The 144179-nt window shown below is 47.0% G+C and overlaps 1 protein-coding gene across 1 annotated transcript; it reads left to right on the forward strand.

The window, feature by feature from the left end:
- The first annotated feature begins 22551 nt into the window (after positions 1–22551).
- Positions 22552–87205, forward strand: LOC146782794 (uncharacterized). Its single transcript, XM_085637251.1, has 7 exons — positions 22552–22776; positions 54724–55261; positions 56285–56484; positions 62010–62255; positions 76207–76334; positions 78508–78577; positions 84938–87205. Exons 1-7 carry the CDS (start codon positions 22552–22554, stop codon positions 85091–85093), a joined length of 1563 nt encoding a protein of 520 aa, XP_085493377.1. The 3' UTR covers positions 85094–87205.
- Positions 87206–144179: the final 56974 nt, after the last annotated feature.

The raw sequence follows: 144179 nt of genomic DNA on the forward strand, positions 1-144179 counted from the left end.
GGTGCATGGAAAGACACCAAGGGGTTTCTGGCCTCAAAGGGGGCGTAAGCTTGGAAAAGGGCAGTTGTTGCACTGGAGATGTGCTGTTCAACTATAAGAAGGCAAAGATATCATGTTGTGAGCACATGGCACCTTGTGAGGTGTGCGATTTAGAAATCCATGTAAATGCATTCATACACTGCCTACACTTTTGTAATACATGGACTGTCTTCTGTAGCTGGCTGGGAATGCAGGAAATAGTGGCAGGGCCAGCAGGATGTTTAGTCCCAAACATAGAAGGCATGTGACCAGGCCTCTCAAAAGTCACACTAAACTAGATTTGAGTAGCGCCTTCAAGGGGTCTGTAGGGGCCAAATTACCACTTTTGGAGGAGCGGTGCTGTGGCGGTGCCACCCGTAATGCCACCGCTTTGCCGTAGGTCACTGCTGCTTACCTTCCAGATTATGACCAATTTTGTGGTCTGGAGGGCAGGCGGCAGGGCGATCCCACTGCAGTGCATCTTTCAAAGGCGGTGGTGCATTTGAAAGATGTACCACAATGGAAACGCCACATGGGGTTTCTGCACGGCATGGGATTGAAAGTCCATGCTGAGCAGGCACCTGGGTGCATGAACACAGGAGGGCACCTGTTGTGCCCCTATGCATGCATCTCAAGGCTGAGGAGGTACAGGGGGCCCTGTAGGGCCCCCTTTTTGTTTCAGCAATACAGCCTTTACATGGAGGAAAGACCTCCATCAAACCGCTGGCTGTCCTGAAACTTGTAATATGCATGGTGGTGCCACAGCGGCACAACTTGCATATTACATAGCCCCTGACCGCAGTGCCACTGCCAGGAAACAGAGACTCCCTGGCGCAGCCGGCAGTCCAATGACCGTCTGACCACTCAAGTGTTAATAGGGCGGTGGGACTGCTGGTGCAACGGTGGCTGCTGTGCCACCCCAGGTCTGGCGGTCTTTGGACCGCCAGACCCGTAATTTGGCCCTAGGCTTTTTCCAGCAAAACGTATTTAAGATATCTTGAATTTGTGTGATAGGCCCACTGATGTGCCTTAATTGATTGGGGGGGGGCAGGGGAATAGAGTCAAACCCATGCTGAAAACAGTGCCGTGTTTAGTGAAAGAAAAGAGAGCGGCAGGGAGCTACTCTGTGTTCATTGTACGGGACCATCAGCAGCCGTCCTGTCTTCTGGCTCGTCTCCTGGCTGGGAGTGGTGGGGCTTTAAAGAGCCGTTTAAGTCCTTCCACCTATTTTTCATAGAAGATCACTCTATGGAGCATACGTCTTCAAACTGGGGGGCGGGCCCCCGGGAGGGGGGGGCTTAAGGGATCCCCAGGGAGGGCGCCAGGCTCTGGTCAAGAGGAGCATCATGCTTTGTTTTAAGTGATAAAAGATGAGCGACAGCAGGCCACCTTGTAATGGACCTTCAATAACATATTTTGTTATGTATATCCTGGCTGGAAGTAAGTGTAAAAAGGGTCACAAAACTTAACTGCAATGCATATTTAAACATTGCCTATTTAACAGAATAATTGTAAAAAATTGAGGAGTACAGCCTCCATTGGCAAGAAAACTATATACTCAGCTGAGACATGGTTCTCTTCCAATTGGGGCGCTGACATCTAGATGGGAAAAATCGATGGAGGGTAATTGTCCTGCTTGTAAAACGTGCAATGAAGATATTGTGCATATCCTGTTCTTTTGTCCAGCATTCAGTGCGATTCGAAAATGTTGGCTTATTCCTCTGTGCAAAAATTTGGGTCTTAGACAATGTGCACAAGCCTGCAGAGTTTTAACTTATGACACTGATGCTTGCATTGTCTTTGTAGTTTCCCGCTTTTTATATGGTATGTGGCGGAGAAGGCTGGGTTTTATTTACATAAAGTAATGGCCTTTTGTGCTTTTATCTTTTTTTTCTACTATTATCCATGATAACTTATTGTTTAATAACTTTTTTTTTTTTTTTTTTTTTGAAACCGTTTATTGCAATCTCAAATATATACAGGAATGGGCCTACAACCTTCCGGCCGGCCGCTAAAGTGATGATAACAAATGACATACATACAATGAGGCACTTAGCTTTACATAGACACTAAGGCAGGAGGTATCCACAACGCGGGCCATATGGCTCTGAGCCCACAATACGGTTTCATTTTATACAACACAACAACATAAATAAACACACACCCGCAAGGCAACCCACGATCGAAAGTGGCAGCACGTGCTCCTCAAATGGGGGACCCCAAACCATCCACTGAAAACCCCCGAGAGGGGAAGGGAAACAGGTCCGGGACTGGGAGAATACCGTGCTCGGAACTGAGGGAGGGAGTAAACTAGGGGGACGGAGCTGGTGAAGCGGGAGGCAACAACGGCGGCTCGCAGATATCCCCGCGGTAGGCGTTCCAGGGGCCCCATATCTTCACCCATGCCCCAGGCTTACCCCGCGCCACATACACCACCTTTTCTCGGAACATGCACCAATCCATGTGTTCTTTCCAGGCCGATACCACCGGGGACCTCTGGGATCCCCACAGCCGCGCAACGTCCCGTTTAGCCACCATATAGCCCAGAGTCACCCATCGCGTCTGCGGAACCGAGTAATCGGTCGGTTCCCACACATTCAGCAAACATCTCCTCGCTTCAGGCAACAGCGCGACATGCGTCACCGCTCGCAGGACCTCATGCACACCACGCCAGAATCGCTCCACCCTCGGGCATTCCCACAAAATGTGCAAAAAGGTCGCTGAAGCACCACACCCACGCTTACACAATCCGTCCTCGGCATAGCCCATACGCAGAAGCCTTGGCCCCGTCATGTACACCCGGTGGAGTATCTTAAGCTGGACGAAACGAAGGCGAGCCGGGATGGCCACCTCCTTCGGAGAGGCCACCGCGGAAATCCAATCCTCGTCGTCCAACTCCAGCCCATCGGCAACCCAGGCCTCGCGGAGGCCAGTCAGTAAGCCCGAGCGATCATTTATCAATTTCTTGTAAATGAGGGAGATCGTGCTGTCCGGAACATGGCCATCTAGCACTCGATCCTCCAGGGGGGAGGACTCCGGGATGGAGGCCACGTCTGGGAAGACGGAGCCCAGCGCGTGACGGACCTGCAGGTACCGAAAGTATTCACTGCCCCGCAGCTGAAACTCCGCCTGCAACGTCTCGAATGTTTTAAATCCTCCCCTCGTCCAGAGATCCCCCACTGTACTGATGCCTATAGTGTCCCACTGCTCAAAGCCCTTCGAGGTCCACAGAGAGCCCAACCTCTCGGACGCATACAGCGGTGACGCCCGGGTCAAACGGTCCTTCCAGCCCATAGCTGCATTAGCCGCGTGCCATACTCGCACCATGACACGCGTGGGTCCCGTCAAGCGGGAATCGGGCACACTAGCGTAGAGCGCTCGATTGTAGTCGCCACCGGGCAGGAGCATCTTGTCCATTTCAAATGCCGGGTTTAGGGCGGGCCCATAGAGGCCCTGATTAATTGCAGCTAACTGGGAGGCCCAGTAATACCGTTTAATATCCGGGAGGGCAATCCCTCCGTCGTACCACGGGAGCGTCAACTTTGCCAAGGCTATACGCGGCCTCCCATCCCAGAACAGGCGGCGCTGTAAACCTTCCACTTCACGGAAGTAGCGCGCTGGGACCAAGTCCATAGTGTTCTGGAGAGCGTACAGGAAGCGCGGCAGTGACATCATCTTGAACAACGCCGCCCGGCCGAGCGGCGAAAGTGGCAAGCGCCTCCAGCGCGCGACATCCTCCTTCAAGCGCTGGAGGGGGGGAAGCAAATTTCGCTCGTAGCGGGCCACCGGGTCCAGCGTAATGTAGACACCCAAGTACCGAAATCCCTCCGAGGCAATCTGGATCGGACAGCCCCGCGGGAGGACAGGAGCCTCCCCGGAAAGCACATAGACACAGGATTTGGCCCAGTTGATGACAAGGCCTGAATTGCGGCCAAAAGAGTGCAGAACATCGACCAGGACAATCAGTGATTTGCGCGGGGAGGCTAAGTACAAAAGGACGTCGTCTGCATAGAGAGACACGCGGTCCTCATACTCAGGGGTCCAACGGAGACCTCGGATAGAAGGGTGCCACCGCAGCCACTCTGCCAGGGGTTCCAAGGCCAATGCGAACAGGAGCGGCGACAGGGGGCAACCCTGTCGCGTGCCCCGTCCCAGCACGAATGGGGCCGAGACTCGACCATTCACCACCACCTGCGCAAGTGGGTCCGAGTACAACACTTTGACCCAGCTGATGAAACCCGGCCCAAAGCCAAATTTCGCCAGCATCGCCCAGATGTACGGCCACTCGAGTGTGTCGAACGCCATAGTGGCGTCCAAAGACGCCAAGATGGCCGGCTCTCGCACGAACGGAACACGCGCTAGCACGCTGTGCAGGCGTCGCAGATTAAGAGCCGTATTGCGATGGGGGATAAACCCGGACTGGTCTTGGTGGACCAGGTCGCCCACCACGCCGACCAGCCGGTTGGCGAGCACCTTGGCGAGGATTTTAGGTTCCGCATTCAAGAGCGAGATAGGCCGATAGGATGTGACCCGATCTCGAGGTCTCCCCTCCTTGTGGATGACCACGATGGTAGCCAGACGCTGGTCCGGCGGGAGGGAGCCCTGCGAGTGGGCCGCAAGGAACATTGCGCGGAGGTGGGGTGCCAGTACATCCGGTCGCAGCTTGTATAACTCGATAGGAATGCCGTTCGGGCCCATGGCCTTGCCAGAAGCGACCGAGCGGATGGCGAGGGCGATTTCGTCCGAGGTGGGGGCGGCATCCAGCAACTCCCTGTCCTCCACAGAAAGGGAGGGGAGCGCGATGTCACGCAGCAGGGCATGGGAATCCTCTTCCGAGCAGGGAGAAACCGGGGAATATACCTCGCGGAAATAATCCGCGAAGCAAGAAACAATGCCTTCCGGCTCAATGACACGCACGCCATCCGTCCTCTCAATCAGCGGGACCACACGACTCCCTCTCTCCTTCTTATCCAACCACGCAATCAACTTGCCCGCCTTATCACCCACATCATACAATCGCCCCTGTTGCTCTCTGCTGAGGCCCCTGGCCGCCTCCGTGACGAGGGCCCTATAGGCCGCCTGCTTAAGGTGCAGAACGTGGAGCGCAGCGTCAGTCACCCCACTCCCCAAATCACCCTCCAATTCAGTAATTTCGGCCTCCACCCGGGTCACCTCCTCCTGTGCGCGCCTCCGGGCATGGGAAATAAAGGAGAGGGCCTCCCCTCTCAGCACTGTCTTGAAAGCCTCCCACAGGGAGATAGCCGACAGGACTGACCCCACATTCTCCTCGAAATACCGTTGCAAGGATTTAATCAAGTCAGCGCGAATGGTGGGGTCGCGCAGGTACCAAGCGTTGATTGGAGCTACCCTGCCCTCCCCCCTCGGGAAGACACCAAAGTGCAACAGGAGCGGGGAGTGATCTGAAATGCCCCTCGCCAAATGGCGCACCTCCCCCACCCTCCCGGCATAGGCCGCAGGGACAAGGATATGATCAAGCCGCGAAAGGCTACCATGGGCACCCGAATGGAAGGTGTACTGCAGCTGAGTGGGATGCTTTAAACGCCAGCAGTCCACCAATCCCAGTGTGTCCAAAAGGCCCGACAGCCACGCCTGTGCCCGGGGGAGGTCCCTAGGGGGATAACGATCCATAGTCCCAGAAACCACCGCGTTGAAGTCCCCCCCAACCACCAGAAGCCCCCCCGGAAGGTCAAGAAGGAGGCGCCCCAGGTCTGCAAAGGTGGTGGACTGTAACCCCGGTGGGACGTACACTGAGACAAAGACGACTACTTTGCCCTCCATTCTCCCCACCAAAACAGTGTAGCGTCCCCTCTCATCATGGCGCACCTCGTCTATTTCTAGCGGGAGCGAGGTCTTGACCATAATGCCCACCCCTCGTGAGCCTGACGTAAAGCCCGAGTGGGCCACCAAACGATAACCACGTCGATTCATGGCACAAAAGGAGTTACCAATAAGGTGTGTCTCCTGCAGAAAGACCACATCAGGCGAAATCCGTTTCAGATACTGCAGGACCACACCCCGCTTAATCCTATCCCCCAGCCCGTTAACGTTCCAGGACAACAAAGTCAGGTCCCTACCCCCCATCACATACAGAAGCCATCATTTGTCCCCCCGAGAGCAACTCAAAAACACCAGTACAATAAAGGGTTTGCCTTGCGGTAGAAACGAACCACACCCCACCCCAACCCACCCATCCCAACAGAACTCCCCCCACCCTGCACCCCTGCATGAGCCCAAACAGCCCCCCCAAAGTGCAGTGTGCCTGTCGCCCCATAGAAAGAAAACTAACTAGTCCCCCAGAGGAGGAGGGAGATCCCCCAAGAGACCCCGCACGACCTCCACAGGAGGGGAACTTACCCTAACAGTCAATGGTGACAATAACACAGCCCGGAGCAAGGCCTACCATTAGTCCCTTAGTCCTGATCCGGCGGGCCCTCCCCACCAACCGCTCCCCCCCCGCCCCCCCGGCCCCGATCTCCGGGCAAAGTGTCCAGCCAGTCCCCGGCCGCCTCGGGACGATCAAAAAAGTGCGTGCGGCCATCTACCTCCACCCTCAGCTTAGCTGGAAAAAGCATCGAATATTTGAGATTCAGGTCTCGTAGGCGACGTTTGACACCCAGAAAGCTCAGTCTCTGCTTTTGGACCGCCGGGGTAAAGTCAGGATAGAAGTTAATATCCATGTTGTCAAGTCTGACTGGCCCTTGGAGCCTAGAAGTCTGCAGGATAGCGTCTCTGTCCCTAAAATTGAAGATCCGGGCGATGAGAGGCCTCGGAGGGGCGCCGATCTTAGGCCTACCCCCGGGGACCCTATGAGCCCGTTCCACTGCAAAGAATTTGCTCAGCCCCCGAGGCTGTAGGTGGGTGAGGACCAGGTCCTCCATGAACAGATCCGCTGCCTCCGCCTCTCGTCCCTCCGGCACCCCGATAATGCGGACGTTGTTTCTCCGGGCCCGACCCTCGGAATCCTCCAGTCGACGATTCATCAGGGCGCTCGCCTGGCCAAGCCTGCGCACCTCCTGTTGGAGGGCCGCCACGTCAGTTGTGAGGCCCGAGGTAGAGTGGGCCAAAGAATCGACCCGGTCGTTTGTTTTAGACAGATCGGCTCTCACGAGGCCCACGTCCACGAGGACCGAGTCGATCTTCTGCGCCAGAGTGTCAAAGCGCTGGTCCACCGAGGCCTTCATCTCGGCGATGGCGCCCATGACGTCCCGGAGGGTCAGGTCCGTGGGCGGAACAGGAGCATCAGTCGGGCCCGTGGGGGACCTACGCAGCACCTCTGGAGATCCCTTCTGGAGGGTGTAGCGGTCCATGTTATTGGATTGTTGGGCCGTGCCACGACGGGTCGACTTCACCTTGGCCCGGTCGCCATCTTGTTTTGTGGCCATGGTCGCAATCCCCAAATCGAGCCAATCTCCTCAGAAAGGGGGCAGACAATCCCGTTCAAGGGCTCCGGGGGGGGGCGACCACCGCTCCTCAGGACGGATCGCAGCCGGCGGGCCGGCAGGGCAGCCCAACGAGGCCACAGCACCGCACACCGCCCCGCAACCCAACCTCGCCTGGCAGCAAGGAGGGCGCAAAAGCGAAAGTGAAAGTGCGGGGTACGCGAGCCACCCAGCCTTGCCCGCCGCTGTTGTTCACTTTGTGTCCGGATCGCCCCACAACTCCAGTACGGGGGGTCGGCGTGGAGAAGGCCGCAAACCTCAATCGATGCTCCTGCCGGTGTCCGAGGTCCGATTTAAAAACGGAAAACGGGCGTCACCTCTGCTCGGGCTCACAAATACAGTCCCCTCATCTGGGACAGGATTCTGTCAGGATTTATGCTGGAGGTCGCGGAGGTCCTCGGGAGCCTCGCACCTACGCGGCCATCTTGGTTGCGCGCTAGGCTCCTCCCCCTAATAACTTTTTTTAAACTTTGTCTGTATTTATGGTTTTATTTTTGTACTTGTACATATCTTATTGCACTTTTATGGTCTTTTGACCGAAATAAAGTTACCATGAATGAATGCATATTTAAACATTGCCTATTTAACAGAATGATTGTGAAAAATTGAGGAGGGAGCCCAATTTTTTTTAATTTTTTTTACACGGGAGAGGTGTCGCTTTAAGAAGTTTGAAAACCACTGCTGTGGAGGATGGACCTAAACATGTACATTAACATTAGCACAGTAGAGCTTTGGGCCCAGCTACAAATGAGACATTTCTATCGTAATATAAGTCCTGCAAAAGCCTATACATGTAAAAGCACCAATAGATTTCTAGTTGCTGCATCCACCCGCCCCTGAATTATGCTCATTATAGGTAAAACCTTCACTAGCCCTCAACGCAGACATTAAAATCCGACACCCCATATATGCTGGGTTTTCAATCCATATGAAGTTGTACTTGAGACATATAAGCTGAAAAGTATCTTGCATTTTGTCTTGGTCAAATCGCGTAATGACGATAAGATAAATCGCTTTCTTCTTTATCCCTAAAACTAGAGAGGGTTCTAATCCATCTAGTGGAAAATAACCATTACATATTCCTCGCTACAACAGGAGCACCGGCTGTGACTTCACTTGCACCTTTTCTGGTTTCCAAAATGCATTTTAGGGATATCGATGGCAGATTAAAAATAATGGAATACTGACCAACAGAGGGGTAGGGATAGAAATAAAAGAGCGTGATTATTGAATGATTTTGTTTTCTTATCTACCTGAGATTACATGGCTGCAATTCCCATAACTGCCTATAGAGGTCCTCATACCGAGTGACCCATGAATCCTGCTGAAAAGGAAGCATAGAACTTGCTTTGTACCATAGGCAGGATGTAAAGGAAAGTTGAAATGGCCTCATTTTATCAATGCTTCTGGATTTCTTTGTTTTATAACATTCTGCCAACTAAAATAAAAACTGTCAATTCACCAGGGGAATCAGTAGTTTAACCATATTTCATCAATCGAAAGACACTCACTTTTAACATACTAGGTGCTTCTCAGAAATTACGGAGACTTAAAGTAATTCTGAAAAACTTTCTTCAGCGCCACTCGCAAAGCAAATAAATTAAGAACCCAATGACATTTTCCAGTGGAAAAGGTTGCAAATTCCTAGAAGAGGATGTGCTGATGTAACATGCATGCCAAGTTTAGGGTGAGGACATCAACCAATTTTAGTAGCCACACCCAATGTGAGAATGTGAGGAACAGCAAAGGATATATGTGTTAATTTCCATATTAATTCATGACAAGAATGTTTGTCTATGAACAATATTGCTGGCATGCTGCCAATCAGTTCGGGGTATGCATAAAGGTTACATAAAGCAAACCTTTCAGGTTTCTCAAGACAAAAAATGCAATGCTGGGCAACAAATGAGTTGGGGGGGGAGGTATCTGAAAAAAACATTGAGGGAAAGATTGGGAGGAGGGGAAGCAACATGGAGGGTGAATGGTGGGGCCAAGTGAAGGGGGAAGCAGCAAACAAGAGAGAGAGCAAGAAAATGCAAGAATTACTGTGGAAAATCCACCTTTTCTGTGTGGTCAAACCATATTTTTTGTCATGTGCTGGAGCTGACATTTTTGCTGGTTTTCGAACTCTGTGCACTCTACCCTTGCTAACCAGTAGCAAAGCGCCTGTGCTTCCTTTTTAAAAATGTTGAATTGGCATATTTCTGAGTGGTATATTTAACTTACCTGTAAGTCCCTAGTATATGGTATAAAACGTACCCAGGGCCTTTAAGTTAAAATTCACTAGTGAACTGCCATGGGTAAAAGGAAAACCCCTGAGGGAGAATCTGACTCTTCACGTTCCCTGCCTGTGAATACTAAGATAAGGAAGTCTAGAGCAAAGAAAGCTCGCCAACATGCAGCCAGTAACTGTGTAATGGACCGCATTGAGGTAATAGTCGATGAATGCGGGGAACTACTTAATGCCACCCCTTTGCCGGCTATTGGTGGTAGAAATGTGTCTACTAAAGGTATTGTTACAGTCCCGGATATGTTCCTCCCGAAAAAGGGTGGGGAGGAACAAACAAGTGGGGTAAGGGGCAAAGCGTTGGTCCCTATCACCCCCACAGTATTAACGGATGCGAGCCAAGTTCACTCTGACAAATCCCTTTCTGACTTCAACGGTCCCCCGGGTATTGCATGTAGCAATAGGTTTTCCATTCTGAGCGAAGTTGATACTGATGCTAGTTGTCCAGCTCTGCTTTCTCCTGCACGTCTGGATACAAATATAGGTCCTCTTCTACCTCAAGATAGCTCTACCATTATCCTGCCCGAGGGATTCATAGGGACTGAATCCTGCAAACATGATATAAAATCTCTGTTGGTTCTAGTGAAAAACCTGCACTCCCTAATTGAGACTATGCAATTCAAGATTGATACACTATCAACCACTGTCATGAAGTTGGGTGAATCTAAGTTGGTTGCTGATACTCATTCTAAGCTAAACTCTGTTAATTCGGAGAGGGGTTTGGTAAAGGCCCCCGTAGAGGTGCCTGATGGGCCGCCAGTAACATCTAATGTTAATGCTAAGATTCTGCCCCTTGTTTCTCACCCCGTGAATATTCAGTCTCGTCTCCTAGCTCCATCAAGGGCTAACTTTGCCGCTGCTTGCACCCCACCTTCTGTTAGACATCCTACCAGAGCCTCTCCTGGTATGCCTCAGGTATTACCATGTGCTGGAAGACCTTCCCTTATTAATGAGAGAACTGGAATCACTCCTAGAGGTAATCCTTACTGCCAAACTCAAAGATATGGGCCACACAGTCGTACTTTTCACCCACGAAAGGTCCTTATGGTAAATGTTCCAAGATTGTCCTCTGGGTCCCAACTTGAAACCAGTGAATCTCTGGTTAACAAGGTCATACACTGGCTCAGGCATGTAAGGGGTTGTTGCTCTGTAATCAGAGCTGACATAGAGGGAGCCAGAAGGATTTCTCAGAATGGTAATAGGATGGACCTTATAGAGGTCACTTTTTATGATCCCACTATAGCAGATAACCTCATCAATCTGGAGTTCAGAAGTTGTCCTCCTGACTATTCTACAATTCAAATCAAGTCCTCCCCTATTCAAACTTCTTACTCAGGTGGTGTTTGGCCTCAGCCCTTGGGAGAGTCCGGCCTAGAATTAAATGATTGACTTTGTAAAGAAGTTAGGCTAGTGGTTTCCCCTGTTTCTTCTTTTTTGCCTAACAAAGTCCTTAATATCAGTACCCCGGCTAGTAGGGATAAACAATATGCTTCCATAGATCCTGTAAGGATTACTTCACTGAACAGTATCCCAGAGATTAACAAAGTCCCTATCATTGGTAACTTGGGTAGTATGGATAAGCAATGTTTCTTTGTAAACCCGATAGAGATCACTCTACTGAATGGTATCCCGGAATCCATTCAAGAAGATAGTGTAACCCTCTCTGAGCATGGCACACTCCTGTCCTGGAATATCGCAGGATTGAAATCTAAGTTGAATGATCCTAATTGGGTACGATTTATTAATTCTTATGACATTTGCTTATTCCAAGAGACCTGGCTACTGGAGGCTCAGTTTGTAGCGGGTTTTTTGAATTTTAACGTCTTGGCCGTAAAGGGCAAAAAGGGGCGTCCCTCAGGTGGTCTCACCACCTGGATTAGACAGGACCTAGGTATTATTGTTAAGGAGCTCCCCACCTCTCACCCAGATATCCAGCTACTCAAGCTTAAGTTTAGAAACGGTAAATCGCTGGATATCTACAATGTCTATGCTAGAAGTACTGGGGGTAAGAAATCTGTTATTATAGCACGTTTGGAGGAACTCTTGCTTCTCCACTCCCAGCACTCACATGTAATCGTAGGTGGTGATTTTAATGTAACCTTTGAACCCCTTTCTGGTATTGATTGGAGTATCTCGGAGGCTGAGGATGGCTTATGGGGTGTCCCATGTTTAGACCTTGAACCTGTCACTCGTTGGTCTGAACTGGCAATCCAGATCAACGCCCTTTGCTTAAGCAAGGGGCTTCGTGCAACTAATGGAAGGACTGAACAGGATAAATCCGGATCAATCACCTTTAAGAGTGGTTCCCGTACAAGCAGGATAGATTACATCCTACTATCTTTAGATCTATGGGAATCCCTGAAGGGCATGGAAGTTATAGCCAGATTGGAGAGTGATCACAACCCTCTCTCTCTGACTACCTCGTTTTGGGTGACTCCCATTGCCCATAGTAATTTTTCTTTTCAGCTCCATCAAGACGTGGTTATCTCTAATGATATGCGTCATGTAAAGTGGGCAAAGGTTGCTCAAAGCCAAGAATGCCTTACTCATATTTTTAATAGATTAGTGCTTGCCATTCAGGATATGGGGGCCGTACTTAACCAGTGCCCCTTGGCATCTCATTGTAATATGGGAACTTCGATCCATGAAATCTTCTTCTCAGAACTTAAAGATATCTTTGTAAGACCCATTAAAAAAACTAAACCCATTGACGACTCCCCACTACGTTGGTATTCTACCGATTGTAGAGAAGCTCGTGCTAATCTGGGCACCGCACTGAAATCTGGTGATATCTCCTTAGTTCGTCCCGCTAGGTATGCATATAAGCAAGCAATCTTTAAAGCCAAGAGAGCATGGGACTTCCAAAGATGGCAGGAACTCAGGGAAGCAGGTGCCCATAAAGACATGAGACGTTTCTGGTCAGTTTTTAAATGGGGAGCTGGGGGGAACCCTGACAAACCACAAAACTGGGTTTCACAAGATGATTGGGTTAAGCATTTTGAATCCTTATATGCCATTGACGAAAACACATGCCCATCTTCAAATTATCAATATACTTTCTACAATGAAGATGCCTTTACTTTGGGTGATGTTGTTATTGCCCTCAAGTCATTGGTTCCTGGGAGGGCTCCTGGGATGGATGGAGTTCCTGCTGATATTTTCTTTTGTAATAGTGAGTCATGGGGTAACTACATTTTAATCTTAGCCAATTTGATTGCTAGAGGCGCTCCGATTCCGACGTCCTGGAAGGGAGCAGAAATTATTCCAGTGTTCAAGAAGGGGGACAAGTCTCTCCCTGCTAACTACCGTCCTATCAGCCTGATTGATACCACACAAAAGATCTTAGGCAGGTTGATCCTGAATAAAGTGTTGGATTGGGCCCTAGACAATGCAATCCTTTCCCATCTACAAGCCGGCTTTAGAGCAAGAATAAGCACCATCGATCAGGTGCTGCATTTTGCTATGCTCTATTGGAAGGTGGTTTACTTGGGGGGAGGCAGCCTATATGCAGCTTTTATTGATCTTAGGGCAGCCTTTGACTTAGTCCCTCGGAAAACCCTATGGGCTGTCCTGGACAACCTGGGGATGCCAGCTGTTCTAGTTTCTCTAATTGCTAGACTCCATTTAGACAATTTTGCGCAGATTAGATGGGGTGGTGTTGGACAAGTGACCAGGCAGTTCCCCATCCAAAAGGGGGTCAGGCAGGGCTGCGTCCTCGCGCCAACCTTATTTTCTCTGTATATCAATGACATAGCAAAATTATTAATAGATGCGAAAGTGGATGCCCCTTCTCTGGCAGGTGCGAAAATTCCTATTTTAATGTTTGCCGACGATTGCCTTATAATTTCCAAAACCCCGAGTGGCCTGCAGAGGTCCTTAGGTTTGTTCGAGGAGTTCTGTTTAGCCCGTGGGCTCGAAATTAATGTTTTAAAATCTAAATTCATGTCTTTTAATCAACCAAAATCTTTTAAATGTAAGATATTTATGAATAGTTTGTTACTGGACCAGGTCCAAGATTTTACTTATCTGGGCATTTGTATTCAGCATGACTTGAGCTGGAAAAAGCAGGTTAACCTGGCATCTCTTAAGCACTCCCAACTCTCTGGTGCTTTAAGCAAGGAACATGTCAAATCTCTGACCAAACCTATTGATCCTGCTCTTCGGGTGTATGATGCCAAAGTGGTTGGAGCTGCACTTTATGGAGTTGAATTGTGGGGATTTGAAAATGTACATAAGCTATCTTCCTCTGAAAATAATTTCTTTCGAAATTTAACTAGTCTACCTCAGAGTACTCCCCTTTGCCCCCTATTCTATGACCTTGGTATGAGACCGATAGCATTAATTGCCTCTTTCCGCCCTATTCTATACTGGAGGCGTTTATGGGTCACCCCCGAACTTAGGCTTTTTGCTCTTGGCCTCATGGACATTATCAAACTGGACATTTGCCGAAAGGTCAAGTGGCTCCGTAGGATCTATGAGTCGCTTCGGGACCTGGGTCTAAAAAACCTGTGGGAGGATCCTCAAAATGCTTGCTTCCCCACCAAACAAGTCCTGAAAGCTTTGTACTGGGAAATGGTAGCATCCAGAGTTTTCAGATCAACAGCACCGCTTTCATTATCTGGCATCTTCTTGGACTTCAAGGACACCATTTCCTTGGCACCCTTTTGGGATGATATAACCAGTCCTTTGGACAGGAAGCTTTATTTTCAGTTCAGAGTTGGTAGTCTCCCAGTAAGAGAGTTTACATCTAGATGGTCCACAGAAAATGTACTCAATTGTCCTGGTTGTATTGCATCTATTGAATCTGTTAATCACTTTTTGTTTCAATGCCCTTCCTATATAATCCCCCGACAGACCTGGCTTAAACCAATGTGCCGGACCTTGGGTACCAGGAATACCAAGGTGGCAGTTCGTATTTTACGATCTGCTGAAACTTCATTTGTTTACATATCTGTTGCAAAGTTTCTTGGCAGGGCATGGGTGATTAGGAGCAAAACAAAATGTTGTCTTGATTAATTTTCCTTCCCGTGAATTGCTCAATCAGTCTGTAAATATCTCTATTTATTTATTGTTTTAAACCATTTTAAAATATCTTAAAATGTTTTATCTTGTAAATGTATGGTATATATATGCTTTTATGACAATCGTCGAATAAAGCTTTCTTGACTTGACTTGGTATAAAACGTACCCAGGGCCTTTAAGTTAAAATTCACTAGTGAACTGCAGCACCTCTTGTGCCATTCACGACAGTGACAGTGTTAACCACGGCATCAGGCCTGCCATTGAAGCCTGACTGGTGCACTCTAAACACTGCCTTTCGACCTGTCAAAATAAACCCTTTTGACAAGTCAAACTCTGCCTTTTAAATATTAATAAGTCACCCCTATGTAGGTCTTGCATTCCACAAGGCTGGGTGCATGCTATTTTTAGTAGAACATGTACAAATCTAATGTTAATATGTCCTTACAGTGACTAACACCCAAAAGCTATTTTTCTTTTAACCATCTTTATTAACTTTTTACAATTTAATTTTCCTAAGACCCCCCACCCACTATCCAAACCATTACACAGATTCATACCTACAGCGGTTGAGCTGTGCAGCAATTTAAACAAAAAAAAAGTAAAGAAAAGTAAGAAAGGGAAAGGAAATGCAGCACCATAGATCGAGTGTCTATTGGCCATCTTCATGGGACTCCAGCCATTCCCTCAAAGGAGCCCAGATTAGCAACCCCTTTTTACCAGCCCGAGAGCCCTTCTGAGCATACACAGCCCTTTCAATGTGATACACCGACATTAAACGACCCAGCCAATGATTAAAGGAAGCAGCAAAGCTGTCGTTAGGCACAGTCTAAACACCGCCATCGCAATAAAAAGAAACATAGGATGAGCCATCGGGGATATTTCCTGTTCATGAACTCCAAAAATAATTAAGTGTCACATGACCGAAAGCTTCAATTATTTCAATTTGACCTTAAAAAAATCATTTAACTCCCGTCTTAGGCTCACTAACCCTGGGCAATCTGCCAGCATATGAGCTAGATCAACCCCAAACATTTGACTGCGGGGACAATTAACACCGCTAACCCGCCCCCATTTGCTGTTCTTTGCCGGAGTTATATATAAATTAAACCATTCTTATAGTGTTGCACTTGTAGGTTAGTGGAGAGCAGCATCGATCGAGCAAGCTCTAACGAGAGAAGACTGTCTCTCTCCGTAACATGGCTATTTGCCTGCCACCGGGCCACATGTTTCTCAATGTCACCACCTAGCCTGCCATTTAACAGTTTATAAATCTCCCCAATCCGATGTTTTCCTCCCCTCAACATCTCCACCAGTGCTACTTTATTAAACCCTTCACCTCCCCCTTTTTCTTCCCAACAAAGTCCCTAATTTGTAAAAATTAAAAAAATTCATTATTTCCTAGAAAAAATTTCCTTTTCAAGTCCTCAAATATGACAAAACCCTCTTCATTGAAAAAATCTACAAGGATTTAGGGGCCGCTATTCTTCCCCCATCGCCAACGGCTAGCGGTTTAGCTGGAGCAAGATGGCTGCCTAGACACCGCGTTAGTTGCTACCTGATCCCTGTCCCCGACCCACAGATTGATGGTTGGGCCTACCTGGTTGTTGGGTCGTGCCGGTTTGCTTCTCCAGCGCCGCCTCTTCCTCCTCTCTTGATTGTTACGGCTTGCCATCCGGAGGAGAGCGGGCATGTATGGCGGGTTCCAAGACGGCTACGGATCTCTGGGGAGTCCGGAGATGCAAGACCCTGGGATGCCACGGAAGGGAGCCAAACAAACAAAGGAGCGGGCGGAGCTGCCGGGTACGCTCCCGGCACGCCCTGCTCCTCTTAAAAAGAGACTAGCGCACAGCCCCAAGGGATTGGCAGGAACGGGGAATGGCAAAACACAGACGGAGAAGGAAACCTTGAATTCTGTGCAGACAACCAGACAAATGGCTTGTGTACGCTTGGATCTTCCCACGGTCAGACAGCCCTCTATTACTGAAATATTTACGGGCAAATTATGTGGGCAACCCCTGAGTGATCAAGATAAGGCTGTGGCAATAGCCTTAGTTCATGAGCAGACTTCACCGCTGGACACAGGGGATAATGCAGTGGCTAGTGGAACTGGGAGACTGGAAGGTTGTTGTAACGAGCTAGACCCCCCACAGGTTCATCAGGCAACTCAAGAAAAAACGGACACAAATCAGAGAGGGGGATCCCCAGCAGAGAAATTATTTTCTTTAACAGATGAATCAGATCTGTCTGGCTTAAGCGAGGTGCTGACAGATGATGAATCTGCCCAAGGATCATCGGAGGACAGCTCAAAGGATGGGAAAGCAAAGCCCGTAACTCAGAAACAACTCTCCCTCTCTAAAAGAAGCCGTGAGAGAGCTTGAAGAATTGAGAGGGAATCAGGCTCAGAAGTCGATGTCACTCGGCAACTGAGGTGGGACTACTCAACAACTCGCCAGGTGTACAGTGAGAACGAGGGAGAAAAATCAGGCACCTCCCAGGGAGCCCCCACACCAGATCTGTCTGTCACCCCTCAATGGAAGTAATCTATGCCACTCTGAAGCAGATGAAGTCTGAGGCAAGAGTGGAACATAAAAGAGCTCACCTGGCCACTAAAAAGATTCAAGGTGCTGTACGAAAGGTATCCAAAATTTGCTCAGAGGTGACAGAGCGGATTACTTTGGTCGAGGAGTGAGTAGAGGCTGCCGCCACGGTGGCAGCGGAGGTTGAGCAACGGCAAATTGTACAGGAGACACAGCTCACGGATGTAAGGTGGAAGTTGGAAGACTTTGAAAACCGCCAGCGTAGGAACAACCTGCGGTTCCTCGGTATAGCAGAGATGGTGGAGGGGAACGACTTTAGATCTTTCATGGTGAAACTACTTAAGGGAGCCTTCCCCGATCTTGCCGACTGGGACTGGGAATCTGAGATCCAAAGAGTTCATCGCTTTCCTCTGATGCTCAAAAAGAAAAACCAAGCCCAGCAGGAAGAGAAACCAAGAGCGGTTCTGGTATATTTTGGTAATTTCCTTCTGCGCCAAGCCATTTTTGACAAGGCAAGACCTGAGGCAAAGAGAACCTTTGAGGGCCATACCTTCTTTACTCGTCCGGATTTCTGCCATGCAACAGTGGAACGGAAGTGGCAGTTCCGTCAGCTCTTTCCACCATTTAAACGACTTGGTTGTGAAGTATATCTATTGAGCCCAGCCCGCCTCAAGATTATATTCAAGGGAAAGACGAGGACTTTTGTTTCTGAGATCAAAGCACAAAACTATTTATAGGAGATTTCTATCGAGACTGGAATGGGCTGAATGATAGACATGGCTGGCTCTGGCGTCTTCTTTAGCTTTACCTCTCTAACGGGGGTGGCTTACTTGTTTTCAGGTGTTCTAGTCTGGATGTGGGTTCCTGTGGCAGGTCTCCCTCTGAGGGTTTGTGGGTTTCTTTTTGGGGGTGGTTTGCTAGGTTGAGGGTCGGGACAGGGGCAGCAGCGGCTTGGTGGGTGGGAACCATCATGAGGGTCAGAATTGACCCTTTTGCTTGTGATAAGGGATGGGAGCGGGAAGGGCTAGTCGAAAGGGGGTGGGTGTGGCATCCAAGCCATGAGGCAGGGGTTGGTCGAGCGGGCAGTAGGGCTTTTGGCAGGGTGTGCAGCATACTAAATGACTAATGTAAGAATAGCCTCAATTAATATTTGTGGATTAAATAACTTCCAAAAGAGGCAAAAGGTGAACATAGAGGTACAGTTTTTGAAAGCAGATATCCTTTGTTTACAAGAAACGCATTTGGAAGGGTCTCAGAAACAGTTATTAGAATTTTCAGACTTCTAAAACATTACCAGGACCCTGCAAGGTTCCCGTACAAGGGGGGTAGCAATTCTGGGGTGCAAGGCAAGATTCGCTATAATAAAACTAGAGCGGATAGTCTTGGGAGATGGGCGGTTGCAGAAATTATGCACACACAAGGCTCTTTTACTCTCCGCTCTATTTATGGTCCTGTTATTGATGACTCCACTTTACTAGATGGGATCTGCACCGAGCTAGCTGGGTGGGCGTTCCCGTTGGTTATCTGTGGGGACTTTAATATTAATATTAGGGGAGACTCCTTAAGGGTAGATACCGGGGCCTATCAGGGACGCAAGCCTAAGGTCTATCGGTCACTAAAACACCTAGTTCAACCCATGAGCTATATGACGTATTGGCGGAAAAGCTCACCTCGGACCCCGGCTTCACGTATTGTTCTGGTCCACATAAAGTTCACGCCCGTCTCGATACTTTTTTTATTTCAAGTGGATGGCTTCAGGCGTCACGTATTTTTAAATATCCTCGTGTAATGTCTGACCATAACCCGTTGGTACTGGAGGTAGATATTCAAGCAACCCCTCAGATTAATAGGACATGGTCCTTCGAGCGAGCATTACTCTTAGATGAAGACTATCTGTACCAGATGAGGAAATGCATTCCGCTATTAATCATGGAGAATGTGGGGACTGCCCCCTGAGTACTGTATGGGATGTGCTGAAAGCAGGGATTAGAGGCGAACCGATGAGGTTTAGCTGGGGCACGCAAAAGAAGGAGAAGCAGAAACTGCAGGATCTATACCAGGCTCTCTCTTGTGCAGAGACTGGGCTGGTGGGGGCAGTCTTGGCTAAACGGGATATTGAGGAAGCCCAGCTCCGGGTTATTCTCGCTAAATCTGCAATTGGGGATATAGCTGCTAAGAAGGTGGCCAATAAATATACCGTCTGTAAAAACAAAACTTATGAGCTTAATGATAAAGTGGGGCGCACCTTAGCTTTACGTGCAAGACAACAAGTGGTTTTTGGTGAGATTAAACAGATTAATGATCCGGATTGTGGGCTCATCTCGGATGTAGGTGGGATACGGTCGGCTTTTCAGAGATACTACCAACAACTCTATAAGGAGGAGATTTCGGATCTAGAGGAGATAGAGTCCTATCTAGAGTCTTCTATCAGGGAAGGTTTGGGTGAGGGAGATGGAAGTAGTTTGGATCAGCCAATCTCTGCTGAAGAGATGGCGCTTACAATTGCAGGGCTCTCATCGGGTAAGGCGGCGGGGGTGGATTTAATACCTGGGGAATTTTTATAAAGTATTTGCTACTACCCTCAGCAAATTTCTGCTGGAGGTGTTTTTGGATATTCAAGGAGTTTCTCCCCCACCAAATCTTGGGCCTCTGCATGGATTGTGGTCTTTCCAAAAAAGGGTAAACTAGTGCAGGAGTTAGGATCATACTGTCCAATCACGTTAATCAACTGTGATTCAAAGATCTTCGCAAAAATTCTGGCCTCAAGTTTATCTGGGATCATAAGGAAAATTGTGTCACCAGCTCAACACGGTTTTATTCCGGGGTTTGGAACAACAGATCATATTCAGCGGGTAATCACCTTATTTGATATAGCTAAAACTCATCGGGACCCCATGGCATTTGCTGTTACTGGACGCCAAGAAGGCCTTTGATAGGGTCTCTTGGCCCTATCTATGGTCAATCTTGGAGAAGAAGGGATTGGGGCACGAGTTTATCGGGTGGATTAAAAAGCTATATACTAATCCCAAGGCTAGGATTGCACTAATGGGTGGAGAGTCAGAGCTAGTTAAAATTCAGCGGGGAACAAGGCAAGGTTGCCCCTGCTCTCCCCTGCTTTTTGCCCTTTATATAGATCCGTTGATTACCCGAATTGAGGTCAACCCCCTAATTCGCCCAATTTCCACCTCGGGCTGGGAGACCAAAATATTGGCGTATGCCGATGACCTTGCAATCGTCACTTCAGATCCTGCTCTGGCGGTTGGTCGAATTGAGACCGACGCTCGTCGATTTGGTCGAATCTCGGGTTATAAATTGAACCGAGATAAAACCTAGATTCTTATTAATGATAATGTTTGCTATGAGGATACATGGGTATTGCCAGATGCTGTGTATCTGGGGGTTAAGATTCCGGCAGACATGGATAAAATCGTTGAGGGGAACTTGCGACCATTAATAGACAAAACTAAAACTGATCTACACAGGTGGAAGAACCTCTGATTAACTCTGATTGGTAGGAGCAATCTATTAAAAATGCTATTTCTCCCTAAGATTTTATATTTTGTCTGAGCCATCCCGTTGGAGGTAAATAATAACTGGTTTAAGGTACTTGATAGCATGATGGGAAAGTTCCTCTGGGCCTATGGCAGACCACGAAGTGCACTGACATTTCTTTGTTTATCAAGAGAACGGGGGGCTGGGCAGTACTAAATCTTAGGCTATACTACTGGGTTTCTGTCCTTCAACAAATCACTCCATTGCTGTTTGATACAGGTCAGAGAGGGGCGGAGGGCAGTACTGTACCATCATGCTTCGAACTACTCCCTTGGGTAGCTGCCCGTGAGTTTTTATTTCAACAGCTTGAATTCAGCTACTTTAAAAACGTAAGATTCAAGACCTTATTATATGCGGCTCAGGTATGGACTAGTATTCGGAAAAAGCTTGGGATTGGGTGATTCTGCTTCTACACTCCCCTTCAAGACAATCCCCTATTGCCAGATATTTTTCAAGATTCAGTCAAAAGCTATTTTTTGTTGTAACAGGCCTAGCTGTCCTGTGTAAAAAGCACAGGGTACAGGTTACAATCCCAATACCTTATATCGGAAATGAGCAAGCTAGAAAAATAATTAAACACCTATTTTTTAATATTTGTTAAAAGTCCAATTCAATGGTGACATTGGATTTTTAATAAATATTATGGAAACATAACTTTTGCATACTTACCCTTTGTGCTTTCTATAATTCAGTAGATAATAGCCTAAATTCTTTGGCTGACTGGAACAGCATGGTGTTCACATGAATCCAGCGGTCCCTCTGAGCATCTAAGTGCCTCCCCTGAGGTCCTGGGAGCTTTAGAAGTGTACTCCTGTGGTGGATTGGGGCTTAAAGGACTAAAGTCAGATGGCAGAATCTTCGACTAGGCCGGAACTGGTTGTTGTATCCGACCCATGCTCCATCACGATCAGTGTCAAATTACGTCTAGATTCCAGTCTACCATGATCATTGACAATCATTGGCACTTTATGCTTCTTGGTGCTTTTCTACTTAAAACTTCAAATGAAAATCACATCACTGGTTCCCATTGTTGGATTTTTGACATTTTGGTTTCATTTTGTTTATTAAATTTACTCTATTTTTCTAATTCAATTCGGTATTTTTTTGCATTGCATTTCAACTTTATTACTGTTTTGGTAATGCAAAATATCTTACACATTGGCCCAAGTTAAGCCTGTCTGCTCTGTGCCAAACCTACCAGGGACTTTAGCTCACGTTAATTTAGTACATTTAAGGGTTCACCTTGACATGGTTTGTGATTATTCTTTGAGGTAGGTAATCACCTAACCCAAATATTAATCCCACATATAACATTGGTGTCCAGCGTTGGAATCCAGGACTTGTGTTTTGCAATACCACACAGGGATTCAAGTTGATATTAAAATCTCTTTTTAAATTGACTTTTTTTTATTTCTAATTGACTTTTGGTCCTAAATGGGTCATTTTTTTTGTATTTCTAAATTCAGTCTTACCCTCAATGTTTGCACCTTACTTTTTTCGGAACATGAAGGTGGATCTGACTAACTTGCAGAGACTTAGCATGGCAGAGCTGAGGAGCAAGTGCATAGGACAGAAGCTGAACAAGCAGACCAAGAGGGAGGGTTATCACATTTCCCTAAGAGCCTAGGAGAAAGTCCATCAGCTACAGCGAAACTAATAGTAGAATGAGTATAAAATGGAAGAGGAAAATGAAGATGACATTGAGGAGGCTCCAGTGCCAGAGGAGTGTGTATCCCAAAGAGCGGTATACTCTTCCTTTTCCAAAGCAGGGATCAGTGCGTCCTCACATGATTTGTCCATATCAGACTGGACAAACGGAGAGGGCGTTGAGATTGCAGCTGGCTTTCATAGCCTTAAAGGAGAAACATTGGTTATGGCTACTGAGGAAAAGAAGGCAGCGGTAGCAACTTTAGCACCCTAGAAGAAATTGACCCTGGAAGAAGACCTTGCTGGACCACAAGAAGACCTAGCGGAAGATGGATGTGAGGTCCAGGAGGGCCTGTTAGTCCAGTGACTATGGTTTCATTTTGTTTATTACATTTTACTCTATTTTTCTAATCTGGGTTGGAATTTTTTTTTTTGCATTTTACTTTATTACTGTTTTTGTACTGCATAAATACTTTACACATTGCCTGTATGGTAAGCCTGCCTGCTCTATGCCATAGTTGCCAGGGTGTTAAAGGCAGGTTAATGTAGTGATTTTAAGGGTTCACCCGGACAAAGGTTATGATTATTCCTTGATGTGGGCAGTCACCCACCCAAATAGTAATCCAGTTTCTTACAATTCCTACTGAGTGTTTAAAGGGAAAGGAAAATGTAGTGCCCTGAATACAAGCAATGTCAGCAGTGGAAGGATACAAGTCAACTAATCAAATCTCTGTGAGATTGATGTGCTCCTGAGTGGGACAAGAATAGGAAGGAAAGCCATCGAATCAAGAGGTGACAACTGAGAGAGATAACCAACCCATCCACTCATGAGGAAGGGGCTGACCCAAAGCCCACTCAGTGTATATTGGAAACAGTAGGTCTGGCCAACAGGCAGTAGCTGAGACCCGAACAACTAAAAAGCCACCAAGCTCTTTGTTACACTTCTTGTATTTTTTTTTTTTTTTTGGTCTAGTGTACCTGACCCCCAATGTACCTTAATCAATGATGTTACATGTAGGAGGTTTTCACTAGAACCCTTTAGGTTTAAGTAGAAGTGTACAATGAGTGTGCATCCTGCAGACACCTGAGGGACAAGTTATGTATGAAATTGTATTCCCAGCAGCACATTTTAAAAGCATTCTCTGTTTCACAGTCAGCCAATCTTATGGAATTAACAGTGCACTAGTCCACCTGATACCAGGAGCAATTCATAGTTTACTCCTGGCTTAGATGTGACCCAGGATTATGAATCCATAATACAAGGTAACGCAGCAATCTCAACAATTCACCACTAGGTGGCACCAAATAGCAAGAAAAGGCCTGGACAATGTGGAATAGACAAGCAGCAAAATGTCATTCTGCATCGGACATTGAACAGTCTTGCACTGTTCCTACTTTTTCAAGAGTAAGTGACACTTCCTTGTCAAACAAGCATTGGCAAAGCCAATAGGTCTTGCCAACAAGAGCTATTGGCATTGAAATTGTGTGTCCAGCAAGTGTGACTAAGTATGATGGGTGTGCCAAGACATGGCTCTTGTGCTTGCTATGCCATATTACTCAAGCTGAAGTCTACTGAAGAGGCCGAAATAGGCCGAAACCAGTCTATGGTTGCATGTGTTTCCTTCTGGACGGGACCTCACCTGGCAGTTCTGGATGGACTGTTCCATAAGAGCAGGGTCAGTACTGCTTTGCATTGGGTGGGTGTCTCTCTAAAATGTCACTGTGGGTGAAAAATGATGGACTGGAATGCATCCCGAGCGGTTGCCAGTGGCTGAGATCAATTCAGGCATTCCACCCATCACCTTGTTGTGTGCTGTAGGTGTGAGGTTGCAGCAGATACACTGATTGGTGAGGAGGTTGGAGATTAAAGACACATTTGCGGTTGCATGTATATTTATGTGTTTTCAATGTTGTGGGTGACCACAAGACGCTTAGTATGACCTGCAATGTGCATGGGATCTGTCACCACTTGTGTGAAGCATGAGACGTTCATGTTCTTGCTCAGTACAGGAGTTGGCTAACTGACTGAACTGTCTACTCACAGGTTAAAATCTCTAATTACAATGTTTGTCTGGGCAATGGTTTAGCAATGTGTAGCTAGTTGAGTATTTCAGCCATAAATAAATGTCTGTATGTCAGGGTAGGTAGATGGGAGGTAGAGCTTGCTGTAGGGGGCGCGCTGGTGTTGGATTTACAATCCAACACCTTCCCTGCTGTTGCACAAACTCGAGTAGGAATAGTAAAAAATAATATTCCTAAGTCCAGCGCGCCCCCTACAGCAAGTCATTGAAACGACTTCCGATGTAATGGTTCACATTGAAACAAAGCGGTCGTTGTAACGACCGCATTGTAATGGAATGCATAAACAACACATTCGTTGTAAAGAGCTATATTCCTTAACAACATTTGATAACAGAAAAGTGGAAGATTTAAAAACAATGAGGGGGTTGATTTCATTTCCCTATTGACTTGCATTGAGGGGAAGGATTTTTAAGCACAAAATAGATTAACAAAAAAGTCTCAAAGACCTAATTTGATCCAATGGTTGCCGGTGGGGTCCCCAGGCACTCATTTTTGGGGACCGGCACTCATTTTTCTACACAATGAGAGAGAAGAACAAACAAAGCAGAAAAACGGAGGAAGGGAAAGACGGAAAACACATCATAAAGGGAGAAAGTAGGAACCTGCAAGAGTGAGATAAAGGGGCAGTGAGTGTCTGGTAAGAGATAAAAGAGGCATGAGGTGGATTCAAGACTTCAGCCTTGGTTTTCGCCATGCCAACATTTAAATGCACCTGTCGCAGGCTTCTGAGCAGAGCTATGGCACCAGCACTCATTTTTTTTTACAAATTAAGCACTGACAGTCTCAAGCCTGCATCACAAGAGTTGGCATGTATACAGTCATTGGTAAATTATAGATAGCAGATTCCCTGACAAACCAGAATAGATGGCATCCGCCGGCAAACAATTGCCAGGGTCCTCTAACTCGTTTATAACACCATGGGCTCCTGGTTTCCAGCTTCCTTTCTGATCTTTCCCCACGTCAGGACCTTTAACCTGGAAGTGTTTCCCATAATGTTTGCTTTCTTGAAATGCATGTAAAAAGAGGGTTGGCACCCGACTTGTATACGATTAGGGAGCTGTGATCATACCAGCTCAAAGAAACAGAACCCTAAACATTTTTAGGGGAAAGGTTTATGTGATGTAATGCATCACAATCAAATCAACATAACAGCAAGCATTTGCAAACCCAATAGATCTGGCTTCGGCAAGCTGGTACAGAGGTTATTTTTTTATTGTATTTTTTATTGCAAGCTCATGAAACAACCAAAAAGAGAAGGATAAAAATTAAAATATGCCACTTCTGAATGTAGATGCCAGGTGCTTACAATAGAAATTGTAATTTAAAAACAAATTAACCAACACATCTAATTTTAATTGAATAGTATGGGTGCTTTCCAGCAGGCAGGAGTACCTAGAATATGTATAGAACCCCTTTTAGTTTTAAGGTATATCAGAGGGATAAATGTTTCTGATTAATGTAAAGAAAAGGCATTATTGGCTTTAAATTACTGTAATCTGAAGACATAATTTAAACACGCATGGGTGACTAAAAACACAAACAAGCATTGGCATAGCCAATAGGTCTCGCTTTTGGGACCTTATAAGTATTTAGTTATAAAGCACAATATCCTTGGTGCAACAACATCTAGGTGCCGATTCCGATCCTGGAGAAATTTTCCCCGTACGAATCGTATCCGGATTTTTTTCCGTACGAATCGTACAAGTACCGTACAAACTGGCAAGTACGATTCGTATGGGAAAAAATACATACGAATCGCATTGGGAAAATTCCCCGACACGTCCTCGGGTCGGGAAAAGTGTCCGACACGTCCCCAGACGATTTTCCATACGAATCGTAAAACTGAAGTCCGAGCGCGCAAGTACGATCCGTCCCGTGCGTCCGATTGTACAACCGTATGGAAAAAACACCGTACGGAGCAAACTTCTATAGCAACCATGGTGACATGTGCCCGCATACGCGCCGTCCCCCCCAGCCCCTGTATGTATGCGCCGTCCCCCCACCTGTGTATGTACACCCGTGAATGTTCACCCGTGTATGTACACCCGTGTATGTACGAGACGTACCCCCACCCGTGAATGTACACCCATGAATGTACACCCGTGTATGTACGAGGCGTAGCGCTGGGGGTCCGCACCGTACATACACGGGTGGGGGTACGTCTCGTACATACACGGGTGTACATACATGGGTGTACATTCACGGGTGGGGGTACGTCTCATACATACACGGGTGTCCATACACGGGTGTACATTCACGGGTGGGGGTACGTCTCGTACATACACGGGTGTACATACACGGGTGTACATTCACGGGTGGGGGTACATCTCGTACATACACGGGTGTACATACACGGGTGTACATTCACGGGTGGGGGTACGTCTCGTACATACACGGGTGTACATACACGGGTGTACATTCACGGGTGGGGGTACGTCTCGTACATACACTGGTGTACATACAAGGGTGTACATACACGGGTGTACATTCACGGGTGGGGGTACGTCTCGTACATACACGGGGGGTTGGGGGGGACGGCGCGTACATACGGGGGCTGGGGGGGGCGGCGTGTACCGGGCCCCCTATACCGCTTGCATCGCGGCGTACTTACCTTTTCCGGCACTTTTTGGGTGCCGTAAAAATATTGCCGTCCGGACTGCTGTCGGTACGAATCGTACTTGCTGGTACATAAAAACATGCCTAACTCCGTCCGGACGTCACGTCCGCGGTGTCCCGGATCACATTCGTATGTATTTTAGTGTCGGTCGGTGTTTTGTCCGACTCGTACGGAAATGGTGTTTCCGTACGAATCGTACTTGCAAGTTTGTAGGGTTTTTTTCCCGGGTACGAGTCGGACGGAGAAAACGCTCCGGTTTTTCCAGGATCGGAATCGGCACCATAGTGTTGCATGGCTAAACACTTATAAGGTCCCAAAGGCGAGACCTATTGGCTATGCCAATGCTTGTTTACTAATTACTGCTTTGAAAATTGAGTTTATTTTCCTTTTTCTTACTACAGTTTTTGTCAAGTGAGCTGTCTGAAGATGCCAGTTTTTTTCTCTAACAAATAGCACGTAAGTAAATAGCCTGTATATAAATATTACAAATAATACAAAATATATCAGGAATTATGAAAGCACATTTGTTTTGTAATTAAGGAGTGTGATGCAAAGAGTTAAACAGAAGCAAAACAAATCCGAAAACTTTACTTGGTGGAGTGCAAATCAAACATATGTGTAGAAACTCTATTTCCAAACATTATTCTTTGTACACTATTCAGTTTTATCACGAAAACTGCATGTCAGTGAGTGGAGGCGTTTCAATGTAGAATTCGGATCTCTGCGCCTTCTGTGCCGGCGTTTCGTCCTGCTGATAGGATGGAGCTGTCAACTCAGATAATGGCCAGATGAAGGAAAGTAAATCGCGATGGCATTTGTCTTGAAAGTAATTACCACTGGAAATGGGGACATATATTTTTTCCATACATTAAAATTCAGCATTCCCTTGTGTACTGATGAAACATGTTGCCCCGTTGTTGTTCTCCACGTTATTATTTGAGCACATTTTTTGAACATTCAAGTTCCCAAATATTTGAAGAGGAGTATTTAGACATTTCCACAGCATTTACCACATCTCTTCAAGACTCTATTTAAGAAATGCATTTGGCAAGACGAAAAAATAAAACAAGGCTGGATGAATAAAAATAATATGCAAAAAAAGTTGCAAGAATGATGGAGAGATCGAAGGGGCACCATTGACGGTAATTGAGCTACTGGGGTATAGATCGGGCCACTGGAATTATGCGATTGTGCAGCCACAGCGATTTTCCCATTATTAAATATTTGCCGCATAATCCATCATCTGCCATATAATCTACATTTTAATCCTCCGTGAAACACAGACACACACCACAAGAGGTTCTCCGGCGGAGGTCAGAGCTTCATATGCAGTCAAAGGCTCCACCTGGCACAGGTTGGGCACAACAGCATCGCGGGGTGTGTGCACTCTAAGTGCCGCAGCAAGTGTAGCAAAGTGACAAGTGATTTGGGAGTTTTAGAAGCGGTTGATCAAAGAAAATCTGTACCCCCGGCACTGACAACCAGACACAAGAGCCAGTTGGCTGCGAGGTACCGGCGGGTGCATAGACTCAAGAAGTCAGTCGGGATGCGGCAACCTGTGCAGTCACTGCATGTGCAGCGGAATTGACAACGCGGCAAGGGCTAGTGGGGTTGTGCACTCACAGGGATGGGGCTCTGAACCTGTGGACGAGAGACAGATTTAGAATGTGTGTGAGAAAGAGTGTGTGTGTGAGAAAGAGAGTGTGAGTGAGTGTGAGAGAGTGTGTGTGTGTGAGAGAGAGTGTGTGTGTGAGAGACCCTAGGAGCAGGGTGTTGGGATACAGACATTCAGAAAATAAAAATGTAAATAGCATACCCGGACTGTGCCACGGGAGGAGGGCATGCATTAGCGCTGACAGCACATTGGCTTACAAAAAAACTGCTCCAGGCATCTGAGAGGAGCTGGTGAAACAGCATTTCAGGAACAACGTGCTTGAAAGTGTTTCAAGTCACGCAATTGAAAAGCAGAATTCCCTCTGATGGTATTAAGGCCATGTCCACTAAAATGTTCGAAGTCTAGCAGAAAGTATGTCAGTGGGATTTCCAAAGGTGAATCTGCCTCACAACGAATGATAACACATCCTCCGAAAGACTTCTACTTCCCCAACTAGCGCTCTGTGGGGCATATCAGCAAGGGCCGGCGATAATTATCGTTAAGCGCACTTAGCGCTAGGATAATTATCGCCGGCTATCGCTGCTTTCTATCGCAGAGATAGCGTGCTGTCAGCAACGCTTATCTCCAAAGCGATAGAAATGCAAGCGTTAGCTGGAAAACAGTGTGATTATCGCTGGAAATCCAGCGATAATCGCACTGTGACCAGCAATACCTTGCTGATAGGGCAGGGCGGTCTTAGCCATGTAATCCAATAAGTCAGAACTAAAGCAGGTGTAAGGAAAGTAGCGATAACCATGGTTAGCGCTACTTTTCTTATAGCTATGCTTGTTAGCGATTCCCTTGATAGTTGGAGAAATGTCGGTTAGCGACATTTCTCCAGTTATTTCGGGAAGGAACGCCCACTTTGCATCTCATTAGAGATGCATAGCTGGGCGTTCAGTAAACAGGCGCTAAGGCAAGGATTCACGCGATAGCGTGACCTTGCTGATATAGCGATAAAATTATCGCCGCTTTTTGGCCAAAAATGGCCACAAAAGCGGCGATAATTTTTTATCACCGCCTTGTAGATATGCCCCTGTGTTCTTCCTCCAACCCTTCCTCCCATCAGTATGAAGGTGGCTGTTGGAAAGCGTTCCCCGGGGAGGCTGCGGAATACGTTCCTGACCACCCGGAGGCCCACCTTTCCCAGAGTTAGGCCGAGCAAGAGCGGGGAGGCCCTTCCTGGAAGGGTCTCGTACCTAGGATCGCACACGCTGCACTACTCTCTTCAGCTAGAGGGACACCACACAGTAATTCTTTGCACGATAAAGGATTTATCATAGGTTGTCAGGGATCTTTATGATCCGGAGGCAGGAGCAGAATTAGTGCCACAAGCGGCAGCGATCTCATGATGCGGGGTAAGGGGTAGCAGGACAGTCTTTGAATCAGTGTCTCTGCGGAGTATCCGGTGCACAGCTCTCAATCCTCGAGCTGAGGGGATGTTGTTTCTCTTGGCAATCTCTGCCGATTCTCTTGGAGGAGCGGGCCGCGAGTCACTCAGCAGGCACCGGAGGTTTGTAGTTCGAGGAGCCGCGACAGCGTCAGCAGGGCTCAGATGGTTCAGAGTTCGGGGAGCCGCGACAGCGTCAGCAGGGCTCAGATGGTTCAGAGTTCGGGGAGCCGCGACAACGTCAGCAGGGCTCAGATGGTTCAGAGTTCGGGGAGCCGCGACAGCGTCAGCAGGGCTCAGATGGTTCAGAGTTCGGGGAGCCGCGACAGCATCAGCAGGGCTCAGATGGTTCAGAGTTCTTCAGTTCGGGGAGCGATCGAGCCGCGACCAGGTCAGCAGGCTCTCGTCAGTCCAGGTCTTCTCTGCCTCCCGTCCCTTCAGCACCCCTTGTTATGCTCCCCCTCCTCTTTGAACTCCGGAGTCCTCGCGGAGAGGGGTCTGGTGCCTGGGGGCGGTGTGTCGGGGTTTCCTGTCGCTCGGCCCTTTGATCTGTTTCAGGTGGGTCCGGGAGGGACTCCAGACACCCAGCGGGCGAGGCGCCTGCTCACCGGGAGCCTGGTGGTCGATCGAAACCTTCCTCGGGGAAGAGACCAGAGGTGTGACAGGATCGGCGCCTCTTGGTCTGGCTTGGGGGGGTTTCGCTCTCCTTTGGCCGGGCATGCGTGTTGGGGATCTGGCCGGCCCTCGGGATGTTGGCCCACGGGGGCCGGGAGGCTGTAACATCGAGGTTCGGCGTGGTTGCAGGGTAGCTTGCTGGTTGGGAGGGCCCACGCCACGAGGCCGGTCTCACACGTGCCCCCCCCAGCTGAAAGGCGGGGAGAACTACCCATCCACTTGGGGGTTCTCCTCGCTGAAGCGGAAGAATCGGGACAGGCCGTCCGCGTTGGCGTGGTCCGTCCCAGGGCGATGTTCCACCGTGAAATCCATCCCCTGGAGGGAGATGGACCAGCGTAGCAGCTTGGGGTTTTCCCCTCGCATCTGCATCAACCACCGCAAGGGTCGGTGATCCGTTTGTACTCGGAAGTGTGTTCCGAACAGGTAGGGCCGCAGCTTTTTGAGGGCCCAGACTACTGCGAAGGTCTCTCTCTCAATTGTGCTCCACCGCTGTTCTCGGGGCAGCAACCTTCGGCTGATGAAGGCTATGGGACGATCTATGCCTTTGTCGTCGAACTGGGAGAGGACTGCCCCGATGCCGTGTTCCGAGGCGTCCGTCTGGACCACAAACTCCTGGGCGTAGTCGGGTGCTTTGAGCACCGGAGCCGCACACATGGCGGTTTTTAGGGTGTCGAACGCCTTCTGGCAGGAGGGAGTCCATTGTACTTTCTTGGGGTGTTTTTTGGAGGTTAGTTCTGTAAGGGGGCCTGCGATGCTGCCATAGTTCTTAATAAACCTCCGGTAGTAACCGGTGAGGCCTAGGAAGGCCCGGACTTCTGTTTGGGTCGTGGGGGGTTCCCAGGACAAGATGGCGTCGATCTTCGGCTGGAGGGGGGCGACCTGCCCGCTTCCCACCTGGTGCCCCAGATAGGTTACGGAGCCGTGCCCAATTTGACATTTGCTGGCTTTGATGGTGAGGCCGGCCCGGCGCAGAGCCAGCAGGACTTGTCGAAGGTGCTGGAGGTGCTCGGTCCATTGGGAGCTGAATACCGCTATATCGTCGAGGTATGCTGCGCTGAACCCCTCTAGTCCGGACAGGACCCTGTTCACCAGCCGCTGGAAGGTGGCCGGGGCATTCTTCATTCCAAACGGCATCACCCTAAAGCGGTAGTGCCCATCCGGGGTGGAGAAGGCGGAGCGCTCCTTGGCCCCCTCGGTGAGGGCGATCTGCCAGTATCCACTAGTTAGGTCGAAGGTGCTGAGGTAGCGAGCGGCCCCGAGGCGGTAAATGAGCTCGTCGGCACGGGGGATAGGGTGATCGTCCGCTCGGGTGACCGCATTGAGTCCTCGGTAGTCCACGCAAAACCTCAGCTCGGGGGCGACACCCGGGGTAGCCGCTTTCGGGACCAGGACTACCGGGCTGGCCCAGGGGCTGTCGGAGGGTTCAATCACCCCGAGGGCCAGCATCTTCGCTACCTCGGTCTGGATGCAGGTTCGGACCCGATCAGGGACCCGGTAGGCCCGGTGCCTCACTGGCGGGCTGTCGCCGGTGTTCACGTCGTGGACACACCAGTTGGTGACCCCAGGGGTTAGGGAGAAGAGGTCCGCGAACTGCCTTAGTAGCTGGCGGCAGTCGTCGGACTGTTGGGCCGTGAGGGTAGTTGATAGTCTCACCCCCTCCACGGAACCATCGGTCTCTTCTGTCCCCAGGGGGTCAGGAAGGGGCTCGGTGTCTTCTTCGGCCCCATCGTCGGTGGCCAGGAGTAAACTCAATTCCGTCCTCACAAAGTGGGGTTTGAGGCGGTTCACGTGGAGAACCCGGAGGGGGTTCCGCGGGGACTGCACATCGATGAGATAGGTGACTTGGCTCTTCCGCTCGATCACCTTGAAGGGTCCAGTCCACTTATCTTGGAGGGCGCAGGGTTTCACCGGGGCCATGACCCAGACTTGTTGGCCCGGCTGAAACTCGACCAGCGTAGCATTCTGGTCATACCAGCGCTTCATCTCTTCCTGGCTAGCCTCGAGGTTCACCTCTGCAAGGTCTCGGAATTTCCGGGTCTGGTTGCGGAGCGCCAAGATGTATCGGAACACATCCGGAGGGGTCCCCCGGGGAGTCGTTTCCCAACCCTCCTTGACCAGGCTCAGGGGTCCCCGGACGGGGTGTCCATATAGCAGTTCGAAGGGGCTGAACCCCAGGGATTTTTGTGGAACCTCCCGGTAGGCGAACAGGAGGCATGGGAGGAGGACGTCCCACCTCCGGCGTAGGGGTTCCTCGAGGCCCATGATCATTCCTTTCAGTGTCTTGTTAAAGCGCTCGACTAGGCCGTTCGCTTGGGGGTGGTGAACTTATACGATACTCCGCACTGCTGCCAGAGGGACCTCATGTATCGGGAGATAAAGTTCGTACCCCGATCACTCACGACTTCACGGGGGAACCCCACGCGGGAGAAGATCCCCATCAAGGCCTGGCCTACCACGGGGGCCGTCACGGTGCGGAGAGGGATGGCTTCGGGGTAACGGGTGGCATGATCCACCAGGACGAGGATGAACCGGTGGCCCTGGGCGGTCTTGGGGTCCAGTGGTCCCACGATGTCGATTCCTACCCGCTCAAAAGGGGTACTGACGACTGGGAAGGGTTGTAGCGGAGCCTTGCACTTCCCCCCACTCTTCCCGCTGGCCTGGCACGTGGGGCAGGACTTGCAGTGGGCCTCCACATTTGCTCGCATCTTGGGCCAATAGAAGTGGGTGACGAGTCGCTGGTAGGTCTTATCTTGGCCTAAGTGTCCGGCCAGGGGTACATCATGGGCCAGGCCCAGGAGGAGACTTCGGAAGCGCAGGGGTACCACTAATACTCGGGCCGATCCCAACTCGGCCGACTTCTGTTCACTGTACAGGAGGCCGTTTTCCCAGTATACCCAGTGGTTGCCAGTCCGGTCGCCTGCTGCTTGGGCCTCGGCCTGTTGTCGGGGTCCAATGAGGGAAGGGCAGGTGGATTGCTTTTGGCAGAATTCTTCTCGGGAGGGGCCTCCTTCGCAGTGCCACTGGGCCATTTCTGGCAGGTCCCCGAGCTCGGTCAGGGGTTCGGGGTCGGAAGGCACGGACCCCACGTCGGGAGCGGTCGCTTCGTCCGGAAGGGGGTCGTTGGCCTCGGGTGGCGCATCCGGGACCTCGGGGATGGTGGCGGTGCTCCGCGGCATGGTCTCCCCCCCCTCGGAGGAAGACACTCTGAGAGTCATCGAGCGCGTGGTGGCGCATACCCATTCGGGGAGGCCCATCATCTCGAGATGGGCTCTTCGTTCCACTTGTCCCCACGGGGAGTTCTCAAGGTCGTTGCCCAGGAGGCAGTCCACGGGCTGGGAGGTTCGTACCGCCACTTTTAACTTGCCGGTGACTCCCCCCCATTCGAAGGGAACTAGGGACATCCGGCAGAGGCTCTCGGAATTGTCTGAGGATATGACGGGACAAAAGGCGCCGGGCAGGATCTGATCTTCGGAGACCAGGTGACAATGAACCGCCGTGACACTCGCCACCGTGTCCCGGAGGCCCTCGACGCGGTGACCGTTGACCGTCACCTGCTGTCGGTACTTCTTCGTGTTAGCGGGCAGGGACGTTCCGGGGACCATCTCCCGGTCCCCCAGGGAGACCAAGGCCATGGCGGCTGGTTCCCATTCTTCGGAGTCTTCCATCTCTTCCCCCAGGGCTACGGAGGCCATTTGTCGAGCCGGTGGGGTTGTTGTGGTGGTTCGCTGGTACATGGGACATTGAGGGTCGCTGGCATAGTGTCCGGTCTGCTGGCAGCGGAAACAGGTGATCCTCACGCGAGGCCCCGGCCTTCCCGGTGGCCCGGTGCTGGCTGGAGGTGGAGCTGGAAAGGGTGGAGGTTGTCCTCTGAGGGGGCTGAGTGGGGATCCCCCCGGAAGTTCCCTTGGCCGGCCTTGATTCCCTCCGCCCCTCTGGCGGGGGGGTCCCTGACTGTGGCGGCCGTAGTCTCCCACGGGACCCCGGGAGGCCCGTGTGTTTACCCACCGGTCAGCCTCGACGGCCAGTTTTCGAGGGTCTGTGAGTTTGCTGTCCAGGAGGTGCTGGCGCAGCTCTACAAAGCAATTAGCGGACAAGTGTTCCCATGCGATTAGGTCGAACAGCTCCTCAAAGGTGGAGACCTTGCTGCCCTTGATCCACCCGTCCAAGGCCCGGCTGTAAAAGTTCACGTACTCCACCCAGGTGGTACCGGGTATCTTCTTGCAGTCTCTAAACCGTTGCCGGTACATTTCAGGCGTGAGCCCATATCTGGCTACTAGGGCCTCTTTCATGTGACTGTAGGAGTTCATCACCGTGGAGGGCAGGTCCAGCAGGGTATCTCTTCCCTCGCTCAGGAACCGGCCCCACAGCCCAGCCCCCCAGTCTTTCTGCGGGACTCTGTGGGAGGTCATGGCGACTTCGTAGGCTTTGAACCATTGCTGGATGTCGTCATTCTTATAGTATTCTTTCACCACCTCTTTGGGGATGTGGACCTTTGTTTTCACGTTGGCGGAGAGGGGTCGGGTTTCCGGGGGTCTGGCCTCCGCATTCTTAGCCTTGAGCTCGATCTCCTTCAGGCTACGTTCGTGCTCTAGTTGGAGTTTTCTTTCTTCGTGTTCTCTTTGTCGTTTCTTTTCCTCAAGTTCTCCTTGCAGGCGTAACTGTTCTACCGCCAGCTTCTTTTCGGCCAGCTTTAGCTCTCCTTCGATTTTTAATTTTGCTAGTTCGAGTTCGTGGTTGCGACCTCTTTCTCGGTCCGCTATTTCCTCTGGGGATAGGCCCCCCTCGGGGGCGCCGTTCCTCCCCGGGCTGCTTCGGGGTTCGTTAGGAGGCTCTCCTTCTGTTTGTGTCCGGGGAGTTCCCTCCTCGACCCAGGTTTTTAATGCTTCCTGGAAGTCCTCTTTCGTGCTTAGTCCGGTGGTAGCGATTCCAAGGTCTTTGCAAAATTGTTTCAGTTCTCGGTGCGTATAAGATTCCAACTGGTCCTCTCGGAATGTCGTGTTCGGGTTGGTGCCTGCGGCACCTAGGGAAGTTTCTCCTTCCATTTCTTCTGGGTAGTGCATTAGCCGTCTACTGCACGATCTCTAGGTGTTGGCTCGGATCCCGTCGCCTGCCACCAAATGTTGGAAAGCGTTCCCCGGGGAGGCTGCGGAATACGTTCCTGACCACCCGGAGGCCCACCTTTCCCAGAGTTAGGCCGAGCAAGAGCGGGGAGGCCCTTCCTGGAAGGGTCTCGTACCTAGGATCGCACACGCTGCACTACTCTCTTCAGATAGAGGGACACCACACAGTAATTCTTTGCAAGATAAAGGATTTATCATAGTTTGTCAGGGATCTTTATGATCCGGAGGCAGGAGCAGAATTAGTGCCACAAGCGGTAGCGATCTCGTGATGCAGGGTAAGGGGTAGCGGGACAGTCTTTGAATCAGTGTCTCTGCGGAGTATCCGGCGCACAGCTCTCAATCCTCGAGCTGAGGGGATGTTGTTTCTCTTGGCAATCTCTGCCGATTCTCTTGGAGGAGCGGGCCGCGAGTCACTCAGCAGGCAGCGGAGGTTCGTAGTTCGAGGAGCCGTGACAGCGTCAGCAGGGCTCAGATGGTTCAGAGTTCGGGGAGCCGCGACAGCGTCAGCAGGGCTCAGATGGTTCAGAGTTCGGGGAGCCGCGACAACGTCAGCAGGGCTCAGATGGTTCAGAGTTCGGGGAGCCGCGACAGCGTCAGCAGGGCTCAGATGGTTCAGAGTTTGGGGAGCCGCAACAGCGTCAGCAGGGCTCAGATGGTTCAGAGTTCTTCAGTTCGGGGAGCGATCGAGCCGCGACCAGGTCAGCAGGCTCTCGTCAGTCCAGGTCTTCTCTGCCTCCCGTCCCTTCAGCACCCCTTGTTATACTCCCCCTCCTCTTTGAACTCCGGAGTCCTCGCGGAGAAGGGTCTGGTGCCTGGGGGCGGTGTGTCGGGGTTTCCTGTCGCTCGGCCCTTTGATCTGTTTCAGGTGGGTCCGGGAGGGACTCCAGACACCCAGCGGGCGAGGCGCCTGCTCACCGGGAGCCTGGTGGTCGATCGAAACCTCCCTCGGGGAAGAGACCAGAGGTGTGACAGGATCGGCGCCTCTCGGTCTGGCTTGGGGGGGTTTCGCTCTCCTTTGGCCGGGCATGCGTGTTGGGGATCTGGCCGGCCCTCGGAATGTTGGCCCACGGGGGCCGGGAGGCTGTAACATCGAGGTTCGGCGTGGTTGCAGGGTAGCTTGCTGGTCGGGAGGGCCCACGCCACGAGGCCGGTCTCACAGTGGCAAATCGGCCCACATTCCCCGAAAGATTTTCAATGCCATCTGCAGCACAATTAAAGAAGTGTCAGACAGCACAGAGGTCACGTGACCATGAAGCTGGAGGGCGACTCGGGATGCTGGTAGTGGTACCCAAGCATTGGAAAGTAAAAGTGATCACGCGTGTGTGCGTGCGCGTGCGCGCGGCCAACGCGGCCGCGAAAGTAGAAGCAAGCATTGGAAAGTAAAAGTGATCGCGCGCGTGTGTGCGTGCGCGCATTCAGCTCTTTTTCAAAGCACATACTCATGCTTGTGGCGCGCTGCTGCACACTCCCGCAAGCTGTATGCCGCCACAAGCACGAGTATGTGCTTTGAAAAAGAGCTGCACTACGGCTAAAGGTCTCCTATGCAGTGCATGCGCACTGCGTAGGCGAGACCTAAAAAGGACATGTAGCGGAAAGGAAAAAGCATTACCATGGTTAAGTACTGGTCCACCAGCCCTGCCACTGAAGTACACTCCTTTTTAGGTGGATGTGAATATGTGATCAGGAAAAATTCTATCACTCACAGTGTCAGAGAGCCAATGGCAGAAGTGGGCTGACCCATTGCCCCATATTGTATGCTGTTCTGGGTGGAAGCAAAATGAGAATGACAGATGAACAGACGAATGGATGAAGAGGGCTACCCCTGAGCCCCGCCCTGCATGCATTTAGGTATATATTATTTATTTATCTAAAGCTGATTCTAGACCAGACTTAAAAACTTGTATTTTTAATGATCATTTAAACGGCACATACTCCACCACTAGTGTGGCATTCTGGGCCTTTCGATAATCCACGGTATGGCTTTCACAAGTTTCCACCACATATGGAAGTCTGGCTCGGTTTTGTTGAGGGGTGTGGTCTGTAGAGTGAAGATGTCAATTTTGATGAGTTGTAAGTTTTTAATCAGAAAAAAAAACCTGAAAATAGCCTAAAACTGTTAGGCCCAGATTTACTATGATTTTGCGTCTGGGTTGTGTCACCTTTATGGAGCAGACCCAAAGCAAAATCATTTTGGCAGTCATGAATCCACTTTGCATGGTTTAGTAAATACAAAGCAACGCAACGGAGTGCATATCGCTGCCTTGTGTTACTTTGCGTAGGGTGGGCATTACATGGGTGGAGCATGGGCGTTCCCTTGCATCCACTCATGTATTTTGAAGCAAACCCAGATTTGCAAGGACTTGTAAACCTAGGTTTGCACCAAAATGGTGCACCTACCCGACAGAGGCGTGAAGAGGAGAAATATCTTCATTTCTCCTTGTTATTTCCTCTTTCTATGTGTGCTGTATATTTCTGCGCACTTGGGGGCCCATTAGCATGTCGGGGGGATCGCCACCGCCCGCATGGCGGTGGTGATCCGCCCGACATTTGTGCCCGCCCGCGTGCCAATTCCCCCTGCCATATTATTATGGCGGGGGGAACCCCAGCGGACGGAAAGACCGTCCGCCAGTTTTCCGCCTGTAGGCAATCCGCCCGATTGCCTACCGGGCAGAAAAGCTGTTAATATGGTGGCGGTGTCTGGTAGACACCACCATCCATATTAGTTTGCATGCGGGGAAATGCGGTCTTCGACATTGGGGGGCCGTACCGGGCCCCCAGGGATTCTGGGGGGTTGGGGGTGCACATGGGGGGTACCTATGGTACCCCCCTGCATTTCAATGTACAATGTGGCAGGCACCGCGCGGTGCCTGTGACGTTGTGCATTGAAAGGCACAACTTGCTCGCCCGCCGCAATGTTACAAATGCGGGATGCGCCTGCCAGTGTGGCGGGCGCATCCTAATTGTAGGTGCGGGACCGCCGCAAGCATTGTCCGCCCGCCATACAAATGACCCTAATAGATAGAGGAATATTCCTCTAAGGAATGTGTTTGTGCAAGAAGGTTTCTCTTCCTGCACAAAAACAATCCTGTCCGTAACGCATCCCCCTAGCACAATGGTTCAAGGGTACATACATTGGCGCTATGCAGCACACAGTTAGACAGCTTAAGAGAGAACATAAATGCTGCATATCTTTGTAAATATAGAGCATTACTGCTCTCTCCCTTTCACGCAACGCAGCACAACAAGTTCTCTTGCTGTGCTGCGTTGCAGGAATTATTAGCAAATGTGCCGCCTAGTCTCCAACATAAAATCAAACCCATACAAGTTTAAACTTTCCAATTCAACCCTTAAACACCTGTTGTGACAATTTGTGTCCATGGAGAATACATTTTCGTAAAAATGTAAATGTACAACCATGCCCACAGCACACTTAAAAGACCATTTTTGGGTCTACTTCTTTGCTCTGTCAAAACACATTGCCACACCGCACTCAGCCCTGCTCCCTTGAGCCCCTGAGCACCAGAAACATTGAGACTGAATGACCAAAGCAGGCATTGGCAAAGCCAATTCATTTGGCGTTGGCTGTCACCCTTTGGCATTGTCAATGCTTGTTTTTTTGTTTTGTCAAAGTTTTTGCAAACCTTTATTGTTAGGAAAGCTGCTAGGTCCTCATCAATCTAAAGAAACACTGGCTAAAAGCAAAAATATTTTTGTATCAAATCAGATTTGATTCAGTCCCTCGCACTGAATCAAATTACTCTGTGTGTGAATGTGCTCCTTGTAAAATAATAGGATGCCGCAACTCACAGTGAAGTTACCAAAGACTGAAGTGAGCTGCCCCATTGCCCCATGCAGTATGCTGCAGTGGACGGAAGGAAATGTGAATGACACAACAACAGACTGATAAATGAAGAGGGCCAGCCGAAAGCCCCTATAAGTAAATATATTATATACATAATTTTACTAAAATCAAAGTGTCTTGGCTAACACCAGCCCTAAATAAGGAAATTTTAGAGCCAAAAATTTCTATCCCACACCAGGAGAAAAATTCAAACAAAACAAAATCTAAAATCTCTATCCACAAACACCAAATCTGCAAGAAATGTCTGGCTGGAAATTGCACCAAGGCTCCCCTCAGCCCACTCCAGGTCTTCCAAAGGTGGCCAAAAGAGAGGCACCGCCAAAGCTTATTGTAAGCACATTCTGAATGATTTCAGAAACAGAGATGCAAAAAACAAACTTTAAAAAAAAATAGGACCCAGAAAGCAGTGGCAGCTCTAAGCATCTAGGGGCATATTTGCAATAACTGGCGCATCCCTGCATATCAGCAGGGATGCGCCAGTTATTGTGCGCCACAGCTCCGCCACCATGGATGCGCTGCATTTACAATGCGGCGCACCATGGGGCAAAAAACGGCACAGATGCGTGACGCATCTATGCCGTAAAAGTGGCACATTGCTGGAGTTGCGTCGCAAGCGCGGCGCAGCTCCAGCAAGGGTTGGGGGGCCCTATCTTGTTAATGCTGCATCAATCCTTACGCCTGCTTCAGGCAGGCGCAGGGTTTTGACGCAGCATGGGTCTAAAAGTGACTGAGTGAAATCTTGTAGATTTCACTCACCCACTTTTAGGAGGCGTTCCTGTGCCGGAACGCCCCCCGCTGCGCAGGAACGCCAACATGTGGCGCAGGGCTTTACAATGTGACGCATCTCCCAGATGCGTCCCGTTGTAAGTACCCCACACCATGTTGCAGGATTTGCGCCGCCGCTGCGTCACAAAAGTGACGCAACGGCAGCGTAAATGAGGCGCAAGGGGCTTGTAAATCTGCCCCCTAGACTCTTGGCAGCAGCAATGATGCTTTGATAATGTGCAAGGAAATTTACTAACACTTTGTGCTGGGTTTGCATCATACAAGTGGTACAAACCACATGCAAACTGTTGTGTTGGGATTTACTTTCCAACACAAATCATGATGTGAGTTAGAAAGTTGCCTAAAGCAATGCAAACCAGCATTATATGCATCAAAAGGGCTTCATCTGGGTCATACGTGGGCGTATCGATGCAACCACTCAACGGACTCCAATCCCTATCTGACGTTTGTAGACAAGAATTTGCACCAAAAATGCTGCCATCTCAAGGCAGGCGTATCAGTGCAGCACGTTTTAGAAGTGTCTAAACTTTTACAGCTTTGCATGTGTGATGCACTGCAGGGAAAACATACGAAGAGGGAAAAGCTACAGGGGGTTTGCATTGCCGCAAGGCCGCCAAAGGTGCACCCCGTTGAGGGACAGAAAAAGTGCCATATCGTAGTAGATATAGCGCTGTTTTGCTAGTAATGGTAATGTCCTCTGGTGCATGCAGCTCTCCGTACCATGGCTAACCAGTTGTTTCTCACTTCCATTATGCCAAATAAACTAGGCACAGTGAGACATGTGCAAGATCACAAGGTGTGGGTAAAAAGTGGATACAAGGGTTAAAACTCCAAGGCCCAGAATCCAAAGTTCTGGATAGGGGTGAGGTATTTACCAAACCTGGCAAATACTGACACTTAGGGGGGAGGGATTTACCAGGTGCAGTAAACATCTTATAGTCTTAGTTCAAACAAATGCAGAACAAAATGTATAATTTTGGAGATTGAAGCTTCCTGCATCAAATTCCAAATTTCTCTGTATTCACCTCGCATTTCCCCCCCAGTAAGTTCCAGCAGGGAGCGTGCCTTCCCCTCTCACCTAAGAAGGGAGAACAACCTTTTAAAATTCCCTAAAGGTTTGAAAACATGACTATTGCACGTTTGAGCTATAGACCCTTCGTCCTTTCAGTCTTTGAGCGCCAGGATACCCTCTGTAGGGTAATATTTGTGCTTTACATATCATCATCAGACTTGTCGTGTTGAAATTGGCCTGGGGAGGATTGTGGGGGTGCAGTGATTTCACCAGAACTTAGAATGCTGATGCCTGTGCAAAGAGTAGGTTTCACAGAGATCAGAATTTAACTCTGTCCTAAAAATGGGATCTAGGACTCCTACTTCCATTGCTGCCAATACAACCATGTGACCACGCCACTTCTCTGTGTGGTCCGCCTGGGGTGGCCTTCCTGCCCACCCTCTACTTGGATACCCCACTTGGCTGCTAAATGGCCTTTTGCTTAACCCTGCCCTTAAAGCTTGATCCTGACTTTTCATACATAGAGGTAGTTGCCCTAACTTAAAGAATGTAGGATTGTCCGCAAGGGGATGTGCACATAGGTCAGACTTGGCCAAGTAGACCATGAACTGAATCCCAGCGTCCTCACACTGCTTCTGTTATCTAAGGCAATACACAATCTTTAATCCTTGTGGGACGGTGACGTAGAATTTTCTGCACCCTCAATTCGTCCAGTATTACATCAAACCTGGGAGTGGGGGGAACTATCTACATTTTTCCTTTTGCTCTGAAGGTGTATCTCTGCCAGCAACTTTCTAAAATCCTCCCTAGTTCTGATGGAGCTGCACGTTCTTGGTGGGAGGTGGTGAGGGGCAGTTTATAGGACTCTGATTGGAAGTTACTTTTTTCCTGCAGTTTGCTGTAGTGTCATTGATCTCATCTTCCCAAGGAGCGCGTGCTCAGTGCAGCATGGGGACCATCATGGGGGAAGGCTGACGCCTACAGGAGCTGCACAAGATCCTTCCATGTTAGAGCAGAGGTCTGGGAGATCCACATCCCTCCCTTCCACAGTGAAGCCTGATTGGGTCTCTGCTGGGACAAGGCGAGAGACAAAGGCGGCAGATCTGTCCTTTTGTTACAGCAAAGAGAAATGGGCAGACCTGCTGGCGGCGAGAGTAGCAACTTGCACTGTTGCAGGGCAGAACCTTTGTGAAATAGATCTGGGACCAAGGATTGAGCATCATAAATGGAAAGTCAAGCACTCAAAAGAAATCACAAATACATGAAGTGACTTCCATGGTGTAACCGGTGCGCCACGGCCCCCAGTGAAAGAAAGGAAAATTGCCCCCTCTTACTCTGGGAGTTGGTATTAGAATAAAGACACCTTTAGGGTGCAGTGGTGCCTCCCCCACCGGACCCCAGTGTCACTGCGCCTACTGCACTAATGATAGCTGCACCCTTGCTTACAAGTTCTTTATTCTAATTGTGCAGGGCACCTGCGGTTTCTGGCATTACTGAAGTCTCGCACTCTCTGACCCTCTGGGAGTGCGCCTGTCACCCTCTGTCTGAAAGTCCTTCGGTCTCACTCTGTGTGAGACCCTCACAGGCATTCCTTGTAGTGTGTGTCCTGGAGGCAGTGGTGGCCACTAGAGAAAAGTAGTGGTGAAGCAGACGGGGGTTAAACAAAAATAAATAATAAAAGCTCACTTAGCTGAGTTTGCCCGCTACCTCACCTCCGTCCTCCCTCTGTTCCTGGCTCCGAGCAGCACAAATGTTCTTAGACTCCTCTAAGCCAATCACAACGCTGCTATTACCAGCATGACAGCAGTGTCATGATTGGTCTGATTGGCCTGGTTCAGCGCTCACACAGGGAGTGGGAGCCTGTGCATGTTCTCAACCCGGCTGGCAATACAGCCAGGTGGAGGAATGCTAACAGAGCATGTCTGTTTGGCCGGCCCAAGATGGCCGGCCGAACAGTCGTAGGCTCTTTAGTGCACCAGCCACTCCTCCCCCTGCTCATTACATAGCCTCGTCCTAACCTAGATCATACTGAAAATAAAATAATAATAACATAACGGTTTAACGTTGTGTTATTATCATTTTATTCTTCCTTTTGCACTCAGTGGGGCAACGCTCTTCCTCCTTGGAGAGGTGTGGCTCACTAGTTAGAGGTGGCAGACCCGTAAGCAGAGAATCGGCCAGGGACCAGGGTTCAATTCCAGACGCGGCAGGATCGTGGACCAGGGTCAAAACGGACTCGATAATTCTCGCCTCGGTACCTACTCTAACCAGGAACACACTCGGCAACTCTGGGCATTAAGCTTGCCTCATCTCTACAACGGCCCCCCACAGACGCCGAGGATGCCTGGTTTCACCTTGGAGATACCCAGAAAGGGACCATCTCACAGGGATAGCCAGGATGGGTTCCCCAGCGGTCTACAGCGCCGGGACGCCCCGTTGCTGGGGCAGCTGTGCGCTTTACAAGTCTACAACATTTACATTTACATTTAGCCGAGGAGCCACCCGCTGCCTGGAGGGTCTCTCGAGCCATGCCACTGGACTGCTGAGGTCTTCTCAGTCCACCCCTGTGTAAAATGAGGTTCACTAAGAGAATATTGATGCCCAACATATCCCCATACACTAATATCGATGCAAAAATATTGGTCAAAATATCGACATACTATATTTAAAATTGCAAGTACAAAAACATCGAAGCAAAAATATCGATGTAAAAAATATAGATGTACAAAATATCGATTTAAAAAAAAAATGAAACTTTAAAAAAATTATTTAGATTTAATATACATTTTAACAAATATAATAAAATACATTTAATTTAAAACATATTTAAACATACAAATAACAAATGTAATATAAATATCTATTTCCTTTAAAACAATACAATTAATAAACTATTAATTTTAATTTATGTCATAATTGTATGAATCTATAACACACATACATATTTACATACACATAAGTTAAAATCTAATAAAAGACATTATATTATGAATTAAAATATTAAAATATTTAAATTTCGCACTCCACTGAGTGCAACAGTAGGGAAAGTGTTGGATAGCGGAGAGGTAAAAATTACTATTCCCACTCCAGTGAGTGCAACAATAGGGAAAGTGTTGGATAGCGGAGGGGTACAAATTACTATTCCGCCTCCAGTGGGTGCAACAGTAGGGAAAGTGTTGGATAGTGGAGGGGTAAAACTTAATATTCCCACTCCAGTAAGGACAATAGTAAAGAAAATGTTGGATAGCGGAGGGGTAAAATTTACTATTCCCACTCCAGCGAGTGCAACAGTAGGGAACGTGTTGGATAGCGGAAGGGTAAAACTTACTATTCCGACTCCAGTGAGTGCAACAGTAGTGAGAGTGTTGGATAGCGGAGGGGTAAAACTTAATAATCCCACTCCAGTAAGTACAATAGTAAAGAAAAAGTTAGATAGCAGAAGAGTAAAATTAACTATTCCCACTCCAGTGAGTGCAAGAGTAGGGAAAGTGCTGGACAGCGGAAGGGTAAAACTTATAATTCTCACTCCAATGAGTGCAACTGTGGGGAAAAGGTTGGTTAGCGGAGGGGTAAAAATTACTATTCCCACTCCAGTGGCTTCAACAGTAGATAAAATTGTGTGGGATAGCGGAGGGGTAAAACTTACTATTCCCACTCTAGCGAGTGCAACATTAAGGAAAGTGTTGGATAGCGGAGGGGTAAAACTTAATATTCCCACTCCAGTAAGTAAAATAGTAAGGAAAATGTTGGATATCGGAGGGGTAAAAATTATTAATCCCACTCCAGTGAGTACAACAGTAGGGAAAGTGTTGGATAGCGGAGGGGTACAAATTACTATTCCCACTCCAGTGGCTTCAACAGTAGGAAAAGTGTTGGATAGCGGAGTGGTAAAACTTACTATTCCCACTCTTGCAAGTGCAACAGTATGGAAAGTGTTGGAGAGCGGAGGGGTAAAACTTAATATTCCCACTCAAGTAAGTACAATAGTAAGGAAAATGTTGGATAGCGGAGGGGTATAAATTACTAATCCCACTCCAGTGAGTGCAACAATAAGGAAAGTGTTGGATAGCGGAGGGGTAAAAATTACTATTGGCACTCCAGTGGCTTCAACAGTAGGGAAAGTGTTGGATAGCGGAGTGGTAAAACTTACTATTCCCACTCTTGCGAGTGCAACAGTAAGGAAAGTGTTGGATAGTGTTGGTAATCATTACACAATTTCCATAACTAATTTTACATCAATAAATTAATATCAATTAACAACAACGTATTAATTAATTTAAAATAATTTACTTCCCACTCTTTACCAATATAAACCCCACCACTTATTCAAACATTAATTACACAATTGCCATATTTTATTTGAAATTAATTAACATTAATTAACAATTATCAATTAATTTTAAATAAGTTACTTCCCACCCTATTCTTCTATAAACCCCACCACTGACCCCTACAAAAATTTCACAATTAACATAATTAATTACAAATTAATTAATTAATAATAATTAACAACCAATTACTAAATATTTAATAATAAAATAACTCCCACAATTAACACTATCAAATATAAATTAAATAAATAATAATACATACAAAATATTAATACATTTATTATAATTAACTTACTTCCCACCCTATTCCCCTACAAACCTACAGCCCATTCTTAAAAAAATGATACAATTAACATAATTGAAAAGTAATTAAAAATAATTAACAACCAATTATAAAATAATTATTAATACATTGATTCCCACAATTAACACTATAAAATCTAAATTAAATAAATACTAACATATAAAAAAGAATCATTAATTAATTATATTTAAACTACTTCCCACCCTATTCCCATATAAACCCACAACCCGCTACAGAACTTAAAAACCCAAAATTTAATTAAGAGAAAATTATTAACTACTAAAAATTTAACACATATATTACAAAACAAAACAAATTCTAATACAAAAAAATAGATCACATACTTTTAAAATACAAACTAAGATACATAACACTAATTAAAACATCGATATTTTAAACAGCTATATTTTTGCTAATGATATTAAGAACTTCAATATTTACAAAAACAATATTTCTTACCTGCAAGTTGATATTCTTGACCACGATATTCTTCCTGTCGATATTTCTGTATCACGATATCTAAAACTCCATATTTGGGTTTGTGGACATTTTAAATCCGATATTCTGTCTGTGCACCGTAAAATGAGCCTCTAAACAAACTACTGGGGAAGGCTGCAAATACCAACTTTTCATGGCTCTCCACAACAGAGAAACCCACAACCTGCCTGCTGGCGGTTATGCGCACCCAGATGCCTACTCTGAGTGTGCTGCATAAAAACGGTGGCACCGGCTGTTGAAGCATTTTCAGAGCTTCAGCTAAAAATAAATTTTTCATTTTCGGGTGTGCCCTTTCCCTAACAGCAAAGATTTTCTGGAAGCTACTTGTTGCAATCTGGCACCCTCTTGGAGTTGGGGGCGGGTTGCGGGTATGGGTAAAAAGTCCAAGGGCCCGATTCGGATCTTGCTCGGAAAGCCCTACGGCCGACTAGGTCCCATAGAGCTTTCCGAACGACTCATGCTCCTGGGCACTGAACACCAGAGTACCATGCAAGTACGCGCTGACGGACTCGGGTCACTCGGAGCCCCATTGAAGTCAATAGGAGCGTGTTGTACGTTGCGTACATAGGATTCCATTGAGAAAAAAAGTATGTCGCGGAGAAGGGAGCCCCCCTGTCGTGGGGACGCGCCGGTGCCCCCTGCCCTATACATGCATGTGTAGGGGGACACTTGGGTCCCCCCTGTGACTGAGTCTTAGGGCTGTGGGTGAAGGGCGGCCCGCTACGGCCCCCCAAAGTCCCCTTCCTGAAGCTTTTTCGAGTCAGAGGCTCCGAGTCGATCCGGCTGCTCGACGCGTGCATCGTACTTGGTCGCTCGGAAATCGGACCAATTGCGCTGCACGAGTCGGCCATGTTGTAGTCGTCCGGAGGGCTTCGCTGACGGGTACGAGACGCTCTGAGCACAAGGTGATATTCACATTGTACTCGCTCGCTCGTGCGCCAGGACAAGTCGGTCGGAAATTGCAATCGCGACTCGGATTTGCTCCTGATGGATACCGTCAGGAGCCCTTCTAAGCAAGATCAGAATCGGGCCCTACGTGTTTCTTTCCACTGCAAGGCCCCTTTAAGGCTGGGAGCAGGGCTTGGCCAGCTCCCGCCTTGGCTGCCTCAGTGAGAACCATCCTGCAAGTTGAGACAGGACCAACTTTAATTGTATTGGATGTGACCTTTCCTTAGTCGCTATACCTTTCCCTAGTTGCTATACCTTTCCTTAGTCGATATACCTTTCCTTAGTCGCTATACCTTTACTTTGACGATATGCCTTACCTTAGTTGATATACCTTTCCTTATTTGCTATACCTTTACTAGCCGATATACCTTTCCTTAGTCGCTATACCTTTACTTAGCCAATATAACTTTCCCTAGTTTTTATACCTTTCCTTAGTCAATATACCTTTACTTAGTTGATATATCTTTCCACCAGTCAATATACCTTTCCTTAGTCGATATATATTTCCTTAGTCTGTATATCTTTCCTTAGTAGCTATACTTTACCTAGTCAATATACCTTTCCTTAGTCGCTATAGCTTTCCTCAGTCGATATATCTTTCCTTAATCGAAATACCTTTCTTTAGTCTAAATACCTTGCCTTAGTCGCTATACCTTTCCTTAGTCGATATATCTTTCCTTAGTCGATATACCTTTCCCTTTCGTTAGTCAAAATACCTTTCCTTAGTTGCTATACCTTTTCTTAGTCGATATATCTTTCCTTAGTCGATATACCTTTCCTTAGTTGATATACCTTGCCTTAGTCGCTATACCTTTCCTTAGTCGATATATCTTTTCTTAGTTGATATACCTTTCCTTATTTGCTATACCTTGCCTTATTCAAAATACCTTTCCTTAGTCACTATACCTTTGCTTAGTCGCTATACCTCTCTTTAGTCGCTATACCTTTGCTTAGTCGCTATTCCTTTACTTAGACGATATGCCTTTCCTTAGTCGATATGCCTTTCCTTAGTTGCTATACCTATAATTAGCCGATATACCTTTCCTTAGTCGCTATACCTTTACTTAGCCAATATAACTTTCCCTAGTTTTTATACCTTTCCTTAGTCAATATACCTTTACTTAGTTGATATATCTTTCCACCAGTCAATATACCTTTCCTTAGTCGATATATATTTCCTTAGTCTGTATATCTTTCCTTAGTAGCTATACTTTACCTAGTCAATATACCTTTCCTTAGTCGCTATAGCTTTCCTCAGTCGATATATCTTTCCTTAATCGAAATACCTTTCTTTAGTCTAAATACCTTGCCTTAGTCGCTATACCTTTCCTTAGTCGATATATCTTTCCTTAGTCGATATACCTTTCCCTTTCGTTAGTCAAAATACCTTTCCTTAGTTGCTATACCTTTTCTTAGTCGATATATCTTTCCTCAGTCGATATACCTTTCCTTAGTTGATATACCTTGCCTTAGTCGCTATACCTTTCCTTATTCGATATATCTTTTCTTAGTTGATATACCTTTCCTTATTTGCTATACCTTGCCTTATTCAAAATACCTTTCCTTAGTCACTATACATTTGCTTAGTCGCTATACCTCTCTTTAGTCGCTATACCTTTGCTTAGTCGCTATTCCTTTACTTAGACGATATGCCTTTCCTTAGTCGATATGCCTTTCCTTAGTTGCTATACCTATAATTAGCCGATATACCTTTCCTTAGTCGCTATACCTTTACTTAGCCAATATAACTTTCCCTAGTTTTTATACCTTTCCTTAGTCAATATACCTTTACTTAGTTGATATATCTTTCCACCAGTCAATATACCTTTCCTTAGTCGATATATATTTCTTTAGTCTGTATATCTTTCCTTAGTAGCTATACTTTACCTAGTCAATATACCTTTCCTTAGTCGCTATAGCATTCCTCAGTCGATATATCTTTCCTTAATCGATATACCTTTCTTTAGTCGAAATACCTTGCCTTAGTCGCTATACCTTTCCTTAGTCGATATATCCTTCCTTAGTTGATATACCTTTCCCTTTCGTTAGTCAAAATACCTTTCCTTAGTTGCTATACCTTTTCTTAGTCGATATATCTTTCCTTAGTCAATATACCTTTCCTTAGTTGATATACCTTGCCTTAGTCGCTATACCTTTCCTTAGTCGATATATCTTTTCTTAGTCAATATACCTTTCCTTATTTGCTATACCTTGCCTTATTCAAAATACCTTTTCTTAGTCACTATACCTTTGCTTAGTCGCTATACCTCTCTTTAGTCGCTATACCTTTGCTTAGTCGCTATTCCTTTACTTAGATGATATGCCTTTCCTTAGTCGATATGCCTTTCCTTAGTTGCTATACCTATAATTAGCCGATATACCTTTCCTTAGTTGCTATACGTTTACTTAGTCAATATAACTTTCCTCAGTCAATATAATTTCCTTAGTCGCTATGCCTTTACTTAGTCAACAAAGCTCTCCTTAGTCGCTATACCTTTCCTAAATCAATATATCTTTACCCTAGTCTATATACCTTTCCTAAGTCGCTATACCTTTCCTTTGTCGCTATACCTTTACTTAGACGATATACCTTTCCTTAGTCGCTATACCTTTACTTAATCACCATACCTTTCCTTAGTTGAAATATCTTTCCCTAGTTGATACACCTTTCCTTAGTCGCTATACCTTTCCCTAGTCGCTATACCTTTCCTTAGTCGCTATACCTTTCCCTAGTCGCTATACCTTTCCCTAGTCGCTATACCTTTCCTTAGTCGATATACCTTTCCTTAGTCGCTATACCTTTACTTAGATGATATGCTTTAACTTAGTCAATATACCTTTACATAGTTGTTATTCCTTAGTCACTATAGCTTTCCTTAGTGGCTATACCTTTCCTTAGTTGACATATCTTTCCACCAGTCGATATACCTTTCCTTAGTCACTATACCTGCACTTAGACAATATGCCTTTCCTTAGTCGATATACCTTTCCTTAGTCGGTATACCTTTACTTAGCCGATATACCCTTCCTCAGTCGCTATACCTTTACTTAGTCAATATACCTTTCCTTAGTTGTTCTAGCTTTCCTTAGTCGCTATACCTTTCCTTAGACGCTATACCTTTCCTTAGTCGATATATCTTTCCACCAGTCGATATACCTTTCCTTAGTCGATATATCTGTCCTAAGTCGGTATACCTTTCCTTAGTCGCTATACCTTTATTTACTCAATATACCTTTCCTTAGTCGCTATACCTTTCCTTAGTCGATATATTTTTCCTTAGTCGATATACCTTTCCTTAGTCGATATACCTTTTCTTAGTCGCTATACCTTTCCTTAGTCGATATATCTTTCCATCAGTCGATATACCTTTCCTTAGTCGATATATCTTTCCTCAGTCGGTATACCTTTCCTTAGTCACAATACCTTTACTTAGTCAATATACCTTTCCTTTGTCGATATACCTTTCCTTAGTTGATATACCTTTCCTTAGTAGATATACCTTTCCTTAGTCGCCATGGACATTACCGTCCCACTATCCAATTCCGTGTCCCCCCTCCCTCTCCTCTTCACCGTCTCGGACATGTCAAATCCTTAGTTGGTATACCTTTACCTGATTGCTATACCTTTCCTTAGTCGATATATCTTTCCTTAGTCGATCTTTCCTTAGTCGATATACTTTTCCTTAGTCGATATACCTTTCCTTAGTCAAAATACCTTTCCTTAGTTGCTATACCTTTGCTTAGTCGCTATAACTTCCCTTAGATGATAAACCTTTCCTAAGTCGCTATACCTTTACTTCGATGATATGCCTTTCCTTAGTTGATATACCTTTCCTTAGTTGCTATACAGCAGATATACCTTTCCTTAGTTGCTATACCTTCACTTAGTCAATATAACTTTCCTCAGTCAATATACCTTTCCTTAGTCGCTATACCTTTACTTAGTCAATATACCTTTCCTTAGTCGCTATACCTTTCCTTAGTCGATATATCTTTACTTAGTCAATATACCTTTCCTCAGTCGCTATACCTTTACGTAATCGCTATACCTTTACTTAGACAATTTACCTTTCCTTAGTCGATATACCTTTCCTTAGTCAAAATACCTTTCCCCAGTCGCTATACCTATCCTTAGTCACTATACCTTTCCCTAGTCACTATACCTTTCGTTCGTCGATATACCTTTCCTTAGTCGCTTTACCTTAACTGAGACGATATGCATTTCCCCCATTCGATATACCTTTCCTTAGTCGCTATACCTTTACTTAACCGATTTACCTTTCCTTAGTTGCTATACCTTTACTTAGTCAATATAAATGTCCTCAGTCAATATACCTTTCCTTAGTCGCTATACCTTTACTTAGTCAATATACCTTTCCTTAGTCACTATACCTTTCCTTAGTCAATATGTCTTTACTTAGTTGATATACCTTTGCTAAGTCGATATACCTTTCCTTAGTTGATATACCTTTCCTTAGTAGATATACCTTTCCTTAGTCGCCATGGACATTACAGTCCCACTATCCAATTCCGTGTCCCCCCTCCCTCTCCTCTTCACCGTCTCGGACGTGTCAAATCCTTAGTTGGTATACCTTTACGTAATCTTTATACCTTTCCTTAGTCAATATACCTTTCCCTAGTTGTTATACCTTTCCTTAGTTAATATACCTTTCCTTAGTCGCTATACCTTTCCTTAGTCGATTATATCTTTCCACCAGTTGATTTACCTTTCCTTAGTCGATATATCTTTCCTTAGTCGGTATACCTTTCCTTAGACACTATACCTTTACTTAGTCAATATACCTTCCCATAGTCGCTACACCTTTCCTTAGTCGATATATCTTTCCTTAGTCAATATACCTTTGCTCAGTTGATATACCTTTCCTTTGTCGCTATACCTTTCCTTAGTCGCTATACCTTTCCTTAGTCACTCTACCTTTACTTAGTCAATATACCTTCCCATAGTCGCTATACCTTTACTTAGTCGATATATATTTCCTTAGTCGATATACCTTTCCTCAGTTGATATACCTTTCCTTTGTCGCTATACCTTTCCTTAGTCGCTATACCTTTCCTTAGTCGATATACCTTTCCTTAGTCGCTATACCTTTCGTTAGTCGATATACCTTTCCTTAGTCGCTATACCTTTACTTAGTAAATATACCTTTCCTTAGTCGCTATAACTTTCATTAGTCAATATATCTTTCCTTAGTGGATATAACTTTCCTTAGTCACCATGGACATTACAGTCTCACAATCCAATTCCGTGTCTTCCCTCCCTCTCCTCTTCACCGTCCCGGACCCGTCAAATCTTCACATAGTTGATTCAACTTGTCATCCTTCTGAAGTTGATAAAAACTAATAACATTGAGTTAGGCGACGCTGTCAGTAGTTCACACTATGCTTAAAGAAAACAATTTATCCTGAATTAAGTTATGGTTCAAAGGAGGTGCTATAAACTTTGAAAAAAAGTATGTTTCAATATTCCCAGAAAACGACAGGGGTTCTCAAGTGAATATTTATTTTCTAATCAACCTGAACTGTTATTCAGTGAATTTTACGACACTTATTCGTGCAGAGGACGTCAGAGAAAGTGGCGTTAATTTCCTGGTAGATTTTCCGCAAGTTTCTGGAACCGCGCAATCTAGGCACATTGCACTCATGACGCAACATTCGTTGCCGGAGGTTTCTCTGCGGATTTTATACTCGCGACATTCGAACATGAGGGTTCTCCGCTGCACTTGCGGATATGTCCATTAACTTTTATGCTTCTCTTAGCTCAGCGCGCCAGTGGCTGCTTCCCACCACCAGCACCGGTGTGAGGAGGTTCACAGGTAAGGGGTAAGGGTGATAGGTGTGAAGTTGCGTCAGTGCTGACATCTCGCCCTCCAGCCTCTTCACAGAGCCGTGTTACAGCTGGGATTATCTACCTCCTTAGAGTTGTATGCACGTGGAAGCAATCACGTGAACTACATATGTGACTGCAAACACCTGCAAGCCCACATACACAAGCAAGCTTCTTCAACGTCGAGGTCACACGTCGGGGTATATCTATCAAGACTTTGCACTGCCTCAAGGTCACGAAGTGACGCAAAGTGGAGCAAAGTTTTGACTTGAGACAGACACAACGTCGGAGACATGTTTAAATGTCTCCTAACATTTCTAACGCTGAATAGCATTTTGTACTGGAAGGGTTCTCTACCAGTACAATAGCCATGGTAGGCCGCAGGGCGCAGGCACAGTGGCACACGTCCTTGCACGATGGTGCGAAGGTGCGTGCGCTGCCACAGCCAGCCCCCCAGACCGCCGGCAACGAGACAGACAACTGCAGCGCCCAGAGAACAACTCGAGGCAGTATCTTTGGTTGGTGCGCTGCTGAGTGCTTTTGTGGGTGAACTCTGGCCCGTGGCAAACACATTCGTTTGTGCACAAAACACAAACGTGAAGACACGCAGGCAGATGTTTACAAAATCGTGAGGTCAAGGGAATTGCAAACGCGCACACAGATACACAGACACACTCGACCAAGCGCCTAGTGGCGATTCATTTCGCAGCATGTGCGCTAAGCAGACGTCCTCAAGCAGGAGCCCGGGGGGTTCTTCCCTAGGGGTTTGTTTTTGGCGCATATTCCGTCTCTATGGGCCAGATTTATGAGCCCCTTGCGCCACTTTTGCGTCACTTTTAACATGGGAAAAGTGACGCAAAAGTGGCGCAAGGGGCTCATAAATCTGCCCCCATGTCTTTTGGCGCCTACAATCACGTAAAAGTTCTGCTCTGTGTGTTGGTACCGGAAAAAGAGGCCGGATAGCGCAGGCACTGGTCTGTGTTAGAGTCTGTGGTAAACACAAACCCGGCCATTGCCTGGCAACTCTGCGCACACGACGCCCGGCCCCTGGCCGCGCCTGCCTGTCTGCGTAACAGAGCCGCGGCCACCGTCCAGACCAGTCCGGGAACCAACAGGCCTACTCAGGGGTCCGTCAGGCCTGCCTACCCCGGATCCACTGCGCCATTACTGCAACCAGCCAAGGTGTATGGGATCCGCCATTTCCCACCTGGATCTGCTGCCCCCCTCCTGGAACGTACAGCTCCGCCCAGGACCCGGGGGTCCCACCTGGACCTGCGCTGTTCATCCTGGATCCATTCATCTCATCCTCAGTCCATGAGGCACGTGCTGGATACCCCCCTGGGTCCACTGTGGAACCGCTTAGCCAATCACGGACCCGCCGGGCTGCTTCTGGGTCTGCCAGATCCGTTCAGGGCCCACCCGGCATCAGCAAGACCCATCCTGGGCTCGTCACGGGACCCAGCCTGGGCTCACCTGTGCGCAGCCGGGAAGGCTCCCCAACAAGGCATGGGGGCCACCGTGCGGGAGAGCGGGGCGAGTCCATCGAGGTGCTAGAGCGACTTGTCAACAAGACCCTGCTCTGCACCCAGAAGCTCACGCACTTTGACATACTGGGTGAGTTTACTCTCTAGTTAGTACTATATTACTCCCCCGCAGGGCTTAATTTATTAAAAAAAAAAAGTGCCAGGGCTCTCGTCAGGAGGCTAGTTTGAAGCACACATTGCCCATGCTGCCCATGACAGTAACAACTCAACTACTACCCATCACACTCCTTCCTACAAGTGTGACAATTCCGTCTATTTCAGGCCCCCAGAGCTCTAAGAATGTCTTGGGCTGCAGAGAATAGTAATTTTTAATGTTTTTTAAATTAATAATTAACTGTTTTTGGGGTTACCTCTAAATTACCCAGACACCGCCACCTTGTGGCAGACTGTCACAAGCGCCTGTGTTGATAATTAAAGTGCTGGTGAGGAGCACCGGAAACCACCGGCTCATTTTAAGCATTGTCCCCCCCATCACAGCATCCCCACACTCCAGCGTCAGGAGGTTTTTAATATCTCCCATATTAGAAGAAGCCATGAAGTAGGGAAGGCGCAAAATACATCTGAAGACAGGAGCAGAGCATTAAAATGAAGATCTTCAAGTGTTTGTGGTTAAATAGTTTTTTTTTATAGCTAATGTTCAGAATCTGATTAAAACACTTCATAAAAGCCATAAAACCTCTTACAGATGTACGCTCCCACGTTTTTTTCTCCCTCTTGTTTTTCAGCAGAACAACTTGTTTTACTGAAACATTGAAACACGAAAACAGATTATTGCCTGGCAACAAATGTATTTCAATACGTGAAGTACACATTTGTGAACCAAATGTTGTTTTTTTAAAATCTGAAACGAGTATTTGTTTATTTAGAGCTAATGGGGAAAACAATAAAATATATTACTGAAGACGAAAAACTTATTTTTGGTAGTACCTCCGCTGAATAGCTCCTAGAAGTTGAACAATGCTACTGAAATAATTAGCCAATTGGACCCTATCAACCGTTTAGGTACACGGTGGTGGGAAGGGTGGCTGAACCCTGCCAGGGGTTATTGCATTCCATGCCATGTTCATCTGTTTGTTGTGTCTCACATGATCAGCTCTGGGAGATGAGCTCCTCGCCAGCAAGAAGAGGCGACGCCGGAAGCAGGAGACAGCCACGCCAGCCGGCGACATGGCCGCGGAGATCACGGCGGGTGAGAGTGATGATGACTCCACCGACAGGCTGGAGGAACAGTTGTCTGTCTACCGAACCTTGGCTGAGGAGGACAAGCAGAGAGCTCTGAAGGAGCAGGAGGAGGTGAGTAACGTCGAGGCGGCCTCTTTGAGCTTGGACATCGAAAGTGCTGGGCCAAGATGCTCGGCTGCAGACATTTAGTGGAGGCCATCATACGTAGACTCTACAATCCATAGAGAGTCAGATTGGCTTTGAATCGAAATGTCTCCGTGTCCAGTCTCCTAAGAGCTGTAAGCTCACATATCCTCTCAAACCCTGGCATAGTAGGTCATGCAGAGGTCTCGCAGTGGAGTTCATTGAGGCATCTCAAGTCTAGTAGAATGTTGAGCCGAAGTGATCCGCTCTATCACGCACAGATGAGAGCAAGATGCTCAGCTGCCAATGTTGACTACGGGCAGCTGGGTTGGGATTTCCTTTCTCATAGGGGTCAGAATGACACAAATTCAGTAGTTCCTTGCAAAGCCTGGCCAAAGGGGCCCATCAGAGAGTCCTTCAATAGCAGATCTTAGAGAGGAATATCCATTTGATCCAACTCCAGCGACTCTTTGAGCCTAGAACGTAGCTCCATGTGGAAGACCCTGGAGCAGCGTGCCCCACGAGAAATAACCACAAAGGGAAATTGGGTTTCTATGCTGCCGTCTTAAGCGGGTCAGCAGGACTCCAACCATCTTAAAGTCTGCCACAGATGAGAAGCCAAGGCCCTTCAGGAGGGGAGGAAGAAGGTCAAGAGGTCCTTGTAGAGTCCTTGGTGGTTCACTTTAGGAGGCACAACATTTATCAAGGTATATCTAGATGCTTCTACCACCGGAGGGGATGCAGGGTTACATTCAAGGTTGGATCCCAGCAGTGCCTCCACTTCTTCCACTCAATGCATGAACATTTGCTTCAATCAATAACTTCCCACAAGTTCATTTGAGCTTTGCCGGTTACAAAATTTGACATATTACGTGACAGATGGTTGGGAGGTAGGATACCAGAATATGAGAGGTATCGGAACTGAGTATCGAAACTAAAATATTGTTTAACTGTGCCAGACGACATTATTTATTTATTTTAAAGTTTTATATAGCGCAAACGTGACCCTTGCAGGTATCAGTGCGCTTTACAAGTGAATGAGGCAAAGACATACAAATCAATAAGCATAGCGAATATACATACAGGATAAGAGAACAGTAAGCTCGTAAAACAGAATTCTGATGATCTATTCAAGAAATTTGTTCATAAATAAAAGTTTGACTTTTTTCTTAAAGGAGGTAGTGGAAGGGATCAATCTTATTTCGGGGGGTAGAGAGTTCCAGATTCTGGGGGCGATGCCAGTGAAAGCTCTGTTCTAGGTTTTCTTCCTGATGAAACGCTGTGGCTTTAGCAGGGGGTATTATTTCTTCAAGAGGATCTTGAGCCTCCCGACAGTTCAAGCTTACTGGATAGATAACTAGGGGTGTTGAAGTGTAGAGCTATGTGAGTCATACATGCAATTTTTTGTTGAATTCTTGCTTCATAAGGGAGCCAGTTAAGAGCTTTCAAGTCACGGAGATGTGGTTGTACCTCTTTGATCGCGAGGATGAGTCTTGCAGCAGAGTTAACTGAGGCCCTTAATGGGGCTGTTGTGGATCTGGGCAGGGGTGCGAGGGTAGTGCTTCCATACTCCAGTCTGGGAGTCACAAGTGCTTGCACAGCAGACTTGAAGTAATTTTGATGGAGGAAAGACTCCCTCCCTCCCTCTCGGACCCTACACCAACCACCTGCTGAGTCCCCCAGGGGTCCTCCCTCAGCCCCAAGCTCTTCAACGTCTACATGGCTCTGCTCGCCCCCATCGTGAGAACCCACGGACTAAACACTGTTTCATACTCAGACGACACCCAACTCATCCTCTCCCTATCCAACGAACCCAACGCAGCCAAACACAACTTTTAAGAAGACATGGAAGCTGTTGCCAAATTGATGAAAATCAGATGCCTACAACTCAGCACTGACAAAACAGAAGTACTCATCATTGGCCCAAACCCCGATGACTGGAACGACACCTGGTGGCCCGCTCCCTCGGAAGCCCACCCACCCCCACAGAACGTGCATGCAACCTTGGAATCATCCTGGACTCCGAGCTCAAACTGGACCGCCAGATCAACTCCGTCGCATCCTCCTGCTTCCACACCCTCCACCTCCTACGTAAGACCTTCAAATGGATCCCCCTCGAGCACAGAAAGACCATCACTCACGCCCTCGTCACCAGCAGACTCAACTTCGGCAAAGTACTCTACGCCGGAATAAACAAAAACCTCACCCGCAAGCTTAAAAACATCCAGAACACCGCCGCAAGACTGGTCCTCAACCTGCCAAGACACTGCCATGTCTCCCAGCACCTGCGCACACTCCACTGGCTCCACATTGAGGCTAGAATCACCTTCAAGATTCTCACCCATGCACACAAAGCCCTCCAAAACACCGGACCAGCATACCTGAACAGCCGACTCAAATTCCACGCACCTCAAAGGACCCTACAATCAGCCCAGCTCCCCTAAGCCATGGTCCCCTGCGCCAGAAAGACCAGATTAGGAGGCCGCTCCTTCTCCTTCCGCGCGGCCAGAGCCTGGAACGCCCTTCCGCTCCACCTCAGACAGACAACATCACTCCCCATCTTCACGAGAAACCTCAAAACTTGGCTCCTCGATAGACCCCCTCCTTGATGAACTGGAACCTGCACCTCCCCTCCTCCCCAGCGCCTTGAGACCCTTACGGGTGAGTAGTTGTGCTTAACAAACATGTGGGTGAATGATTGAAAGCGTTTAGTTTCCTTAGTATGCTCATTTGAAAGTTTACTCCTTTAGTGGTGGCACAGATATGCTTCTGTATGTTAAGATTACTGTGGAGAGTTATTCCCAGCGATCGTGCGGACTCAATAGTTTGTGGTGTGCAATTGAATAGTTAGTTGCTTCATCCAATTATTCATAGCGTGTATCTGATCGAGTGGGGCGATTAGGAGGAATTCCGTTTTTTGAGTGTTCAGTTTGAGATATTATGGTAAGGATTTTCTGACATACAACCTAGTATGGTGCCAGGATATTATAAGCAATATATTGTCTGACAGCACTAATGTGCCCTAAATATTGTTTACAAAAATATTGCAACTTTAGAGTTACTTATAGAAAATGTAAACGATATTTAGGACACAATATTTAGGTCAAACAATACTTTTGCTGACTATATTTTGACATACAACCCAAGTTCCGCTAATATCTGAAAATCTCACAAAGGACATTCAGCATGAATGTTTAATATGGATGCGGAAGCATCGCCTTTCATCCATTGCATGTGATGCAACAGTACTATTATGGCAGCCTTCTAATCTTTAGCAGGAACAGGGGCCCCACTGCCTGGCTCTGCACGTCACTGTTAATTCAAAGTATGCTTGGATACCTGTGCCATTTTACAGCTGCAATTCTGTCCCTTACCCCACTTTGAAATGCCTCACTTTTGGTGAAGAACATTCATTTGATTTTTGTTCTGCGACCCGCCTCCATTTATTTAAATATTAAATCCACTGTGGATAGTTAAAAACAGACTCCTGGCTCCAGATAAAAAAAAATCCTAAACAGTGGAAAACTGGTCGAAAGGAATATGCAAGAAAAGGGCTGAGTGGACTTGATACGGGAGCGGAAAAAGAATGCGATAAAAACAGAAAGTAAAAAGATGACATCTAGCTGGCATCAAAACACACCCAAGAGCATGTGGGTGAGGGTGATAGGTTACTTCATCCTGCCTATTTCTTTAAATATTGTATTATTTCAGTCCTCATGAGCTTTTGATGCATTTCTGGTCTGAAGTTGCCACTGACTGGCTATTTTTTACCTGGCCTGGAAGAGGGAAAGCCTTTCCCTATAGAAACCAACATTGTGTTCACGTCTGGAGGAAACTGAGCCTGAGAAGAAGGATACGTAAAGGATACGTACCCCCTAGAGGGACCAATACTGTCTTCAATTCTGAAGAAAACTGTATTTAGGGAGCGAGTTCCCTCCTATAGGAAGCTGTATTGCTCAGGGGCAAGCCACTGCTTCTGAGGGGAATCTAGATCGTCCGCTTACAGTAGCTGAGCTATGTTCCCTGTGTGTGGAGCAACTGAAACTATGGCTCTGTGAGCAGGACAAAACGCATCTTTTCCGAATATGATGCTCAGGTGGCGAGGACGAGGAGTCAAAGGCTCTTGGGATGGTAGTGAGGGGGCAGAGACTCAGAACTCAAACAGTCAAACAACAGACATATTAACTTACTGTCTAGCCAAGTGTTTGTCTTAATAAAAAGAGAAGCACTTTAATATCACAGCAGAGCGAAAGAGTACCCGCATGTCGGTTCCGTTTGTAGCCACGGAACCCTCAGCAGTCTACGGGCAGCAACTGCTGAAGACGTGCGACCGCCGCCAAGCCCAGCCGGGCTGCTTGTTTTCAGTGGTGAGATCTGAAAGGCAGGGCTGATGCCACAACTCTGTGTCTGCTGACAGACACTCTGAGCCGTGTCCCTCTGAGAGTCAGAAGTAACGCTTGCCAGTGTGAATACCTTTGCAGGATACAAACTGAATTGACATGCGGTTTACAGATCACAATGAATCTTTCAATGAGCCAACAGTGACCACACTGGTTGGTGTAGGAAGTCTCGAACTCTGGAGCTGAATCCTGATAGATGTGTGTAGTATTTGGTTCTGCTGTGATATTAAAGTACTTCTCTTTTTATTTATCCAAACACTTGGCTAGACAGTAAGTTAATATGTCTGTTGTTTGACTGTTTGACTTCTGAGTTTCTGGCCCCTCACTACCATCCCAAGAGGCCTTTGAATCCTCATCCTCGCCAGGAGGAGTGTGGCTCAATGGTTAGAGCGGCAGACCCTGAAGCAGAGTTCTGGCCAGGGACTAGGGTTCAATTCCCGCCTCGGCGGGGCTCGGGCTCAATTTCCTCGGACCTGTCTATTCTCGCCTCGGTGCCTATTCTAATCATGGGCCCCACACTGCAACTCTGGGCAATAGCTTGCTTAGCCTCCACGCCGGCCCCAACAGCGCTAAGGATGCCTGGCTTCACCCTGGGGGTGCCCAGGAGTGGGCACTTCACAGGGAAAGCCAGGAGGGGTTCCACAGCGGTATGAGTATCAGCGCCAGGAAACCACAAAGGCGACACCGCAAGGTGGCTGTCTGGTGACAGTGCGCTCTATGAGTACCTTGACATTTACATTCACCCTGGGCATCAAATTTGGAAAAGTCCTGTTTTGTCCTGTTCACAGAGCCATGCATAGTAAGATGAACCCCAGGACACCAGAGGAAAATGACCCAAACCGCAATCGTTGTGGCTCAGTAGCCGCCTCCTTCCATGTGGCCCATGAATGGGGTCTGGAAGTGTGAGAGGAAACACCTGCCCTGAGAGGCTTGCATTCTTTTTATATTTGTGCAAACCTTAAAGTTGTGTCTTGTTCTGCTCTCCGCATGCTTGCTGCAGCCCCGTCAGACTCATGCTCGGTTTTAGTTGAACTGTATTCAGCAATTTTCTCAAAAGCTCCCCTATCTGATGGCACAGCTCAGCTTCGCTTCCCTCCTTTTCTTCCCCTCCAGTCCTTCACCAAGCTGCTGGAGGAGGTGGCAAGGAATCGGGACCACCTCGAGGCGGAGCGGCTGGAACAGTTCCGGAGGAGGCTGGAGCGGGAGCGCTCGGAGGCCCTACAGGCACAGCAGAGGGGCTTCGAGCTGGAGAAACAGAATGCAGTGAGGGCGGCCTGTGCAGAGCTCCGCCTACAAGTCCGCCGGGAGGTGGAGCAGGAACGCCGCCGGGACGTCGAGAGGGCCCTGGCTGCAGCAGCGGTGAGGTCTTGCTTGGGTCTTATAGGGGGCGTTGTATGAGATGAGTGGTTAACACTGGACAATGAAGAAGTAAATTATTGTAGCAAGGCATTGTAAATGTGCTGTCCAATAAGATCTGGGTTATTTGTTGTAATTGGGATGCCCTGCCCATTTTGAGGGTTACCAAGTGTTCTAAAAAAACTGCAAACAAATTGTACCCAGTGTAACTTTCAGTGGTTGTGATAGAGTCAGGAATTCTCACCCAACACAAAAGAGTACAATTTTTATTAGTTTGGGACTGGCCTCCCATGAAAGTAAAGAACAATAAAATCAATGCAGCAGATTCAAATTCATTGCCCATGTATTTTAAGAAAGACCCATAAAACATTTTACAAATGGATTAACATGTTTAAAAAAAAAAAAGTCCATAAAACATTAAAACGCTCTACAGCAGTCTGTCAGAGTTAGCTGGAGAAAATTCAAGGATTATTTAGCTGTGGTTACTTTCTTATCAATCAACATCCTTTTAAAACATTTTATCCTCTGTCTCATGAGCCCCATCATTACACAGGGGGCACAAACTATCTTGATAAAGCCGCCCCCTCGTCCAGCTGTCACTGTGTGATCTTAGGGTGGTCAATCAGCTATTGGAGACTGTGCTGAGCTTTTCTTGTAATGCTGTTGCTGTGTGTGCTCACAAATGGGACAGAGCCGGCCATTGTTGAACAGTGTTACATGTCAGCAGTGACGCCGCCTTCTAGATACTTTGTTTCATTTGTAATGCATTGTTCTGTGAGGATAGATCAGAGAATGTGAGAACAAGGTTCCAAGGAAACTCTCTTAAATCTTTGTGAAAAGTAAGTGGTGACTCCAAATGAGTTCCCATCTTTCTCCTAACATTACCTTTTAGGGGTTGCGAGCTCACAGAGTGGTAGCCGTAGTGCATTTTTCACCTTACTCTGTGTATTAAATTCCCGCAATCCTTAGCTCAACGTGTAAGGTTGGAATTGAGGGGCTCTTTGTAAGTCTGAGTTGGGAATTTAATATTTTTAGGTCTAGCTTAACAGCGCATCTGCCTGCATTACCTATTGTTACTGATGCTTTAAAATATACTGAGTGGGCTTTAGCCCCATCAAGAGGCGTACGTCTCTTTCACCTCTTTTTATTGGCTGTTTAATATATTATTCCGCCTCCTATAGAGAGCTTGCAGTAGAATGCTATAAGGAGGTATTAGAACTCACAAAATTCTCACGATAAACTATACTAAAAATGCTCAGTACACGGAAAATAATCTTTACACTGCAGCAAACGTTTTTAAAGATTTGGTCAGGGATAAAAAATACAAGCCAGACATCTTGGCTTTCTAATGCTTGTTCCCCATTGCTTCTTTTCAAAGGTGCATACCTGCCCTTAGGAATATACTGCACCCCATATGGAAAAGTCGATGGAACCCTGGTTTCGTACACTAGCGTACATGACGTGTATTTTTCCCATTGTCCTGTAAAGGCTGTGCAGTCCCACCGCGGACACATCACTGCTCACCCTATGTGCTGTTCTCTACGGTGATCACTGGTCAAGTTATGAGAAACTCCAGTATCCAGACGTAAGTAGCTATTGGCTCTCCTAAGTCCGATAGACCCGCTCCCCCAAGAGAAGTTCACAGTCTTTAGTGCTTCCTAAAGACCATTAGCCACTTTTTCTGATGTTTATTTTGAGAAACAGATCACAAGACTGGGGTTGTAAGGAATTGACTGGACTTTGGAAGCTGCCGGGCATCAAGTCTATAAAAATGATGTCTAGTATTTTATCTGGATGAAGTATAGGTTGTATCAAGCATCTACCTAAGCGGAGGAAGCTTTCTCATCCTGGTGAAGATTGATGGGAGGTCGTACAAGGAGATTAACAGGGTTGCTATCATACACCCCTGCTTAGCACTCTTTGGAGTAGCTATTCTTTGACAGAGGCCTCCGTAAGCTCTCAAGAGGCCATGTACTGACACTAGTTATCAGTGTTCAAGGCGATCAGTGAGTCGAGCAACACATGATTATCCTGAGGTTAGCTCATCAGTTTTGTAAAGGCCAAAAACAATCCAGAAAAGCCGCATAAACTGGCCGACCTTTATTATACTTGTCCGGGATGACCCGAAGAGCTGTGATATTATCAAGATCATAGGATTCTGGATGGAATCCGGCTTGTTATATATGGAATATTTCCCGTTCAACAACCCAAGATGAGAAATGCCTAAAGAGACCCTCGGAGAACAGCGTCCCCTCATGGTCTAGCAGGGCATTTCACCTATAACTTTGAGGGCTATCCTAGTGCTGCGTTGGGAAATGTGAGAAGGCGGCTCCTCTTCCACGAGTGAGGGATGCCTTAGCAGAAAACATTCCTGGAAAGGGGGTGAGCATCTTTCCCCGTTGGTTGTATCCAGGGACGGCTCTTCCTTTTGAGTGGAGGAGCGTCGCCAAACAAACTCCAGAGAAGAAAAATAAATTGGTAATAAAGGTTATTTATTCCCATTTTATTTTTCAGCAACCCGTCCCAAACTAAGTGGCGGACGAGGCCAGTGCTGCCGAGTGGCACCAGCAAGGAGCTGTGCAGTGCGCTTTAAAATGCGCATGTTCCTTTGGCTGGCCGTCTTGTGACGGCCAGCCAACATGCACATTTTAAAGTTCTCTAACGCAGCGGTCTTTGACAGCTGGGTTAGAGAAAGCGCAGACCTCCAGTGCTCCTACAAGCGCTGGGAGAGCCTGCTCTATCCAATCCTGGCGCTGCTCTCATGCTGTGATAGCAGCACCAGGATTGGGTAGTGCAGTTTCCTGCATCTGGCATCCAGAAAACACCCAAGAAAGGAGGCCGTCGTGCTGCACGTGGAAGGTAAGTCTACTTTCTTTCTTTTTTTATGCCCCTCCCTGCTTCACCACCCTCTGTACATACCAGCCGCCACTGGTTGTATCTTTCTTTAGAACTCAGACTGGCAGCCCATGTGTTCTTTGTGCACAGGAATAGCTCATTTGCTTCATTTAGGGCTCCAAATTCTGGGCCAGGGTGGAAGTTCTGTTCGGCTCGGTAAATCTCATCAGTACCCCAGGTTTCCCTCAATGCAGGACTCTGTGTATTTGGTGCACAGAATGGATAATTCTCTCCTACCTTTCCAGATATCAAGGCAAATGTCCTTGGAGGTTTCAGACCAGTTACCCGAGCTGCTCTATTCCAGAAAAGGTTTGTGCTTCTGTCCCTAACAGCCTCTGACAGAAAGGATCACATTCGGTCCTCCCTTTTTTCTTTCACTTGACCGTAATGTGGCGGATTTCCTTCCCGAGGGAGTAAATCAACAATAGTTGATGGCGGCAAGTGTAGTAAACAAAGAAGCTTGTACAACTGTCTGCAGAGTTTTCCTTTTGCTGTGCTTAAGGTTCTCTAGGGCCCCATGTAATATTGTTCCCTATTCCTTACAATTTGTTTTCATCAGTTTGGCCTCGCCGGCTGAAAGTGAGTTATGTGTAGAACCTAGTGGGATATAGACATTCAATATTGGGACTGAGTTTTGAGTTTTCCCAGTGAGACCACCTAGCCACATTAAGTAAGGACAAAATATATTTATTACTTCAAACTAGTAAATTTTCGCGGTCCTATAGAAGCTGATGTCTAAATTCCTAGACTCTAAGAAATTTCATTTTTCCATATGGTATCACACCCGCCGAATTCCAGGTAGCCGTATTTAACTTTTGCCTAAACTGGCCTCTGACTGACTATAATCGATTTTGAGTCATTCCAGAAAGCTGGCAACCGAGCCCAAGAAACATCTGCATTTATGCAACCTTGTCTCAAGTTGGCTGAACTTTGCAACATGGGGCTTCATTCTACTTTATGGCCCCAGTGAGTATGTCTGTCGTTCTCCAAGTAAGATGCTCAAGGAGAGAGCATAACCTGCCATAGGGCCGGAATACGAGCCTTCCACAGGTAGACTTACACCAGAACACACTTGCTGAGAGGAAAGTTGGGTAAGTCATCAATGCTCATGATGCAGATGGTCAAACTACATACCTTACTAGATAGAAATGCTGGCATATTGAACCAACCCTCAAGTACCTTCAATAAAGGGACATCACTAGGTCACTTGAATTTAGAATTCAAGGCCTAGGGATAGACTAACCCGCTTTAGGAATACACGACCTGTTGAGTTTGGAACAAAACTCGCTCTAATTCTAAAGAAACAGTTCCACTAGATCGAGATGGATTCTATAACTTGATGGCATTTTCTAGATTGCCTTACTGGGAAATTGTTGCAGGTGCTTCAACCACAAAGCTCCAAATTGATGGATGCGCACAACAAAAAAGATTGTCAAAACCACTCGGTGAGGGACGAAAGCCTGGGGGGCAGCGCTGTCTGTTTGTGGGCTCATTGTACTGGAGCCAACTACTGCTGGGAATAAGTTCTCCTTTGTCATTTCCTGGCCTCAGTTTCTATTTCTAGGGCGTTCCCGTCCACAGTTGCCACCCTAAGTGGAAAGGATATGCCGAGAAGTGGGTACCAAGCCTGATGCATTTCACAGATGGCGTCGATGCTTGGGGTTGCCTATGGTCATATTCAGGGAGACCCAGGACCAGCAGTTTGGGTTTGACTGTCCCTTTTGGGGTGGGCTAAGATTGATGTGCAAATGTTTGTCCCCAGACCAGACTGGCACAGATGACCTAAAACACTGAACTAGAATGTATCCAGCGTATTTATGAGTCGTGTTATTGATTCAAGCATTTCCATCCATCGCTTCATGCTATAAGACTGTTCAACTGCTTACAAAGATAGCAAAATATGCATTAAGAACTGCACTGGGCCAGACTGAAGAAATGCTTGCCATACGGATAACATCGGTAACTGTAACACACTGGGACATATGAATTTTGCCCAATAAAAAGCAGAAATGTTTTTGTTAATCACATAATATCTAAATACTTTTAGGCTGCTCTGAAATGGTCAACTCAAGCTAAAATTAATGAATAGATAGATGGCTCTTCAGAGTTTCTGACTAATTCAAACAATTTTATCTGAAACTGTAAGACCTGGGGTCACCAAGCCCTAAGGGGGTAACGTGGCTCGAGCGGCTGGGCACCCAAAGGCTCATGTGTAAAGCGACCATACAACACACACATCCTCGGAGGCAGGAGATGCACACAATAAGGGACGCCACACAGTAGGATTTATGCAAATGACTCAAGTTTACCTACGCAGTCAGATGTAAAAGCAGTTCATTAGATGGCAATGGCATTACTTGAATACATTAGCAGTTGATTCTCCAGCATTTCATGATGGTGCCCTAGGCAGTACCTGAATACATCAGCATTCTATTCCCCAGCGATTCACTAAAAGACCATAGGCCACACCTGTATACTCTAGCATCAGCTTCGTGAGCCCTTCTTCATAGTTTCACTAGTGTTACCTGGCAAACCTGAGGGGAGCGGTAAACACAGCGGTTAGTCTTGGTGCTGCGCCCCTCCCACCTCTAGCGTTTCGCTCTGCCGTGGCACCTCGCGCGGCGTCTGGTAATGATCAGCGCGATGAAATATGACTGGGAACCGTAGCGCCACACATGGGAACTAGTAGCGACTCAGGGCACACTCCGCGGGCTTACCGCTACTCGTGATAACACTAGCGCTTCAACTGGAGGTCGCAGCGCTACTCGAACTAATCAGGCGTTAAGCGCGTTGGAGCAGGACTGGGAACATAGCGCTACTCGTAATAAGCAAGCATTAGACACTTTTGAGCAGGATCTAAGAAAATAGCACTACTCCTAATAATCAAGCATTAAACACTGTTGGGCAGGATCTAAGAACATAGCACTACTCGTAATAATCAAGCATTAAACACTGTTGAGCAGGATCTAAGAACATAGCACTACTCGTAATAATTAAGCATTAAACACTGTTGAGCAGGATCTAAGAACATAGCACTACTCGTAATAATCAAGCATTAAACATTTCTGGGCAGACCCTAAGAACACAGTGCTACTCGTGATAAGCAAGCATTAAACACTTGTTAGCAGTTCGGGAACCTTCAGCGCTACCCGTACTTGACAGGCCTCAAGTAGACGGTCTCTTGATACGCGGCAGTCTCAAGGAAGGGGGGCAATCCCTCGGAGGGGAATCCGGGTCTCCGATGCAAGGAGGGAATCCCGCGGAGGGGATCCCGAGTCTCCGAGTTCGGTGCCGCTCCCGGTCGACAGGGGGCGCACCGGGTCCTTCCCAAGCCTCCCAGGGAGCAGGGGGGTGTGTCCCAGGCCTCCGCAGGGCCACGCTACCTCCCAGCCCCCGGGGGTTACCTTGATCTCGGCGTCCTCGGAGTCTTCACTGCGGCAGGCGTTCTTCGCCGCTTCGGGCCCCACAGGTGATGCGCTCGGTGATGGGGGACGGTCCACAGCCTCCTACGACCCCGGCAGCGGTGGCTACGGCAGCAACGGGGCCCCGGGCTTCTCCGCGGGCCCCGACTCGCTGAAGGCAACCTCTGGCCTCTGGGACAAAAAAGGCGGGCTGGTGTCGCAACGTTGTTGTGGGGTTCCAGCCAGCTCCTGGCAGCTAGGGTGCTACTAGTAAAGACCACTCCGCAGTAGCAGGGGCCTGTGGCAGCCATCTTGGGAGAAGGGAGCACCTGCACCTTAACACTGATTGGCAATGAAAAGGCGCCCGGAGACCTAGGTCCAACATAAAAATGAGGGTGGAAAAAAATGAGGCACGATCAAAAAAAGATGGGGAGACTACCCTAGGGCTGACAGGTCCAACAGAAACCTACTGGGCTAAGCGAGGCATCTTAAGTGGCATGACCTTGCCAAGACATGGGTGCCAACTTGAGGTGCCACAGGACCACAAACTGCAGTTCATCAAAGGGGTTCAATAAGGGCAAAGATGCCTGGGTTACTTCTGCCCATTTGCGGAGCGTTCTTGAACTACTAGATGTGGTTCTACTGAGCTTTTTGGGACAGACCAACAATGATTCGTGTATTTTTTGACCCTGTCTGCATCTCGTAGACATGCTAAAAACGATAGAATGGAATGCAGCTAGAGTGATTATCAGAGGTTGAGATTGATTCAAGTCTTTTCATCCGCCACTTTTGCATTATGTCCTATTAATGCTAGGTCCTATATCATATCCACCGCACTGAATAGTCCTATAACTCTTTTAAAGGGGCCATCTGATGAATGATGTCACCGTGGGCCTCAAAACCCAAGCCGGCATTACCATGCAAAGGAACATTTTGGAATTCCGGATGGTGATTGTTAGACATGCGGGACTGGGCACAGAGAAATATGTTTTGCTCTAGACTGGTTGGATCCTTCAAATGGACAGTTTGCCCAAATCTTCTCAGTTACAAGAGTTGTGTGTTAAGTTTTTTGTTTGACTTGAAAGGAAGCTAATATTGAATCCAGGGGCATAGCTTTATAGGGGTGACACCCCCCAAATAAATGCATTCTGGATTGGTGCTGCACAATTTTCAATGTGTCGGACTCTGGTGTAGTCAGAATGCGCCACTGGTCGTATGGACTTTCGGATATTGACTGAAAGTGTATTCTGGGAGCTAACATCTGTACACCAATTTCAAATTACAGAGAAACCTATTTGGTTCCACAAGAACGACAGTGAGGACAGTTTCCAAAACAATGAAGGTTTATTAACAAATTAGTCAAAGTTACAAGATTCCCTAAATTAAATAAAGCATTTAAAGATGACAAGGGGAAATCCTAAGCAGAAGATGTCGGTATGAAGTGAAGCAGGCTAAAGGTTCAAGGCGAAAGGACAGAAAAGTTCAGGAGTCTAAGTGAAGGGCTAACCATATGAGAAATCAGCAGAGGTAGGGAAAGGTCTTCCCTCGGCAAAGTCAGGACAGGATCTCCCAAACTATTACCACGCAGTTTAAATACATTGCATTCTTCCGGAGCTTTCCCCACCAACTCCCCAGAGATGAGACAAATGAGGATACGCCATCTTCTTGGAGCAGGTAAACTCACCTCACTCTCATCATCGAACAAAGGCGCGTATGGCTGCGCAACCTTGGATGTATCATCGGTCCAGTCTGCCTGGTACAGGAGGATCGCTCTCATCCCCACATGTGGTGTAAATCACAACAAACTTCCAATTAATCTTATCCTAACATTTCTCAAAGCAAACACTGAGCTACTCTTCATACGAACAAAGGTTATCTTGTTCCTGCAACAAAAAGGAAAATGTGAAAGCACATATCTAAATCAACATTATATTTAGCAATGAGTATATTGCCACACATTAGCACATGGATTAACATATGATTAGTTAAATTATAAAGAATAACATTTCGCACTGCACCAGTTTGGGGGCCTTGAGTCAGGTCTGTGATCTCTTTGCCAGTTTTCTCTTCTTTAGCCAACAATGAAAGACAATACAGTGACCTTGGATGAAGAGAGATACCCAATAGAGACCCTATTACATATAGGGTGCACTATCGTGCGCTGTCCTAAGGGCAGCACATTCAAGTGATATACAGAGCAGCTGCCTCAAATCCACTCCGTGTTTCACTGTGCAGGCGGCTCCAGCCTGCACTTTAAAGAGAGGAGAGAGATCCCCTTGCAAGCGGATGCAGTGAGTGACTTAACTCTCCTGCAAGAGGAAGCCTGGGGGGGTCCACAGAACCCCCTTGACCCTCTCCAGAGGGCTGCCATCAGGGGGCGCACTGACAGTGCGCCACCTTTTTGTGATGCACTGTCAGTGCACCTCCTGACAGTTTCTTTGCTTTGTGCCCGCATCCATAAAACAGTGTGGGCTCAGAGATAAAGAAATTCCATCATTTACATAAGGCCATGCCCCCATGGAAATGAGATAGCGTTCTGTGCCAGCGCTATCTGTATTACAGAAGGGGTCGCACAAGCATCTGCGGCCCATTCTGTAAAACCAAAGTGCACCGGGGACACACAAAGCGGGAGCACGTGCCCGTTTTCTCCTCGGGGCACTTTCAAGAATACAACCCCTGGTGGCTGAATTTCAAAATATGAAACAAGATAACCTGGGAACAATACCAGCTTCCTTGCATGTCCAAATTGTGTGATCCTAGGCAAACATTCTATTTCACAGAGCCTCCCCTTTCTTTATTATCACATACGGGGGCACTTTTAAATACTTGAGCTCAGGATATGTGCTGTACAAGCACTTCCTATGTTTGATTTATTGGACTGTAAGGTTGCCGAGGCTTCCAGCCAATCTACTGGCAATTAAAACGCCCAAAAAGTGATGGGATGAATGCTTGAAAGTAGTCGGACCAGTGGCAATCACTCGGGACAGCATTCCAACCCAGAGCCCCCCTGATGCAAATCAGTACTGACCCTGTGCCCCATGGAAACAGTCCATCCTGAACCTTGGTCAACTCAACCCATCACCCTGCAGCCCATTACTTTTATAGTTGGGAAATTTGATGTTCCCACCCCCTGAATCTTACCAAGTAAGCTACGCCCCTGATTGAATCACGTCTTTTCCTAAACATTTTTACCTTTTGTCATCACCTTTTTCACAACACTCCTTTATGTCGCCATTATTTTGTTTAGGTCTTCCAGTAAGGTAACAACTTGCTACCAGATAGTTTGTTCAAGGGAACTGTATTTTCTCCAACATTTCCATCACACATTTATAATATATTTTACCAATAATATATATATATACACATACATATATATATATATATATATATTTATTTGCTTAATACCTGAATGAATTCAGTGGGAGAGATGCGGTTTGTACTATTAAAGGTTTGATACCTACACTGTGTCCAGAGTGCTTTGCACACGTCACAGGACATGTGGAGCAGGTATTTTTAGGCGGCTACCCGGCTGCCGAGAAGCACCAACCCCATGATTGTAGGGGGCTATGTGGCAGGTATATACCGAGCCATCAACTTGGGAACACAGCGCTTGGATTTAGAACTGGCTCTTCTTCTAAGACCCCTCTGTGGGTTTGTACAGCGGTCATCCAGCAGAATAATTAGCGCACCCATACAGGGTCTTTTTATTGTCAGGACTACCTATTCCAGAATCCTTTGCACAGGACTAATTAGGCAGCCAATCAGAGGCGTGCAATCATGGAACATTTTAGGAACAGGAAGTACCTGACTGCGCATTTGTTTTTTCCATCAGCCCTGGAAGACAAAGTAGTGAACTTCGAAACGCGTCGGCGATTTGATGGAATACCTGTGAATGAATTCAGTGGGAGAGATGCGGTTTGTACAGTCCTCGCGCTCACACTCCCGGCAGTTGCATGCTGGTAGGTGTAGTCCTGCGTGGAAGCCCATTAAGTAAATGGGGCATTCCAAACACCTAGTGGAGTCCCAATAATAATGGCTAATGGACCTCACCCTGCCCCAATCACCGTGATTATGGATCTATGACTTGAACCTTTTGTGATCCCCTTTTCAGACAGTAAATACTGCCTCCTCTCTCCCCGTGCAGAAATAGTTACCCTGTGGTGATGAATCTGCCTGGTGGGGCGACGCAATGCATTTTAGTTTATATATTGGGGAAGGCTTCTGAAACCAGCCCTTCTTTCATCACTCCGTAACCAGGAGAAACAGGACGACACACAGGAATCCTTACAGAAGCGATTTATTAGGCTTCAACTGCTTCCATACATTTTTAGCCAAAAACCAGCAAAGTGCAAAGTTCAAGGTGCATGTTAACCCACAGATTAGACCAACCCACAGATTAGACCTATGCGTTTCGGCCATAGCCTTCTTCTAGGTCATAGAGTTCAGTGCACATTTTAAAGGGACAGCTGTACCCTTTCCCACCACCAATTAAGAAACTTCATGTGATACTAAAAGGGGAAAATCATAATTTACAATTCTTACAAAATAAAGTTTGTCCATACTGCAGTTTGTTACAGAACAAAAAAATCATTGTGAAGTACACAATTAAAGAACATAACTTCTTAGCCCTAAAACAGACACATTTTACCCCATATGAAATAGGCAGACACGTTGGGCAGATACTTTAGAGTAGACATACAGTCTCTGATGTTCAAATATAATGTTCCAAGGGTAGAGGTTACTATAACATGTCAGGGGAGAGATAGAAGAGGGCAATACGCATCCTTTTATTGCATCTGGATCAAATGGAAAATGCTGTGTATTCACGCTAGATTGCACATAAGAATATAAAAATACAAAATGCTTCTCACTTTTTTGTGTCGGCTTAAAGCAAGAGGGTATTCTGAGCAATGCATTAAAGCAGCAATGTTGAAAGCAAAAAAGAGGTCAAGGGAAGACATTCTTTTCAACAAAAGCAACACCAAGAAGAAAAAGGAAAGTTCTAATAATAATGAGTGCAGAATGATAACTACTTATAATGTCCAACACAAAAAAGTGAGAAGCATTTTGTCTAAACATTGGCATTTAGTGCGAAGTGACCCAATATTAAGCAAAATTGTTCAAAAAAGACCGCAGCTTACATTTAGACGAGCAACAAGTTTCAAACAAATGTTGGTCAGTAATGTATTGAAAACTCCCCCTACCAAAATGGCAGCAACAATGTGGTTAGTGAAAAAGGAAGGGTTTGTAAAATGTAAAAAGTGTAAAGCTTGTGTGCATGGTATTAACACTGCGAAGTATACAACTGGTTTGGCTGATAAAGAGTTTAAGATCAGAGGGCATTATACATGCAAAACGGATCATGCTGTCTATGTGCTACAATGCCCTTGTGGATTGAGATATGTGGGCAGCACGATCTTACCTGTGCACAAGCGTGTGTTACAACATTTAAGAGCCATTAAAAATGGCGACAAGTCCTATCCAGTAGCGCGTCACTTTGAGCAACACCATCAGAAAAATATAACTGGGCTGTCCTATTATGTAATTGATGCAGTGAGGTTCAATATGAGAGGCGGCAATCGGGAGAAAAAGCTGAAGAAAATTGAATCCTCATATATAATCAAACTAAATTGTAAAGCACCAGCTGGTTTGAACATTGAGGAGTATCTCCATACACATTTCTAAATGTTTTAAAGTGCGCTAGCTTCTTCCCTTTCTGTTTGTTTTTAACCATTTTTCATTTTCATATCCGAATGCTTTGGCATGGTATGAGTATTACATACATATATTTTTTTCACATAGGGTGGAACTCACTAGAGGTGTCACATTGAATGAAATATACAGACTGATTGTTAGCTGTCCGCCTCTATTGCTAAGCCCACTGGGGCTATACACTGAGAGTCATTGACAATCTTCATCCGATATGCAGAACAAAGTCCATAACTTTGATCACTTGCGCATTGGAAAAGATACCAGCTGCTTTTTCATTTTTATTTTTTTGAATAAAAGGAGCTAACTCTTAAAGCAGTGGTAAATAACTACTGAATTATAATTTGATTAAATTGTAATTTCATTGTATTTGCAGTATTCTAGGCGGTCTTTCAGTGCATTTATTTATCTATAAATGTATAAACTACCAGTCTGTCTTCTAACACACTACGTTGGTAGTTTTAGTCATGTGACATGGCTCTTCTGTGTTCAAAATGGTGGTGAACTTTATTGTATACTGTTGGTGAACAAGCCTGCAGGACAGGCGAAACGCGTCCAGCAGCTGACGATTAAATATTTGATATCTCAGCAAGACATGGCGTCGTCATCTTTTCACTGTGGTGATTTGGATTACTGGAGATGTTAACGGATCCTGCCTGGTTGATCCGTACGGACGACGCGCCCTTCGTTCAGGAGCAGCGGTAGTTGGAGCTAGGCATTCAAACCGTGCTCATATATATATATATATATATACTCTGAATTCCTCCGTTCCAGTTGGATTCAGTTAAGGATCACATCACCACTTTCAGAAGGTTTTAGGTATGTGCAATTTTATTCAACCATAGTGCAATTACAAAACGGTAGAGGACGGTCCACGCGTTTCGGCTCCTAGCCTTCTACTGGACATATATATATATATATGTATATATATATATATATATGCCTTAGTCTTTCTCCAGTGAAACAAAAGAAAGTAGAATACATTATTTAAAATAAAAGAAAGAAGAATCCCGTATTCTTCACTAATGCAACCTCTTTTCTCAAAAGGGTTGGTTTATCTTCAATTATAGTCCATATTCCAGATTTGCGGTAAGCTAAAGCCTCTGGTGGGTCAATAAAGGCTCTCCTCACCTCAGGCTATAGAACTCCACACACGTTAGGGGAGATCAGTTCTTGAGTTTTGAAAAAAAGACCGGGGAAACATCAGAACTCACTTGGTTCCCAGCTTGACTGCTGATAAACTGAAAAGTGAGCCTTAAAATCAGATTGTGGGAGTCCTAAACATGCCTCCTTCCTAGTCGCAGGTTCACAATAGGTGGATTGCTTGATTGTCTCCCTTTTCCAACTTCCTGTTGGTGGATGAGAGTTTAGCCCCACACTTCCTAGGAGACACTAGTCTTAGCTCCACCTCTTCATACATATATCATCATGGTACATATATGTGGAGTTAATTATAGTAAACCTATACTAACCGATATGTAATTACCTGGTTTATATTTTGGGCATCAACATATTTGCTACAATAGTTTTGAAGCACAAGTCTTAAAACTCATTATTCTGGCACCAGTCCTACCCTAAAAACATCCTTGTATATTTATTCAAGATATTCAATGTTTGTACGAATAGTATATTTGAACACAAAACATTGTTCAGTGCATAGTGTAAGACTACATCTGAATGCAACAGTGGAAATAATTGGCATACTGAGATCCCCCCTCTACCACTAAGATAGCTCAGTGGGTTGAGCGACCACTGAAGATCTCAATCTCTTATATACAGCCACGGATCAGTTCAACCATTCATTCTGCCGTTGTCAAAATGAGTCAAATTGAGTTGTGTAATGAGGACACATACTATCCAAGCACTGAAAGAGACAATCCCACTTGTGTTAGTGATATAATTGTCCTGCAGTATTTCCTTGACGTCACTTCCTTTTGCTTTGTTCCCAGGAGGAGTTCCAGAAGGAGCTTGAGGTCGCGGTAATGGCAGCTCGGGACGAGTGCAGGACACAGGCGGCAGAAGAACGATCCAAGCTTCTTCATCACCATAAGCTAGAAATCCTGGCATTAGACAGCGAGTAAGCAAGTTCGGGCTTCTAACAGGCCAAAGGCCATTCTCTTATTCCGCCGTAGAAACTCTGGGTTATAAAATGTTTCTTTGTTTTTACGATCCATCTGAATGTTTTGGATCTTCTTATGCTTTTATAGATTAATTTACACAATTATTAATGTATTTATAGATCTCAGCGGCATAGAGTGGCATGGAATGAAGTAGAGTGTCCTAGAGTGGAGTGGCATAGAGAGTGGTGGAGTATTGTAGAGTTCAGCAGCATAGATTGGAGGAGAGTGTCATGGAGTGTTGTGGAGGGAGTAGAGTGTCACAGAGTGTCATAAAATGGAGGGGCATAGAGTGGAGAAGTGTAGATTGGAATAGAGTGTCGTAAAGTGGAGTTGTGTAGAGTGGAGTAGATTGTCATAGAGTGTATTGACGTAGAGTGGAGTAAAGTGGCATGGAGTGTCGTGGAGGGAGTATAGTGTCATAGAGTGTCTTAGAGTGGAGGGGCGTAGAGTGGAAGAGTGTAGATTAGAGTAGAGTGTCGTGGAGTGGTGTAGAGTGGAGTGACATAGAGTGGAGAAGATTGTTGTAGAGTGGAGTAAAGTGGTATGGAGCAGCATAAAGCGAATTGCGTAGAATGTCGTAAAGTAGAGTGAGTAGATTGTCGTGGAGTGGCATAAAGTGGAGTAGAGTGTTGTAGAGTGGAATGGCATAGAAAAGAATAGAGTGTCCTAGAGTGGACAATTGTAGAGTGGAGTGCTGTGAAGTAGAGTGGAGTGGCATAGAGTAGAGTGGCATAGGGTGGAATAGTATTGTAGAGTGGCGTAGAGTAGAGAGGAGTAGAGTGTCAGAGTGGAGTAGCTTAGAGTGTCGTATGGTGGAGTGGTGTGGAGTGGAGTATTGTGGAGTAAAGTTGCATCCACTGGCCCAGAGGGAAATGCATAGAGCATTGTTTAGTGCAGTAGAGTGTCATAGAGTGGTATAGAGTAGAGTGGAATGGCACAGAGTAGAGTAGAGTGTCGTAGAGTGGAGGGGCAGCGAGTGACATAGAGTGGAGTGCATAGAGTTAGAAGGGCAGAGAGTGGAGGTGTGTAGAGTTGCGGAGAGTGGAGTGGCAGAGAGTAGAGTGGCATAGAGTGGAATAGTATTGTAGAGTGGCGTAGAGTAGAGAGGAGTAGAGTGTCAGAGTGGAGTAGCTTAGAGTGTCGTACGGTGGAGTGGTGTGGAGTGGAGTATTGTGGAGTAAAGTTGCATCCACTGGCCCAGAGGGAGTTGCATAGAGCATCGTTTAGTGGAGTAGAGTGTCATAGAGTGGTATAGAATAGAGTGGAGTGCATAGAGTTAGAAGGGCATAGAGTGGAGGTGTGTAGAGTGGCGAAGAGTGGAGGGGCAGAGAGTAGAGTAAAGTGTCATAGAGTGTTGTAGAGTGGAGTAAAGTGTCATAGAGGGGAGTGCCATAGAGTGTCTTAAAGTGTCATCGTATCAAGTACACAAGTACTACATGAAGGTTATACACAGAGTTCTACAAAAGAAGGATTTCATGTGGAAATTGAGACTTTTGCACTGCTTTTATCTTTTTGCAAGAAAAAAAGTTCACCGAAATCCATTCCGGTTTCTAAGTTGCTACGAACATGGCTTTACAGTAAATGTACGACAAAACGACACATACATTTTCAGCACCAATTATCACTCCAGTGAAATGTTGTAAGCTTGCAACAGTACATAGTTATAAGAAAAGTGGGAAACTCTGTGAAATGCGGATATAATTGAGATTTACGCATGTCTTGCGCAATAAAAACCTTCCCTCCTGCTAATTCTTTGATGAGCAAGGATGAAAGGCCAGATCCTCTTTTGCCTTTGTTTTTGCATAAACACAAGCCATCAATGTAAAGTTACAGAAAGTGAGCATGTATCAGTATAGAGTAACAATGAATTAGTATAGAAAGACAATGTATGACTGTAGGATAAAGGTCTTCTAGTGTTTGGATAATATACATTTGAGAGGGGCAAATATCGTCCCAGTTAGGTCTGGCTTCAATAGTTACAATTAAAAGCTAAGAGAAAACACATGATTAAAAGTTGAGAAACATAAATTTATGTGTACTTTACAGAGTTGTGTTAAGGGCACATTTATTCTTTAACTCCCAATTATTTGTGCCCTTTGCTGTAACAGTCTCTTCTCACTATAATTTCAGGATAGCGGGTCTCCGCAATGAGATATCCAGGCTCCACCAGGAGAAGAAGGCGTATGAATATCAGTTCCAGGTGAGAGTGGCCCTTCACTTCCTCTATGCCAGCCCTAAGTGGGTTCCTTTATTCCAGATGAGTGCCCGTGTTTATTCCCTCCAAGATGGGGGTGTTGAGTTCCAGGGAAGAATCATATTTTACTCACTAATATACCCACTTAAGATGCTTCTCTACTCAAGTTGTGTTGCCCTTCTGTACCTCATTCACTCACAACCCCCCCCCACCCCCAAACAGAATCATATATTCCAGGTGAGTGTTGATCTTAGCTTCTCCATATCCCCCCACTCCCAAAGATAATAGTAGTGAGGTCATTATGCACTCCTATATAGTGCCAACTTTACTCAAAAGGTGTTAAGAGCGCTTTACAATAGAAAGAGGTTGTACAGTGAGAGTTATATGTTACGTATGTTACAAATATTGCGTAGCAACATGTAAACTGGTATGACACTAGAACCAGAACATTACATGAGAATTATCGGTTGTAGAAGTTATAAGCATGGAGTAACTGGATTTGAACAGGTATGAGGCAAAAGGAAGTATAATATAAAATTGAGGAAGAAAGAATAATTGAAGTGTCTTTCACGCGGAAGGCCTCTCAGTTCGGATTTGAAGATTCTAAGTTCGGCGGTAGTGTATAAGCTTGGAGGTAGAGAGCTCTAGATTCTGGTAACACACCCAGAAAATGACAGAGTCCGACATCTTTCCCTTTCAAAGGTTGGTCCGGAAGGAGCAGAGCTTCAGGATTTTGTCACCGTCTGCTCCCACCAGATTTCTTAAGCTTCGCAGCCAGGTATCCCCGAGTGGAGGGGTGAAGGGCCTTGTGGATGATGCAGGATGTTTGTGTTTATCTCTGGCTTCAGTGCGAAGCCAAAGGGGCATCGGCAGTTTGGAGAGATATGGCCATTCCTTTTGGCTCCTGAGATGAAGGATGCTGTGACATGCAAAACTGCTTTTTAATGGAGTGATATATGTTTTGGGAAGACCAGTCGGTAGGGAATTATAGTAGTCGAGTCTTGATAGCATGATTGATTACATAAGCCTTTTGAGATCTTATTCCGGAAGAAAGCGATAAATGTCCAATAGCAGGCATAGTTAAAATGTGCATTTCTCACCATGGTGTTTACTTGTGACCTTTTATCAAGGGAGACTCATGGAGATTTGGCGCGGTCGATGCTGGTAGGTTTGCAGTTCAGGATGCTGATTGACTCCAATCAGGAGTGTATTGGCAGTGATGATCGGCCCAATGAGTTGAGGAGAAATTAATTCTCAGATGGATTACATTCTAAGTGATGGGCAGTCATCCATTCCTGAATAGCGTGTAGAGTGTTGACTAGGCGACCTTGAGCTACAGTTCAGTATCATCAGCATCTTGCTGACCGAGAATCCCTGATTTCTTTCGTGAGTCTCCAAGAAGTCTCGTGGATACGTTGAAGAGGGTAGGAGCTAGGATGGAAACCTGGGAGGATCCCTCGTGTCAAGGCAATCAGATTTAAAATGTTGGTGGCAATTTTTAACTTCTGTGATCTCTCTGTTAGGTATGACTTGAACCATCTGAGGATCGCTGCATTGATTCCCGTCTGATTTTTGACGGTATTCTGAGGCGTCAGTGATGAACTGTATCGAAAGACGCAGATAGGTCAAGAAGGACTAGGAGGCAGGAGTGCCCAAACCCAGGAAGTGGAATGTATTGTAAACGACCTGGAACAGAGCTGTTTCTGTGCTGTAGACTTGATTGAATCCTGTTACTAATTTAAGAGGTAATTGAATTGAAGATGCTGGGTCAGCTGCCGTGCAACACAGCTTGCGATGGTTTTAGCAAGAAAGGGAAGGGTGGACTCTGGACAAAAGAACTATAGATACTCTGGATCTGCAGAGGGTTTGGTCTTCATGACAGCTGCTAGTAACCCCTCCTCTCTCACTAGTTCATACGTTTGACATGTGTTCTTATATTGGCATGCAATGTTCCCTTTGGTTTTGAAAAATTGTAAATTCTTGAGATTTCACCAATGGATCATCAAATCTGAAGGAAGTTGCAGATTTGTTTGCCTCCCTGACCAGTTTGATAAGGTACTTGTGATGGGCATTGGCTGAATTGATGAGCGATCGAGAGTGTGGCACCTTTGCATCGAAGATGTTTCTCTCGCAGAGTAATCTTGCAGTTTTGAGGTAAGTGAGATTAGTGGTTTATGGTGACTGTTTCTATAACAAGAAGAGAAGATTGACTGTTGCATCAATTGTGTTGCCCCAGTGATGATTAACATCTCCAGGAAAGATAACATCATCACTGCAAATCGATTGGCTTATCATAAGTTCCCAGCATTCCTCAATAAATGTAGCATTATCGCCTGGAGGGTGATAAATAGCATTTAGTCTAATAGGGACGTTTTCCTGTGAGTGGAGTTAAAGAGTCGAGCATTGAAATGAGAGAAAAGACATATTAGGACTCTCTTTGAACTGCAGGGAGTTCCTGAAGATAACTGCTACACCTCCTTCAGAACCTCCCTTCATGATCACATCTAGTGCTGGAGTAATTCAGAGGGGGCAGAAAGTACATGATATTGTGGGAAGTGTCTTGCAGCAGATCGCAGTGAGAACGAGGTCAACATTGTAGTGGGTAATTGTGTCAGCAATGTCCAGCTTGTGCTTCACTGTTGATCTACAGTTGCAAGCGGCTGAGGGATAACTCTGTGGTTATGGTGTAGAGAGTGTTGAGGAGTTCGACTGGAATCTGAATAATGTTCCTTTTAGCTACAGTTTTTGGAAAGCAGATCTGACATTTGGTTCTTTGCGACAAGATGGTCGGTATAATGTTCTGAGTGAGGTTGGCCATGGAGGATGGGCAGGTGGGGGCTGTGGAGGAAGAAAGGGGGTTGACAGCAAAAGTTTGCAAGCAGGCTGGAAATGTCTTCATGTGAGAGATAGGGATGGATCCTATTTGGACGGGGTATACACGCTTGCTGTGTGAACGTGTGCACTAGTTATGTTCATGCTTAAATTTAGAAGAACAGCAGTGAAGCTTAATTGGCTGCATCAGTATAATAGTTCCCAAAAATATTCAATTCGAAATGCTCAACTTTTCGTGACTCCACTGCTATAGAAGTCACAATATGCCAGAAAGAACTTCTCTTCAAATAATGAAAAGGAGCATATATTCAGATATAATACATTTATAAATTATAAACAATCTCTTTTCAAATCCATGCAATTCACACAAAATTATAGTGCGGGGAGGCTTAAAATCTCTTTTCTTCCATTAATCTTTATTTTCATTTTCAATCACATGCATCAAGCCCAGCCAACGCGTTTCGTCCCAAAAATGGACTTCATCAGGGTTGAAATTAGGTCATGAAGAACACTGAAACAATCTAGTGATGTACAGTCATCTATATTGATGTTCTCGTGGCGTCTGTTAATTATTTCTATCCTTGTTGGGAAAAGCTCATGAAGATCACCGAAGCAATATAGTGATGTAAATTCTTATACATCGATATTCCAGTGACGCCAATATTCTTCTGAATTTCTAAGAATTATTGCCTTCCATCCGTGCCGGCATCATCTCCATTCGTGTCCCAAGTACCGTCTGTCCAGCCGTGGTCATGCATTATGTTCATGCATGAGTTGGGCGGGGATGGTGATTTTACAAGAGCAGTAAACAAAGGCCTTGGGTGAGACAGTGAATAGTCTATGTGGAATAGTTTTGAGTTGAGGAGACAAATCTTGCGTTTGAGGGGATTTAGATTGGCAGACTTGACCTAATGCTTATATCCAGTTTGTGTCTTTGTCTTAGAGTCTGGACCCTGAATGTAGATAACAGGAGGTATGAGCAGGGCCACTGGAACTATGTGATTCTGCATCCGCTGATTTTGTCGCATAATTATGGACTTGCCTCATGAGCCATCATCTGCTGCATAATCTGCGCATTTTACTAAACAAAAGGTGTTTCTTGCTCAAATTGGTCAAAAGTTACTAAAAATGCTGCTACGTGATCACACGCAGTGGAAAGCCCTTAGAAAAGGTTAACTGGTCATCTTTCAGTTACTTATTTCTCTGTTAGGTTGTTAAACTGGTACTAATGTGGTGAATAAGTTGCCCAAACAGTATTTTCATTTGTTAAAATGACAAAATAACGAAGTAATACTTTCAGAAAGTGTGCTGTATTTATGCCGCATAATGTGCCTTTTCTTGGTGCATATTTTGGTGCTCCCCTTCCACATAATTTGATGCTCCCCAGCCGCTTAAATGTGATGCCCCGGGGTATGAGTTGATAACCAATAGAGAATAATAGCTCACAGTGAGAGAGGTGATTGTGTTGTCTTGTGTGTTAGGAAAGGGACGATGTAGTGAACTGGTGTGTCTGTGTAGTAGGGTGACCAGATGGCCTGTATTTTCTGGGATAGTCCAGGTTCGTCACCATCTGTCCCATCAAATTTAATATATTTATTGGTTTTCAGAGCGGTTTGAGTGAACACAAAAGCAGTTAGGTGATATGTGTTCCAGTGCAAAGTTAGTTAGCAGCTTCTAACGGAAAAAGCAATGCTTTTTAAAAAAAAAATCCTTTTTTTATTTGAAATAAAGACAACATTAGAAAGTACATGGCTTGGAACATAACCCAGTAGGCAGGTATTACTTATTCAAATATTAGCATTTTATATGTGCAAACACCCATCACAATAATTTTTTCATATCTTTAGCCAGACACCTCAGGGCATATACATGAGTAACTAAGCACACAGAAGGCCCCTATATATGCACCATGGTTCCCAAACATCCTCAAATTTATAAGGGCAGTCTCTCCCCTCATAGACATACCACTCAGTCCCCATGCACCAATCCATATCTTTACTCCATTACTCCACCTGTGGTGGTACAGATGACCCCCCATAGTTGCACAATATTGTGACGGGCTACAATCATAACTAGATTACACAAAAAATGCTTATTTTCTGGTGCCTGCTTGGTCCCACCCATATACCCAGGATATAAAGTTTCTTACTTTGGAGCAGCGCAAGTCCTGCTAGAGCCTGCATTACCCCCAGCCAGTGCAGTTGCATTACAGGGCATCCCCACAGGATATGAATAAACGCGTCCATCTGACCACATCCCCCGAGACAATCATCAGTGTCTGCTCTTCCAATCTTCATCATCAGTACCCTAGTGTAATACACTCTGTAGGATATATAAGTGAATTAGGCGAAACCCCGCTCTGAACGCCACCTCCCTGGGTTCCTGGAGTGCTTTGTTCCACACCTCATCCGATAGCTTCCTGAGGAATCCCTTCGGGGCCTCCAACGCATCAGGCAGATTGTTCATGATTTTCCTGTATATAAGAGAAATTGCCTTATGCCTCCAGGGTTCAACGAGCACCTATCTTCTAATGGGTTAGTATCCTCTACTTGTGTTGCCGTCTGCGTATCTTTATAGAGCGCGTGCCTGAGTCGAAGGTAATGAAAAACCTCTCCTTCTGGCATTGTGTATTCTTCCTTGGGTGCCTGAAACTTCTTTTTGTCTGCACCCACCCATACATCTCCTAGTTCACTGATCCCTATGAGACCCCAATGCTCGAACCCGAATAGGGGCTGCACTTCACCCAGTCGCGAAGAGACCCACAGAGGGTTATCTCCTGTCAAGGTTGAGAGCCACCCCATCTGTCCAAGCGCTTTATAATGTAATTCAACCACCTTTAATAGCAATATAGTCTTGCTCACAATGGTAGCTGCATACATGGAGCCAGTTTAATTTGTTATTGTAAACTCTTTAGAGGTTGTTTAGAGTTTGGCAGAACTGATGCTCATTCATAAATTGGTGAAACTCCAGATCTGCTAAATTTGAGGTTCTTCCACCACATGCAGAGGTGGGGGGACCGCTACGTATCTGTAGGTGTAGCCTCGGTTGGCTCTGCTGTCAGAAACCTCTCACCCTGCAGCCCGTCCATCACAGGGTCCCCGGTTTGCAATTGATGCCTGCTCCATCACAATGCAAGGGGATGTAGGGCAGGAAAATGATAACATCTCCCTGACTCGCAGGGGGAAAACTTCCTCTTCAGTTATTATTTTTTAGTTCTGCAGAAGGAAACCCCTACGTTGTGGGGTGTCTTTCTGCAGAACAAATATTAAAGCTGAGCGGGCTGCATCAACATGACAGCTCGCTCAGCATTCAGCGGTGCCGCTAACTTAGGGACAAGACCTAAAGTGCTGCTGTTTGGAAAAGGAAACCCGGGCCTTATTGCATCATCATTGCAGGGGGGACTCGCCAGAAGTGCTGAAATCGGGGCCAGTGACCCTCCCGTCTCTCATGGGTAGGCTGGTAGTAATGATGCAGCTGAGAACCTTCCCCGTCTGCTTTTTACCATAATCCCTTTTCTGTTTCCTTTCTGGACAGGAAGTTCAGCTGAACTACAAGCGCTTCATTGACCTAACTGACTCAAGCCTGCACTCAGACTACCTACTCCGCCTCCAACGCCTTGGACTACCTCCAGGACAGGCTGACGTGGGTGTCCAGACTGACCGCGTCATTGCCAAGCATAGCAACCATTGAGGAGATGATGCAACTCATTCCTGGGCAGCCATCTTGAAGAAGAATCTACTGTGAATATGCTATAGAGTGGAAGCTCATCCTAGAAGGAAGAAGATGGGTGGCGTGACCTTTTCAAAACGTTTCATCCTAGGATGGCGACTGTCATGTTCTCGTTTCATGGTCCATTATCAGTTTGTACCCTTCTGGTCACTGGAGCTGCTCCTAGAGTGTTTTAGATCCATACATAAATTCAAATATGTTCATGCATTTGGAATTCTGACTGACCAAGCAGATTCCTAATTCTGGCTTTTGGAATCTCATTTTGTCAGTCAGAATTCCGATTGGCCACAGGCGTGAATGTGAAGTAGAGATTGCCCCCCAACTGATTTGGTTCTCCAGGCTACTATTTTGAACAACTCAGCGGAAATGCCAAGCTCCTGGTGATGTTATTCACCTGGCACGGCAAATGCCAGAACTGGTTCGCCTACGTGTAAGAGTGAGTGAGTGTCTGCAGGAATAATGGTTCCCGACTTCCTAGTGTTATATTCCCCTCTTCCTTAGTTGCTATTGCTGACTCGTGCTTCTTAGAGGCTGTAGCTCAGAGGCTGGTTTTGCCGCTGCACACAGGCTCCTCTGCCCTGCCCTGACCAGCCAACAAGCACTGTCAGTCCTCTGTGTGAGACCTGCTGACCTCATAAGTACTCTCACAGTTATATTCACAAAAACAGAACACTAAAAATGTATTGCAATGGAGTTGGAAGATAAACATAGAATACAGACGGCAATTCACAGGCCACGGGGAAGTAGCAGTGTTAGGGCCTCTCACTTCAGACTAGGTGTGTATAGACCAGTTGTTTGGAATGTATGCAATGATTTGAAGGGAGAAGGAGCCCGGGGTGCAAGCTTTGGTTGTTTGCCTTAGATGGCAGTGCCATGCACAAGCTTGTGAAAGCTGTTACATATGTCCTAGCAATCACACAAAAAAGTGATCGGAGGAATGCTTCCAAATAGTATAACCACTGGCAATCGCTCGGCGCAGCATTCTAACCCCTCTTTTTTTTCCCACTTTGCCACTCTGGACAAAGGCCCGCTATACAAATGAGCACTGACCCTGCTAACCGTGGAAACAGTCCATTCCAAACTGCCAAGGAAAGCCCCCTCCAGAAGGGAACACAAGCTTCCCCAGAGCATTTTCTGCCTTGTTAGGCCTCGTCAGTGAGGTAGAGCTTGGATCCCATGGGCCAGTGAGCAAGGGACCCATGTCTTGCCCAACCATGGCCGCTTAGGGTATTACATCAATCACACAAAAGGCGATGGGAAGAATGCTTGCATATGTGCTACCAACATCATGGTGTGCCGATGATCTGCGTGGGCAGGGCCTGGCTGCCAGTGTGTCTGATGTGAGAGAGTGAATGACCGGGACAGTGGAGCAGTGCATTAGAAATCTGCCTCAGCCGGGAGTTTTTGGAGACAGAATCAGTTGGAGTGAAGGTTCTGATGTGTAATCACCTACAGAGAGAACTGTGCCCTGCACACCACAGGGTGCACCCTTGGGGAGGGCCTGCCTGGGCAGAGCTGTCACCCAACGAATAGACAAGAGTATGACGGGTAGGCAGAAAGTTCAGGCTGTGCTTCTGGTGGGTGGTCTGATCCCCTTCACCACACCTAGGACAGAATGGTCCAGGCTCTAGCAGGCGGCATACCACTAACAACTGAGGGAGAAGATCATTCACTGAGTCATTCATATAGGGTCACTGCATCAGTCACTGATTTTTTTGTTTGGGTTGGTGCCGTTCCCATTTCTGGTGAAGTTTCATGCACTGGCGTCTCTGCACTCTGGATAAGCTTAAGAGGTGATCTACGCCCTATGTTGCATACCATGGGACGGTACTGGAGGGAGCATTTTTCCATAGTAAACCACCACCTGTCTGACATGGCAGGCTTCTAGTGTCCTTTAGATGGTGGGTGTAGGAAGGTGAATATCTGACTATGGTTACCCCCAAATTTTTGCCTAGTGTCTAGCTGGTTTTTCGACTTAATTGGCCTGAGATCCTGCCATTCAGGATCTCAGCCTAGCTGTTCTCTCTTTAAAATGGACTCCATGTACCCTAGGTACATACCCAATTGGTTGGATCACCCTGTGAGCCCCTGTACCAGTGTACACTAGGTACCCAGGGCATTGGTGTATCTAAGGCCTGCCAGGGGCTGAAGCATGTATTATGCCACCCCAGGCTTGGCCTAACAAATTTGACACAACTGGCTGATCACTCATCTGGGGTAAGTTGGTGTAACCACCTCTTACTTAGGTGTAGTATACCTATACCTAACCTTAAATGGGACACATGTTAACCTATAAGTCACTCCTATGGCAGGCCTTAGCAATCCTGAAGGCAGAGTGCTTGGTTCCATGTGAGATGGTGCTCTGGCATGAGCTGAGCCTGTCTGCAGTGGTCGGAACAACTTCCTTCTACTGTTTCCAGATATCGTCATACCATATACTCTTAAGTGCATTATGAACCTCGCGGTTAAATGCTAACTTTGGTTTGGCTTTATCAAAACATGTCGAGTACGGTGTCATACGAATTGGAATACTAACCCCTCGCCAATGCTGGCGACGGGGTTAGCATTCCACCCTTCTAGAGGGACACGACATGTACAGTACCTGAAACCCGGGTAAAATCAGACATAGCCTCAGCTCCACAAAATGGATGCTGCCACCACAGACACAAGTCTGCCCTCCTGCTGCTGGGAGTCCTTCCAGCTTGGGAGGTGTGGACAAAGGGTTTCCTGCCAGGGGAGGTGCATGCACCACCCCAGACAGGATTTTGTGTATTGGTCAGGTAGGGCTTGAATAGAATGAGACATGCCTGAGGATCACAAGGAGCCTCGGTGCATATGCCAGTTCAAACCGGTCCTGGGGCACACCAGCCCTGGACCTGGGGCGAGCTGGACAAAGGATTGGGGGTGTAACCACCCCCCTTCCTGGTCCCACCCATAGGGAGGGACCTAGCAGGTAGTCCGGCCCCTAGAATCCGAATAAAGGTAGGAGCTGTGTCCTAAGACTTTAGACATCCTGGAATCAACTTGAAACTAAGAAGAAGACGGGAACTTCGACGCTCTACCGCACAGAGGACTGAAGCCAATCTCCCCTGTGGTCAGGGAGTGACCACCTTGCTAACGCAAGCACCATCCAGCGAATCAATGTCTGCTTTGCCGCCGCCTCCCGCCGGAGCCCGAGCCCAGAGACTGACAAGACCTGGACCTCCAGACCTCTCACCGCCCGATCCACAGTCCCTGCAAAGAAGGAACCCGAGGAGGCACCGAGACACGTGGAGCCAGCCATCTTGAAACGACCACGACAAGCTGCAAGCGCGACAACCGAGGCTCCCTCCAAGTTGTGCTTTGGGATCTGAGAAGCCTAACACCCGAGCAGCATCTGCACCAAAAGTGAGCCCTCCAGCATCTCCACAATCTGCGTGGGGCCCTTCTGCATTTTGCCACTCGACGCGCCTAACCGGTTGCTGGCACGTTGGCTAGTGGCCATCATGGCAACGAACTTCAAGAAATACACCACTGGTCTGGTTGCTCCAGACTGGCCCTTGCTCCCCTCCAAAGGAGCAGTCCCGATGACCTTGCTGGTCAGAACCATCAGCTTATTTCGTTTTCCACAACAATTGCTTTTGCCAAGGCTTGTTTGCTTCGATCAAGTCGCCGACACTGCCGACAGCGAGAGCCTGCGTGGGACAGCTCGTGAACCGACTCCTGGACGTCGTCAACCTTCAGGGACCACATGGCTGCCGAGACAAGCTACACCTTCCTTCCTGTTTGCACCCGACATCGCCTGGTACCCACCTGGTGCCACGCTGGTCACTGGCTAGTGACTGTGAACACTGTCCCCTCTGCTTACAGGTCTTCTACAACTCCGATCCACCCTTGGATCCACCGCATCCCTTCCGGACCGACCGCCTGCAGCATCTTTGTCTTCAGGCTCCATTGAACAGATAGAAGAAACCCGACGCACTTCGAGACCTATGCACCCGCTTCCTGTGGGTGAGGTAAAGCTGGCACTCCGGTGCCCAAGTGTAGAGTAACATCTCTAGTGTCTGTGTTTCCAATCTTGAGTTCATAGTCCATCCGGAAGATCCTTTTTGCCGTAACTTTGTAACTTTTACGCACCCATTGAAAACCTATGGGAGCTCGCGTGTGACTATTTGCTCTGCACACGCAACCCGTGGACCTCCTGGTCACTAACTAAAGTTAGCTCCTTGTAGGCCCAGCGATTCTAGAGGCCCTAGGCCTTTTCCCTTTTCTGTTCGTGGTACTTATACCACTATTTTAGTATATGGTTTGAGCGGCCACCAGGGCCTATCCATATAAAGTGCAACTTCTGTGTATTCTAACGTATTCTTGTTTAACAATTTGTGCTCCTGTGCTCATAAAGAGTCTAGGGGTTACTTTGAGAAATAAATACATATATATTTTAAATATATATCTGTGTGGTGTCCTTTCATTGGTATAAAAGGGGGTTACATTTGGTAAAACAGCCTGCTTAACACGTTTCACGAGTTTAGCCTCAAAGACTGCTTAGCCTACGCTACCACTAGGGCAGCTAGTCCGAAAAGGTTGACTTACAACCACACCATAAGGGTTGCTTGGCATGGTACAAGGTGGTCACTTTAACTAGTGAACATCATATACCAGGCCACCTTCTCACATTGGGCATGCCCTGAGTTATGATTGCCACAGGGAGTAGGAGAAGGGGTATGTTTGGGAGTCTAGAAAGAGAAATACCAGCATGCAGTTCAGATGACATCCTGACCCTCCCGTCCAGGACATCTTGTGTGTCCAGGTCACGACAAGTATCTGAGAAGTGAATCTGTGTGTCCCCGGGGAGTGGTGTATGACTTAGAACCATTGCTCGGAAGCTGCGGAGGGACTAATGTTCTCACTAGGGATCCGTAGGTGTTTACCCCGGGGGGACTGCAACCCACGTACACAACATGTAACCTTCCTCAATAAAGGGCCAGGCCCTGCTCTGAAGGCTGAAGCATTTGCCACAAGGGTCCCATGTTTGTTGCATTTTCTCTGCAAACTATTTTGTTTTTCAGAAACAAACTCTGAGAAGTCATTTCTGTGGTTACCTGTTCAGGAATGGCTGGCCCTTCCTAGCGGTCCCGAACAGGAAAATGTACAGCGGAAGGAATGCCATAAATAATCAGCACTTTCAGTGCAATAGGTCTCGCGTTTGCGAGACTTTGATCTGTTGGCATTGTAAATGATACTGCCTTTTATTTATGTGTTTAAAAAAACCTGCAAGTCATGTTTATGCAGTGTTTGCAGCATTTTAAACATAAATGAAAGGCATTATTATTTACAATGATAATGTGTGCCTGTGCTTTGGTGGTGTTAGTGTAATAGGGGACTAGCATTGTTTGAAATAGTACTTTTACGTGGGGAAATCAAATAGCATAAACACGATCGAAAGTTACAAAGGCAAACAATACTTTCACAAGTTACAAAACAAAAAGAAAACAAAACAATACCATTATAGCTGAGGCCACCACAATGTATTGAGCAAGCAACAACGACAAAACATAGGAAAAAAAACGTGTGAAAAACAGACGTCACTAAACTCGATCGTAAGCTACAAGGAGAATCAAACTGCAATACACTCCATCACAAGTTAAATTACAAAATAATAAGAAAACGTAACAAATTCAGACAGCATTAAAATAGATCGTAATTTACAAAGGGAAATGAAACAGCAATAAAGTCCATCGCAAGTCACAAAAAAAAAAAAAGAACTACTGCCTACAGCTCAGGCTAACGCAATGGTAAACAAGCTTTCAAATTGTAAATAATAAAAAAAAGTGCTTACCCAGTAATTTAAGAAGACCGTCTAACGCCACAAGTAAGCGATCGAGCCCATTGGGCCATCGGAGAAGGAGACAGGGCGGTAACCAAAAAGCCTCATTTGCAATGGGAAGCCAGCGTTTAGCGTAAACGGTGACGCAAGCCAATCAGAATAATGGGCGGAGCTTAAACTCCACTTCCAAAATATCCCGATCACAAGAAGCCTCGCAGAGCGAGCAACGCATGCGCGCTGCAACGCTAGGCGAGACCTAATAAGGGCCTGGTTCCATGCAGTGACTGACTTCCTGTGGTGGATGGGCTGTTGGGCTAAGGTTTCTGATGGTGGAGTGAGTTCAGACTCCACCGCTTGCTTGCCACCTAGTGCTTTTCCCACTTCTCTATGAGGCAGATGAATCATGAGTTTAGTGGGGTGGAACCTTTGTCATTTGGGAGTAAAATTAACAAACGTTTGGTCTATGAATGAAGAACCTCTAGAACAAATGAGGTGTACCCGTTGTGTGTAACTGAAACAGAAGAAGGGCAACAACAATTAATCGCTAGTAAGAAAAAAGCACCTGTAAGGGTTTCTTGCGCTTTCACAATCTTTAGCAAGGACAGTTTAATACCCCGCATTAAGAGCATGCCAGCCAAAGACCTGGGGACGTAAACCAGTCACTGTTCATAATTTTACAAAGGTGAATGGAACAGAGCTTAATTGGTGCCGGTGTTTGCATCAGGCTTTGACCCAGAGCGAGAGAGAAAGGCAGAAAAGGGAAAGAAAGAAAAGAGCAATAGGAAAACAGTGAGACATGGAGAAAGAAGAGTTATAAACAAACCTGCAAAAATGAGTTGAAAAAACAATAAGTAAAGTGTGGCGGAGAAACTGTCATGAAGTGGAATCAAGACTAGGCAGCCATGGTCATCGGCAACCCCAGCAGCTAGTAATGTCAGAGGTGGGCTCCTACACTTAATTATTACTGGTGGAGCTGTGCATGTCTGAAGAGGAGGAATTGTCTGCAAGATGTAAGAGCAGCTGCAGCAAAGGGTTGTCCTATTTGTGAAAAAAAATAATATAAAGGGTGAATTTAATAGTGAGCTGTCTAGACTAGAAAGGAACAGCTAGACAAATATCTACTTAACAAAAACATTCACTCTTAACTTAGCAAAGCAGTGCTTACATCTGTAATGGTAAAGGCATCTAGGAGCTACAGTTATGCTATGTAGGGACAAGAATCACTAAGTGAATGTACACTATAAAAATAATTTGGATTGGATTTCAAAGATACAGTTATGTTTGACAATGTCGGTGATTAAGGAGGGAATTCTTAAAATTCATTTTGGGTAGTGTGCAGACCTAATAGGGCTTGCCAAATTCTCTGAACAGACAGGATGTTAAAAATTGTGAAACTATTTTTTTTTACATAAGTGATATAGTTCTATCTGTTGCTAATAGGTTGATAATTGTATGATAAATGAACTGTAATGTAATATTTTTAGCATACAATTAGTCCATGTTTATTCTGGGTATTGTATTTAATGAAAAATAACGAGCACAATAAAATGTCATTAGCTACCAAGGACACTGCTGAGAGCTCCCCTCTGTCCCAGGAGGGTAGGGAACATGCAGGGGATTTCCAGGAAACTCATGGATTGGGCTCAAGCAAGTGTTGACGGAACTCGATTGGACTGTCAGCATCTGTGGAGTTAACTGGATTGTACTGCAAGCATCTGTGAAGTTAACAGGACTGGACAGTAAGCATCTGTGAAGCTAACTGGATCATACTGCAAGCATCTGTGAAGTTAACTGGATTGAACTGGAAGCGTCTGTGAAGTTAACTGGTTTGGACAGCAAGCATCTGTGAAGTTAACTGGATTGTACTGCAAGTGTCAGTGAAGTTAACTGGATTGTACTGCAAGCATCAATGAAGTTAACTGGAGTGTACTGCAAGCGTCTGTGAAGTTAACTGGATTGGACAGAAAGCATTTTTGAAGTTAACTGGACTGGACAGTAAGCATATGTGAAGCTAACTGGATTATACTGCAAGCATCTGTGAAGTTAACTGGATTGCACTGCAAGCATCTGTGAAGTTAACTGGATTGAACTGGAAGCGTCTGTGAAGTTAACTGGTTTGGACAGCAAGCATCTGTGAAGTTAACTGGATTGTACTGCAAGTGTCTGTGAAGTTGACTGGATTGTACAGCAAGTGTCTGTGAAGTTAACTGGATTGTACTGCAAGCATTTGTGAAGTTAACTGGATTGAACTGGAAGCGTCTGTGAAGTTAACTGGTTTGGACAGCAAGCATTTTTGAAGTTAACTGGATTGTACTGCAAGCTTCTGTGAAGTTAACTGGATTGTACTGCAAGCATCTGTGAATTTAACTGGATTGCACTGCAAGCATCTGTGAAGTTAACTGGATTGTACTGCAAACTTCTGTGAATTTAACTGGATTGTACTGCAAGCATATGTGAAGTTAACTGGATTGAACTGCAAGTGTTTGTGAAGTTGACTGGACTGTAGTGTAAGCATCTCTAAAGTTAACTGGATTGTACTGCAAGCATCTGTGAAGTTAACTGGATTGTACTGCAAGCATCTGTGAAGTTAACTGGATTGTACTGCAAGCATCTGTTAAGTTAACTGGATTGTACTGCAAGCATCTTTGAAGTTAACTGGATTGTACTGCAAGCATTTGTGAAGTTAACTGGATTGGACAGTAAGCATCTGTGAAGTTAACTAATTGGATTGCAAGCATCTGTGAATTTAACTGGATTGCACTGCAAGCATCTGTGAAGTTAACTGGATTGTACTGCAAGCATCTGTGAAGTTAACTGGATTGTACTGCAAGCATCTGTGAAGTTAACTGGATTGTACTGCAAGCATCTGTTAAGTTAACTGGATTGTACTGCAAGCATCTTTGAAGTTAACTGGATTGTACTGCAAGCATTTGTGAAGTTAACTGGATTGGACAGTAAGCATCTGTGAAGTTAACTAATTGGATTGCAAGCATCTGTGAATTTAACTGGATTGCACTGCAAGCATCTGTGAATTTAACTGGATTGCACTGCAAGCATCTCTGAATTTAACTGGATTGCACTGCAAGCATCTGTGAAGTTAACTGGATTGTACTGCAAGCATCTGTTAAGTTAACTGGATTGTACTGCAAGCATTTGTGAAGTTAACTGGATTGGACAGTAAGCATCTGTGAAGTTAACTAATTGGATTGCAAGTGTCTGTGAAGTTAACTAGATTGGACTGTTACGTATCTGTGAAATGATCTGGATTGGACGGCAAGCAGGTGTTGACTGAGCCAGGTTGTATTGTAAGCATCTATCGGCATAACTGGCTTGGACTGAAGGAAAGCGTTGACTAAACCTGGTTGTACCGTAAACAGCAATCGACTTAACTAGATTGTCCTGCAGGCAACTATTGACTTAACTGCATTGGACTGCAAGCAAGCTTCAACTAAATAAACTTGACTGCAAGCAACTATACAATTAACTAAATCGGACTCGAAAGAACTGTAAACTTGACTGGCTGGGACAACAAGCAACTGTAGACTTGGCTGGTTAGAACTGCTCAAAACGAAAGGGAATGATGGGCAGAGTGTTGAACATTGCAAGCACTCACCCCCAGTCAACTGATCTGGATTTAATCCATCATCATTCTTTAGCTCACTCTGCCACCCCAGTTCAGACATGGCCATATGCATATCAGTCTGACCCTGTGCCTCCTGGGAACAGTCCAGCCCGAACTGCCAAGCCATGTCTTCCCTGGACCGGAAACAAGCATCCTGGGACCGGTTTCTGGCTAATCAGCCATCATCAGCCAGGCTAGCTTGAATCCAATGGCAAAGTGAGCAAGGGACCCATGTCTGAGCATACCCTGCCAACTTAGGGCGAACAAAGAAAAACCAAAGGGGATGATGGACGAAGTGTTGAGAACATTGCAAGCACTCACCCCCAATCAACTGATCTGGATTTAATCCATCATCATTCTTTAGCCCACTCTGCCACCCCAGTTCAGACATGGCCATATGCAAATCAGTCTGACCCTGTGCCTCATGGGAACAGTCCAGCCCAAACTGCCAAGCCATGTCTTCCCTGGACCGGAAACAAGCATCCTGGGACCAGTTTCTGGCTCATCAGCCGTCATCAGCCAGGCTAGCTTGAATCCAGTGGCAAAGTGAGCAAGGGACCCACGTCTGGGCATACCCTGCCAACTTAGGGTGAACAAAGCAAAACCAAAGGGGCTGGACTGTTCCCATGAGGCACAGACAGATTTGCATATGGCGATGTCTGAACTGGGGTGGTGGAGTGAGCTAAAGAATGATGATGGATTAAACCCAGATCAGTTGACTGGGGGTGGGTGCTTGCAATGTCCATCATCCCCTTTGGTTTTGGATAGAACTGCTACCAAACACTGACAACTGTAAATGTAACCGGATTACACAGCAAGCAAGCACCGACTAAACCGGATTGGTGTGAAAGCATTAATTGACTTCCTACATTATCTCAAAAGCAGTTGACGACAGACCTGGATGGTACCTGTATCATCTCTCGACTTAAATGGATTGTACTCTCAGTGGATAGCTAAAGCTAGGCTATCCTCAGATTCACAGGGTTTTATAAGTGGTTTTGATATGATTTGAGTTGGCTGCAAGAAATAATTGATTTTATTTGCTGGGACTTTCAACTTTCAGCGACTCTGCAAGCAAGCCCCAGTTTAAAAGGATTGACTGAGGCATTGATGGAACCAACCTGAAAACAATAACAACTGTCGGCTGAACCAGATACTGCACTGTATAGAACTGGATAATGCTACAACAAAGCGTTGACTGAACCTAATTGTTCTGAAAGCGAGTATTGACCGAACAAGCCTGCACTGACTGAACCGGATTGGTGCAGCCCCAGAACATGGGTTCTGGGCATACCCAATCAGGAGAAGACCCAGAGGCCTGTTTGGTCGGGTCTTTTTCCATAGAGGTTTGAAGAATCGACGCCTCGCCTGAGACTGAAGTTCGCGAGACCAACGGGGCGTGAATAGGACACAGCGCAGCCGTAGTCACATGGCAGGTACTGGGTCATCTTTATTAAAAGTAAGGCATCCCTGCTGAGAAATGCATCTATTATCCCATTAGGAGGATAGCAGCCTGGCTTTCAAGTGCTGGTACAGCAGTGCCAGTACTGTCCCATTAAAAAGGATCAGTGTTGTGGGCATTAATGCCCAAGACGCACCCTGTAGAGGAGTGGGCATGGTGACTTTGATCTGTTGATGCCACAGCAGGCATCATGTGGTGAGCCGGTGTTGCTTCGTGGAGGCCCTACACCCTTATCCAGGCAGGCCTAGCTTGTCAACACGTGAAATCCAGACTGCCGCTGAAGTGACCGCAATCTCGTTCTAAGTGCCTGCCTGCCTCTGATGAAAGGAGTGCCGTCCATAAACCATATGGCCCCAATGAAAATAAGGGCCCACCAGTGAAGGTTGGCCTCTCATGAAAGGAGAGCCCAACACTCAGCCCCTGCCTGATATTAAAATGAAGACCGCCCCTCGAGCCTCACCTACTCCGACGACAGGAGAGCCCGCTTAACTCCCTCGTGCACTCACAACATTCACGGAATAGCCTAGAAGAAATTAAAGACTTTGCTACTCTCAAGAAAGTAGAAGAAAAATCTGGTTCTGAGAATGCAATTTGCAATAATGGTGCATTCTGGCAAATTCACATTTTACTATTCGATTGTTTCCCTATTATCGGAGATGTTTATAATGTCATCTTCTGGCCTTTCTTGTAATTTGACTCCACCTAGTGGTGGTGCCTTAAGGCAGCAGTTTTACTTTATGTTAAGGGAGTAAAGGCACTCCTGGTTCGGGAAGAGAAGCCGACCCTCTGAGCCAGTCCTGGTTTTCCACTTTACCCTAACTTTCCTGGTGTAATTTCATGTACTTAAAGATTTGCAGAGCAGCATTCCTTCTGGGGGAAAGAACAGCTCCAGGCTTTTATGGGGCTATTCTAACTCGCGGGCCCTTTCCTGGATACTTCCAAGGTGTTTCCATAAACAACAAACTACGGTTGCCATGTGACTCCTAGGTCATCAGGGACATCCTATTCCAGTCCCACGCTTTCCTTCCACTGATCATTGTTTGCAGGTGTTAGACAGTCTGTTCAATGGAAGCGCACCGAGCATACAACTCCCAGAGTGCACTGGGTTGTTCCATGACGCTCTGGACTGGAGCATGGGTGCCTGGTGGCTTGGAGTCATCTGGCAGCGCTGCTATAATCCCCACTCCACCCTGGCCCCTGCAGCAGGTTTACCAGACCCGATGGACCTGCAGAGACCACCCCATTGGGAGGTGGGCGGGGTCCAATCAACACAAGGGATGAGTGTGTGGGAGGCAGGCGGGGTCCAATCAACACAAGGGATAAGTGTGTGGGAGGCAGGCGGGGTCCAATCAACACAAGGGATAAGTGTGTGGGAGGAAGGCGGGGTCTAATTAACACAAGGGATAAGTGTGTGGGAGGCGTTTGGGGTCCAGTCAATGCAAGGGATGAGTGTGTGGGAGGCGTTTGGGGTCCAGTCAATGCAAGGGATGGGTGTGTGGAGTAAGGGTACAGATGACTCCGTGTCATCGGGGCCCACTTGCGCCCCTACTGGGGTTTCCTTGACACCTCATTGTCTCGTGCTCGCCAGTCCAGTTGGTTCAATTAAAGTTAAACAATATGTCAGCTCCTGGAATGGATTCGGTTGTTAAACAAATCCAAGATTGCAGCGTGTGGTCCCCGGTGACCGGGAGCCATCTGGAAACACTGGCAGACAGAAGAGGGGCAGAAGCTGTGTGCAAACATGAACACCTGGACACCTGCACTGTCGTTTGCAAAGAGCAAAGTGTTCATCAAGCTTTACTAATTCACAACACTGGGACAACATGTGCAGCAGCAGTTCAAGCTTCCTCAACACAACGAACACATACAGGGTAGAAAATAGTCTCTCCCTCTCCCTCGCCCTCTCCCTCTCTCTCTCTCTCTCTCTCTCTCTCGTCCCCTCTCCCTCTCTCCCTCTCGCCCCCTCTCTCTCCCTCTCTCTCGCCCCCTCTCTCTCCCTCTCTCTCGCCGCCTCTCTCTCGCCCCCTCTCTCTCCCTCTCCCTCTCTCTCCCTCTCCCTCACTCTTCATCTCTCTCTCTCTTTCTCTCTCTCCCTCTCTCTGCTCCCCACCCAGGTAACAAACGGGGGGGGGGGGGGGGAGGGGGGGGGGAGCACATTTAATTTAAACAAATCAGGAGAGTGCAGGTAGCAGCTGTGCAAAGACACACTTACAAAGCAGATACAGCACACACAACAGCAGGGCACACAGGAACCCACACAGTGCCTGCCCTTGCTCGGATAGTGCCCTGGGCTGAAAGAAATTTGGTGCACCCCTTGCAGCCGGTAAATACAATAAGTCTAAATTTCGAGAAATGAAAGAGGGAAATAGTAGAATTACTTGATGTAAAAGCAATAACATGTGATTAGAGGAGTTTTGACAACTTTTGGGCCCGGTGCCACTGCACCTGCTGCACCATTCAAATCATGCCTCTAGTGCCTGCAAGATAACTCCACTTGTGACTGCCTGTTTAGTAGTAAAATATAGCAATATTTGGTGTTTAGAGAAGTTATGACAAATGTTGGCCCCGGTGCCACTGCCCCTGCTGCACAATTCAAATCATGACCCTATTGCCTGTAAGGTTATTGTACTTGTGACTGCCTGTTTAATAGTAAAATGTTGCAAAATGTGATGTTTAGAGGGGTTCCTAGATCTTTGGGCCCCGGTGTCACTGCCCAGCTGACCCATTTAAATCATGACACTAGTGCCTGCAAGGTAACTACACTTGTGACTGCTTATTTAATAGTTAAATATAGGAATATTTGGTGCTTAGAGGAGTTCTGACAACTTTTGGCCCCAGTGCCACTGCACCTGCTGCATCATTGAAATCATGGCCCTAGAGCCTGCTAGATAACTGTAATTGTGACTACCTGTTTAGTAGTAAAATTTGCAATATTCAGCGTTTAGTGGGGTCCCTAGAGCTTTTGAGCTTTTGGCCCTTATGCCACTGGACTTGCTGCACGATTCAAATCAAGCCCCTTTTAACTGCAAGGTAACTGCAATTGTGTCTGCCTGTATAGTTGTAAAAAATAGCAATATTAGGTATTTAGAGGAGTTCCTACAACTGTTGGACCCGGTGTCACTGCACCTGCTGCACCATTCAAATAATCACCCTGTTGTCTGCAAGGTAACTGCACTTATGACTGCCTGTTTAGTAGTAAAATATAGCAATTTTAGGAGGTGTATAGTTGGGTGCCTAGAGGTTTGGTCCCGGTGTCACTGCACCTGCTGCACCATTGAAATCATGACCTTGTCTGCAAGGTAACTGCACATGTGACTGCCTGTATAGTTGTAAAAAATAGCAATATTAGGTGTTTAGAGGAGTTCCTACAACTTTTGGACCCGGTGTCACTGCAACTGCTGAACCATTCAAATAATGACCCTGTTGTCTGCAAGGTAACTGCACTTATGACTGCCTGTTTAGTAGTAAAATATAGCAGTTTTAGGAGGTGTATAGTTGGGTGCCTAGCGGTTTTGGTCCCGGTGTCACTGCACCTGCTGCACCATTGTTATCATGACCTAGTTGTCTGCAAGGTAACTGCACTTGTGACTGCCTGTTTAGTTTTAAATGTTAGTAATAATCTGGGTTTAGTGGGGTCCCTTGAGCTTTTGGCCCCGGTACCACAGCACCTGCTGCACCTTTCAAATCAAGTCCTATTTAACTGCAATTGTGAATGCCGGTTTAGTAGTCAAATATAGCAATATTATGCATTTAGAGGAGTTCTGACAACTTTCTGGCCTGGTGCTACCGCACCTGCTGCACCATTCATATCATGACCCAGTTAGCTGCAAGGTAACTGCACTTGTGGCTGCCTGTTTAGTGGTAAAATATAGCATAGCTCTTGTATATTAACATCATTTTTAACCTGTAATATTTATTACAACATTTAGAATTTGATCATATTGACCAAATAGATTAAGTTGAAAAAATCAATCTGATAATGCATACAAAGTGCATCAAAGGTACTGAGGCATGAACAGGAAATGCTGCAAACGTTCTATGGCTACAGCATTTGCTTTACACAGCTAAGTAATAAAAAGCAAGCATTCCAGCATACTGTCAGAAGCTGTCTGCCTTTTTCGTGGGAAGAGATCTTATCTTGACAGTGAACGGGACTCAAACAGTGTGAACAGCATTAGTAGAAGTATTGTAAGTGCGTGCAACCAGGGGAAGTTAAGAAAAAAAGAAGTTCCACACAAAAGAGAATTAACACAGTATATTCGGCAATGGGAACTGATAAGAGCCCCCTTTTAAAATATATTAAATACAAGAGATTTCACAAGCACAACACAGGCGCTGTGCAGGTAAAACCTAAAAAGGATTAAAAGCAGTTTAGTCTGAAACGTTAAAGTTAAGTTAGAGGGACGCTGCAGTCTGCAGGACTCTAATGCAGATCGTTCCGTGTGACCTTAAGACAATTGGTGCCCTGGGCCTGCGCCCAGCTTGCCCATGCAAAAAACCAGCCTTGAACCCACTTGTCTACTGGCAGGCAGCAGAAGGACAAGGTACCCCCACAAATTCCAGGGTACAACAAATGTATTTAATTTCAGTCTAGTTGAAGGAAATTCTAGCGCACAATTTTAGATTCTCTCGGGCGTAAGCAGCTCCTTACGCTTAGGGCCTGATTATGAGTCCGTCATTTTTTTCCGGCCCGTTTGTAAATCCCTGTTTACGCACGTCGGAATTATAAGTTGAGTGTTATTTAACGCATCCGATAATCATCGGATGCGTTAAGTACCTCAACCTTCGTTACATTTTGGCAGGTCAAACCTGCCGAAAGTTAACATGGGACAACCATGCAGTAATTACCATAACATGGATTTTGGTGCATTAAACACCAAAATCCGCATGGTGTTCCCCAGAAACTTGGGATAGGTGGTATTTACCTCACCCGAGAAATAACAAACCCCATGGACTCGTTATTTACAGGTGCAATAAATAGCACCTATGCTTGTAATTAGGCTGTTCGCACTGCTTCCATTCCAGGCTCCACGAGAGGAAGATCCTGGTTAAAACCTGCTGAAACCAAATATGTACATTGGTCGCTGTAAATCCAAGGCTGCAAAGGGCGCCCTTACTACAGCAATAGACATGACAATCCCAAATCAAAGTACAGTGGACACAGAAGGCGTCCGTGAACCTTCGCGGCACGTGTTATGGGGTGTGTAAACGTTCACCAGGCGAGTTTTGAGAAAGCAGCTGGTGCTGATGCAAAAGCTTCATACATTACTGATCTTGTGTCAGGACAGTTTTCTGAGCCCTGTGGCACTCGCAGGTATTGCCACTGTCCCTGGAGCCCCAGAAGCCGGATGCAACTGCCACATCACTGAATGACCTCCTTTTTAGGTCTCGCCTGACCCAGCGCATGCGCTCATCTGGCGAGACTTATTGAGAGGGCTCCAAAAAGTGCTACCAGGCCAGCCTAGCGATACAGTGCATGTGCGCGGGCGCGCGCGCCGCGCTTTACCGCGATTACTTTCACTTTCGCATGTTTGATCGTGATCGTGATCGTAATCACTTTCACTTTCGGGGCCGCATGGCCGCTTGGCATACCCAATAGGTCTCGCTTTTGGGACCAACTGTTGCATGGCTAAACACTTATAAGGTCCCAAAGGCGAGACCTATTGGCTATGCCAATGCTTGTTATGATTTGACTTTCAGGGGTCAGTGAGGTCTTACAGTGAAAGCCTACAGTTCAAGGATGAGGGTGGTACAACCAGTACATAATTTGAGCCGGTGTTTGCAGGTGGGTCACATTGGCCCTTGTTCAGGATCTGCACTGACTTTTCTTCATCAGACTGTGACCCAGAGCAAGAGAGATAAACACAAAGGGGAGAGATGGTCCCTTTCTCCTCTCCTCTTGGTCCAGTGACCTGTAGGAGGTCTCAAGCAGACTATGAGCAGGGCTACCATCAATAACTCATTACCGATTCTGCAACTGTGGAAAGTGAAGACAGTCCACAGGAAATATCACAGCACCTCTGTCTGGACAAAGACACACGTTTCATTGTCTGTCACCACTTGAAATGGGCAGGACGCCAAACTGATGAGGTGACAACCAGGGCCACCTCATCATCTTCAGGTCCTTCGTCCTTGATGGAAACAGCCGGCCCCACCTGCCCTCGTGTTGTAGATCTTGTTTCAAAATTGCCGCCTTTTTTTAGCAAGTAATCCCAAGTTCATGATCCCTGAGTACCACCTCAATTGTGCCTCTGCTCTTCTCGTCCTTGGAGTCAGCCCGTCTAGAGGGAAGCCAGAAGACCCCCTATACCCAGATGACTCTCACCAGAATATCCAGAAGGGGTGAGCAACTTCTGAGACTCATCAACATCTCCATTGCTGCCCCTCCAGGAGGGACCACCAAAAAGCCCAGGCCCATGATATGCGTCCTCCTTTGGAGAGTCACCTGCTGTCTGCAGTGATGTCCAGGGTAAACAATGAATAGTATAATTTACTATTCCGACTCCAGCGTGTGCAACAGTAGGGAAGGTGTTGGAATAAAGATTATACTATTCCTTAGTTTAGAGCGCCCCCTAAAGCAAGTCGATCTAATGACTTGCGATGTAAAGGTATCACATACTAACAACGCGGTCGTTGTCACAACCGCGTTGTAAAAGCACCGCGATGTAATGGCAGCGTTGTAAACGCTGATTCCCCAAAGACAAGCTCCACTAAATAGGCACTTCCGGGTCAAACGAATACAGGATGCAAAAATGCTTTGGACAATCAAAACTAATATCATGATCTGCTCAGATAGTGTCACTCTTTCTCGCTAGACATTCCGTCTCTGCGGATACTGACACACCAGACTCCTGATGGCAGCAGACTCATAGACTATGGGCTAAATAAGGAAGGTTCTCTACACATCAGACATCTATCGCCTTCTTTCTTCAGGATGCAGCAAAGTCTTTTCCTCAGTCCTGGCGTATATCCCTTACTCCGTCAGGGGAGACAGACAACGTTTCCTGCTTCTGAACAGGTGCAAAGAGCTCCTTCAAGTCACACTGTGAACACGCAATAAGCCAAATGAGAAGCAGTGGCAGAGGGTCCAAGGCCAACCGACCGCTCATATGGACAGTAGTTCATGAAGGTTTGGAAGGAACAAATTAGTCAAAAGTGCATCTTTCTTTGGATGTGCAGCACCATGGCAGCCAGCTCCCAAAGGTGATTTCGTTGGGGATAGGAGACATCCCACAATGTCCTTTTTTTTTACAGGTGCAGCCAAACCACCCTCTAGCCAAGAGCCTTTGCTGTGCGCTCGCCTCTCCCTCTCGGCTGCGGTTATGAACAGATTTGTAAATGTTATGTGAACAGGCAGCCTGTCTCTGTTGTGTAGTTTTGCACAGGCAGCCTGTCACTGTTGTGTAGTTTTGCACAGGCAGTCTGTCTCTGTTGTGGAACTTTGCACATGCAGCTGTCTCTGTTGTGGAACTTTGCACATGCAGCTGTCTCTGTTGTGGAGCTTTGCACAGGCAGTCTGCCTCTGTTGTGGAGCTGTGGAGCTTTGCACAGGCAGCCTGTCTCTGTTGTGGAGCTTTGCACAGGCAGTCTGCCTCTGTTGTGGAGCTTTGCCACAGGCAGCCTGTCTCTGTTGTGTAGTTTTGCACAGACAGCCTGTCTCTGTTGTGTAGTTTTGCACAGGCAGTCTGTCTCTGTTGCGGAACTTTGCACATGCAGCTGTCTCTGTTGTGGAGCTTCGCACAGGCAGTCTGCCTCTGTTGTGGAGCTGTGGAGCTTTGCACAGGCAGCCTGTCTCTGTTGTGGAGCTTTGCACAGGCAGTCTGCCTCTGTTGTGGAGCTGTGGAGCTTTGCACAGGCAGCCTGTCTCTGTTGTGGAGCTTTGCACAGGCAGCCTGTCTCTGTTGTAGAGCTTTGCACAGGCAGCCTGTCTCTGTTGTGGAGCTTTGCACAGACAGCCTGTCTCTGTTGTGGAGCTTTGCCACAGGCAGCCTGTCTCTGTTGTGTAGTTTTGCACAGGCAGCCTGTCTCTCTTGTGGAGCTGTGGAGCTTTGCACAATCAGCCTGTCTCTGTTGTGGAGCTTTGCACATGCAGCCTGTCTCTGTTGTGTAGTTTTGCACAGGCAGCCTGTCTCTGTTGTGTAGTGTTGCACAGGCAGCCTGTCTCTGTTGTGGAGCTGTGGAGCTTTGCACAGGCAGCCTGTCTCTGTTGTGGAGCTTTGCACATGCAGTCTGTCTTTGTTGTGTAGTTTTGCACAGACAGCCTGTCTCTGTTGTGTAGTTTTGCACAGGCAGTCTGTCTCTGTTGTGGAACTTTCCACATGCAGCTGTCTCTGTTGTGGAGCTTTGCACAGGCAGTCTGCCTCTGTTGTGGAGCTGTGGAGCTTTGCACAGGCAGCCTGTCCCTGTTGTGGAGCTTTGCACAGGCAGCCTGTCTCTGTTTTGGAGCTTTGCACAGGCAGCCTGTCTCTGTTGTGGAGCTTTGCCACAGGCAGCCTGTCTCTGTTGTGTAGTTTTGCAAAGGCAGACTGTCTTTGTTGTGGAGCTGTGGAGCTTTGCACAGGCAGCCTGTCTCTGTTGTGGCGCTTTGCACATGGAGCCTGTCTCTGTTGTGTAGGTTTGCACAGGCAGCCTGTCTCTGTTGGGGATCTTTGCCACAGGCAGCCTGTCTCTGTTGTGTAGTTTTGCACAGGCAGCCTGTCTCTGTTGGGGATCTTTGCCACAGGCAGCCCGTCTCTGTTGTGTAGTTTTGTACAGGCAGCCTGTCTCTGTTGTAGAGCTTTGTACAGGCAGCCTGCCTCTGTTCTGAAGCTTTGTACAGGCAGCCTGTCTCTGTTGTGTAGTTTTGCACAGGCAGCCTGTCTCTGCTGTGGAGCTTTGCACAGGCAGCCTGTCTCTGTTGTGTAGTTTTGCACAGGCAGCCTGTCTCTGCTGAGGAGCTTTGCACAGGCAGCCTGTCTCTGTTGTGGAGCTTTGCACAGGCAGCCTGTCTCTGTTGTGGAGCTTTGTACAGGCAGCCTGCCTCTGTTGTGGAACTTTTACAGGCAGCCTATCTCTGTTGTGTAGTTTTGCACAGGCAGCCTGCCTCTGTTGTGGAGCTTTGCACAGGCAGCCTGTCTCTGTTGTGGAGCTTTGCACAGGCAGCCTGCCTCTGTTGTGGAGCTTTGTACAGGCAGTCTCTGTTGTGTAGTTTTGCACAGGCAGCCTGCCTCTGTTGTGGAGCTTTGCACAGGCAGCCTGTCTCTGTTGTGGAGCTTTGCACAGGCAGCCTGTCTCTGTTGGGGAGCTTTGCACATGCAGCCTGTCTCTGTTGTGGAGCTTTGCACAGGCAGCCTGTCTCTGTTGGGGAGCTTTGCACATGCAGCCTGTCTCTGTTGTGGAGCTTTGCACTGGCAGCCTGTCTCTGGAGATTTGCACAGGCAGCCTGTCTCTGTTGTGGAGCTTTGTACAGGCAGCTGTCTCTGTTGTGGAGCTTTGTACAGGCAGCCTGCCTCTGTTGTGGAGCTTTGTACAGGCAACCTGTCTCTGTTGTGTAGTTTTGCACAGGCAGCCGGTCTCTGCTGTGGAATTTTGCACATCTAGCCTGTCTCTGTTGTGTAGTTTTGCACAGGCAGCCTGTCTCTGCTGTGGAGTTTTGCACATGTAGCCTGTATCTGCTGTGGAGTTTTGCACATGTAGCCTGTCTCTGTGGTGTAGTTTTGCACAGGCAGCCTGTCTCTGCTGTGGAGTATTGCACATGTAGCCTGTCTCTGCTGTGGAGTTTTGCACATGTAGCCTGTCTCTGTTGTGTAGTTTTGCACAGGCAGCCTGTCTCTGTTGGGGATCTTTGCCACAGGCTGCCCTCTAGAGCTGGCCTAGTCCAGGGAGCGTGAACATAAAGACTCCTTCCTCCTCTATTGAGGGCTATGTGCTTTCAAAAGAGACATGGACAGGGCCAGACTGGCCTGTAGGGCAAAATGGCAGTGCCAGAAAGGCTAGTCTGATGGGGGAGTGTATGGACCGGTTTTTGGGCTGCTTGCAGGTTTGTTTAATTGCATGCTGGGGCGATTCTCACTGGTGATGTTCCTGATATTTTAACAAACATTGCCTGCAGCAAGTTCATATCCATGCAGCCTTCCATACCTTGCAAAACACCTATAGAGCCTGTCTTTATAAGTCCAAGGCTTTCCAGATTTGCGAACAAGGCCACTTTTGTAGCTATCTCCTTCACTAATGGGGGCCACTTTTATTTTGGTGCCCGGGCCTATTTTCTGTCCCTATCGAACCTTGGACACGGACACTTGGAATTACAATGGTTCCTGTAGGGAGGGGGGAGAGGGGATCAGTGCAATGGGGTTGACAAGGAAGGAAGACATCTCTTCCTACACTCAGACACCCTTTACTTCACTTAGGGAAGTTCGAGAGCCCAGTTATGACAAAATATATGTATGTATACTCAAGGAGAGCTAGTAGGATATGCAGCATGGCCCTTACTGCTCACTCCCTTCAGTCCCTATTCTCCCACAAACTCAATCTCTGGCATGGCACTGCCCCTCCCAGGCACCTGCCTGCAGAAGTACATCTCCAGACTAGACTGATCTGTCCTCTTTCTCAGTTTCCTTCAGAATCACCAGAACTCAAAGCTTTCCATCTCACAGCACCTGCAGGATTCAACGAGAGAATTTTCTGATTAGGAAAGTTGACGGATCAAAGCCGCAGCAGCGGTGGGTCAGTTGGCAGCGGTGGACAGTGGGAGATAAATTGGCAGTCAGTAGGGGTGGTGGTGTTCAGTGATGGAATAACTGCTCATTCATTTGAGGCTCAGTGGGAGTGAAGGACAAGTGCTCTCTGGTCCTGGCAGCAAGTGGTGCCGTTATGCAGTGTGTGCACTGCCGCAGGATGATGGCGGAAACACCCGGCATGCCATTGGCGGTGACGTCAGCCCACGGTGGGGGTTGGAGTAGAGTGATGTCCAGGCGGACTGCAGAAATATTCCTGCACATAAAAGGGTTGTTGTGAAGAAGGGCACAAGTTGATGCTTGGGTCCAGTCTGGGAGTTCTGATGCTCAGGAGCTAAGGTGGAGGCTTGTAAGAGGAGGCGCTCGTCACCGTAGTATGGTCCGGGGGTCTCAAAGTGGTGGATAGACCCACAGACGCTGCTTCATGTGGGCAATCTTACTTTGGAAACCCAGCGTCAGGGGCGGCTGATCCCGGGAAGTAGTGGTGGCGTGGGGGGGAGAGTAAAAAAAAAAGATCACTTACCTGTCAGACTCCCGCCGCCTCTCCTCCGTTCTCTCGCCCGTCCTCTCCTTCTTTGAACCGGAAGCACACAGGTTCCCAGAATAGCCTAGCCAATCATGACTCTGCTGTCACCAGCATGACAACAGCATCATGATTGGTCTGAACTCCAGTTAGTGGGAGCCTGTGCATGTTCTCCACCCAGGCTGTGCAATACAGCCGGGTGGAGAACATGCTAAGTGCGCATGACGGTTTGGCAGGCCCAAGACTGCAGGCCAAACAGTCCTGCCCACTTAAGTGCACTCACCACTCTGTCCCCTGCTGGCGGTGACGACAGTCAAGCCCTGCCCCCCCCCCCGAAACTGGCTTCAGCAGGAAAAAATAAAATGAAAATAACATTGTGTTATAATCATTTTATTTTTCCTTTTTTGCACTGCTGAAAAGCAGTGGGGCGACGCTCTCCTGCCTAAGAGGAAGAGCCGCCCCCGCCCAGGGCAGTGATGTAATCTTGATGGGGTTTTTTAAGAAACGTATTTCCAGGTGGGCTACGGATACAGGAATTGGTTGCAAATAGAGGCTATCTTTCACGGAGAGCATATCATCAGCGGCAACTCCTTATCACAGAGATTGCACTACTGAATATCAACCCCCAGAATATTGCATTACAAGAATATCGAGGGACAAAATATCGAAAGGTAAGGACATGTAGGGAAGTCGTTTTACAGTTCCTAACTCAACATGTACATACCTTGAAGATATATGCACTGTTTGGATACATATATGTGGAGTTAGGTGTAGAAAATCTAGATCTGCCTAGCCGTCAATAATTTTTTTAATATTTTTCTTCGAAATTGTATCCCATTGGTATTTTGGAGTCAATATTTCGGGGGCATGCCCAGTGCAGGCTATCTTTTCCTGCCTCATTCAGGCCTATGCAGAGGTGGCCTCTATCTAGAGGTGGAATGTATTCAGAATTTCTTTTTGGTTCACCTCCTTCATGTAACGTCCAATGGCTTATGAGTTTGCAAACTGAAGTTTGGATTCACCCTTCGATCGGCAGTGGTCGATGCCCTGTTTCACCAAAGCAAAAGTATATGCAGGATTCAGCCTCTTGTTGCTGAATAGTCAAACTACAATAGTTTCCTCTTAGAGGTCCACAAATAATAATAATCTATAATCTGGCATTTGTAAAGCGTGCAGCTACCTACCAACGGAGGTGTTCCGGCGCTGTACTTATACCGCAGAGGAACCCATCCTGGCTTTCCCTGTGAAGTGTCCACTCCTGGGCACCCCCAAGGTGCAGCCAGGCATCCCCTGCGCTGTTGGGGCCGTTGTGGAGATTAAACAAGCTATTGCCCAGAGTTGCAGAGTGGGACCCATGATTAGAAGAGGCACCGAGGCGAGAAATATCAGGTCCGAGGAAATTAAGCCCAAGACCCGCCGAAGCGGGAATTGAACCCTGGTCTCGGGCCAGACCTCTGCATCGGGGTCTGCCGCTCTAACCATTGAGCCACACTTCTCCACAAAGGAATGGATGCTGTGCTTCTGAAAATGTGTTATCGAAAGATATATGATCATATTTGATGTGTAGGGCACTTGCACCATACATGGCAAATGTGGAATTCTATGCACAATCTAAGGGGATATGGGTCAGCCCCCTTCAGTCATTGGCTAGTTTGGGTCAGGAAACTTGAGCCATTGCTAGTTTAGACATTGTTGGTCAACTGTTGGATCAGCAAGGGATGTGTCTAACTCAATAGAGTTAGGCAGGTGTGATTATGACATTTCTCAACAAGGGACATTGTGTACTCAGCTCTAAAGCACAGGTGGAGCGTTGGGGCTAATGAGATGGGTAGTGGGTGGTATATGGGTTGAGATAGGGCAGGAGGCTTATTTTGGAGGCTCTGGGTGGGCGGCGAATGCAGGCCTAGTAGAAGCCTAAGACACACAATTGATGGACGGAATGCAGAACAAATCAAAACATTCACCCCCAGTCAAGCGATCTGGGTTAAATCCATCATTCTTTTGCTCACCATGCCACCCCAGTTTAGACCTGGCTATATGCAAATCAGTCTTGACCCTGTGCCTCATGGGAACAGTCCAGTCCGAACTGCCAAGCCAGGTCCTCCCTGGGCCGGAAACAAGCATCCTAGGACCGGTTTCGGGGTTTCACCTTGGGTTAAATACATCATTCTTTTGCTCACCATGCCACCCCAGTTAGTAGAAGCGTGGCTGGGCAGGAGACCAGGCTTAGGAAGGAGAGAGGGATTCAGAGAGAGCAGGCTAGGTGTATATGTGACAGGAGGAAACAATGGCAAATACTGAGTAGGGTAAAACTACACAATGCACTCAAAATTCAGACACAGACCAGAAAGTGTGACTCTGTCTGGCCCATAAAACTCCAGTACAGCATTCTAAATTACACGGCAGGGAACCGGCACCCACACAGTATTCCTTTCTCTTGCTTAACAGAACATATAGAAATGGTATTACTAATGCATAACTATGAGGGAATAAAGGTTTGCAATACTTGTGCTTCTAGTCATGCCAAGGCCAGTTTTTATTTGTACTGAGAGCCCAGTACTGCAGCGGCAGCTGCCCCTGCTGTCCCCGAGCACTGCCCTAATACAAGGTAGGTAAGGGCCCCCTCCCAATTCATTGAGCCAGTCCCTCAGCTGCCCTCAACAGAACCCCCTTTTATTCTGCATGCTCCTCGCCCTATAGCGCCTCTTCCACGTCACACAAACATCCCCATATTCAAAGTGCCTGGCCCTACAGCACCCCTGCCGCCTCACACAAACATCCCCACATACAAGTGCCTGAGCCCTACAGCACCCTTGCCGTGCCACACAAACATCCCACACATAAGTATCTGGGCCCTACAGCACCCCTGCCGCGTCAAACAAACATCCCCACATACAAGTGCCTGGGCCCTACAGCACCCCTGCCGCCTCACACAAACATCCCCACATACAAGTGCCTGGGCCCTACAGCACCCCTGCCGCCTCACACAAACATCCCCACATACAAGTGCCTGAGCCCTACAGCACCCTTGCCGTGCCACACAAACATCCCACATATAAGTATCTGGGCCCTACAGCACCCCTGCTGCGTCACACAAACATCCCCACATACAAGTGCCTGGGCCCTACAGCACCCCTGCCGTGTCACACAAACATCCCCACATACAAGTGCCTGAGCCCTACAGCACCCTTGCCTTGTGACACAAACATCCCGCATATAAGTATCTAGGCCCCACAGCACCCCTGCCGCGTCACACAAACATCCCCACATACAGGTGCCTGGGCCCTACAGCACCCCTGCTGCGTCACACAAACATCCCCACATACTAGTGATTGGGCCCGACAGCCCCCCTGCGCATCACACAAACATCCCACATACCAGTGCCTGGGCCCTACAGTACCCCTGCCGCGTCACACAAACATCCCCACATACAAGTGCCTGAGCCCTACAGCACCCTTGCCGTGTGACACAAACATCCCACATATAAGTATCTAGGCCCCACAGCACCCCTGCCGCGTTACACAAACATCCCCACATACAAGTGCCTGGGCCCTACAGCACCCCTGCCGCGTCACATAAACATCCCCACATACAAGTGCCTGGGCCCTACAGCACCCCTGCCACGTCACACAAACATCCCCGCATACTAGTGATTGGGCCCTACAGCCCCCTTGCGTGTCACATAAACATTCCACATATACGTGTCTGGGTCCTACAGCATGCCTGCCACGTCACACAAACATCCCCACATACAAGTGCCTGGGCCCTACAGCACTCCTGCCACGTCACACAAACATCCCCACATACAAGTGCCTGGGCCCTACAGCACCCCTGCCGCGTCACACAAACATCCCACATACAAGTGCCTGGGCCCTACAGCACCCCTGCCGCCTCACACAAACATCCCACATACAAGTGCCTGGGCCCAGGAGCCTAGGTGACCAGTTGTAAATAGAAGTTTACTGGTAAGTACCATGGAAAGGGTCTCATTCCTGTTGACAGAAGTGCTGACCCCTGGGAAGTCGGAGGAATGAAGACTTTTTGACGTCACCTGCTCATACAATGTTGTCTCTGTCCAATGCAGGATCACCAGGACAGTATGAACAAGTCACGGTCTAGAAAGGTCAGACTTGAGTCGAAGTTGAGTTAAATGCCAGGGGCATCTCTGCACGTCTCCTCTGCAGATCAGTGAACATTGCAAGAAGGTGAGGGCTTTTAGTGGGATGAAATAACTGGAGGGTCTCTCAAATGGGCGTGGCCAACGTAATTAAGGGCGTGGCTTAAACCACAAGATGTGCTTAGCATAGTGTGCCACCTGACTTGCTGTTTCTGTCATTGCATCTAGATATATGATACAAGAAGTAACATCATACCTACAATAAGTCAGGACTATTGGCTTTATTTTATTTTACAGAGTTTTATATAACGCGAACTTGACCCGAATCGGGTATCAGAGCGCTTTACATTGCACCAGTTGCATTACACGAGGACACATTCATTTTTTTGTTAAGCACTGGGAGATTACGTGATTTGCCCAGAATCACAGGATGTTCAGCATCATTGCCGAGACTCAAACCCAGTTCCCCAGATCCGAGGTTGACCGCCCTAGCCTTTAGGCCAACCCCTCTCCCCTATGTCAATGGTCGTTAGTTGCATTAGATAAATAAGCAGCAACTATGGCAGGGAAATCCAGAGAGAAAAGAACTCTCTTTAAAGCATTTCCCTTCCCCTACGACGCTCACCTGGCATGACTTCATGCCATAACTTAGCCACGAGTGAGAAGTGAGCAGTGTGAGCACCCGCATATCGATGTGCCTGCTGTCACTGCAGTCCGGAAAAAAACAGACCGCCTGTGCCAGGGCACAAAACAGAGCCAGATAGAGACCCGTTTCGAGGCCCCCTTAAAAAACTGCTGGTGCTCAGACCTGGTGAGACCCGGCCCACTTAAAGCCCTGAAGAAGGTCCTGTGTAGTTCCAGTCTAGAGATATGCGATGTACATACCCATTGGGTGAAAAGGTTTAAAGGTCTTGACGTACACCCTGATTGTGACGTGATTTAAGGTGTAACAATATTTGTTACCTGTTTGGAATAATACAAATATCTGACAAGAATTTGAAGGGTGAAGCCCCACTTGGGGTGGTGGTTGTACACCCCAGCTGTAAGAATGATGTAATCAAACCAGAGAAGTAAAGACACGTGGACTCAAAGTGGGATGGAAGACGGGGCTTTAATAAACGTGGCTCCTACGCATGTTTGCTTTTTGGATTAGAAGTAAGAAATAAAGATTCATAGAGTAAGAAATGGAGGAGCGAGGGGGAAGAACAACTTGTAGAAACTAACTTTTACCTGCGTCACCATTCTGCAGGATGGCTCAGTGAGCTGTATGCTCACTGTTGACAACATATTTTAATCGTCACCCCAGCTAGTTCCAGTTTATAATTATCGGTTACTAACTGGTAATCTTCATTACTCCGAGTCATAATCTTCCTCGTCACAGTCCTGACTTTGGAGCACTCTGTGTTCAAAGCACAGCATTCACCCATAGTAAAAAACTCTCACCCGCAATCATGATCTGACAGGAAGTACCTGTCATGTGACCTATAAGGGTGGGGTAAACCCAACAAATTGTTAGGACCAAAAAAGGAACAATATCACTTAAGAAACCCAAATGAGACCCATCCACTGGCCCACAGACACGCACGGGTCGCACCGTTCTCTCCTTTGTTCGTCCTCCAATTCCCAAGGGAGGGAGGGAGGGATTGAGGACTGTGACGAGGAAGACTATATCTCGGAGTAATGAAGATTACCGGTAAGTATCTGAGTCATTACATTCCTCCTACGTCTTCCTCGTCACAGTCCTGACCTTGGAGCGTATACCAAAGCACTGGATGAAAACTCACAAAAATTCCAAGAAAACTGTATTTCGGTCAAATTAAAATCAGTGAACTGCAGTAAGAACAGCTGAACCAAAATCCCCAGAAATAACCTACCCCATACTCAATTTATAATGTGAGATAAAGGTATGAGGGGAAGAGCATGTAGCCGCTGCACAAATGTCCCACAACGAGGCACCCTTAAAAGATGCCCATGAGGAAGCAACTCCCCTGGTTGAGTGCCCCTGAACAACAGGAGGAAGGGAAACCCCTGGGCGGAGATAGGCAAAGGAAATAGCAGACCTGACCCAGCCAGAAAGAGTTGCTGTCATAGAGCGATGGCCCCTCCTTGCCACCCCAAAAGTGACAAAAAGAAAATCCATCTGATGAACAGAGGCAGTTCTCTCGAGATAAATACCAAGAGCCATTGTAAGGTCTAGAAAATGAAGTAGAACATCTGAGGACGAGGAAGGAAAAAAGGCAGGGAGCGCAATGTCCTGAGCCAAATGGAAAGGAGATGGGACCTTGGGAAGGAACGCCAGGTCGGGGCAAAGGGCCGCCTTATCAGGACAAAACCTCAAATAGGGAGGGTGAGAAAGCAATGCCTAAATCTCCCCCAGATGCCAACCTAGAAAGTGGCTGAAATGGGGACCTCTGCAATGCATTAAGGGCAAGTGGCAGATCCCAAGGAGGAACAGGGGAAAATACCACTGGTCTTTTGAGGTAGAAACCACGAAGAAGGTTAGAGGCCGAGGATTCAAATGGGAGGAGAGCGGAGCCTCCGATAGCCTTGATAGAAGCCCACTGACTATACAGAGTCAAAACAAAGAGCCCCAACTGGAACACATCCCACAAGAACTCTAGAATTGAACCACTCTCACAAGAGACTGGGAGAAACCCGCTCGAAGAAAGAGTGGAGAAGGGGATACTGGAAACCTCCAAGGGGGAGCAGTGGCCAGACTGTACAAAACGGGGAACCATGGCTGCCGACTCCAAAATGGAACTACCAATAGTATCATCACCCTCTCCCTCCTGACCTTTGCCAAAACCCTGATGAGAAGGGAAAAGCAAAAAGAAGATGCTGAGGCCAGTGGAAATTCATTGCATCCATCCGCCAGGCATCCTGACAAGGAAGAAGGGAGCAAAATTTCTGAAGAAGGGCATCCTGTGGAGAAGCAAAAAGGTCCAGCCATGGACTCTCGAACCTCTCCAAAATCTCCTGAAAAATCAGGGGTTTCAAGGACATGGACACCGAGGAAGGGAGCTGGCGACTCAGCTTGTCCGCACACCCACTTTCCCTCCCCGGCAGATAAATTGCTGTCAGAGCCAACAGACTGTCCTCTGCCCTGGCCCCTATGTGATCCACCAGGAGTACAAGAAGAGGAGAACTAGTCCCCCCCAAATGATTTAGATAGGCTTGGGCCACTTGATTGTCCATCCTGATCTGAACACACTTTCCCTTGAGAAGAAGGGGCAAAGTGCAGAAAAGCTTTGACCACTGATGCCAGTTCCTCCCAATTCGAAATCATCCAGCTTTCAGCCTTGAACAACCCCAAGAGCTTCCATCGGGTGTCAAGGAACATTGCAATGGTAGGTCCAAGGGCACCCCTTTTGCTAGGTTTTCCAGCTGCACCCACCACTGAAGCTGCAGGCAGACACAGGAACCAAGGCCTTGTAATCCTGGGACCTCGGGTTCCTGTGTGCTAGCAGACGGTAAGCTAGATGGAAGAGATGTCTGCGAGCCCAAGGAACCATAAATAGGGAGGTGCACATGACCCCTGAACTTTCATCCAGTCCTTTGCTGTAGCTGGCTGAGCTGCCAGGAGAGTCCCAAGATGAGACCTGAGATGTTGTCGCTGCAGCCATGGAAGAAACACCTTTCCCAACTTCATATTGAAAAGTGCTCCTACGAACAGGAGCTCCTGAGACGGGATGAGATGGGACTTGCTGAGATTCTCAATGAGCTTTCTTTTTGTGTTGCTACAGGCACCCCAAGTGGGAAGGTCATGCCCAGACGTGGGTCCCGTGCTCACTGTGCCAATGGATTCAAGCTAGCCTGGCTGATTAGGGGTGATGCCCCAAACTGGTCCCAGGGTGCTTGTTTCCGGTCCAGGGAAGACCTGGCTTAGCAGTTCAGGCTGGACTGTTCCCATTGGCTGCAGGGTCAAGACTGGTTTGCATGTGGCTGGGTCCAAACTGGGGTGGCAAAGTGATCTAAAGAACAATGATGGATTCAACCCAGATCTTTTTGAATGAAGGTGAATGTTTGCATTGTTCAGCATTGCATCCATCATTTGTTCCTTTTGCCTTTGTCACCCTGAGTTGGCAGGGTATGCCCAGACATGTGTCCCATGCTCACTGCACCACTGGAGTTAAGCTAGCCTGCCTGATGAGGGGTGAAACCCCAAAACTGGTCCCAGGATGCTTGTTTCCGGTCCGGGGAGGACCTAGCCTGGCAGTTTGGGCTGGACGTTTCCCATGAGGCACAGGGTCAAGACTGATTTGCATATGGCTGGGTTCAAACTGGAATGGTGTGGAGAGCAAAAAAACGATGGATTTAGGCCCAGATCTCTGTACTGGGGGTGAATATTTGACAATGTTCTGCATTCCGTCCACCATCTTTTTGTGCCTGCAAAACAATAAATGTGTCCTTGTGTAATGTGACTGGTGCTCGTGTAAAGTGCTCCAATACTTAGGGCCGATGTACCTCTTTAAAAGTCACGAGCAGGGCATTCAGTGCCCTGAACTGCGCCCCCTCCGGGCCCTGCCATTCCTACGACCCGAGCCAGTGGGAGGGGCGCAGGGTACTTGTCTCTGTTTTAAAGGTTGAGGTTACATCATAGACTCTTTTCTTCACCCTTTCTAATTAAATAAGAGACAGACTGCTATGGTCAAACAAGCCTCCTCTCCTACTAAGGGTTCAAGCTGCCTGCTCCTGGCGTCTGTCGCACGTGCGCTTTTTAATGGAGTTTGCCTTAGTACAGAAGTAATATAACATCTGCAGGTTTCTGCAAAAAAGCATCTTCTAGCTACGAAAACTCACGTTCAGCCCCATAACCCGCAGCCAGGTCGCAAGTTGAAGGACAGAAGGTCAGTGTCAGGACACCCGGAGCCTGTAGGTGGCGCTGCAGCCACAGAGATTCAACTGGCAGAAACTGCATTCTCAAAGCTGGGCAGTAGTAACCAGACTGGACTTCTGTTGTATCCCCCTTCCGCCTGACCAAGGCGCTCTGTTGAATGTCAGGTGCAAAGGAGTGCTCCGCGGGCAGAATTTCAGGGTTTGAGAGGCTCGGCTGTTTACTATATTGTTTTACTGCCCAGGTGACTACAGCCATTGCTCGTGGCGGTTGTGAGTGTCTGGTGGAGGCGTGTTCGGTGGAGGTGCCTGGTTTCTGCCATTTATCCACTGGTGTGCGCAGCTGGCGTGGTTGGTTGGTGTGAGTTAGTACAGCCTTGTGTCTGCTGGGGTACTTACTGGTGCTGTCGGAGCGGAGGCTGAAACCAGGGTCTAACTTTATTAGAGAACTTACTGCCCTATCTATGGAAGACGCTCCTTCCAGATTCGATATGTTGCCAAGTCAACCCTGGTGTAATTATTTGCATGCTGCTACCCTCAGGGTTCACTTTCCTATTATAAATACAGGACTACAAGTCCCAGACGGCTGAGGGGGGAAAACAGGTCTCGGAGAGCCAATCCAATTCAAAGCTTTATTCGACAGTATGTCTTAAAAGCACAATAATACATAAAATACAACACAATTAATATCATATACTATATACAAACTTTAAAAAAAACATTAAATCCAATTAATTATTAAAACAATAATATCAGCTAAAAGAGATACTGGGTATAAAAAGTGTCTTAGCTCATGGAAAATACTAGCTAGCAGCAGGTTTGGTGAGCGTTCGACTACGTATTATCCAGGACCAACCTAAAAACTTTGCCACTGCCACCGCTATATAAGGTGAACAATCGCAACTCAGTATCCTTAATGCTTCTTTGTAATTTCGAGTTGCCAACCTGAGACAAATGGGTCTAAGCCACCTACGGCGGGGGGCAGCATAGAGAGGACATACAAAAAGCACATGAGCTACAGATTCAGGCATATCTAAACAGTTATGACATCTGACATCCTTGGAAGGGACCAATTACTTGTGAATGCCTTAACTGGAAGGGTGCCTACTCTAAATTGAAAGTATAGTTTCCGATCTTGCGGCCTCTCAATAATGTCCCAGTATGATTCACATTTTGGGCGTGATTTATGATCCAGAAACTTACCAGTTAGATTCGTTGTCGAATTAGTTCTATAAAATTCTGTCTGGACCATTTCCCAGTATTTTTATTTTATATCTTTTTTTGTTGGGAAAGTTGATACGTCCGGCTTATTCCATAAAATATTCAGGTCTAACTTTAGCAAAAGAGACCTGATTTCCTTTAACCACTGGATTTTATGGAATTGATCAGCCTGGATCACATCCTTCAGACCCCGGGCATAATGCATTAATTCTGGAGTCGTCCAGATTTGTCTCCAGTACAGCAATGGGCGCAATCTGGCTAGGTCAGATATATTCTTTCTGCCCAAGTCCATCAAGAGCGGAGCAGTTGGAGTACTTTGGGGCACACGTACCAATTTACGCAGAAAAGTATTCTCTGCTCTTGCCAAACTATTCAGATTGATGAAGCCCCAAAGTTCAGAGCCATAGAGAGCTGTATTAACAACTTTCATATTATACACCCCAAGGGCAGGAGTAATTGGCCTAGTTAAGGAGGACCTATGTTTAAGGGATAGGGCACCTGCAAGCTGATAGAATTTTAACAAGGCCATGTCCAAATGTCGATTCCATCCCATATTCGTTTGTAGCATAAGTCCAAGATAAACAAAGGAATCAACCTGCTCAAGAGGTGTACCGTTGAGCAAGATTTTACCCTTGAAAGAATTGGCCTGATTCAATGACATAAACTTTGTCTTTGAGATGTTGATCTCAAGGCCGCGCTGGTAGCAGAACTCCCCAAATGCATTAATGGCTTTCTGTAGGCCGCTCGGAGTTCGCGAGACAATTAAGGTATCATCCGCGAACATGAGAACAGGCACGCGGGCTCCAGCCAATATAGGGGCATCAGTGGGGGAGCTACTAAGATGTTTCACTATTCCGTTTTATATATATAGGGAAAACAGGGTGGGCGCCAGCACACACCCCTGGCGAACACCACGCTCAACGGGGAATGGCTCTGTGACCTCGCCCTGGGCCCCCCATCTGATTCTCGCATAGTTGTTCTCATGCAGGCGGACAAGCAAGGTCAAGAGATCTAACGGCATCCCCTGGTTGGCAAGAACGGACCAAAGTTTACAACGTGGGACTAAATCAAAGGCCGTTTTTAAGTCAACAAACACTGCATAAAGTGTCCCCTTAGAAATCAGCACATTTCTCCAATATAACAAAATGAAGAAGAAAACTTGGTCGATCGAACTAGTGCATGGACGAAATCCAGCCTGAAAAGGGGATAAAATATCTTGATCATCAATCCATGTTTGAATTTTACTCTGGATCAAACGACCAACCAGTTTTTGGGCTGAATCTATGAGGCTGATAGGCCTATAGTTATTTGGTAATGATTTGTCCCCCTTTTTAAAAACAGGGATAATCTCAGCTCCCTTCCATGAAGATGGAATGGGGGCTCCCCTAGCCACTGAATTTGCTAAGAGTGCAAAATACTGGCACCATGTGGGCCTGTCACTCAAGAAGATGTCAGCTGGAATGCCATCCATACCTGGGGCTCTACCTCTGGTAACACAATCTAATGCCCTGTCTACATCATCAACTGTAAACAAATTATATTGAAAAAGAATAATAGGTGGGGGGTTACTAACTGGTAACAGCTGATTACAAGCATATTGTGGTTTGAAAAATTCCAACCTTGATTGCTGGGGTACATTATTTTGTGGGGAGTCCCCTTGTCCATCCCTATCCCATTTTATGATATTCCAAAATTGTTTGGAATCTTTAAAAGCACATGCCGATTTCAGATCCTGCCACCTGTCCTCATCCCACTGTCTTTTTGCCGCCTTTTGGACTGATCTATAGAAACCCCTTGCCTCACGTACTCTCATAGGGTTCTTAGCCTTTACCTCTTTGCTCAATATTGACCTTGCATCCCTACAAGATTTATTGTACCATTTAGCTGTGATCACTTTAGTGTTTCTGTTTCCCCTGGGGCAGGCCTTCTGGAAAAATATCTTGAGTCTAGAGAATAAGTTTTCATGGACCTCTAGCATTATACGTGGAAAATCCTGTCTATCAATTTGGGTATTTATTTCCATCAGTGCCTTTGTGACTTCATTCTTAAGTGCAGCCATCTGGACTGGGTTCACTGCTATTTTATCCCATTTAACATGGCGCAAATTATTAGTAGCTACAATATCCAGAGTGGAAGTTACTCCAACTTTTGGCTCTGCTTTATCCCCAGTTGGGACATTAAAAGATGAACAAAGAGGGTTGTGGTCACTTTCTAACCGTGGTTTAACGGCCATATCAACCAATCTATGCCAGAGTCTAATGTCCACGAGTAGGTAGTGAATCCGACTGCTGTTCCGTCCATTATCAAAGGTACGTGCACCATGTTGATCAGAAGGGGTTCTCCCATTAGCTGCTCGAAGTCCTCTTCCGAGTCACATTGATTTTAACTGAATTGCTGCAGCTGACCATCTTTTGATGGCCGGGAGATCAATCTTAGGGATACCCCATCTATTGTCTTCTTCGGCAGAAATATCCTGATCTTCTTGACCGAGTGGTTCATAGGTAGTGTTGAAATCACCCCCCACTATTGGGACAAACTGTACAGGGAGTTCCTCTAGTTGAGTGTCAAGAGCTGTAACAACCTCTGAAGCACGCCCTCCTGGTTGGCCTCTGGCATAGACATTGAAGATGGCCAATTTGTTGCCATCAGGCCATTCAAGTCTAACTGCCAGAATGTCATTTGTCATGACTCTGAACTTCTGTGCCTTAAAACTGAGGGCCAGGCGAATCCATATCACCAGGCCTCCAGCAGGTCGACCTTTTAGGCTTTTAACAGCAGGGACAAAAAAGTTAATGTAGCCTACTTGAAAAACCGCATCTATCGACCAGGATTTCTGAAAAAGGATGATGTCATACTGGTAGATAAATGAACACCATTCCAAGGATGAAATCTTGTTGCCAATTCCAGCAAGATTCCATGAGATAAGGGATAATCCATCCTTTCCGGATTGGGGGATGTTCAATTTAGTCAAATTATTTTTTTGGCCCTCCCAAAATCACATCTTGTCCCTCTATACAATGGTCTACCTCTAGTTCAGCTAAAAGGTGAGGGTTTAGAATTGTGCCATGAGTTACAAAAGAGCTTTCTACGCTCCTTGGATCCAAACTCCCTAGTGTTTTTAAATGGTTATTATGGGAGGGCCCTATAATCTTTTTGGATTCCACCGAGGTACATGTAAGTAAGGTTAGACCAGAGTGGTCACCCTCATTAGGTGGAAAATGATTGTTCAATTGAATCTCCCTATGTGAGCTACTAAAAACATTATGGCCTGGACTCGACAGTGAATCACAGGCCTCCATGTCTGTCAATGCCCCAAAGCGATTCCTCAAGTTAATTCCAGCAAAAGGAGATGGTAAACCCCCTTTCACTATTGGGCAAGTATGGATAGGCGTTAGGCAAGGCCTAGAACTACGCTGCTTACACCATAAATGATCATAAAAAAATTCTAGAGTTAATGGAATTATGGCCGAGCTCCTAGATTGAGGGGGGAATAGATTCGCTAGAACTATCAGCAGTGTTTGGGGATTAGAAAAGTTTACAACTATACAGTCACCCCCAAATTTCTTCTTACTCGTACCCAGCCAAGGTACCCTTCTGGCCATTATAATATCCTTGGCTAGTTGTTGTTTCCCCCTGTCGGAGATCCGCATATTATTGGATAACCAATAGAAGACTTTGTCGATTAAATTACTTGCAAGTTCTTCTTTACCTTGGTTTAGACAGGGAACATTTGCTAAAACAAGTACTAGGGGCGTGGCCTCGGGAATCAGCTGGAATGCTTCTCTATCTGAAGGGGGCGGGTGATGAACACACCGAGTATCCGAACTAGTAATAGGATTAGGAAATGTAACCCCCTTACCCGATTTTACTGGGGCCCTAGTATTCAAAACACCCTTGGAGCCTAAAGTTTTTCCTTTAAATTAGAGTCAACATCCTCAGTTAGGGTGACAATCTGACTCAGAGGTTGGGGATGAAGTGTAACTGAGGTACTTGAGATAGGAAGCTGGATCAATGGCTCCAGGGGCGGTAGTTCACAATGAGTTAAAGGGGTATTGGGTAAGTCATTTACCCCACAGGTCCTTTCTATACCAATCATTTTTCCCTCTAGGGAGGATATCCTAGCTATAATCGGAACCAGGATAAGATCTAATTCCCCTTTAAATACAGCCCAGAGAGAATCCATTTGATCCTCCGAAGAAAGGCTAGGGGTATTGAGTTTGGCTATTTTACGCCTAGACTTTTGTGACCCTAACCCCTTAGGAGGAGCAGCCTTACTTGGTGGCCCCACCCCTCCAGCCCTGGTACAACGTCTTTTCTTTTGGGCGGGAGTGATGCTAAGAGAAGTGTCATCTATCAAGTCTGTTATGGAGGTTCCAGGGGACTGATCGGGAATGTTCGTATCATTTTCTATTAGATCCCTTGGAAAATCAGGCACTGTGGGCTCCATCTGGGGCTCTATTCTCTCTGGTTCTTCAAGAACCAGCACGGTGGTGGATGACCCAATATCCAGAGAGAGTCTTCTTTCAGTTCTTTCAATTTCGTCATTGAGCATACTGGATACTTTCACCAGATAGGAGTCCAATGTGGCTACGCCCCCTCCACTGACGTTGGCACCTTTTATTTTCCTTTTCACCATCCTCCCGACCAGAATATCAATTGCAAGTATTACAATACCTTTAATGGATTAATCTTAGGGGGGTGGCCCAGCCCAGCCACCTTCGGCCTCTGACGGCCACAGACGGCCCGCCCTATGCCCGGGCTTAGCCCGGCGCCGCCCGCGCGCGGTCCCGCGACGCGGGGGCTCTCCTCCGGTTTAATGCGCCTCCGGGCACGGAAGAGGCGTGAGCGGCTTCCTGCCGTGAAGGACACTGGGAGGTGTAGTCCTCACTGCGGCCGCGCGGGTTTGCAGATGCGGCGGCAGTGGCAGGGGAGATAGCGCTGAGAAGATAGGCCAGGGACGTTTAACAGGTATGGCAATGGCACAGCAAGCAGCAGACAGAGCCCCCGCTCCACCGGGGCTCTCCTCCGGTTTAATGCGCCTCCGGGCGCGGAAGAGGCGTGAGCGGCTTCCTGCCGCGAAGGACACTGGGAGGTGTAGTCCCCACTGCGGCTGCGCGGGTTTGCAGATGCGGCGGCAGTGGCAGGGGAGATAGCGCCGAGAAGATAGGCCAGGGACGTTTAACAGGTATGGCAATGGCACAGCAAGCAGCAGTCAGAGCCCCCGCTCCACCGGGGCTCTCCTCCGGTTTAATGCGCCTCCGGGCACGGAAGAGGCGTGAGCGGCTTCCTGCCGCGAAGGACACTGGGAGGTGTAGTCCTCACTGCGGCCGCGCGGGTTTGCAGATGCGGCGGCAGTGGCAGGGGAGATAGCGCCGAGAAGATAGGCCAGGGACGTTTAACAGGTATGGCAATGGCACAGCAAGCAGCAGACAGAGCCCCTTTCGGAGAGCTACTCACTACTGACACGTGATGTCACAGCGCGCCACTACGATATACAAAGCTGAGGGAGCAGGGAAAAGCTTGGGTCGACAACTAGATCATGTGAAGACGGACATAGCTCTAGTAGCAGTTTGACGTCCACTTTCCAATCCTCTGCACCATCCAGCCCGACCCGGCAGCTGTCATGGCCGCTCCTGTGTGAAAGGAACAGGAGCTAAAGCTGGATGGACCAATCCCTGCCGCCCCTAAGGCCAAATGTAGAAGTCTGGAAAACTGGAATTTGGAAAGTGGGGTGTCATCGGTATGGAGGAACAATGCTCGCGTCTGTCCGCGGGGGAGAACCGCCATGTATTCTTCTAGGGCTTGAACGAGACAGCAGAAGGAACCAGGAGCCTTGTTAAGCAGGATACGATCCCCAACTCCCACCTGGTCGGTTTTAGAGAAAGGCAAGATGGCTGCCAGGGCTCCACCAGACCAGTTCACGCCTTCAAAACAAAGGGCCTGATGTACCAGGAAACCTTTCTGCGATTCCCTAATTGCGAATCCTTTCGATTCGTAATTAGGAAATCGCAAATCGGAATATACAAAAGTGTGTTGAACACATTCTGGATTCCCAGTGGGTCGCAAATGACCTACCTCATGAATATTAATGAGGTAGGTCGCAATTTGCGACCCATTGGCAATGGCTAGCACTCACAGGGATGGTGGCCTGCTGGTATCAGCAGGTCACAAACAGTTTTATTATGGTAACACGATAACTGCTGTCCTACCTCAGGCAACGTCTGACCTATAACAGTGTGAAAGATAGTGAACTCCGCCCCCCCAACCAGATACAGTCGTCTTACCAGCTGCGCTGTGAACTCCACCCACATTACTTCCCCCCAATGAGGTAATATTCTGGGGTGGCACCAGCACAGGCCCCTGTATCTGGACCTCCCCTTGAATTGGGTCATTAAGCACCTTGCCTTCTTAAAGTTGTCCTCTGCCTCCCCAAGAAGGCGGGAGGCAGCCCCCCAGTCTTAGACAGCCAAGGAAGAACCCTAACAAGATAGCAAGAGGTCAGGCTGAGGCCCACATTTTGGATAGAGATTGGAATGCAGCTCTTGGCACCCTGTAGACGTCCCTTGCCACATTTTACCTAATAATTGGTCTTTTCAGTCGTTGAGAAGGAGGTAATTTCTCCCCAGATGGCGTAAGTATTCCTTAGATAGCGCTTACTAGATTGAGGAAAAGCGCAAAAACAAATATGTTTACTTAAATATACTTAAACTTATATATGTTTGTTGCAGGATAGGACAAATGATTCAGTTATTTATTTAAATGGTCTTTCCTCCTACATTTCAGCAGAGTTTCCCTGCTGACATCAAACAAACAACAGAAGTGAAGAAAACCAATGTGGGCTGGCCACCTAAGTCCTAAATACTCCAAATACTTAAGAGTCTTATAGAATCTGTGTTTTATATGTGGTACATGGATCACCGCACATTCAATGTGTTTGCCTACATACAGTTATGTGGCATTACTGCATCAGTGATGCGCAGTAACACCAAATAATATCAATGAAAGCCATGAACGCTGCTACCAGAAAAAGCCTGGCAGTGACCACACTAGACAACTTTGGAAAACTTACAAAAAAACAGGATTCCAGCCTGGAAAACCCCATGCCAGGGTAATATTGCGGATTCCAACTGCGGTATTAACTCAGATACCCCTCGCCCCTGGGTGAGAGCCCAAGTATTAAACTTCGGTTATAGTCATCTATTGCTTAATTGATCATTGCCTGACATTGGTTTCCACTCGGCTGCTCCCTAGCTGCCCTTTGTTGTTCTCTAAGGCCCCCTTTCAGTCTCCCTTCATTGTGCTGTGTTGGAGGTCTTGCCTTCAGTCACTATGAAGATCTTTGGACACTCTCACTGAACCAGTCACTGAGCCTCCTCTGGGACCAGCAATCCCCAGGGTCTGGTGGAGGTAAGTGACTTATGGATATGTGTTGAATACTGTGAGAAGCTGGCTTGGTATTGAGGTTCTGGACTTTTAAGAGTCCAGAGGTGTCAGGGAAACAACACCCGAAGACCCCTGAGTTCCTCCTGTCTCGGTGCACAAATAACAGAGACACGGGCTTCTCGATGGCGGCGTCAAAGACCAAGGTTTATTTACTGCAGGGACACAGAAATCATAGGAACCACACAGAGGCAGAATCTACGAGACTGTTCAAATTGCATTAAGTGGGTCGTTTCTTAAATACAAGAAAAATGTCTCGGGGCAACATTACACGAATATTTCTCATGCCCAACCCGGTATCCCAAACAAATAAATAAATATCAAACAATGATTAGTTGTGGGTTTTCGGTATTCAATCAGGTCCTCTCGACAGTTTTTCATTCTTCGCCCGATCCTCCCCATCATAAAAATCGTAACCTCCCCATTGTAAAAGCCCAGAAGGAAAGGAGCAGTGCCAGGTGCAAAGGATTGAAATGTAGGATAAGAGGTGTTTATGGATCATAAACGGGCAGGGCAATCGTCTTCGGCCTTTCAGTCAGGACAACGGACACGAGAACCAGTATAGCAGGACTGGCCTCAGGCAAGGGAGGCAGCTTGATTCTGCCTAGTCATGCAGCGTCAGCCTTTCTCGGGCTCGAGCTTACGTGTCCTTAACAAGGTGACTCTGCCGAGGTCATCGTCCGTTCATTGACTATGTGAGGGCAAGAAACGAGATGGATGCCGTAACTAAAATGGATGCCGTGACTTTTAGAGAGAATGCCCTAGTTTCCAGTGAATTCGTGCTAGTTGCGCAGCGAAAACACTGTCACGTATACAATGGATCATTTGCGGTTCATTGGTACCAAAATCGTGTCAGTACTATGATACCGAATTCACGGGTTCGGATCGCTACAGAACCTCAGACCGTCCTTTTGCCCTTACATAGGCAATAACTCACTCTATGTCAGAGTCCAGTTCTATGTTCATCAGGTCACTGATATGTTGTTGTAGCATTACTCTATCCCGTGGCGTATCTCTGAAAACAGGTGGTCTTCTTACGCATGATGAAACACAAACGCTACATAAGGCAGGGCCACACTGAATAATGAGACAGCACGAGAATAAAAATACTAACGTAACACCAATGACCATTAGAACCTTCCACCCCCATGCAGATAACAGATTCCAGAACCATCCCATTAGTGACCAGTCACCTTCTTCTACATGAATGAAGTCGGAGATTTTGTGTAGCTTAGAGATGGCCTTGTATACTGTTGGCGCATTATCTGGGATAAAAACGCAGCAACTTGATTGGATCATTTTGCATACCCCACCTCGATCTGCAAGTAACACGTCAAGAACCATACGGTTCTGTAACGTCATGAGGCGATCCGCTTGAAGCTCAGCTGTCAGGTTACTAAGGGCACCTGTAGTTTCGATAATGGTGGATTCAACTACTCGTGTTAGTTGACGCAGGTTTCTACTGTTGACCATAGGCCCCCAGAACGGGAGGAAACCTTTGAAAAAGTCTCACCTCTCACAACTCTCGTTTTGTGATAGTCCGGTGCAGCAGTGTATGTCGGAGGTAACAGTTGAGCGATATAACATGAGCCTGAGAAGTCAGCGGGCAGCCATGTATATGCTCTGTCTTGACAAACAAAATAGGTACCCTTAGCGGCTAAGAATGCAGGGGAAGATTGTGACGGGAACACGTATGTTTCAATACAGTCACTCTTCCCCAGTCGAGCTTTCGGATTCCTCCCATTCCCTTGCAAACAGACCTGACCTTGGTGGGGTACGACCCAGATCGGAGTTGAGCTCTTACGTTTGTTCTCGCCCAGAGTAATGCCATATTCTGTAATGTTCCACCCCATGTAAACTCGCAACTCATCCTTGGGAATGTACGGGGTATTATTGACATCTCTCACCATGTCAGTGATTCCTTTTACCAAGGCTCTATTAGCAGAATTATACCGGGTGGAACGCGGAGGCCGTGGAGGGTAGGTCTCTAGAGCATAGGCGAACATGGTCTGAAATGCCCAGAATGATCCATTATAACTGAAAGGCAGAACCAAATAAAGGATGCCCTTGTCCATGGTATGTGGTATCAAGCCACATACCCAGCAGTTTGTTGTGTTAACCACTAGTTGATGTTGGTGCAAGAGCTGAATGAAAGTGTTATTTATAAACTCAGAGCGTCGAGCTTGCTCGTGAGCAGGAAAAGGGTGGAAAGAGTGAATAGTACCAATAGTTGGGGAAACAGAAATATGGGGAGATACTGTGGACGTAACAGGTGCAAAGATCAATTGAATACCAAAAATAATTCCGCCTACTAGAGTTATAAAAACAATCAGAAGTGTCAGAGCACATTGCATTAGGAAACATTTACTGTACAATATGTCATATAATTTTGTCTTGTGCACATTTATGACTTTAACCCATCGTAATTCAGGAAGCTCCATCTTCTACAACCGTTCGCAACGGATGGTTTGTACCTGTTAGAAACTTACCTCTGTCTATCCTGGGGGTTCCCAAGATAAACAGAAGAAACCGACCTAATGTCTGATTCCCTGTAAATTAAAACAAGGCACACGTTACGACCCTACGGTAACCCAGATGGCAAGGTGAAATAAAAAAAATAAAAATTCTAGCAAACTTCCTGATTGACTGGAATGCAATATGATCAAAACAGTTTTATAGTCTTTAAACAGAAGGGCAATAATGCAATGTCATTAGTTCATAACATGAGAACGTAGATTATATCTGTACTTTCCGGGTCTTGTTTGGTCTTGAAATAGCTGGTCTACAGGTGCAGAAATGTTCGACTCCACAGGTGACAAGTGTTCACTTTGTGCAATACTTGGTTCAGGATTCAAAGGAGCGGTTTCTGCTGAGGTGTCAAAGTTCTGCGTTTCGGTTCGTGGATGGTCCGTTAGGTACTCTGCATCACTGAAAGGGATGTGCCTAGGAACAGGTTCTGTCTCGGACACACCAATTCCTCGTCTAACCCAGTTGTCATAGGGGAGTGGAAGAGGGACACGCTTTGTGTGGCTGGCGTGCACCCAATTCTTCCTTCCAGCTAGCCGTACTGCAGTTCTGGTTACGAGGAGGACCTGGAACGGGCCCACGAATCTTGGCTGAAGGTTTCGGGTGCGTTCAAAATTCCGCACTACAACCTGGTCGCCGGATTTCAACGTATGACCTGGACTCTCCGGCAGTTTAGGCAAGGATTCGAATACCTGTTGATGAATAAGGCTCAGTTTAGCAGTCAGATCATGAAGGTAATCAATCAACATTGGGTATTCTATTTGTTTGAATTCCTTTGGCCTAGGGACTCCCCAAACATTAGCAGGGCGGCCGAACACAATCTCATATGGGCTAAGCCCTACTCGAGAGTGTACAGTCGCTCTGGTGGACAGTAAAGCTAGAGGCAATGCGTCTGGCCAAGAGCGACCAGTGGAAGCTTGAATTTTCGCAAGTTTCAGTTTCAGGGTGCCATTGTACCCTTCCACCAAACCTGCTGACTGTGGATGATTCGCACTGTGGAATTTTTGTACAATTCCTAGACCTGCACACACACTCTTCATAACTTTCCCTACAAACTCACTTCCGTTGTCTGACCAAACAGTCCGTGGCATACCATACCTAGGGAAGTACTCTTTGAGGAGGATTTTGGCAGTGGACATGGCAGTGTTATCCTTTAATGGGTATGCCTCAATCCATCTTGAAAAGGCACATACTACCACTAGGACATACTTAAGATTGTTACACCTGTCCATGTGGATATAATCCAACTGAATCACTTTAAAGGGACAAGAAGGGGGGGGCAAAATGACCAGTTGGGGTTGGGGTTCCCTTGCCAGGATTATGCATCAGGCATACCATGCAATTTTTCACCACTCTCTCCGCACACTTAGTAATTCCATCATTCTTCCATACTGGAGCTAACATTTTACAGATCCCTTTCGAACTGATGTGCGCCGCTCCATGTGCCATCGTGACTACCGCAAGTACATACGCGTCAGGTAACATCCAACGTTGCTGCTCAGACAGATCAATCCAACATCCACTTGGATCCATTTTACCCGTTTTCTCCTTCCATTCATTCTTCTCATTTTCAGTTGCCTCATTCTGGATTGCTTTCACACTGTCAATCGTATTCTCACACATTCCTGATTCAGCAATCCATCTTGCAGACGTTGCAACGTACATTCGGCTCGTCATGTTCTTGGCCGTCTCTTTGGCGACCTCATCAGCAAATGCATTCCCTCGGCCAACATCATCCATGATTTTTCGATGTGCACTGCACTTCACAATCGCAACTTCATTCGGTAGGGTCAGGGATTCTAATAGATCGCTGACTAACTGTCCATGTTGGATCTTAGTTCCATGGGACGTGAGAAAACCTCTTTCTTTCCAGAGACGTCCAAAATTGTGAGCGACGCCGAAGGCGTACTGGCTGTCAGTAAACACATTCACTCTCTTTCCCTCAGCTAAAACACATGCTCTTGTCAATGCAATTAATTCTGCTGCTTGGGCAGAATTCTGACTCACTTTTGCAGCCTCAACAATCGTACTCAAAGTCATAACTGCATACACGGCCGTCACGTCACCATTCTGGAGTTTAAAGCAGGACCCATCGACATATAACGTGCCGTCTGGGTCTGATAACGGAGTATCCTTTAAATCAATCCTACCTTTTGTCTCTTCCTCAGTTCTAAAACAACAGTCATGGGGCTCTGAATCACTCGACTCCTGAGCAGTCGGCAACAGCGTTGCTGGATTCAATATGTTGCATCGCTTGATCTGAATGTGACTTGCCAAAAGTGTCAGCTCGTAGCCTGATAATCTAGCACTGGTGAGGTGTTGAGTTTTCGTTCGATTCATGAGTGTATCCACAGCATGTGGAACCATGACTACTAGCATGTTGTTCATGACTAATCCGGCAGACTGTCGAATAGACACTGCGGCTGCTGCTGTGGCTCTCAAACAACTTGGCAATGCTCTGGCTACCGGATCTAACGTGGATGAAAAATATGCACAAGGCCGCTGTTTGTCGCCAAATTGTTGCGTTAATACGCTCAATGCACAACCTTCTCTTTCATGGACATATAGTGTAAACGGCTTATTGTAGTCAGGAGTACCCAACACAGGAGCTGAACACAGCGCATCACGTAAGTCAGAGAAGCTCTGTTGACATTCATCAGACCATGGCAAAGGGCTTGGAACGCCTTTTCCAGTCAGGGCTACCAATGGTTTCGCCATGAGAGAAAAATTTGGGATCCATTGCCTACAGTATGACGTAATACCCAAAAACGCACGCACTTCTCTCTGTGTGCTTGGTACAGTCATCTGCGAGATTGCTTTGATTCTCTCTGGGGTCAACCTTCTTCCCTCCTTTGACAAAAGATGACCTAAGTAGGTCACTTCTTGGCAACAATATTGCAGTTTAGAAGGTGACACCTTGTGATGTAAGTCGGACAAATGACGTAATAAAGAAATAGTAGCTGCTTTGCAAGTTTCCTTGTCGTCAGCGGCTAGCAAAAGATCGTCTACGTATTGGATCAGAGCAACACCATGAGGAAGTACAAGAGCATCTAATTGACTTTTTAATGCTTGGCTATAAATTGAAGGGCTTTCGCAATAACCTTGTGGAGCGCGTTTGAATCTGAAACTGCGTCCTCCTAAGGAGAAACCAAAAATGTCTCTACTTTCTTCTGCTATGGGAATGCTGAAAAATGCATTTTTCAAGTCGATCACCGTAAACCATGATGCCGATGCAGGAATCAACGTCAGTAATGCAGTGATATCTGGTACCACTGGAAACTGTGGAATCACAATTTTGTTAACCTCTCTGAGGTCAATCACAAATCTATAGATTGGAGGTTTGGAAGGGTCAGTGCGTTTCAAAATCGGCAGGACAGGACTATTGCAGACGTTTCCTCTAGTTTCCTCAATCACATCTTTCTGTATCAAGTCTTTTACAATCAGCAAAAGTGCTTGATCACCTTCATTTGAAATCCGATACTGTGGGATTCGTGGAAATTTAATATTCGCTTTTAGACTTACCACGTAAGGGGGAATTTCCAAGAGGCCTACATCGTTGGGACCAGTCGCCCAAAGAGTATCAGGGAGAGAACGTAGCTCCGGTGGGAGCTTGTCCATCGACATGTACATCGGAGAGATGACTCTTTTGCCTAATGTGAGCTGCACTCCCGAAGGAGAACAGTACAGTGTCGCATGCAGGCGTTTCAACAGGTCTAAACCAAGCAGATTCTCATTACAACCAGTAGTTAGGATAAGGGGTGCTTCTAGCTCGCATGGCCCAACAGAGATAGATAAAGGATTGGACACAGGATTGTGAACAGGGGCGCCTGAGAAACCTACTGAAGTGTTCGTTAAGCCGGACAAAGGTGCGCCAGGGAGTTTCGCATGCATGATTGAACTTTTTGCCGCACCAGTATCCAACAGAAACGGTTCGACCACGCCTGAGGTAGCTACTGCGACATAAGGTCCGCTCTGATCAACTGGAACTGATACTACTCCCTCTCTCTGCCTGCGGCTGTCCTATTGCTCGCTTCTCTGAATCTCCTCATTATGATCGTAGTAATCTTCAACATGATACTGTGGAGATCTACCTGGTTGCGTAGGTTGTATATTTCGCTGGTCGAAATAATTCGATTGGCGATCAGCCTGTGGTGTCATCATACCACGCCCTCTACCTCTAGGAGCTTGCATAAACCCAACATTACCTCTCTGAGCTGGGATACCACTAGTTTGTGGATGTAGTACTGGACACTCATTCTTATAATGACCCTCTTTTTTACAATAGGCACACTGATTCCATGCTAACTGTTGCCGGGGAAAATTATAATTAAATCTTTGTGTCGTCCCTTGCTGGAATTGTGGCTGCTGTTGAAACTGGGGTCGCTGCTGTGAATCTGACTGATTCGAACGAGGCGGATATGCCTGTTGCAAAAGGACTTTGGTTTTTAAATCTTTTGTTTTCTTTTCTGATTTTTCCTTCTCTTCTTTCTCTCTATTCTCGTAATACTGTGCAGTTGCAAGTATCTGTGCTGTCGTCGACACCGCCCATGCACTTTCTGAATCCTTTAACTTGTTACTAAGCTCAGGTAATAAATTAAACACGAACTTGTCAACAAACAACCTCTGACCTCCCTCGGTACTCATATCTTGCCCACTGTGGTCTACGAAAGTCTCTTCAAATCTAGTGAAGAAGTCAGAGACGCTTTCGTCCTTCTTTTGCTTACATGCTGATAGTTTATCCCAATTTACTCGCAACGCTGGCATCAGCGTCTTCATCAGATTAATTATTCTGCCAGGTAAGTCAGCAATCAGAGGTTCGGGTTTAGCTCCGCCAACCTGCTGTGCGTCTGCCGCTACGATAGCTGGCCAATCACCTCCTAAGGCGACTGGGTGGTTCTCTTGCCGAATCTTGGCCCATATAGGCTGTGGTACTACATTACCAAATAGCATTTCAATGTCTGCCAAATTCATGATGCATGCTTGGACTGTCTGCGTTAATTCTTTGTAATAACCAGCAGGATTCTTACGAGGATCTGGTAATGCTTGTTTTACTGCTAGTACTTCAGCTCGCTTCCAAGGGATGTGTATCCACACTCTCTGGAATTGTGCTGGAGCAGCTACAATATTATTAGCCCCATCAGCAGCGACTGCTTCGCGCCATATGGGCGGAACTTCCCTCATTGGATACTGACCTCGTCTTTTCCTAGTTATCGGTGTACCATCAGGGTCTCTTGTTGCCCTAAAAGGGGACTCATCCCGATAAGCTAAAATCAATTCTATCGCTCTCCCTACTTCTGAACCTATCACCATTCCTGCGGCGAATTTCTGCTGAATATTTGTTAAATCAGAGGGGACTGTATCTAGGTCATCATCTTCCCATTCTTCACGCACAAGAGAACACATCACGTCAAAAACATAACGTTGAGTTGGTTCATTCCATTGCATAAATGTGTCTAACACTCTTCGTGCATCATATTTTGCAGCTTTCAACATCCACCTAAGAGCTGTCGAATCTAACGTGTCTCGTTCCTCGGGACCAGGAAGCTGGCTACGTCTCTGTATAGAGTCAGAAACGGGGGTCCCAATTAAAGACCTGTAGAGAGGAGTTAAGATATTAGTTACAGAGTCGGTTATCTTCCGACGAACGGAAAGCGGAGTCAGAATGTTCACAGGGTTCGGGGACAAGGTAGCTGGAGCAGATGAAATAGTAAGGGTGGAAGTAGCAGGTAAAGCAGTTTGCGAAACGATAGGCAAAGGCGGAACAGGCGACCCAGGGAGAGGGGGTGCCGTAGGATCATTGATCACGGGAAAGACAGGAGCTGGATTAAAAGGAAGTGGAGCACCTATTCCATGCTGACCAGCAGCTGGCTGTACAACAGGTAGTAACTGTGGTGCTGTAATACCCTGTGCATACGGTGGAGGTGAACTCAACAGATAAGACAACAGAGGATCCTTTTCAGGGTCCTCTATCGGCTTAGCAGGACAAGATGGCAAGACAGGGTAGCATTTATCAATCGCCAAATTATGTTTTCTATTCTCTATCTCCATTGCTTTTTCGGTCTCGTTGACATGCAGCTGCCTAACAGACTCCATTAAGGTCAACCCTTTCTCTTTCTGTTCTTTCTTCGTTTTCCTAATTTCTCTCTGTTTGGCTTCTTTGCGCCAAACGCGAAAAGAATCAAACATTGCCGGCCGGGCTTTCTTCTTGAACAACTTCATTTCTAAATTATCTAGAATTTCCGTTTCGAAACTACCATGCGGTGGCCAACTAAGGACACCATCTTTCTTGGTATAACGGACCCATACTTCATTATACGTAATAGGACCCACACCATGTTTACAATAGAGCTCATATGTAGGAGTTCCAATCGGAGGAACCGAACACGAATCCTCCAACCGGGAATCCCCGTTGCAACGTAATAAGGACAAGAAACAATTTTTACCCTTAGTCATGACTACAAAGACAAATTCCAACCAAAATGCGCAGAGAACTTAGGCCTACCAAAAAATGAACCAATACCAAATACAAAGATTATCCTAACAAGAGCAACCAATGATAATCTACAAATCCAAAACAAACGTATCCAAATAACCAGACTGAGCACAACCCACTTAATACTTAACTGAAATATGGAAGACGTCACCAAGGAGAACCCGTCTACGTCTCGCCGTACTAAGGTCTGCACCTCGGGTCCAAGACAGGGCGACAGTCAAGGCAGCGGTCCTCTGTAGCCGTCTGGGAACGGGAACCCTCGTGAAAGAGATCGTTGGGCCACTTTTACGACATGCAGGGATCGATGAAGCGGGGTACCTCCCTTCGGAATCTTCACACAAAACTTCTCGAACTTTTCAGGCTTTGGACCGGTACCGGATGACGTCGCCCCACGTTGGGCGCCAATTTGAGGTTCTGGACTTTTAAGAGTCCAGAGGTGTCAGGGAAACAACACCCGAAGACCCCTGAGTTCCTCCTGTCTCGGTGCACAAATAACAGAGACACGGGCTTCTCGATGGCGGCGTCAAAGACCAAGGTTTATTTACTGCAGGGACACAGAAATCATAGGAACCACACAGAGGCAGAATCTACGAGACTGTTCAAATTGCATTAAGTGGGTCGTTTCTTAAATACAAGAAAAATGTCTCGGGGCAACATTACACGAATATTTCTCATGCCCAACCCGGTATCCCAAACAAATAAATAAATATCAAACAATGATTAGTTGTGGGTTTTCGGTATTCAATCAGGTCCTCTCAACAGTTTTTCATTCTTCGCCCGATCCTCCCCATCATAAAAATCGTAACCTCCCCATTGTAAAAGCCCAGAAGGAAAGGAGCAGTGCCAGGTGCAAAGGATTGAAATGTAGGATAAGAGGTGTTTATGGATCATAAACGGGCAGGGCAATCGTCTTCGGCCTTTCAGTCAGGACAACGGACACGAGAACCAGTATAGCAGGACTGGCCTCAGGCAAGGGAGGCAGCTTGATTCTGCCTAGTCATGCAGCGTCAGCCTTTCTCGGGCTCGAGCTTACGTGTCCTTAACAAGGTGACTCTGCCGAGGTCATCGTCCGTTCATTGACTATGTGAGGGCAAGAAACGAGATGGATGCCGTAACTAAAATGGATGCCGTGACTTTTAGAGAGAATGCCCTAGTTTCCAGTGAATTTGTGCTAGTTGCGCAGCGAAAACACTGTCACGTATACAATGGATCATTTGCGGTTCATTGGTACCAAAATCGTGTCAGTACTATGATACCGAATTCACGGGTTCGGATCGCTACAGAACCTCAGTATATGGTGTACACTAATGTAAGTGGGCACCCTGCACCAATCCAGACAACCCTTATGGTGATTTTAGTCGTCTTAGACAACCATAGAAAGCTCTCTAAGTGATAACTGTGGAGAGCAGCCTTCAAGCTTAGTCCCGAAGGGGTGTAAAGCAGCTTGTTTTACCAGAACATAATCTTATTGATATAGATTAAGTGAAAAAGAACCACACAGTGTAGTTATAAAAATATGTATTTAATACAGAACACTCACTAACACACAAAGATATCTCCTGACCGGAGATATTCAACATGTACACAATACTTTTCAATAGAAACAGGTAAGTAGCACAAAATACACAGTGGTCGCCAGGGGGAGACCAAACCATATAATAAAATCGTGGTATGTGAACCACGACTCGAGTCAAGGCTATACCCAGAAGACGTAGAAGTGCCGGGGACCCAAGGAACCACCCAAGGTAAGTAACCAGGACCCCCACGGAGGCTGTGTGCAGAGTGGGAACACGACAGCGTGCTCAATACAGGTCAATGGGTAAGTCGTGGTTGCAATTTTAAAGAAGAAGGACCCTTCCCAGTGGACCCTGAAGAAACCCTGTAGAAGACAGAAGGTTGGAGAGCCACCCCTCCCGAGGATACCCTAGGAACCAGGATACCTACACCAGGTGTGAAGTGGCATCGGAAACCGCCGTCGAACCCAATAGAGGACTTCAGGAAGATGCCACTGCTGGAGAAGGTGAAAGTGTCCGGTGGAACCCAAAGGTGGATTCAAGATGAGAAATACCTGCAAGCAGAGGGGACCGAGTCTGGGTCACTGGGGAGTGACCAGGAGGCACGAAGGACGAATGCCCATCGATGTCGGATGCTGCAGGAGAGATGACGGTGACCTTGGAGCTGAGGCTGTGAGGACCAGGCGATGCTGTGGAAGACCAGTAGCTGTAACCGAGCTGTACCACATCGGATATCGAGAGTTGAGGGGTCGGTGTTTGTCGGGCTCACCAACAAGCCTTGGCAACTGCAAACAACGTGGAAAGCGAAAAAGGTGCAGTGTCAGGACCAGCAAGGTCCAGGTGTCTCACAACAAGCAGTGAAGTCAGAGCATGCCCCAAGCATGCAGGGGAGCCCACTGAAATTAAAGAAGACCCTCAAGAGAACCCACAGGCCGGCGGCGCTGGAGTCGTAAGAGGATCTCGAGCAGCTCACCTAGGATGCAGGCCCACGGTTCAGAGGATGTGGTGAGGACGAAGATCTTGGTCACTGGAAATACTTGAGGTTGGGACTACTTGGAGCCCGAAGATCTTGGTGGAAGGAAGCCAACAAGCCTTTGCAACAGCAAATCAATTCAGTGCATAGGGGTTCAGTTCCTGCTGCTCCGACGAGGGATATTGGCCTCAAACTTAGTGACAGTAACACCTCCCTGTGACAGGATACCCATTGTCCTGCCTTCTTCTGCTCGAACTTGGCTCAGCAGCAGGAGGGCAGAATCGTGTCCCTGGCCGGCAGCATCCATGTTGTACTGTTCGGGTCCGGAAGACTGGTACTGGGAGCACTGAGGGCCTCCCGGAGGAGCTTTACAGTGCATGGAATCATACCTCCCACACCGAATACGGTGTGGGGGTATGATTCCAACATGTTGGATACCAAACATGACAGGATTCGTTACAGCCAGTTTAGAGATGGTCATTGTGTGATGACACATGGCCACTCTATGTATCGTAATGGCTGATGCACTTACAGCCTGGGAGAATAGACTCTGGAGGCTGTAGGGGTGTCCTGCTCATGCAGGGGCACCCTCACACTTACAACCGAGCACCCTGCCTTTAGGATGGAAAAGGGCTGCTTTTGGGGTGACTTGGGCGTGGCCAGTGCAATTAAGGGCATGGCTTAAAATCACCTAAGCTAAAAATGTGTGCTTAGCACAGTGTGCCACGCGACTTGTATTTTGCTGCTTCTGTCTTTGCATCCAGATATATGATACAACAAGTAACATCATACCTACAAGAAGTCAGGACTACTGGCTTTGTCAATGGTTGTTAGTTGCATAAGATAAATAAGCAGCAACTATGGCTTGTATATAATATTGAAAAAGCTTCCACTTAAAGCCCTGGTGACACCACGACAATGGAGCTGCGCCTGAGTTTCAAAAAGAGGAGCGGCAATTTGCAGTGTGTGCCATTCAATAGGGCCCCCTCACTCGCAACAGCGCCCCGAGTCTTGTGTTTTAAAAAGCAGACACATGGGAGATGTAAGAAGCAAGGATTTCCTTTCCCTGCAACGCTCACCTGGCATGATGTCATGCTGTAACTTCTCCACTAGTGAGAATTGAGCAGTGTGAGCATGCGCACATCGATGTGCCTGCTGTCACTGCAGTCCGGAAAAAAATTGCCCGCCTGTGCCAGGGCACACAACAGAGCCCGATAGGGACCCGTTTCAAGGCCCCCTTAAAAAACTGCCAGAGCTCAGCACCGGTGAGACCCGGCCCACTTAAAGCCCTGCATATAAGAGAGAACATAGTAGGTATCAACAGAATGGGGTACACTCCTGCTGCAGTGCAGTTGGAGCAAAACATGCCATGGAACACCAGGCTAATGGTTATGTCCGAAGACCAGAGGTTAAGAATTGCTGTAGATCCACTGTTGTGAAAATCACAAAGTGTGTATGCCACGCTATTGGGATCTCACAATATCTCTGTGTTCACTATTGTGATGTCACAGTCTCATTATGCTCACTTTGTCGTAAAATCACGTCTGTAATTTTGTTGTTGTGATGTCACAATGTCTGTATATACACTCTATTGTGTTGTCTCAACGTCTGTATTTTCACTGATTGCATGCAGAAATCTATATCTTGTTTATCTACTCCGACATCACGTGATGTATATATCTTCATTCTGCTGCGAGGCCACACTTTATTAACAATGCAAGTCACTCCTCTGGATCACTTTGTCTATATATTTGCTCTGTTGTCATGGGATGTCACAGTGTCTGTATTTTTTTCAGTGCGTCCTCTGCTGCGATGTCTGTATATCCATCCCCTCTGACGTCACGGTGTCAGCACTGCTTTAAACCGGGCTCCCTTCCAGGCCTACAGCCTCTCTTTCAGAAGTTACCTACCAATCTCCCTATTATCCTATAATTCCCTCCCCGCACCCTGATGATATTTGGGGTCCGTACACGGAATGGAAATCGGGCCCCTTTGTTCCTTGGTGTGACCGCTCAGTGCCGGGTGGCCTGGGAGGAGGTGTCGGGCTGCTGCCGCTGGTCTGTGCATTCGGCCTCGGCGCGCATTGGCCCTGGCTGCCTAACAAGGGGGCACATCTGCCCGGCACGCGCCTGGGGGCCGCGGCGCCCTGGCGGGGGGTGCGCGGGCCCCGCTATGCTCGCCGATCTGCAATCATTCCCCACCGGGCACTCATCTGGCGGGAGGGCAGCAGGTCCGCGGCGTGCCTCCGCGGTGATTGACGACATTAGCCCCTCGGCGCGTCTGCAGGTGGCACGGAGGAGCTGCAGAAATGGGAAACGGAGCCTGGGTGGGCAGAGGGAGGGGGGCACTTACTGCACGTCCCTGCGGCGCCCTTGTCTACAGGCACCATTGAGGGCTTCAGCACACAGCAGCTCTCCCGCCACTAGGTGTCACTACCGCCAGGACCTCAACCGGTGCCATTCTGCAGTGTGCCACTGGCTGTCGCTGCTGTGCCAGCGCGTGCCTGCTCTCCTGGGGCCAGAAAGTATGCCATACTGTGACCACTAGAGTCACTAGTGTCTCTATCCTCCCTTAGAGCCTCAGCAGACGCCTTACTGTGCCTGACCGCTGGGTGTCATAACAGTGTCTGCTCCTGGAGGACGCTAACCAGTGTCATGCTGTGATTGGCCAGTAGGTGTCACTTATAACAGTGTCTGCTAATGCAGGACTATAACCAGTGCCACACTGCTCCTGGCCACTAGACACCGGTGTACCCCTCCCCATCAGCGTCTTTACAAAAGCCCGGGTGTCTCATCACTAGGGGTGACTGGTGTTAATAGTGTTTGCTCCGCGCAGGACTCTGCACAGGGCCCTGCTGTGAGTCACAGCTGCACCAACGTCTGTCTGCTCACTTATTTCCATATTGCGGCTGACCAGTCGCTGCTATACCACTGTCTATCATCTCATCAGGTCTCGGTCAATAACAGACGGTATCTGACCTCTGGGTGTCTGCTGTCCAGGTCCTTCAGTGCCGCCGACATCCCGTGCTGCTGTGACGGTCCACTGCGTGGAGGTGCTGACGGAGTCCATCTTCTTGTTCTTTCTTCGGCATCCACGCAATGCTATACTCCATCTGACCACTAGATGTCACTGCTAAACTAGTTTGTGTTGCCTTCAGTGCTTGGGCCAAAGCTGTACTGGGACTGGCCACATAGTATCACTTGTAAACAATATCTGAATACTCGTTTTAAGCACCTCAACCAATGCCACATTGTGATTGGACAGTACTTTCACAGCTCGGAAGTCACCCTGCATATATTCGTTTATGACTATTGGTGCTACGACGCTTATGTGTCCACTGCCCTGAAGTCCCAGTGTCTGTCTTCTCGGCTTCCATGCCATTTTCTATTTTCTCTGAGCCCTGTTATCTCATTGTCTATAGTATCGCTCTAAACACATATGTTTTTCTCTCTCTTGCACAGGGTTTCAATGTTCTCTATTCTGATATCACAATGCTTGTATTTATTCTCTCTTCTGATGTCACAGTGCCTTTTTACCCACTTTTCTAGTATCACGTCATCGACCTGCATGTCCTCTGCTGTCACATTGTCTGAGTCTATTCTATGCTCTGATGTCACGTCGTTGCCTGTAATTATTTTCTGCTCTCGTGCCACACTGTCTGTTTTTACCCTCGACTCTGATGTCACATTGCATTTCGTTGCTCTCCGCTCTGATGTCACAATACATGTGTGCTAATGTCACACTGTCTGTATTTCCCTTTGCTGCAGTATCACCTGGCCTGCAATTACGGTCTGCTCTGAGGTCACATTACCTGTTTTTACCCTCTGCGCTGACTTCACATCGTTTGTTTTTACTCTGTGCTCTGATATTACAAGGCGTTCTATGTGCTGTTACACTGCCTATATTCACTCTCTTTTCTGAAGTTGCATCATTTGTATTTACTCTAAACTTTGATGCCAACTTACCTGCATTTACTTACTGCTTTGGTGTCACATTACTTATGTTCTAATGTCACATCGGCAGTCCCTCCAGCTGTTGTATCACACGGCCTGTATGTTTTCTCTGTACTTGTGTCACATTGCCTGCATTTTCACTGCTCAGAAGTCACGATGTCTGTTTGTATTGTATTGTACTTGCATTTATATAGCGATTACTACCCCTGAGGAGGCGCCAAAGTGCTTTTTCGGTGACCAGCACGCTACTCCGAAACCCACGCTACTCCGGAACCCATAAAGGATTAGTGGTGAATTAGTGTTGTGAAGTATGAAAGTAATTTGAGTGGTGGATATGTTAGTCAGTTATTTAGATTGAGAAGGATAGTGGAGGGATTGAAGAGGGAAAAGGTTTGCATTTATATAGTGCTTGCTACCCCTGATGAGGTGTTCAAGCGCTTTTTTGCGAGTAGCACGCTACTCCGGAACCCATAAAGGATTAGTGGTGACTTAGTGTTGTGAGGTATGAAAGTAATTTGAGTGGTGGATATGTTAGTCAGTTATTTAGATTGAGAAGGATAGTGGAGGGATTGAAGAGGGAAAAGGTTTGCATTTATATAGTGCTTGCTACCCCTGATGAGGTGTTGAAGCCCTTTTTTGGCGAGTAGCACGCTACTCCGGAATCCATAAAGGATTGGTGGTGAATTAGTATAGTGAAATATGAAGTAATTTGAGCGGTGGATATGTTAGTCTATAATTTGAATTGAGACGGATAGTTGAGGGATAGAAGAGAGAAAAGGTTTGCATTTATATAGCGCTTGCTATCCCTGATGAGGTGCTGAAGCACTTTTTGGTGAGTAGTACACTACTACGGAACCCAAACAGGATAAGTGGGAATTAGTATAGGGAAATATGAAATTAATGTGAATAGTGGACATGTTAGTCTGTTATTTGGATTGAAAAGGAATAGTGGAGAAATAAAAGAGGGTAGGTTCTAAAAATGTTTTTTTTTCAATGTTTGTTGTGTCAGTCTGCTCTGAAGTCACAATGTCTGTTTTCCTCCTCTGATGTCACAATGTTTGTTGTGTCAGTCTACTCTGAAGTCACAATGTTTGTTTCCCTCCTCTAATGTCATAATGTTTGCTGTGTCAGTCTACTCTGAAGTCACAATGTCTGTTTTACTCCTATTTGATGTCACAATATTTGCTGTGTCAACTACTATGATGCAACAACGTCTGTATAATCATTCTAGTTTAAAGACAGACTTAAAGCAGAGCCCAACTGCTCCAGCAGACGACATATTTACCCTTAACCTTGAGTGACAGCACACAGCACTATCCATCAACCTCAGAAGGGCTCCCAACTCAGTGGCGTAGCTACCTGTAATGCCACTCACGGCAGCCCCTAAGGTTGCCGCCCGGGTAAAGGTAAGAGCGGGGGGAGGAAGGCTGTCGGCCGATAGCCTACTTGTCCGGGGGGGCGTGGCCGACGGACAACTCGTTCTCGGGGTGAGGGGATGGTGGTATTCAACAGACATGACTCGTGCCGCCCTGAAAAACAGTGCCGCCCGGAGTAGACCGCCCCTTACTCTCCCTTGCTACTCCACTGTCCCAACTCTATAACTGTGTTTGAATATGCACTTCCCTACCTTACCATTTGAAGTATCATCCCCAGCCCGGGCACATGCAAATGAATACACAACATAGCTCTGTAATAGACGCCTTTATTTCTCAGCATACCAGCACACACTGCACACTCATTACGTCATAACCCTTCATAACCACAACTTAATACCTCCCAGCAAGCTATGTAATTCTTCTTTTGTGTCCGGCCAAAACCACAAGGGTCCTAGCGCACATAGTCTCACCACATTACATTTCCCCCTTTGTTAAATAAAAGAACAAACAATAGTCACATCATATTTCTTCAATAAGGCGTCGAGGAGCTTGCACTAATCTGCCAGATCGAGTGGTTTGAGATGGTTGAGATACACTCTGGTTGTGCACTGATGGCACAGGCTCTGACACTTGATCTGTACTGTCAGGCAGGCTCGCCTCATTCATGATTGCAGGAGCTGACGAATGTCCAGGTAGGCGCTTAAAGTGTGAAGAGTCCTGTGTGATGGACTTTCCGGGATGATGCACCATCGCCGTGTGTTCTTTGCAAGTCACAACCCTCAGAGGATCCACAGCAAATGGAGTGCCTGTTTTCTGCTTTTGTTTCTGCTTGACCAGGACCCAGTCACCTTCGTTGAAGACTGTTTCCTGAGCTGCTCGATGACGATTGGCATATGTTTTCATCTGGCACTTTCAAGAAGTGTCTGTGACAAGAACCTTGTCAGCATTTAAGGAACGGTTTACTGTCCACTGTGGCAGGTGGATTCCCATAGGTCTCCTAAATAGCAAGGTGGCGGGACTCTCGTCGGTTGTGGAGTGAGGAGCTGAACGATAAGCATGGAGGGCTTGACACAGGGCCTGGTTTAACTCATACCCCTCCATTGATGCTCGCCGAATCACTCGTTTGAGGGTGCCCATGAATCGTTCCACAACACCATTGGCTTGGGACCGCCGAGGTGTACTCTTTTGATGCTTGTCATTCAGTCTTACCAGAAACTCCTTGAATTCTTTGCTTTTGAGCGGCGACTATTGCCAGATTTGAGAATGGCGGGCATACTCCACACTGCAAAGATGTCATCCAGCCGCTCGATGACCTTGTCATGGGTTGCTGATAACTCCTCTACTAAAGGAGAGTGTGAATGCTCATTAATGAGAACCATGAGATGATGTATGTTTCCAAATGGCCCAAAGAAATCAGCTGCAACTCTTCCCAAGCCTGTGCCGGAAGGTCAGACATTTTCAATGGATGCTGCGTCACTTTACGGGAAAGACAGTAGCAAAGATGGAACTCTTTAAGTTCCCGCTCCACTCGCTCACCTAGGCACAGGAACCATACTCAGTCTCTTAGGGCTCTTTTGGTGGCTACAACACCACAATATCCTTCATGAGCTAGTTCAATGACTTGCTGTCTTAGGTTTTCAGGTGTGACGATTTTCGAGCCTCGCAATACAACACCTTCCCTGATAACGGACAGTTCATCCTGTACATTTTTGATTTTTGAAATTCAACATCGTCAGCAAAAGGCTGAGCATTCTTCCTCCACGACTGAGTTGAAATGATATCTTTGAGGATACGCATGTTCTTATCGGCATTAGTAGCAGCAATAATCTGTTCAATGGATAGGGCTGCTAGCGTGCTTGACCTCACAGTGAAGTTAATTTACTCCTCAGCCATTTTAGATGTTGAACTGTGGTGATGTAGCGGTACTCGTGAAAAGTAAGCAGCAGGGTTCTGATCTTAACCCGGCTTGTGTACAATTGCATAGTCGTACTCTTGCAGGCGCAACGCCCTCCCCTCAATGCAAGGGGGCATCTTGGCTTTTAGGTTTCCAAAAATAGTGAGCAGCACTTGGTGGTCTGTAACAATACTGATAGTGAAACGTTTTCTGTATAGAAACACATGAAAAGGTTCTCAGGCCCACACTACAGCCAGTCTCTCCTTCACCGGCTGAGAATAGGCACGCTCTGTGTCAGACAGGCTCGAATGGCTTAGGCACAATGTGTTTCTGAGCATTCGGATGACCATTATGTTGATCAAGGATTGTCGCAAACACAAGGCGATGATGGACGGTGCACTGAAACTTTTCAGACACTCACCCCAGTCACAGATCTGGGCCGAATCCATCATTGTTCTTTACCTCGCTTCGCCACCCCAGTTCAGACCGAGCCATATGCAAATCAGTCTTGACCCTATTCATCATGGGAACAGTCCAGCCCGAGCTGCCAAGCCAGGTCTTCCCTGGACCAGAAACAAG

This window comes from Triturus cristatus, chromosome 12, assembly GCF_964204655.1.
Source record: "Triturus cristatus chromosome 12, aTriCri1.1, whole genome shotgun sequence".
Taxonomy (NCBI): Eukaryota; Metazoa; Chordata; class Amphibia; order Caudata; family Salamandridae; genus Triturus; species Triturus cristatus.

Bases quoted from the DNA above. Each gene is read 5' to 3' on its own strand.
- LOC146782794 (XM_085637251.1), top strand. From the start codon at position 22,552: ATGGAAGAGGAAAATGAAGATGACATTGAGGAGGCTCCAGTGCCAGAG. The intron at 55,262-56,284 runs GTGAGTTTACTC...TCACATGATCAG, and splicing joins CACGCACTTTGACATACTGG to CTCTGGGAGATGAGCTCCTC. The intron at 56,485-62,009 runs GTGAGTAACGTC...CTTCCCCTCCAG, and splicing joins CTCTGAAGGAGCAGGAGGAG to TCCTTCACCAAGCTGCTGGA.